General features: G+C 43.5%; 2 protein-coding genes across 2 annotated transcripts; both read right to left on the bottom strand.

Moving 5' to 3' along the window:
* Nucleotides 1-18440: 18440 nt before the first annotated feature.
* POLE4 (DNA polymerase epsilon 4, accessory subunit) lies at nt 18441-31715 on the bottom strand. The gene is made up of 4 exons (XM_039852487.1): nt 31458-31715; nt 30718-30802; nt 29995-30036; nt 18441-18755 (listed from the first exon to the last, which is right to left on the bottom strand). The coding sequence occupies exons 1-4, from the start codon at nt 31665-31667 to the stop codon at nt 18742-18744; spliced, it is 351 nt and encodes a 116-aa protein (XP_039708421.1). The 5' UTR covers nt 31668-31715; the 3' UTR covers nt 18441-18741.
* A 42419-nt stretch (nt 31716-74134) lies between these two features.
* HK2 (hexokinase 2) lies at nt 74135-134304 on the bottom strand. Its single transcript, XM_039852819.1, has 18 exons — nt 133774-134304; nt 115848-116010; nt 100700-100848; nt 95733-95852; nt 95026-95121; nt 94078-94177; nt 93567-93750; nt 90848-91003; nt 89258-89491; nt 87659-87963; nt 85787-85938; nt 85411-85530; nt 82039-82134; nt 81507-81606; nt 81226-81409; nt 79719-79874; nt 78276-78509; nt 74135-76489 (listed from the first exon to the last, which is right to left on the bottom strand). Exons 1-18 carry the CDS (start codon nt 133834-133836, stop codon nt 76345-76347), a joined length of 2757 nt encoding a protein of 918 aa, XP_039708753.1. The 5' UTR covers nt 133837-134304; the 3' UTR covers nt 74135-76344.
* Between the last annotated feature and the right edge of the window lie 9875 nt (nt 134305-144179).

Here is a 144179-nt window from a genome sequence, read left to right as displayed (position 1 = left end):
CTCTGTTTATACACCCATTGGTAGTCCCATGTGATTTTATCCCAGCCTAGGACATTCATGGACTCACCAGATCCAAGTAAGTGCCAAGACATCAGACACGAAGAAGTGATTGGTTGGTGGCATTACTGTGAAGGCGAGAGTCAGAATGAACCAGGAAGGTATTGTAATATATACATATTTTATAAATAGAAGATTCAGATAAGAAAACAAGGTCCAGGCAAAAGGATTGAGCATGGAAAAAAGAACAGAGATGGGTGGTCTGGGTACCGAGGAGGGTGCCAAACGAGGAGCCCAGGATTCCAGACCACTGCAATAAAGCAAAAATCACAGTAAAGTGAATCATCATCTTTTTGCTGGCAGAGGGTCTTGCCTTCGATTTGTAAAACATACATCATCCGTGAAGCTCAATAAAGCAAAGCACAATAAAACAAGGTATGTCATACACAGTCAACGAAGCCAGAAGCTGCATTCAGGCTTTTCTTTGCTCTCCCACCAGCCCACCACAGCCATGTCCCCTTCACGAGTGCGCAGCACAAATTCCCAATCGATAATATCTGATAACTGCATCTATTTGGAATCTAGCCAAAAATCAAGTCTGAGAAAATGCAAGCATCAAGACTTCCAAACAACCAAAAGAAGGGTGTTAAACTTAACACACTCCTGTGGGATTAGTCTTCAATCTCTCATTCAGGAATTATTGATCTTATTTTACACCCCACCGCAACAAGCTTAACTATCCGGTTTACCAAACCAAAACAAATGAAAAGCAAAAATATAGGCGAGGAGACCTAAAATTGTAAAAAGCAGATATAAGATCAACTCATAAAGCACAAGTTGAGGTCATTTATTTGATAGAGCTTATTAAACTGCTCCATTTTATAACAGTGGCTCCTGGTAATTAATGCATAAATTATTTAAGTTATGTCCAGTGTTCTCTGCTTAAGTCACAGATTTGCCATACGTAGTGGTTCAGAGATTACAGATACTAGTTTATGTGCTAAGCTGTATCTTTTTTTTTATGTTGAACTTGAAGAAAAAAGAATAAACTGCTTTCCTCTCTCAAGACCCGAGGAGACAGAGGCCCTGACACTGCATCTGAAGAACTCTTAAGCCAGATCCTGCAAAATGATGACCCCATCACAGAATAGAGAGGAGAAGGGGGAAGTAGTGTTTAATGGGCATAGAACTCTGTTTAAGATGATAAGAAAAAGTTCTGGGAGTGGATAGTGGTGATAATTGCACAACATTATGAATTAATGCCACTAAATTATACACTTAAAATGGTCAAAATGATAAGTTTGATATTATATATATTTTGCCACAACAAAAATAATTATTATTTAATTAATTAAAGATAAAAAGGGGGCCCAGCCAAGGGCTAAAGAGAGAGCTAAAGAGAGAGCTAAGGGGAGAAGGCCACCTCTAGGAAGGACGTCTGGGAGGCTTGGTCTCCACCATGCAGTCTGAATTGTCCTTTTCTGCATTATAATTACTGCTTGTTCTCACCAAATCCTCAATGAAGGCTACTCTAGGCTGTTCTTTGGGTAAAAAAAGAAAAAAAGGTAGGTCACTCTTGAACTGTGACATAACAGAGCACAGTGGTCACCTAGAGAAACAGTAATGAGAAGCACTGACCAGCAGAGCAGCTTTGTGCAGGGGCCAGAAGGCTTGAGGCTGCAGGTGGGAATGAATAATATGGAGGACACATGACCATGCCCGGAGCCTGTCAGAAACAGTAAGGGAGGGAATTCTCTTGGACCCCCACAGGCCCACAGGCTATGAGTGTGGTACTGAGGCTGGACCACTGGCTACCACCTTAACCTCTTCCCTGATTCCAGAATCTTCTCAGATTCCTAACAAGCCTGGGCCCCACTGCCTGCACTGTGGCACTGGCAGCCTCTTTGAACTTGATTCCAATGTTGCCCAATCCTCCTACAGCTGAAATATCCTGGTCAGTTTCCTCCCTAGTCTATCCCATTCCCCTCATTTCCACTAGAGTTCTCATTTCCCTTACTCCTGGGATACCCACTGCAGCCAGCTTTGCCAAAGCCCCAGGAAGGACCACAGTGTTCCCCTGTAGCTGTCACCTCTTCTCAAGCATGAAGGTCCAGAGCTTCTGCTGACCCAGAGCTCCATCCATTGTCACATACTCAGCTCTGTTTGTCAGCAGGAACTAAAGCTCACTCAGGAGCATCTCACTACTTGGGTGCCTATCAAAATACAGTCCTCAGAGTCCCTGCTCTATGGCACAGCATGGGGCTGACTGGTCCTGGCACTACCCTGTGTAAGCCCTCTCGGGTGCAGCTGAAGGCTCTAACACCAGGTGTGGATGCTGTTTAACCATTTCCTACTTAGGACCCACTGACTGCACCTCCGTACAAGGTGGCTCTATCAGTCAGGGCCCTAGCTTACTAAGCTGAGATGGCACATGCAACTTTAGATAATCGGCTGGCAATTTACTAAAGGAACTATTACAAAGGTGCAGGCAAGGAGCAGGAAACTCACAAGGAATATTGCAGTATCCCAAAGTCAGAAACAGCGTCCATCTCACCCCTAGGTGTGTAGTAGTAAGGGAATGTGTGGCTAAGACACCTGAAGATGGAGAGGCTATGTTGAGAGGGGCTTGCCAAGAGCTGAGACTTTTGGTCAAAAGAAAAGCAGCTTGTGTCCATCCCGCAGAGAGAGAGGAATAATCACATTGTCTTCACTCTCCCTCCCATCTCCTGTGGGGCTCCTCATGGGCTGAACTCAATCAGCAACTGAAGAGTGGGAAGCCCACTGAGGTAGAGCAGATCAGCTTCCTAGGGCAACATGGAAGAATGGAGCATGGATGATAACCAGCACAATGTCCCTGCCCTTGTAGCGAAGCATCACGCACCTGCATGGTGCTGGCTAATATGTACCCAGGGTATGATGGGGACAGAAGATGAAGGTAACATATGTCCTACATAGTTTCAAACTCATACATCGAGATACAAACCCAAAGAAGAGAAAGAAGGAAGGAAAGCAGATTAAAGATCTGAGCAAGCCAGATTTTCCTGCCCACATTCTCATGCCCCCAGCACTGGGTACAGCTCACTCTTTCATTTCTTAATCACTCAATACTAGCTAACTTCCCACTCAGAAACATAACTAACAACCGAATTTTTTAAATCAGCATGTAGAGACTTAAATAGGAAATTTATAGAAAAATAAATACAACTGGCTTACAAATACGAAAAGATGCTCCATTTCATTTATTATTTATGAATTGCCAAGTTACTATTTTTCTAACCTCTCTTACTGGCAAAGATTAAAAAATCTGATAATCCAAAACATCTGCGTGGTTATAAGGAAAATGTTGGTAGAAATATAAATTGGTGCAATTTTTTTAGAGGCACAATTTAAGATACATGGTTAATTTAGCAATTTTACTTCCAGAAATGTATTCTTCTAGATACCCTCCCACATGCAACCAAAAAACTGAACAAGAATATTCATTGCAACATTGTATATAAAAGCAAGTACTGGAAAAATCTTAATTGTTTACCAATAGAGGAATGGCTATAACATGGTTTGTGCATGCAATGGAATATTACATAACAAACTTGAAAATAAGTGCATCTGTGTTCTGGTAAGGAAATATCTCTAAGATATATTATTAGGTAAAAAGCAAAGTACAGACCAGTAGGTATAATATGGCCTTATTTGTACAGGCTTTTTGGTTTTTGCTCTTTTTTTGAGGAGAGGGTTGTTTTTTGGATGGAGACATAATCAGTTGGAATAAGGCATAAGAAAAAAGGTAAGTTCATTTATTTCCACCATTTCTTTTTTAACTCATCCTGTAGATTTGTTCTTTCTCTACTCCAGGATGACATTGCTGGCAGTTTCTATAGTGTTTCAGCTGCTCCTAGATTATTTAAAAGCCTCCCATCGCAGAAGGAGATAAGATGAAGAGGGGGTTGCCCTGACAGACTCAAGGAAAGCCTCAATGTGTACAGGAACAACGTACCCTCCACCCGGGAGCTGAAAGCATGAAGCTTGGTTGAAAGTCTATTTACAGGGAGGTCAGAATCCCTTGAGTTCCCTCTCCAGTCTGCCAAGATAAATAAGGTCCTCTACTCTCTCACCGGATACTATTGATTTAATCTCTGGGAATACGGAAATTAAAATTCAAATGACTTTCAAGCTAGCATCTAGCCTACACCCAGCCAAACTATCAAGTCAGCATGAGGCTACAATAAAGACATTTCCTGACATGCAAGGACTCAGAAAACATACTGTCCTGAAGAAGTGCCTCTCAAACTGTCCTCAGCATAGGAGCCGCCTGCATTAAACTGCATATTCTGATTGAGAGTCTACATTCCTAACAAATTCTAGTGATATTGGTGCTGCTAGTCCCTGGACCACACTTTGAGCAGCAAGATGCTACCACAGTAGCAGTTTTCAAATTGTGGCCGAGGGACCTCTGGGGACCCCTGACATTTTGTCAGGGATCAGTAAAGTCTTAGCTTTTCCAACTACATATCTTTGTCAAGACTAGATTTTCTTCATACATTTCAACTATGACGATACATCACAATAGGTGTGAGCATTGAGCTGCCTTCCATTAAAACAGACATTAAAGAGATTTGCAAAAATGTAAAACAACACCTCTCTTCTCAGTAATTTATTGTTTAAAAATATATTGTTCGTAAAGAATGCTACTTGCGTTAATATGTAATGTGTTTTATTGTTATTTTGAAATGATTTAATGAATATTTGAAAAATTTCTCATCTTTAATTTCTAACAGGATAAATATCAATACATATAACTGCATCTACAAACATTTTGGGGGGTCCTCACTCATTTTTAAGAGTGTAAAAAACTCCCGAGACCAAAATGTTTGAGAACAGCTGTAGGAGAGAGTATACTGTAAGAGGAAGACAAAGGACTTAGAAAATCGGGCTCCAAGGCAGGAAAAATGAGAGCGAAGCCCCCGATAACAGCTGTACTAGTTTTCTCTTGCTGATGTAGCAAATCAGTACACAATTAGTGGCTTAAAACAACACAAATTTATTATCTCACAGTTTCCGCAGAAGTCCAGGCATAGCATGGCTTAGCTGGTTCCCTGTTTAAAGTCTCACAAAGCTAAAATCAAAATGTTGCAGGATGCAGCCCTTCCTGGAAGCTCTAAGGATGACTCTTCTTCCAAGGTCATTGAGGTTGTTGGCAGAACACTGTTCTATGTGGTTGTCTGACTGACGTTCCTGATTCCTTGGGGTCCGTCTCAGCTTCAAGTGGCCACCCCTATGCCTTGGCTTGTGGCTCCCTTTCTTCCTTTTCGAAGCTCAAAACAGCAGGTCAAATCTTTCTCATGCTTCAAATCTCTCTGACCCGCCCCTCATCTTTCCTGCCACATCTCTGTGCCCAACTTTTCTGCCTTCTCCTTCTGCTTTAAAGGGCTCATGTGGCTATACTGGGCCCACCAAGATAATCTCCCTATTTTAAGATCAGCTGATTAGTGCCCTTAGCAATATCTGCAAAGTCCCCCATGGTAGCACCTGGTGTTTGACTGACTAACCAACGAATAGGAATCTTGAGGAAGGTCATTATAATTTTGCCTACCACGACAGCAACAGGAAATTTCCAGACGACAGCAGATAGGTAGTCTAAATCCTAACCCATCTAGGTTAGAACAGGCAGACTGAGGAATACAAACTAAATAGAAGGAACAGATACATTTGAGCATATCGAAAATCGTATTGAAAGGCATGATACATAGACGTTAGAGTGCTTGGATAAGTTTAGCAAGAAGCTTGTGGAAAGCTAGGCAAAGGAAAAAGCAATGTGCTTATTACTCCAGAACAAAATAAGAAATTTAAAAAGAAGGGAGGCATGATCATCATAAACCTCTCAGTTTGACAGTGAACAATTTTTGCACACTCATAATCATGCAAACACTGACTACTGATTTAACAACAACAAATACATATTACTATGATGGGAGAGAAAGAAGGGGAAGCAGTGGTTAAGGTAGTCAGGCCTTTGCATAGAGAGTTAATGATGCAAACAAAAATAAATCAAAAATTGGCAGTATAAGTCTATTATTTAGAAATACGAAAGACAGTAAATACTAAAGACAAAGACAAAAACTAGACTGGCTGGTGGTGGCTCTCTGAGGAGCAGGATGGGGAAGGGAGTAGGTGGGGCACGGTTCTTTCTCATTGTAAGCCAGTTAGTCCTGTGCCAGGCCTGGTTCTCTCCGCCCGGCCCGACCACGGCCCCTGTCCACCCACTCTTCATCCTTCTCTGTCCTGCACGGAGGCCGGGAGGCTGACCTTGATGCTCCCTTGCCCCTGGGTTCTGGCTGAACTCAGCCAACGGGAGGCACTGCAGAGATAAAAGAGTGGAAGGAAGGAGGAGGCTCCCATAAGTGGGAACTTCCCCGCTCTGGGCGTGTTTCCGGTCTGCATTTCTCCTCCAAGCTCCAGCTCCCTCCAGCTCTCCTACGATGTCCTCTCCCCTTGCCCTTCCCGCCCAGGAGTGGGACTGGCTTCTCGATATCCTTTGTTGTGTCCCTTAATCCTGCCCACATCTCTGAAAATTGTCCCTTTGCTAAAGTTTCCTAAACTGTCTAAGTGTCTCTGTTTTCTGCCAGGACCCTGAATGATGCAAATACTACAGTGTGTGACTTCTTAAAATTTTGTACATGCCCAAATTAGAGTCTAAAAAAAATATTTAATTTTCTTTAAAAGGTCAAAATCATGAATAACAAAGTCTAAAGATCTGATACAGAGTAAAGATGACAAAAAAGACATGAAAACCAAATAGAAAGAATGGTCCTGGATTGCATTTGGATCAGAAAAAAATTACTATGAAAATTACTGTAAAGGACATTACTGAGAAAATTGACAGAATTGGAATAGATGCCATAGATTAAGTAATAGCTTTGTAACAATGTTAAAATTCCTGATTTTTATCATTATACTGTGGTTATGTAACTAAACATCCTTGTTCTTTGAAAATAGTTATTAAAATAATTAGGAGTAAAGGAACATCATATCTGCAATTTACTTTTAGATGTTTCAGAATAAAAATTATACAATAATATATATGTAATAAAGAGAGTGATAAGAAAAGCAGACATGAATCTGGGTGAAGGATATATAGAAATTCTTTGTATAGTCTTGTAACTCCAGTTTGAAATTATTTCAAATTGTGAAGTTTTTAAAAAAAAAAAACATATATAGTTTATTCTGACCAAAGATTTAAATTAAATAAAGTTTGGTACTAGTACACAGATAGACAGATCAATGTATCTGAAAACATCACATGTAGGGGTAGGGATGGATTATGTTTAAAATATAGGAAACTGAGTAGCCATCCAGAAAAGAAGTCGAGTAGTTTCTCTATGTCACTCTGTAGGCCAAACTAAATTCCAGATGTATCAAAATCTTAAGAATTAAAAGAAAACAAAAAATACTAGAAGAAGAAAAATCACAAGGGAGGAGAGGTAGTGAAAAGTAGAGGCCACCTGTCTAGGCATCAAAGTTGCCCAACACCTGCACGTCCAGTCCGTCTGCAGCTGGCTGTCTGTCTTCTCCTGACTAACCCAGTCCAGACTGGGCTTTTGTACGGAGAGTTAATGATGCAAACACCGGGGAGGGTCCAGGGTGGACCCCATCGGGACACTGGTGGCCCTGACAGTAGCGTTTGTTGTTCAGAGGCAGCACTAGCAGCAGCAAGCAGCACTAACGGAGGCAGTCGGGGACCCAGCTGAGGAGTCTCTGCTCAGGGGACAGAGGAAGTGTCCTCACCAAATCTGCTCTGTGGGGGAGTCCAACCGTGAGCTAGTTGTCCAGCTCCCATTCTGCCCACTTTCCACACCTGCTTCTTTAGCCTACTGCTGAGTCTGTGAGCTACTTAAATTCCTTTTCTGTCTAAAATCAACCATGATTCATTTCTGTCGCTTTCAACTTGTTAACCACACACACACACACACACACACACACACACACACGTTTTTATACAAATGGTATGTGGGTGCATAAATCTGTACCTATATATATCTATCTATATCTCATATATATCATTATACAGCTTTTTTTAATATATTATGATTATGAAAACACATACAAAAAGGTAGAAGGCTAACAGCAAACTGGTAACAGTAGTCACCTACAAGGATGGGGACTTTAACGCGGAGCTGTCCTAAAGGGAACTTCCACTTTTAATCTTCTGTGTTATTTAAATTTTTCAAAATAATCAAATATTACTTTTTTAAAGCTATAAATATTTTAATGCTTTTTTTTTCTTCAAACAAATCTTTTCCTTGTCTTACACCAGAGCTTGAGCAGGCAAACCCTTCCCCACCCTCGTGGAGCTGGCAGTCTGATGGGAGACATAGACAGGGAACCACGCACTGATTCAACAGTGTAGTCCTGTGATGGGGAGAGGTAGAGCACGTGGGAGCACAGAACAAGGGCACCTACACTCACCAAGGACAGTGGCCAGGAAAAGATTCTCGGCCTTAGATTTGAAAAGAGAGTAGAAGTCAGGAGGCAAAAGCAGAAGAGGAGGATGAGGAGCAGAAAAGTACAGCAGGCAGTAGGAACAGCATCTGCCAGGCCCCAGAAAGCAGGGCCCCCTCGGCAGACCCCCAGAATGGCTGAAGCACAAGGAGAGGAGAGAAGGGAAACAAAAATAGAGAGGTGGCAAGGTCCCACTACAAAGACCTTGTAAAGTCTTATTAAGCAGATCGGACTTTACCTTGAAGGCCAATAGGTAGTCACAGAGGACTTTAAATAAAAAGAGCTGATCGGACTTGACCTTTAGTATGATCAATTATCAGCACTTTTCCTCCAATTATATCAGCTGGGAAGCAAGGCATTCTTACTCTCAGAGTCTCACAACTGCAACATTTTGTTTTATCCTTTAGAACACTGGGAGATGTTTTCCCAGCATCACCTGAAAGAGGATCACCTATCCATCTGTCCCAGCTATGACTCCTGGCTCTCACTGCCAACTTTAGTGGACACTTTCCCCCAGGGCATACTATACCATCATTCCTAAACCACTAGCTGTAAAAAAACCACAAGAATCAAATCCCAGGAAAAACTCAGCCCTTTCTATTTTAGCACAGAGGAATCCCCTTGCGAATTCCCTTGCGAATTCTCCATAGATAGGACTGTGTGGCCACGCTAGACTTTGCGGGGCCCTGGGCTACGTTCATGAACGTTGCGGCATGCCACCCTTGAAGTGTCGACTCGTCCTTGTTAGCACAGATACTGATTTGCTGGCACCTGCTGGCATATTCACTCTCCTCTTCCCCTCTCCCAGTGCCACCCCAGCTTAGGTTTCCCTCTTGTCTTGAGCCCAAGCGTCTGCTTCTAGGCCACAGGCTCTCTCTAAAGCTCTGAGCTTGAGGGTTTCCCGTGGCAGTGAGCTCTCTTGGGAAATTTCTCTCTCCATTCTGTTATGTCTGACATTTTCTCTATTAGGACACACATTCTGACTAACAGATCTTTTCGCTTTTACAAACTGCTTCGTGAAATCACTGTGATTCATGTCACTTGCAATTAGGGATGACAATCAGGAGGCAAACCAATTTAGCTTCTTGCTTTTAATATATACCATATAGTAAAAGTGACAAGAGGAGGAATCCTGAAATTATCCCCAAGATTTTCATTCAGCATTCACCTGAAGGAGTATTTTACGATGCTGAAGCATCGAAGGTACAAAATTTCTTTTAGCAGGTAAGGCAAATAAGAAAGATCATCACCATTGTTTCGAAATACTGTTTTACAGTTGTTTACTGTGAAATGACGTATTTCTTTAAAAGGCACTGAGAGTCTTTAGTGAATTCATTATCTTTACTCATGTAATTTAAAAAGCCAAACATTGATCTCCGCTTCGTGTTACATCCCTGAGATGAGGACAGATTACTTCACGGGTGCCCTGCGGTGCCCTGGTCAGGCTCTGTCTTTTCTAATATGGTAGATATGTGCTCATTATCAGCACATCAAGAAGATACTGTGCACCAATGGGCAGAGATATCGTTTTCGAATCATGTCTTTCTCCGTTTGCTCTACTAGACTCTGTTAGGGAGTGAAGAGCAAAAGGGACATGTTGTCTGCCTTGGGTAAAAGCTCTCGAGCGTCTCCAAAAAGGTCTTTCACGGTGACATTAATAATTTCACTGAGTATGTCTCAGGCTAAGAAACCTGGGATTACAAACACATCAAGATGAACCTTTTACTCAGAAGCAAACTCATTAAACAAACTCAGTGCCAGTGTGCAGTGTCAGTGTTTCCCTTACGGGTGTTCGAAAGAGCCCTGATTTCTTAGAGTTTTTGCTCCCAAAGGCTAGCCATGTTCAAAATAGGAAGGGCTGCAGTGCTCAGCAAGCATTACTGAAGGCTGACCCTGGAGTTAACAAAAGCTACGATAACCATGCCCAGTGTTAATTCAATACTATGTGCCTGGCCTGATGTCGAGGACTTTATTAGCACTATCTCATTGTGACCCACACAGTGACCTTATGGACTAGTGATTGTTATCCCTGAGGCTTATAATTGTTAATGTGAGCACAGCCCCAGAGTAAAGCATTGTAAAGATGAGATGTTGTGGCTAAGACTTCTAGACGTCCACCAAAATCTGTCTGTCACTTGACCATAATAATAGAGTTGTAGCTGGGCACATGGTCCCCTAGCCAGAAACAGTATTTCCTCGCTGACCTTGCAATTAGATCTGGCAAAATGACGAAATATGGATCAATGGGATTTGAACTGAAATAATGTGTGCAATATCTGGGTCCTCTCCAACATAAAAGACAAGCCCTTCATCCTACTAACACTCTCTTCCTGCTTCCTGTGAACTGGAACTGAACCTGGAGACCATCTAGCTTTGGCCTAGAGTTACTCTGTCAAATACGGTAACCACTAGACACTTGTGACTATTTAAATTTAAATTAAGTAAAATTAAAAATTTAATTCCGCAGTTACAGTAGCCACATTTCAGGTGCTCAAAGCCACATGTGACTGGTGGCTACCATATTGTAGACCATGGAAGTAGAACATCTCCATCGTCACAAAAAGTTCTATTGGACAGTACAATAGTAGGGAATGACGAAGCAGTAAGATGGAAGGAGCCTGGATCCCAGAATGACCCCATGGAGCAGAGCTGCCCTGCTAGCCTAGACCAATTGAATTGTTACATGGAGGAGAAATAAATTTTTACTTTAGTTAAGCCAGTGTGTTTGGGGGCATATTTTTTGCAGCAAATTAGCCTTTACCCTAATACAGAAAACCAGAAATGCCATTGCCAGGCACTTCGGCACAATAGCCAGTGAACAGCAATGCTATCTTTCTCATCTGCCCCTTGGTTTCCACTGCCTTGAGACTGGACATTTGTGTGTTGATTATTTTAGGCCTGGTTCATGGTGTCCCACACCCTTGACCTGTGCAGATCACCTTCTCCTGACCCTGCAGCATCCCCTTTCTCTCTTTTCCTGCACCAACATATCTGACACATTAAAATATATATATATATAATTTTATAAATAGGGGCATAACACAGCCTTCAGATTCTCCCAAATGTGACAAATGCCTCAGTTCCCTCCTAGATCATTTCCTATGGAAAATTTTCTTGTAACGTGTTTTCTGGCTGTACACAATTTTCCAAGAACACATCCCTTGCCCATGGCCCTTGCTTGGCAAGTCAGTAACCTACAATGTGAGACAACTCTCAGAAGGACTGTATACTCCCAGTGTATATGGCCACCACACCCTCTCATCTCTCTTTAATGATGTAACATGGACAGACAACTCATAGATGGAAATGGTCCTATTCATTCACAAAGAGAAATCACTGTCACGGTGAATGGAAATAGTCCAAATTCCCATGATTGGTGCCTTTTCTTTCTGAGGCAGAGCTACATGGGAAGTCAGATTAGCATCAAACCATTGCTAGGAGTGGGCTCAGAACAAAGGGAGATAAATATATGATTCCAGTGTTTGAAGGCATCTGAATGGGACAGGCTGACACGTCTGGCCAGTAGGACTGCAGTGTTTAGAGGCACTGGCTAAGGCTTAAGCTACCTACTAGTGGGTGATGGGCTCTACCAACGTGTCTCTGGGATTCCTTCCTCACTTTCAGTGCCTACTACTGACTGACACATTCTTCTGGACAGATTTGATCAGATCTAGTTGAGTCTGGAAGCAATTCAGCCTCTGAAGTGCTTGACTTTGAGGTTCCACTTTCAAAGAGCAATCTTCCTACCTCTTATTTCCAAATTCTTGGAGAAAGCCCACCACAGCTCACATACTGGAGCATATTATTATAAGCAAAGGGCTCTGATCATGGTATTCTGGGCAGGGCCGCATGCTTGTTTCCTTTGCACTGCACTGCACCGCATCTCCAAGCTGGAACAGCACACTTCCGCGGTTCAGATAGCCGGTAGCGAAAGAAAAGTTAAGCGAGGGCTGCGACCTCCTCTTCATCTCTTTATTACTTAGCTTTTGAACTCTTATTTTATTGAATTTATATTATTATGTTAGTCTGTAATCCAAAACACTCACGAGGAATTTTCTTCTGTTCCTTGAGCAATGTTTTCTTCTAGATCAAGTTTCTTATGTTTTGGACACTATGTTTCTGTGTTTGTTTGTTTTGCTGTTGCTTATTTATATCGTTGTGCTATTTATTTTCATTCTGTTCATGCTTGGATCTTTTATTTCCTCTAATATAATAACAGCAATATTATCTAACACTTAGCCTTATGGTACTTACTATGTGCCAGTCACTGTTCTAAGTGCTTTCTATATATTAACTTATTTAATCCTCATAAGAATCCTATTATTACTATCCATCTCCATTTTACAGATGAGGAATTTTAGGCATTAAGAGGTTAAGTAACTTGTAAGTAGCAGAGGCAGATTAGAAATTAGGCATTCTGGCTCCAGCATCCATTTTCGTAACCACTTGTTTTCTAGGGAGCTATAGTTTGAGGGCTGGATCTTTCCTGTTCTATATACTTTGCCTGTAGACTACAGTGTGGTCAGTGGAGGGGGAGAGCTCAGCTTAGAAGGTGGGTCAACTTGAAGGTTAATTTACAGTCCTTGGGCTCACTCCACCTTGCTGGAGGCTGTATTCCAATCTCCTTAGACAAGTCCCTTTGCCTTTAGGTTCACCCTCTAGTTTAGCCTAGAGCCCTCAGTCACCAAAAATGGTTCACTTGCACCTGCCTCACCCATTTCTCCCAGTGAACATTTCACTTCTCTCCAATCAGAAAAAGGAAAGGGTGATACCTCCTCAGTTTTCATTTCTCCTGACTGAGAGTATAAGTAAGCATTCTCAGGATTTTGGTGACACATAGTTACGACTTCTAGAAAATGGGGCTAGGAACCTTTTTATGTGACTCATTTCCTCTCAATTCCAGGGTCTTCTATGTCATTCCTTAGTGGGTCCTTTTTTGAAGTTTCTGGTACTGCAATGTATTCCCTGTTTGACTGTCGAGGTAAAATACTTTGCTAATTTGTATGAACTTGGCGGGTAGTGATTGTTCATTTATTTAATTAGGTAGGTATTAGAGAAGGGAGACTGTGAAGAATACTCACTCTGCCATCCTGAATCAAATATACATACCCACTATTTAGAATTCATTGTTTCTTGAAGAACCCAAGTTACCTAAATTTTATAGATCTGGCAAGGGAAATAAGATCCCCATGGGAAAGCAGGAATAAAAAACCCTAAAAAGTAAAACTATATCCAAGATGAGGTAGAATATATCTGTACCAATTAATTGGGAAAATAAAGAAAAATGCTTTAAGCATGGGGCTATTCGGAGCTATTTAGCCTTGAGTAAGCAATGTCAGATCCCTGGTTCAAACACACACAAAAAAAGAAGAAACAGGGACAAACTTTAATTTTTTTGAATTTTTAGCATAATTTAATCTTATTCTTTTAGAATGTTAGGCTTTTGCATTGTTAACACCAGGTTTCAGAAGCTTGAGGCCTTCACCCTACTTAATACCTAGTAATGGTCTCATTTGCCTTCCCCCAAACCCACGTGTGACCTAAGTAAGACACCAGGAAATTCCACTCTAGCATTTCCAGCCAGCTACACTGGGAACTCAGCCTCCCTTCCTGACCCACTAGTCCGTGCCTGATAGATGAACAACAAGGCAGGAGAAAGGCACAGTAGTTGCTGACCACGAAGGAAGCCCTACTTTTCCACAGGCCTTATACAGAAATATCAAAACAGCAAGGAGTCCCCTGGAAGCCACAGGCGCCTCACGTTAGTCATTTCACCAACAAGACTGAATGCAGTTAAGAATTATTTATATGATTAAAAATAACTTAATGTCAGGTGGGACTGGGAGAAAATATTTGCATAACACATATCTGATAAAGGACTTGTATCCAGAATACAAAGAGAACTCTCAAAATTCAATTTAAAAATCAGGGAGGAGGGGGAAAAAAATCAACTTAATTTTAAAAATAGGAAAAAGATGAGAGCAGACGCTTTACCAAAGTCTTATAGTGACAAATACATACATGAAAAAAAATGCTCAACACACAACTCATTAGGGAAATGCAAATTAAAGCCACAATGAGAAGGCAGTACATACCTATTAGAATGGTTTTTTAAATTTTTTTTTAAGTTAATACCAAATGCTAGCAAGGATGCAGAATACCTGAAATTCTCAAACACTGTTGATACAAATGCAAAATAGTACAGCCACTTTGGAAAACAGTTGGGCAGATTCTTTAAAAATTAAACATATATTTACAATAAAATCCAGCATTTCCACATGTATTTCCCAAGAGAAATGAAAATTTATGTTCACACAAAAACCTGTACACAAATGTTTATAGCAGCTTTATTTATAATCACTGACACTAGAAACCCAAACATCCCTCAGTTGGGGAATGGAGAAACAAAATAATGACACACACATTCCATACAATGGAATACTACTCAGCAATAAAAAGGAGCAAACTACTGATATTCGCAACACAGGTGAATCTAAAATGCATTATGACAAATTTAAAAAGCCAGACTCAAAAGTCTACATGCTGTATAACTACTTTTATGAAGGCAAAACTATAGGGGCAATAAATAGGTCAGTAGTTGCCAGGGGCTGAGGCACCAGTGGAGTGGGAGAGGAATTTCTGTGGTATGTAACTGTTCTATACCTTGATCGAGATGGTAATTGTATGCCTTTATCAAAACTCATAGAATTGTGCACTAAAGAAGGTAAATTTTACTGAAAAAAATAAAGCAGTTCATAATAGAAAAATGTCATGTGGAAGAAACTTTAGAATAACCCACTCAACTGACAAGAGAAAACTCAAAGGGGGTTATTGACATGCTGTCATCTAAGGTCATAGGAGTGGCGAGATGAGTCTCTTGACCCCCATCCGTGATCCTTAACACTACGGCAGTATTTTCCAATTTTTTTTTACCTTGAGCCTCAGTAAAAAATACATCATTACCATAAATTCAGCAGCTTAAAACAACACTCATTTACCTCAGTTCTGCAGGTCAGAAGTCTGGCACAGTGTGGCTAGATTCTGTGCTCAGGGTCTCACAAGGCCAAAGGCCAAAGCAAAAAGAACAGTTGGCCTGGGCTCTGTCTGCAGGTTCTAAGGGAAAATCCATTTCCAAGACCATTCGAGTTACTGGCAGAATTCAGTTCAACACAGTTGTGGGACTGCTGTTTCCTTGCTGGCTGTCAGTGAGAGGTTGTTCTCAGCTTCCAAAGGCTGCCCACATTCTTTGGCTCATGGCCCTCCCCCATCTTCAAAGCCAGCAGGCATTGCTCAAGTCTTTTTAATGTTCTGAATCTTTCTGGCATTCTCTTCTACCCTCAGCCAGAAGCTCTGCTTTTAAGGGCTTATGTGATCACTTTGAGCCTGCCCAGATAATCTAGGATAAACTATTTTAAAAGTCAACTGATTACTAACGTTAATTACAGGCACACCATGTTTTATTGTGCTTTACTTTATTGCACTTCACAGATATTGCGGGTTTTCACAAATCAAAATTTTGTGGCAACCATGCATCAAGCAAGCCTACCAGCTCCATTTTTCCAACAACATTTGCTCGCTTCATGTCTGTGTCACATTTTAGTAATTCTCGCAACATCTCAAACTTCCTCATATTTGTCATGGTAACTTCAAGACTTCAGTAGAGTATGAAGGAATAGCAAGAGAACCAGAATTAGAAGTGATGTCTGAAGATGTAAATGAATTGCTACAATCTCAGGACAAAACTTTAATAGATGAAGAGTTGTTTTTTATGATGAACAAAAAGAAAGTGGTTTCCTGAGATGGAATCCAATCCCAGCTAAGATGCTGTGAAGACTACTGAAATTACAACAAAGGATTCATAATGTTGTGTAAACTTTGGTAAAACAGCAGCAGGATGTAAGAGAACTGACTCCAATTTTGAAAGAAGGTCTACTGTGGGTAAAATGCTATCAAACAGCATCCTATGCTATGGAAAAATCGTTCGTGAAAGGAAGAGTCAATCTATGCAGCGAACCTCATTGTTGTCTTAAGAAATTGCCACCGCCACCCCAACCTTCAGCAACCACCACCCTGATCAGTCAGCCACCATCAACACTGAGGCAAGAACTCCCATCAGCAAAATAATTACAACTCACTAAAGGCTCAGATGATTAGCATTTTTTAGCTATATTTTTTAATTAAGGTATGTACAGTACATTTTTTCAGACATAATGCTAATGCACACTTAATATAGTGTAAACATAATTTTATATGCACTGGGAAGCAAGAAAAATTGTGACTCGCTTTATTGCGATATTTGCTCTATAGCAGTGGTCTGTAACTGAACCCACATTTTCTCCAAGGTATGCCTATACATCTGCAACATCCCCTTTGCCATGTAACATATTCAACAGGCATGACAACCAGGGGTGAAGGTAATGGGGAAATTCTGCCCACCACATACATTTTATACAATGACCTAGAATACGCACATATAAACAAAACAAAAATTAAAATACTTGCCCTTACTCAACACTCTGATGCTTTTAATATATTATTTAAAAGGCCAGTGGCAACATACTACATCAATTTCCTATCCCACTAATGGGCTACCACCTCTAATTTATCTTAAAAACAGGCCAGCATGCCCTTTTAAATTCCTATTTGCAGTAATAATGAGGCCCATGGAAGGGCCTCGGGGGTCTGTGTAAACCTTAACTTATATGAAAAGTTATGAAACTAATCACAAGAAAAATAAATGCATGTTGGGGGACATTCTACAGGATACTTCACCAGTGCTACTGAAGGCTGTTATGGTCATGAAAAATGAGAAAAGATTGAGAAATTGTCACAGATCAAAGTAGACTGGGGAGACATAACAAGTCAATGTAATATAATATCTTGGACTGGATCTTGGAACAAAAAAAAGAAATAATAGGAAAACTGGAGAAATACAAAGTCTGGAGTTAATAGTAACAAATACATGTCAGTTTCTGAGTTTTAATAAGTGTATGTGGCAATCTAAAATGTTAACAGTGGAACTACGTGAGGAGTATGTAAGAATTCTGCACTATCTTTGCAACTTTTTTCTGAATCTAGTATTACTCTAATATAAAGTTTATTTACAAAATATAACAGGACTAAGCATCTGTACATTCTAGGGAGATCTGTGAACTCTGTTATATTCAATCCATGATCCAAAAATACTTAAGACCCACTCTCCAAGGCTTCTTGGCGCTTTCCTTAACTATTGCTTCCTACCAGTTCTGCCTCCTTCCTGCTATGTCACCCATATCTTCCCTGCAAAATCCAAAATTTAGCCAGAGGCAGGGGGATGGGAAAATGAGTTACTGTTTAGTGAGTACAGTTTCAGTTTGGGAAGATGAAAAATGTTCTGGAGATGGATGATGGTGATGGTAGTAAAATATGAATTTACTTAATGCCATAAAACTGTACACTTAAAAATGGTTAAAATGGTAATTTTTATGCTGGGTATTTTACCACAGTTAAAATATAAAAATAATCCTACTGACACATACTATAACACAGAAAAACCTTGAAAACGTTATCTATGTGAAATAAGCCAGACACAAAATACAAAATTCTATTCATATGAAAATGGTCTAAAATTGTGAGTTTACATACCTGTAAATATACTAAAAACTACTGAAATTTACATTTTAAATGACTGAATTATATAGTATATGAATTATATCTCAATAAAGCTGTTAAAATGTTATATTTACTTTTAAATTTAGAATCACATTTATTGGCATTATGAAGACCTTAAGTAGTATCTAGTAAATTCTAGAACCAGATTCTGGTGACATGCTGGAAAAATGAAGAATAAATGCAAAGGCTTAGGTTTCGAACGGCTGGCAGGGAAGATCAGGAAGGTCTGTGACTGGGCATGGTAGCTCTCCAGTCATGGCAGTGAGAACAAATGCAAGACTATGAAACACACTAGCTTAAAGTTGATCAGTAACTTTTATTCCAGTCCTTACCATTCATTCAGCAATCTACACAATTCTTTTATCTCTGCCCCAAGTAGCGGCAGGTGCATCCAGGCCGGAAATGGAAGACACAAACAGTGGAAGACCTTGCAGAGAAAAACTAACAGGTGAGATCTCTGTTTACTCCGGCTTAGGTGAAGGTAGAACAGGAAGTGTAAGTGCAACATTCTAAGGACTCTGTTCTTCAAAGCTGAGGCCAACAGAGAGCTAGCTGAAGGATGCAGGTAAAGGCTCCCAAAACTTCCCTGCTCAGCAATCAATCCAAAGTACCTAAAAAGACAAAGAACAATGTGTTAAGCAAGGTGCCTTAAGAGCTGGATGCGCGTAACAAACTGGAAAGGTTAAAGTGGAAGCTGCTTTGGTACTGGCAGTTCTCTAAGACCAAAATACTTGTTCTGAAGACTATCCATCCAACAGATCCTCGGGGAAAAACATGTCAGTACAGAGGGTGGGCAGCTGGGAATTAAGCATACTGGAGAGTGAGAACCAGAGGTAGGAAAAGGGATAAGAAATTGTTGTGTTAGTTAATGAGCATTTATGAAAACCATACAAGGGGTGAGTGATACAAAATACATGAGGTTAGTTCTCTAAGCCAAGAGTTTATAACCTTTTGAAAAAGTCCCAGTTCAAGATGAGATACTAAGCCCACAAGTTTTTATGCCTTCCCATCCAAGATTCCACTCAAAAGGAAAAAAATGTTTAAGGAAAAGATATAAATCTACAAAAAGAATAGAGGGTATATCAGCAGTTAAGAGATTTCAACAATAAGCTGAGTAACAGAAATCTGACTGAGTATGTTTATAAATAGTGCAGAGGAAAAATGAGCTTAAAAATAACACGGATGGAGCTGCAGTAGAAGTAGGAGCCCATCTGCCTAGGAAACCCATGGAGAGGCTGCAGACCCAGACACCAGGAATAAGGAAAGAGACGCAAAGCTAAATGGGTTAATGACTCAAGGGTCTAGATGAGAAACAGCTGACCCCATCTCCCCACAACCCTCCCTACATGCAGCACTCCCAGAAAACAAGTATTTAAAACTTGGCAGGGGAAAAAAAATCAGAGGGCTCCCTTCTAAAGAACTAAGTGAATTATCCGGAGAACTAGAGCAGCTTCTGAAAATGCCAGTTCCCCCAGTAAAGCTTTCTGCATTCTGGCCTTTGGGGGCCCCCAGCATAACATCTGGTCCTATCCCTGCTCACCCTATAGTAGAAGTGACACACACACACACACACACACACACACACACACACACACACCTTTCCACATTTTCTTATTCCCTCATTCTCAAACAGAATGAAAATTACCAGGCATTTAAAGAAAGCCTACAAAGCAAGAGACCAAAATTTATTTTTCTTAAAAACGCTATAACTCAAATTCCTGCTGAGCTCAACTGAAAAAGTTTATTAAAATACTTTTAAAATCCTAAAGGCATTGAAGAAGCATCAAGAAAAGGCAAACCCCAAATCTAAAAAAGGCAAGAACACAAAATCCAGCCTTCAAAGCTTCTTTTGCCCTGAGGGCATTTGCCAATCCAGAAGACAGAGCTGAGAAACTGCTTTGATTTTTGACAAGCTGAGCAAACCAAGTCAAATCCCACAGTCTGCCCAGTGAAAAGGCCTGATAACCTGCCCCCACACACACTTTTTTAAAACTGAGTCCCAAATGGCTACACTCTGAGAGTAAGACAAAACCAGAATTAAACAAGCTCCCTCACAGGCTTATTATAGTTAGGGTTCGTATCACCACAGTGGCCCATAGATCCTCAAATCTTGGCTTTGGATTAAAAGGATCTTACACTAATAAATATTCCTAGGTGCCTTGCAGAAGCACATGAAAAATCTTCTTTGGAGAAAGGTTTTATAATACAGGCCTCAAATTATCCAACCATGAGACAGTACCAACAGAAACAAAAGACAAAAAAAAAAAGCCTTCAAAACACTTTGAATTAACAAAATTAACATAAAATCAATTATATTTCTATTTCTAGCAACTCAGAAATTGAAATTTTTTTAGAAAGATACCACTAACAACAGCATCGAAAATATTAAGTACTGACAGGAAAACATCTAACAATATATGTGAAGACTTTTTCAGGTAAAATTAAAAACTTAATTTAAAAAAAGTAAAGCTCTAAATAAATGAAGATATATACTATGTTCATGGACTGAAAAAGTCACTATTGTAAAAACATCATTTCTCCCCCAAAGTAATCAACAGATTCAATGTCATCCAAACCTACCCCGCTTCTAGTGGAATTTGAAAAGCAGATTCTAAAACATACATGAAAATGCAAAGAATCAAAAATAGCCAAAACACTTAAAGGACAAGGTGAGAAGATTTGCTCTCTCACCTAAAGCTCCTGTAATTGAGACAGTGTGATACTGACAAGAGAATAGACAAAAAGATCATCAAGAGAGAACAAAAAGCCCCCAAACAGCCTTGGTTTATAACAAAGGTAGCACTAAAAAGAAAATGATATAGATAAGGGAATATCTAAATAAGAAGGAAAAAAAAGAAATTAGACCACTACCTCAATCTGAAAGACAAAAAGTCAACTCTAGTTTTAAGAAAGACAAGACTATAAAGATTTTAGCATGTAGGAATTCATGACCCTGGGTTAGGGAAAATTTCCTTACTAAACAGGAAACAAATAGCACTATACACAGGAAAAAACGCATTTGACTACCTTTAATTAAAAATCCATGTTTATCAAAAGATATCTTATAGAGTGAAAAACACAAATCATAAATCATAAACCAGGAAAAGATACATCCTTCTCATATACTGAATAAGACTCATATTCAGATTATATATGTAATATTATAAATCAGTTAGAAAAAAGACAAAATATCCAAGAGAAAAACAGAACCCCCACTCCAATAAAAAAAGGACATACATATGAAAAGATGCTCAATGTCACCAGTAATCTGGGCAATGCAAATTAAAACCACAATGCAATTATCACTTACATTCCTATCATACTGGCAAAAATCAAATTCTGAGAACACCAAGCGTTGGTAAGAATGAGGAGCAACGGGAATTATCATATACTGCTTGCTGGCAGAAATGTGAAACAGATATCCAAGAAGTTTGGCAGTACCTTCAAAAGGGAGATATATATCCTATGCCTAGCAATTTTATACACACACACACACACACACACACACACACACACACCCCTAGAGAAACATGTACAAGAATGTTCACAGCAAATTAAGTCATTAAAAAAAAAAAAAGGTTATCTAACTATCCACATTAAAATGGTTCCATTGTGGTATTGTCACACAATGGCATGCCATACAGCAAAGAAAATGAACAAACCAGAGATATGTGCAACCACAAAGATGAATCTCATAAATGTGTTAACCTAAAGAAAACAGCTCTGCAACAGATGCTAACCAATAAATATATACAGTTTAGTTCTATTTGTAGAAACTTCAAAGAAACATAAAACTAAACATTAGTATTTAGGGATAAATGCTTATGTGGTAAAACTAAAGAAAATCAAGGAAGTAATTACCCAAGTCAGGATACAGTCAGGCAGGGCATGAAAAGACATGAAGAATAATATACACGGAGCTTCTGGTGGCTGACAATATTTATCTCTTGGTCTCGCTGGTATTTACAATGGTGTTAATTTTATTATTTATTGACTTTAAATTTGTTCTTTGTGTTACCTTTCGTAAGGAAAGGCTTAGAAAAGAATGTACATATTCTAAACATATTTGCATAAAACATCCAGAAGAAAAGCTATTCACAGTACTATTTTTTAACCTCTACACTCAACAGATGAAGCATGGAAGATTTAATTGTGGTAACAGCTTTAACAATGTCAAAGAATACATGACGCGAAGTGAAAGCTAGAAGTGGGCTAAAAACAGGAAAGGAAGAGATAGATACACTAAAAGTCACCCCTTACAAAGTGAGAAGACAAGAAACATGTTGAGAGTTAGGTACAACAAAAAGTTATAGTATGTTATATTAACTATAAAGGTAACAAAGAAACTAAAAATGATACAACTACAATTAAAAGAAATGTTCAAGGAAATAATGTTTAAGAAGATAAAAACCATGAATAATAAAATAGCAATGACTATGTATCTATCAACAATTATTTTCAATGTAAGTGGGTTAAGTGCTCCAATCAAAAGACATAGGATGGAGATTAGATTAAACATGGCAGCAAGAGAGAGATTACCAGATCTCTCCCTTTGAAACAACAATAAGCTGAACTCCTCTAAAACTCAACAAAAACCACCCAAACTGCACACCAGCACGTCTGAGCGTGAGATCTTCACATAAGAGCTACCAGAGGTCAGAAGCCCAGGAGTTGGGCAGTGGCCTGGGAGAAACAAAGAAGCTGCCTCTCGGAGCTCCCTGTAGGAGGGGCGGCGGAAAGAAAGTGTGGAGAGTGACCTGAACAGCCCTGCCTGGGAGTGCTGTGAGCTCCACACGGCTGGTGGCAGTGCACAATCATCAGGGCAGAGAACCAGGGATGGCAGAAAAGCAGGGACGATAGAGAAGCAACAGTTGATTTTTAACACCCGCGGATGCAAAACTGAGGCTGAGTCGCAGCCTCCAACTCCCAACCCAGAGGGCCCCTTCTCCCATACCCTCCCAGACGTAACGCAACGGAGCGCCAGGAGAATCTGAGTGAACGCTACCTAAACTGTCACTAACACTGACAAGAACTGAGATTGAGGGTAGCAAGCATGATTAAACATCTATAAAGAAAAAAAAGGTATTATTAACACTTTATATAAAGCAGATATTCAAGAGGCTTAGACGCCACCTACTGGAGACCAAATGAAAAACACTTTATTTACAACAGGCTAGAGACTAGTACATAATAAATCTTCTTTGTGGAAAAAAGAAAAAAAGCAGAACACACTTCCATAAACGTCCAGGCAGAGAAATAGTCCATTAAACACCATGAACAACCAAGGTGACAAGGCGGCTCAGAAAACTCTCCAGAAAATAAGCTTACGGACATGGAAATAGGCAACTTAAATTCTGGATGGTACTTCTGAAGAAATTCAGTGAGATCCGAAACTAATCATATCACAATTTCAGGAATTAAAAAAACAACTAGATGAGCAGAATGGATTCTTTAGCAAGCAGACTGAAACCTTCAAAAAGAACTGAATAGACCTTCTGGAGATAAAGAACACACTGCGAGAGGTGAAAAATGAAATAACAAGCTTGGGAAATAGAGTCGACCAAATGGAGGAAAGGATCAGTGATATCGAAGACAGAAATCTAGAAATAAATCAGAAAGAAAAGAGAAATCGAAGAATGAAAAATAATGAAAGAGAAATACAAGAACTAGCTGATACCATCAGGAGAGGAAACATAAGAATAATGGGAATTCTCGAAGGGGAGGAAAAGGAGCAGGGATTAGAAAGCATTTTCAGACAAATAGTTGACAAGAATTTGTCACTCTAAGGAGTGAGCTGCAGCTTAGAATTCAAGAAGTCAATAGAACACCCAATTATCTCAACCCAAAAAGGCCTTCACCAAGACACATCGTATTAAAATTATCAAAAATCAACAACAAAGACAGAATTCTCAGGGCAGCCAGGGAAAAGACAGTAACCTATAAAGGAAAACCCATTAGATTATTGTCGTACTTCTCAGCACAACCCGACATTTACAGAGCCTTCCATCCCAAAACAGCTGCTTATATATTCTTCTCTAGTGCACATGGAACATTCTCAAGAATCGACCACATACTGGGACACAGAGATAGCCTCAACCATTATAAGAGGGCTGAAATCACACCAACCATATTCTCTGATGATAATGCTTTGAAACTAGAGATCAACTGAAAAAAGATGTCAGGAAGAACCACAAATACATGGAGATTAAACAACATGCTACAGAAGAATAACTGGGTCAGAGAAGAAATACAAAGATATCAAGAGATACATAGAAATGAATGATGATAGTACAACACATCAAAACTTTTGGGACACGGCAAAAGCAGTCATAAGAGGAAAGTTCATAACATTCCAGGCCTACCTCCAAAAACAAGAACGAGCCCAAATAAATAACCTAATGCTTCCTCTTAAAAAACTGAAAAAGGAAGAACAAATGAAGCCTAAACTCAGCAGAAAGAAAGAAATAATCAAATTAGAGCAGAAAAAATAAAATTGAAAACAAAAAAACAATAGAAAAAATAAATACAAAAAAGAGCTAGCTCTTTGAGAAGATTAATAAAATTGACAAACCCCTGGCTAGACTCACTAAAGAAAAAGGAGAAAGGACACAAATAAACAAAATCAGGGATGAAAGGGGAAATTACAACTGATATTGCAGAAATACAAAGGATCATACAAGAACACTTTGAAAAGTATATAACACCAAGTTAAATAATCTATAGGAAATGGACCCGTACTTAGAAAAATACAACCTTCCTAGACTGAATCAAGAAGAACTGGAAAATCTAAATAGATCGATCAGCAGTATGGAAATTGAAACAATCATCAAAAAACTACCAAAAAAGTAAAAGTCCAGGACCAGATGGCTTCACCCGTGAATTCTACCTAACATTCAAAGAAGATTTAATACCTATTATCCTCAAACTCTTCCAAAAGATCGAAGAAAGGCAATACTTCACAACTCATTTTATGAGGCCGATATTACTGATTCCAAAACCTGGTAAAGATAACACAAAAAAAGAAAACTACAGACCAATATCTCTCATGAACACAGATGCAAAAATCCTAAATAAGATACTAGCAAATCAAATACGGAAACATATTTAAAAAGATTATACACCACGATCAAGATGGCTTCATCTCAGGGGCACAAAGATCGATTAATGTGATACACAACATAAATAAATTAAAAAATAAGAATCATATGATTATATCAATAGATGCAGAAAAAGACTTTGACAAGATACAGCATCCATTTATGATCAAAACACTTCACAAAATTAGTATAGAAGGAAAGTATCTTAACATAATAAAGGCCATCTATGACAAACCCTTAGCTAACGTTACACTTAATGGTGAAAAATTAAAAGCCTTCCCTCTAAGATCAGGAATAAGACAAGGCTGTCCACTATCACTACTCTTCAATATAACATTGGAAGTCCTAACAAGTGCAATCAGACAAGAGAAAGATATAAAAGACATCCAAATAGGAAACGAAGAAGTCAAACTCTCACTACAGATGACTTGATTCTCTATATAGAAAACCCTAAAGACTCCACAACAACACTACTAGAAACAATGAACAAATACAGTAAAGTATCTGGATACAAAAACGTTCAAAAATCCATAGCGTTCCTATACTCTAACAACGAAGCGTCAGAAAAAGAAGTGGAAAAAATAATTCCTTTCACAATTGCAACAAAAAGAATAAAATATCTAGGAATAAATCTAACAAAATATGTGAAGGACCTATATAATGAAAACTATAAGACCCTGTTAAAAGAAATCGAAGAAGATACAAAGAAATGGAAAGATATTCCGTGTTCTTGGATTGGAAGAATCAACATAGTTAAAATGACCTTATTATCTAAAGCATTATACAGATTTAATACAATCCCCATCAAAATCCCATTGGCATTTTTTAAAGAAATAGAAAAAACAATCAGATTTGTATGGAAGCACAAAAGATCCCGAATTGCCAAAGCCATCCTGAGAAAAAAGAACAAGACTGGAGGCATCACTCTGCCCGACTTCAAATTATACTACAAAGTGACAATAATCAAAAGAGCATGGTATTGGCAGTAAAACAGACATACGGACCAGTGAAACAGAATCGAGAGTACAGAAGTAAACCCATATTTATGTGGCAAATAATTTTCAAGAAAAACGCCAAAAATACAGTGGAGAAAGGAAAGCCTCTTCAAAAAATGGTGCTGGGAAAACTAGAATGCCACCTACAAAAGAATGAAAATAGACTGTTGTCTATCGCCACACACCAAAATTAACTCAAAATGGATTAAAGATCTGAATATAAGACCTGAAACAATAAAATGCATAGAAGAAAACATAGGAACTCAACTCAAGGACCTTGGACTTAAAGAAGATTTTATGAATTTGACCTCAAAGGCAAGGGAAGTAAAAGCAAAAATAAATGAATGGGATTGCATCAAACTAAAAGGCTTCTTCTCAGCAAAAGAAACCATCAACAAGGTAAAGAGACAACCATCCGAATGGGAAAATATATTTGCAAGCAACATCTCTGATAAGGGCCTAATATCCAAAATATACAAAGAACTCATACGACTCAATAACAACAAAAAAACAAATAATCCAATCAAAAAATGGGCAGAGGACCTGAACAGACACTTCTCCCTAGAGGACATACAAATGGCCAACAAATATTTGAAAAGATGCTAGCTATTACAGAAATGCAAATCAAAACCACAATGAGATACCATCTCACACCTGTTAGAATGGCTATAATCAACAGGACAAGTAATAACAAATGTTGGAGAGGATGCGGAGAAATAGGAACCCTCATACACTGCTGGTGGGACTGCAAATTGGTACAGCCACTATGAAAAGCGGTACAGAGGTTCCTCAAAAACCTAAGAATTGACCTACCATGTGATCCAGCAATCCCTCTACTGGGTATTTACCGCAAAGACTTGAAAACTCATATTTGAAAAGATATTTGCACACCGATATTCATAGCAGCATTATTCACAGTGGCCAGAACATGGAAGCAACTGAAGTGTCCTATGATAGATGATTGGCTAAAGAAGCTGTGGTACATATATACAATGGAATATTACTCGGCAATAAGAAGAGACGAATTACTGCCATTTGCAACAACATGGATGGACTTTAAAATAATCATACTAAGCGAAATAAACCAAACAGAAAAGATTGAAAATCACATATGTGGGATATAAATCTAAAAGCAACAAATGAACAGGACTAACAAACAGAGACTCATGGACATGGACAATGGACTAGTGGTTACCAGAAGGGAGGAGGGGGGGAATTAAAAAGTAAAGTGTTAAAAAGATTATGTATATATAGTATGAAAAAAATAATAAACTGGCATTTAAAAAATGTAAAAAAAGAAAAAATAGGTTGGCCGAATGGATAAGAAAACTAGACCCTTATATATACTGCCTAGGAGAAACTCACTTCAGATCCAAAGACACACACAGACTGAAAGTAAAGGGATAGAAAAAAATATTTCAAGAAAATGGAAACAAAAAACAAAAAAGCTATGGTAGCAATACTGATACCATACAAAATAGACTTTAAAACAAAGACTATAACAAAAGACAAAGAAGGACCCACCAATCACACTTCAGGGTATTTATCTGAAGAAATCCAAAACACTTACTTCAAAGGGACATGTGCATCCATATGTTCACTGCAGCATTATTTACAATAGCTAACATACAGAAGCAACCTGGATGTCCATCAATGGATGAAAGAAGCGGTGGTACATATATACAATGAAATATTACTCAGCCATAAAAAAGAATGAAATCTTGCCATCTGCAACAACATGGACTAACTTAGAGGATATTATGCCGAGTGGAGTAAGTCAGACAAGAATAAGTGCCATTTGATTTCACTCACATGTGGAATCTAAAGAACAAAATAAACAAATAAAACAGAAACAAATTCATAGATACAGGGAACATTTTGATGGTTGCCAGATAAGAGGCGGGTTAGGAGGATGGGTGCAAAAAGATAAGGGATTAAGAAGTAAAATTTGGTAGTTACAAAACAGTCATGGGGATGTAAAGTATAGCATAAGAAATATAATCAATAATATTGAAATAACTATATATGGTGCCAGTTGGGTACTAGATTTAGCAGAGTGATCACTTCATAAGTTAAATAAATGTCTAATCGCTATGTTGTAAACCTGAAACTAATAAAATATTCTATATCAACTGTAATTGAAAAATTAAAAATTATTAAAAATAATGATACAACTACCAAAACATGGAAAGAAGGAAGGGATTTATGGGGTAGTATAGGTTAGACAAATCTTCATTTGTCATAGAAATCAATAGATAACATCTATAGTTGGTAAATCAAGAAAGAAGCATATTATTTAGAAATATAGGTAACCACCTAAACTAAAAATATAAGGGTGAGGGGCAGCAGCTGTATTTCATTATAAAACATTAAGTAATTATTTGATTTTTAAGCATGTATACATATTGCCTTTATTAAAAAAGAAAAAATGGTTTCCTACTTAGAACATACACTAAGGACATAACATTTACTTTACCAGGTACAAAATAATATAAATGGACTGTATGCACAGGGCCAAAATTTTAGTCTACTAGTGTAGGATAAGCAGAGGGTTCAATTACTGAGATAATTGGATTGGAAGATGAAAATGAATACATCCACCACTCAATAAATGGTCATTATTAAAAATTCGAGCTACGCATTATGCCATGGAAGAAGCTAGAGTGGAAAACTACATAGGATCTCTCCACTTCTATTCCTGGCACCCTCCAATTTATGACCCACAGGGCACTAGTGTTACGTATGTCTTTAAAATACAAATCTGATATCGCTCATCTCTTTGAAGAGCTGGTAATTAAAAATGAGCGGATAAAGTAGTCTCCAAACATTTTTGAATGGAGAATTTACAGAAAGTCGATCACAAGGTGTTTGCCTTATGTAGATAGCTAACAAGTTAATTTTAGGAAAAAATGAGATGGAAAGAGAAGCTTGAGAAAGATCTAAAAATTAATAAATGAAGCTGATCATTAAGATACATGGAAATGTATCTTAAAAAGATACATTTTTGATATATTTAGAAAAATATATCAAAAGGGCCAGGAGCCTAGATTATACAGAGATGCAAAACAAGACCATTAAAATAATGAAATAAATCAAGAAAAGATTTCTGAAGGTAATGAGGTTTGAAGAGGCAATGAGAACACCCTAGTATGGTGAAGGTACATGGCTTTCAAAAAACTAGTCAGAGTACGTGTAAGTAAGAGTAAACTGATCAGATTTAGGAATTAAGCAGCAGAAACTGCTCTAAGAGAAGGTAGCTAAAATGAGGTATTTCAAATATTTGCTATTTCAAGGACAAGATTTAGTTAGTGCATGAGTTAATCTAAAATTCCCAAGAACAAACAGACAGAGGCAAGTACAGAATCTCACTGCAGCAAAATAATCACTTACCACTAACTACTGAAGAAGAAAAAGGAACAAGAAGTAACCCTTTAAATGTTGGCAACTGTCTCTGATCTTTAGCATTATGATGAGAGGGAAGATTTATATCTAGGAATGGAAATCAAAGTAGGAATCAACCTTCAGAATCCAGCGAATTCTACTGGGGTCTTCATTTCTCTTCCATTTCAGATAGAAGCAATTGTCAGCTAAATCTCACCAGATGTAGCAAGTTAGTTTTTCCTATCTTAATAGGAAATAGGAAGAACGAAACATCACAAACCAGGAAGAACCAAGCATCCATTTTATTAGGTTTTGAACTCAGATCATTAGCATAGAAAAGACAAGTGGAAGTAATTACCCACTGATAGAGAACTCACCTTCCAGAAAAGCAAACTCATCCACAGCTTCTATTGCATTATCTGAAACACAAAGCAAAGGGACACCTGACTATCTCTGGTCATCTGGACATCATCCCCCAAAAACACAACTCATACAGTGCAGGGCATGAGGCCGTATGCAAATCAGGGCATGCATAAAATTTGTCCCTTTGCTATTCTGAGATCCATGTCTACTCTACTACCAAATCTTACATATCAGCTATCTCTCTACAAGAGTAAGAAAACCCTGAGCAAATACTGGTCAGTGGAGGGAACCTCTTTGCTCTGAAAATCATCAGAGAAGAGTTTGGCAATATAGCAGGGAACGTGAGAATACGTTATATGAAAGCTTACATATGTGTTAAAGTTACTAGGCTAGAAAGGAGAGTCAGAAATCAAACGTCCAGTTTCTAGGGGAAATAAAAATGTTAACCCTTGCACAATGTGGCAGAAAGCATAAAGGGGTCTAGTCAGCTTTGGCAACAGCTAGACTCCTTTCCTTGTCTGTCCCACCACCCTTCCAACAACCCAAAGCATAAAGACTCTAAAGGTAGGGCTTTCTGGCACTATGGCAGTCCAACAAAAAACATCCCAGGGACAGACCCTGAAACATCTCCCATCTTACAGTGACGCCTTCTTAACCAAAGGGAAGCCTCATCCAGCCCTCCCTTGTACACCCCCAATGCCAGATACCACTTTACCCAAATGCCAGTGACACTTTACCCAAATCCCTCCTCTGGAGGGTTTTCCTCTTCCCTTGTTGAGCACAGCAGTAGGCATCTTTTGCAATAGTCTCCACAAACAGTTCCTGTGAAGCAAACAAGGAGAGGTGTACAGTAAGTCATCACGTAACGTATACAATAGGTTATGGGACTTTAAGTGAAAGGACACGGTAACGAAACCAATTTTACCATAGACTAAGTGATATAAACAGTTAAGTTCCTAGGGTACCTCATCAACAGTATATGGAAACAACGTTCAACAAAAAAAAAAAAAATGAAGTTTTCGGAGATCTACTGTATCAGTCGGTTCTAGCATCATCTGAGAGAGGAGTGAAAGTGGGCTCAGGTGCACGGGGAAGTTCTCAGGGACTTCAAGTTCTACTCCCCTTTCCCCTCCCTCACTTGTAAATCCACTCCACTCATTCATCTGCAACTACAAGTTCTAAGTTAGACACGGGAGATGCAAATTAACGTCTTTGGCCAGGCTCTCATGATGACACAGGTGTGTTAGCAATACAACTCCTGCATTATGACCCTTTTCCTGTCTTCCCTTCCTACACTCACACCTCAGAATCCAGCCCGGGCCCTGCACCTCCCAGTCCTCCGCTCACCCGGCCCAGGCCCTCCTCTTCCTCTGCCCCCCAACTCCGGCCCACGCCGCCGCTAAGCCCCGCCCCTTGCCACGCGCCCCGCCCCTCTCCTTGCGCCCCACTCCTTGCGCCCCTCGCGCTCCTGCCTCACCGCGGCTCGTGCCAGAATGAAGATGGCTTCCTGTCCCGCGAGCGTCACGTCGGGGTCCGCCTTAACCAAGGCCTTCACTCGTGCCAGAGGCAGCCTCGAGAGACGAGGCCCGGGCGCACTGGTCGAGGCTTGGGGCTGCGGGGCCGCTGCCTCCCCACTGGGCCCCTCCTCCTCCCGGGGCGTCCCGCTTCCAGCAGCCACAGCCGCCATCCAGGAAGCGAGCAAGCTGCGCGCGGCCGCCGACTGTGCGCGCGCATACGGCGCCGGCGCCTTTCCCCGCGCGCGGGGAGGCCACGCCCCCTCTGGCGTGAGTGCCCGCCCTTCTAGCGGCTGCTGATTCCTGGAAATCCCAGCGAGTCGGGACCAGATGCGGGGCCGGCGTGCGTGCTTGCTCGGTTCCACTGCACCGCCCCACCACTGGCTGTAGTGGCCCCGCTGGCCGTTTCCGTGACCCTCCAGCGCCGCCTGGCCTAGTTGAGCCCAGGCAGCGCCTCTCAGTTGAATAGGGTGGCTGGGAGACGCTCTGGTTCTGAGAAGAGCGAGCGCGCAGGTATGGAAAAACCCAGACTTGGCCCGCCAAGAGTCTTAGTCAATGCAAAATTGATACCCAAGGCTGAGAAGGGCATGTGCCCAAGGGAGGCCCCGAAGTTTCCCAGCGTGCGGGAAAGAGGGTGCCAAGGAGGACGCGAAATCTGGACCAGCTTCAAGGAGAACAAGATGCTCTTGAAAGAAGGGTAAGACTTCGGCAGCAGAAATGGAAGAAGTTCAGTCCAGACGGGAAATCACAAGAAAAAGACATAGAAGCTGGAAAACAAAGTTGTGGCAATCACAAGACAGCCACATTCATTCGATCATGAATTACATCAAAGTCTTGCTTCTCAGACTTTATTCACAGATACCTTTACTCTTAGAAATTATTGAAGACCCCCAAAGAGCTTTTGTTTCTGTAGGTTATATTGACACTTGTATTAGAAATTAAAACGAAGTTTAAAATATTCATTTAAAATAACTGATACATTACATGTTAGCATAAGTAAATTTTTTTAATGAAAAAAAGCCTCTTTAATGTTTGTCTTAATAGAAGACAAATGGATTCTCTAGCTGCTTCTGTATGTTAACATCACTTTTCACATAGATCTGAAAACCACTCTTCTTGAGAGAAAGAATGAAAAGAGAAAATAACCTCTTCATGTTATTAATGAAACCAGACCTTAACTGTTTCTTTGAGTGTCTTTCTAGAAATACCAATATCTCCTTCCCAAACCCTGAGCAACAGCCAGGCCAAACCTGGCTCCATTGGACTAGTGTCCATGGCTGGAGTCTGCTAGAAGGACTATCCTTGTCCAGCTGATAAACTTTTGACTTACAAAAGCCTAAAAGTTCTCCCTCAGATCATGCTAACTAGTCATTTTCTACACATGCGATGTATGAAGAGACATGGAGCCTGGCTGCCCACAAAGGAGAACCAAAGACTTCCATAAAGACTACCCGATCATCACTTCTCTAAGCCTACCCTACCCCTTCCTCTCCACCACAAAAATCACTACTAGTTCACTAATGGGGGAGACTAATTTGAGCCTTGCCTCTGGTGTCCATGTGGCTGCCTCACAATTAGTCTTCTCTGCAAAAGACCATGACCTCTGGATTTGGCTTTTCAGTTGTACATTCAGCAAAGAACCCACTTACTCGGATTGATTACATTAAGGAAATAGTTTTGATTTCACAGACCCCTGAAAAGGGTCTCTCAGAACACACACACACATGTCTCCACACCACACCTTGAGATCTGCTGGCACAGAGGAAGAGCTGATATTTGCAAAAATAAGTTTAATATAAATCAATTCTGTTTTAATAGCTTGCATTTTTTCAGCACTTGCTATGTGCATGATTTAAAGTGCTTTACATTTATGTATGTCATGTTGACTTAACATCATTTTCATAATACCCTATTTGAAATAGTTAATATCTTAACCTTATTTTACAGTTGAGGAAACTGAAACAGTTAATTCACTGAGGAACAAAGTAAAGAAAATGGAGTCGCTGTAGTTAAGCTACTAAATTACTAAAATCAAGTAGTAGGTTGAGGTATGAGAAAATGATTATACTTTTGTTTTAACTAGCTTGGGAGCTTAAATTTTTAAACTTTGCAGTTCTACATCAATGCCCAGATACACATCAAATCTCCAAATAACCCTCTGATTACCCCACAAGGACTAAGGAAAGAATATTCATGTGTCTAGACTACTTGACATCCAGATCACCAGACATTTAGAAATTACGCTCTTGGACTAACCCAGAGGCTAAGAATGCAGAACTGATTCTTCTCAAGAACGTGCATTTTACTATAAGAAATCCTACCTTTTCTTTCTTCTTCAGAATATTCTGGGTATTGCCTAATTGTGTTTTCAGTTTTCAAACCCTAAAACTTTTGAATAAATCTTTATCATTTATTTCGAGCCAAAGCCTCCTGATTTCATTTACGTTTAGTCGACATCACCCACAGTGGGATGTGGTGAAAGTCAAGATAAAGTTGAATTAGATAACATCTGAATCACTCTCCCTTCCAAAACGATGTGGTAAACTCTACTGACTGGATTAGCAGAATAAGAGGCTTGACCAAGATTACAATCATCAGAAGGGGGTCTGAATCTCTGAAAATCTCACTGCAGCCTCCTTTAGGACCTCAGTCCTGAGTCCATCTTCAGATTACATTTGTGGACACTCCTGTACCTAGAAAGCTCCACACAAAATATATAAAAGCATGGCCAGATTCTTGTGTCACTTTGCAGCAGAACACTTCATGGAGCAATATTTCAACAATGTCAATGTAGTTAAGTACTAATGACAGCCTAAATTCTAAGTTAATACAATGAAAGAGTTGACCACTGTAAGGACAGGATTCAGTGAGACTTCCCAAATGTTCTAACTCAGATGGGTTTTGGAAAATTGTCTCTTTAAGCTCCCTTTCTTGCCAGCTTTTTCTGTTATTTATATTTTCCCTACCTTCCTTTAATTTCCTCCTCTTCCCCTCCCTTTTCTCCCCATAATGCCCATTTTTTCCCACATCACTTGAGTATTTTATCACTTGGCCAAGCCCCTTACTTCCTTTCCCAAGTTTTACTGTGACTAACAGAAAGAAGTTTATTTAGACCACACAGGACTTTCTGACTATGAGCGCTAAAAGGCATTAAATTATGTTAAAAGGGGAAATCATGCTTTACTATCTTTGAATGTCAGTGGCAAAGGGGCAGAGGAAACGAAGGTCAAAAAAGCCACAAACTTAAAAGAAAAGGCTTGCATATCAATCCATATAGAATGAAATGCTAAAATCTTTAAAAAGCTACAAGAGGAAAATGCAAAAAAAAATGTCATGTGAACATTTTACATAATAAACTAATGATTAAAGACAACTTACCATCTACCTCCTAAGGTAAGAGTTCTATCCAGGGGATATGTATTCAAAGGAAACCAATAACACTTTATTTATTAATTTTTTTTTTTAAAATAATTGCATGTGTTAAAATATAAAAGTCAACTAAGTAAATTTTAAAGATCCGATTGGCTTTATTTATTCAACAGCTCATGGACTGGGCAGCATCTAACCTATCAGGTAGAAAGCAGCTCTGAATAGCTGTACAAGGCAAGAGATTTTTATAGACCAAAGAAAGCAGGAACAGGAAAGTTATACTGGGCATTTGATGATTGGTTAAAGCGGGGTTACTTTCCTTATACAGAGCAAAAGGAAATTATGGAAACAGGTTAGATAACTTATGCTAAGCAGACAAACATGGATTGGTTGACCTAGGCTTTCCTTTTCTAGAAGAGCCACGCATAGAAACTTAGTTAAGTTTTGGTTTGCTAACATGGAGTTTAGCATGACCATCTTTGGCCTATTCTTGGGCCTACTATTTTATGTGTTGTATGTGTGTGTGTGTGTGTGTGTGTGTGTGTGTGTGTGTGTGTGTGTGTGTACACATACACATACTCTGAAAAAATGAAAAAAAAGAAAAAAGTATCATGAGCTTGTCCATAGAAACCTTGGGAAGCAGGAATTACTTAAGCATTTAAAAGTCAAACTATTAGAAATAGAAAGTATATTGATAAAAAGAAAAAAGAGAAGCAACAGGAAATTTTTTTAAATCTTGAAAAGATGGGTCTTAAAAACAAGAGAAAAGTTTGCTTTTCATCAATGCAACCTTTGAAGAAATTGCTTAGGCAGTGGTTCCCAATTTTGCCCTCCTAACTTTGATTGAAGTAGTTTTTCTCTACAAATCTTAGCATTATATTTCTGGTTACAATGAATATATGTTACCCTTGTTATTTAAAAAATTGCAAAAAAAAAATAATTTTAAAAAGAAAGGAAATTTAGGAAACATCATAGTAGGACTGTAAAGAAACAAGAAATGGTTTACAAAGAGTGGCTGAATATGCACTGTGTACTGGAAGACATACTTGGTGAATAAATATACCCACCTAGATCAAAGACCATTAAGATAAAACACATCTCTTCTTCTTCCAGGCCAAACCAGGTCCTGCAGGATGTCAATAGTTCCAATCATTACCCCAAAAACAAACATGGCAGGGAGGGGTAAAAGCAAACTCCTTCGACTTGAAGGCACTCAGACTAGAATATCTTGGAGGCAAATTAACTCTGCCACCCTTGAAGATGTTGCCTCACACTTCTCTAACACCAGAGCCAGCAGAAGTGAATGGATTCATCACTATGCAAGTGTGTGAGTGTGTGTGCACATGCGTGCGTGCATACATACATATAAGAGAAATGCAATAAATATATTGAAATAGAGATTCCATGGCCACTAATTTATTTATTTTTTGATGAATAAAAATTGTACAATTTAAGGTATACAGCATAGTATTTCGATATGTGTATACATTGTGAAATGATTACCACACTCAAACTAGTTAACATATTCATCACCTCCCATAGTTACCCTTGTGTGAATGTCTTAAAACACTTGAGATCTATTCTCTTAGCAAATTTCAAATACACAATACATAACTACTAACTATAGTCACCATATTGTACATTAAGTCTCCAGAACATATCCATCTCATAACTGAAAGTGTGTACCCTGTAATCAATATCTTCCCTTTTCCTCCAACCCCAGCCTCTGGTAACCACCATTCTAGCTCTGTTATTATGAGTTCAACTTTTTTTTTAATCCCACATATAAGAGAGATCATGTGATATTTGTCTTTCTGTATCTGGTTCATTTCACGTAGCATAATATCCTCCAAGTTTATTCATGTTGTCACAAATGCAGGATTTCCTTTTTTTTTTAGGGCCAAATAATATTCCATTGTATATTTTTGCCACATTTTCTATCTATTCATCTGCTGATGGACACTTAGGTTGTTTCTACAGCTGGGTTACTGTGAACCATGCTGCAATAAACAAGAGAGTTCAGATATCTCTTCAAGATACTGATTTTATTTCTCTTGAATATATACACAGAAGTATAATTGCTAGGTCATATGGTAGCTCTAGTTTTAATTTTTTGAGGAATCACCATACTGTTTTCCATAATAGCTCTATCAATTTACATTCCCACCAACAGTACACAAGTGTTCCCCTTCCTTCACATCCTGGCCCACACTTTTGACTTTTTAATAATAGCCATCCTAGCAGTTGTGAGGTGATAGATAGCTCATTGAGGTTTCGATTTGCATTTTCTGGATGATTAGTGATAGTGAGCACCTTTTCATGTATTTGTTGGCTATTTGTACGTCTTCTTTGGAAAAATGCACATTCAGGTCCTTTACCCACTTTTTAATTGTATGTAGGTTTTTTGCTATTGAGTTGTATGAGATTTTTTATATATTTTGGATATTGGGTATTTGGAATATTTATATATTTTGGATATTTTCTCCAATTCTGTAGGTTGCCTTTTCATTGTATTGATTGTTTCCTTTGCTGTGCAGGAACTCTTTAGTCTGATGTAGTGCTACTTGTTTATTTTTGCTTTTGTTGCCCATGCTTTTGGTGTCAATTCCAAAAATATACATATCATTCCCAAGACCAGCATTAAGGAGCTTGACATCCCCTATGTTTTCTTCTAAGAATTTTATGTTTCAGGTCTTATGTTTAAGTCTTTAATCTGGTTTAAGTTGATTTTTGCAAGTAGTATAAGATAGGGGTTCAATTTCATTCTATTTCATGTGGATAACCCATTTTCTCTAATTCTACCTCCTTAAGGTATTTCATTAGTAAAGATCATACTTTTCTTTTTTAAATCCCTTTAAAGATATTCCCATGGAAGTAGGGAAATAGAATATTCAAGAGGGCCAACTTTCTAACAAAAAATATGGCCCCACTCTTATCATCATAATTGCCACCTCTATAAAAATAATCTGTGAAAGTGTCAAAGTTCAGTCCAGAGATGCAGCCCAAACTCCAAATTTTAGATGAGAGGGAAAATTCTGAGGGTCCTAATAACTCATGAAGGAAGTAGACAGGTGTCAGAAGCCCGTGGCATTGACCACAGATCTGATCAGTGAGTGGGGCTGGAATGATGAGGACATGGCTCCTGATATAGAGGGAGTAGATGTTGCCTAACAGTCCCTGATATTTAAGACTTCTAGAAATACTTGGCTTCCCTAGGAGTTTACCTTGATGCTTGTCTCGGATGCTGGCCTTTAGACCTCAATAGCTAAACTCATCTCTTACCTTGACCCTGTCCCAGCCTCTGGAACAACTTCCTAACAGCCACTTCTAAGGTTTCAGCCAGGGCTCCTGCCTGAGTCATCTATTGCTGATCATTCCACCTGACTTTCACCTACCCACTTTACCTACAGCTGCTGACTAAACCTTTGCCCTACCTGACTTTCTTCCCAACTTATATGCCCTGTTGACCTCCCCCACTGTCCTGCTTTTTTAAGTGATCCAGACTCTAGTAAGAGAAATCAAATCAACATCATTAGGGATAAGCCCACAAATAAAATACTAATAAATGGAATGAGTTGCTCTAAACTCTATCTCCTCCACAGGCTTCTTCTAGCCAAGTGACTCTCAGTTCTCTTCTCCTTTTTGGAAATCTTAAGGGACAACACAGTCCTCCGTCGTTCCTCGATTTCTTTGTGTATTGACCACTTAGTTCTTTCCCAAAACACTAATTTCCTTGAGACAGAGCTGATGTCGTACTATTTTTTGTATTCTCCACAGCACCTAACAGATGGTTTTATATAGTTGCTTAATAAATGCTTGCTGGTTAGTTGGTCTTTGATTAATTAATTTAGAACTCCATTATTTTTTAAGTCATTAAGCATTTCACAAAGAAGTTAAGCCCAGCCTTTAAAAATCTGTAGAGAAAATGTACAGAAAAAAATAGTAACATCTATGGATTATATATCAAATTGATGAGATTGGGGGGGGTCATAACTGTGGAATGTGTTTTTTGTTTATTTGTTTTGTTTTGTCTTACCTTGTAAGAGGGGAGAGCAAACACAGAATTAAGCATGTTTATACTTTATTCAAACCCTAGGGTATTTGAGCTCAATAAACTTTAAAGATTTTTTAATCCAACTCCCTCCAATCCTCCCATTTAAAGTAAAAAAGCAGAAACATAGGGAGGTTAAGGAACTATCCAACTTTCCTACAGAAAATTACCTCCTGGGTTCTGAATTTTTACTTTTTGGTAAAGTTTTATTCAATTTCTATTTTTTGTAATTTATATTTATAAACATTTATTACATTATTTTTTCTATTTCTAACCAATAAAATTTTCAAACATACAAGGAAGTTGAAAGTACAATCAGTACTCATTTATCTATCCTCCTAGATGCTCAGATGCCTCATAGGCACCTCAAACTCATCCTGATAATCTTCCCTCTTTTGAGACTGGGAGTATATGCATATGATCTCCTAACCAAACACTTAGAATCCCCTAACTGATCTTTTCTCTCCCTCTCTACAGCCAACCATAACCTTGGTCACCTCCACCATCTCATGTGTCTCTCCACCTGCCTCAGTTGAGGTCCTCATTACGCTCACCTGTACTCACCTCCCAACTGGATTCCTTGTTTTCAATTTTATTCCCTGCCCATATGCCAGAGAGAGCTTCATAAAATATAGTTCTCATTATGTCTTTCCCATGCTTAAAATCTTTTAGCCACTCCCCCTAGCCTTCTTGATAAAGTCCCTGCTCTTAGCATGATGTGGAGTTTAGAAGAGAGATGAGGGGGTGGATACAAGCTCTGAAATCACCAGACGTGGACAGAGGTGAAGCCAAGACTGTGGTTGAGATCTGAGGAGAGAAAGAGAAGAATGCCCTGCACAAAGCTCTTTTCTCTGCTCCCCACAGAGAGACAACTGCCCTGTTGGGACAGATTCCACACTGTGAGGGATGGGGGTCCGGTAGACCATCACTTAACTGGGAAAACAGCTTTCTATGTTCTTTGTAAATTTTCTAACAGAATGAGTTATTTCTGTACTGGCTGGAAAATTACTGCTTGACTATCGCCCATGGGAACATAATGCTCCAACAATAAGCTTTCTGCTTCTGTACCCCCGTTTGCACAACTGACCTGTGGGTTGACAGTAAAAAGAAGAAAAATAGACTTGTGTGTTCAAACAGGATGAAAAATGGGGATTTAGAGCTTAAAAACCCTGTAACTCTACATTTCGGGGCTGTTTGATTTGGGGTCTGCGTATCCCAGGCAGACCCAGCTGGCTGAATAAAGAGTGTGTTTCCTATAACTCACTGATTTCTGGTGGTCCATGTGTCTATTGGGGGCTGGCGGGTACAACATTTTTTCAACTCTTTAATAAATTAAATCACATCTTTTCAGTTACTGATTTGATTGTTACTTTTGGCAAAAATTGCTTACCAACCTTCCAGAAATAGCTATTCTAAACATTCAAGAGGTGGGGAGGTAGATGAGTGTATAGGGAGTCAAATATGTGGTGCCAGAAGGAGATTTGACTTCGGGTGATGAACACACAATGCAATTAATGCAATATACAGATGATATCTTATTGAATTGTACACTTGAAACCTAAATACTTTTATTAGCCATTGTCACCCCCAATAAATTTGACAATAAAAAAACAAAAACAAACAACAACAAAACCCAAATACATAAGATACTTATTTCTGCGAAAAAAAAATCAGCTGGGAGGTGAAAAAAATGGGTGGTAGTGTTGGAGTTAGGAAAGAATTATAAATTCAGAGGTGAGTCTGCTGGAGGTCCTTGAGGCCACACATAACAAAAGTTGGGATGGCAAGTAATGGTCAAAGCACTGCCCTAGAGAGCCACTGAGCTGGCCTTTAGTCAACTCGTTCTCCAGGAGCATTACAAAAGTCATGCCATGTCTCTGGGCCCCAGTGTCCTATTCTATAAAACATAAATAGCTGAAGTTTTACCTCCTTTCCTGAAGCCTTAGGTCTTCAAGTAGATTTAGAACCTCCCCCCGCCCACCCGCTGAGCTTCTGCAGAACCTGTCCACAACTGCACTAAACTTGCCACATGTATCTGCAAGATTTGCTTCCACTAGACTGGAGACTGTAAACTCATATGCCTTCCTGGGTGAGTTGATGATACAGACCAGGAGATGGAAAACTATGGTCTGTGGGCCAAATTGGCATGGCCATCTCTTTTGTTTTATAAATAGTTTTATTAAAACACAACCACACCATTTGTTTATGTATTTTTCATGACTGATTTCATGCTATAAAAGCAGGGTTGAGTACTTATGACAGAGACCACATGGGCCAAAAAGCTTAAAATAATTACTATTACTAGAAATGTTTGCCAACCTCTGATATAAATGATGAGACAACCGTAGGGAATGCAAATTCAGATTACTCTTCCAACTTTCCAAAACTTCTTATTTTTAAAAAGGTTTGTGGAGCCTGCCAGCCACCTCTTTGTTACCTCCGTAAGAAACTACACACTCCTAGAAAGCAAGGACCCCATCATTCCGCTTAGGATCGTCAAGCCCTAGCACAATGCCTTGCATATAATGAGAAATCATTATTTATGGAATAAATATAGGTGAGACTATATTGTCTCTAGTTTCTCTCAGTACTGACGTTCTATAGTTCCCATGTCATCTGAGAGCTTTTGAATAATAGTTTAGTGACCAGCTGTCATGCCATGTTTAGCAAAATGTGGTTGGTCCTAAATGCTTTAGAGAAAAAATATGAATTCCCTGAGAAGCACACTCCTTTCTCGAGCCTTTAAAAACTGGATAAAACTCTTCCTTCCAAAAAGTGTTCTCAGAGTAGCTCCACAGTCTTCAGCTACTCCTACATGGCACCTCCCATGACCTCTGTATGGTCAGGTTGATGCGTTTAGGGAATGCTGGCTGCGTGCTCCAGCCAAGCCATGGAAAAAGGATCGTGGCACTGCAGATTGTACAGTATGCCCAAGACAGGAGAAGCACACAGGGAGACACTGGAAAATAGATCAAGGCAGTGGATTCTATGGTATAAATTATGAGGACTATAAAGATCCAGAGAGGGGTAAGAAGATGGCTGAAGGAAGAAGCCACAGAGAGCTTCAGGATGGAGAACTACTCTGGACAATGGGTAAGATTTGGATAGAAGGACATTCAGAGGGAAAGAGTATCACCAAGGTAGGGTAGAGCTTTGACGTGAAGCCCTTTAAAAACATTAAGTGGCAAACTAGGTTTTTACTGGCTGAAAATGAGCTAGATGTTTAACCAAAACAACTTTGGGTGGTTCTATATACTTAAAAGTGACTTTAGCAAGGTTTTACCATTATGGAAAGAAACACACTCTGTCTCATGACTGTCCCTATTGCCTTTTGCATTATCTTCATGTAATTTTGTGTCTCAGGAAGAATTAATCGGTGAGCCAATTTAAAAATCAATAAGTGGAGGGAAAAAAATGGCGTAGATGATAGAGGCTCTGTTCAACCCTCTGGTGTCCAAACCAAAGTTGTGATGGAAACAAGGAGCAGTAGCCAGGAAAAATCACCTGGGATCTAGATGAACAAGCCATACAACCAGGGAGAAGTCCAAGAAATCACCCCGCAATGGCAGAAGGTAGGACACGGGGCTGCACGATCTCAAGCGGCTGAGTGAGGTGGAGGCTGCAGCAGTGGCAGCAGCAGATGCCTCTTAAAGGGGCCTTATCTGCGAGCAGATTTTTGAGGTGACAGACCTGCTTGCTCTGAGCGCTAGTGCCAATTTGGCTGCATGCAGGCGGCACCAGGGACTTACAGAGAGACGTTGTCAGAGTGAGAGCTAAGGCGAGACTCCCTCGGTACAGAAGTGCCGGTGGTATCCATTGTTCCCTGTTGAGCCCTCCCCCGTTCCAGTGCACAGACACAGCGCCACCATAGCCTTGACGTCATCAAACTGTATAACAGAGGTCGCTCCGCCCAGACAATTCCCTGAAACCCCACCTATCCCAACTTCCAGCCCCACCCAAGCCACGTCCAGGTATATCCTCAGCGAGTCAGGTGTTCCTTGCTGAGCAGCGCCTAGACACACACTGGAGGCAACTGGCCTTGGTTTCTGGTGTTGCCTTTTGAGGCAACTATAAGCACAGCATCTGTGGATCGTTTGCTGAATCTTAACAGATGGCTCCGCAGGGGTAGAGGCTTGGGCTAAATTTGGCCTGCAGCTGAACCCCTCTCAAGACTGTGCCACTGGACGCCTACTTCACAAATGCACATTAATTAGACCGGGAGACTTAGGAGCTTAGCTTAGTACATAGAAACAGACACGGAAAGGCAGCCAAAATGGGAAGACAAAGAAGCAGAAACCCTATGAAAGAACAGAACAGAGATAATGGAGTCAAGTAATCTAACAGATGCAGAGTTCAAAACACTGGTTATAAAGATGCTCAATGAACTTTTGGGAAGTGTAGAGAACTTCAACAAAGAGATAAAAAACATAAAAATGGAAATGGAAATTATAAAAGGGAACCAGTCTGAAATGGAGAACACATTATCTGAGATGAGAAGTATATTAAATGGAATAAACAAAAGAATAAACAAAGTGAATAAAGAAGAGGATCAAATGCCCTATCTAGAGGACAGAAAAGCCAATCAGGACACTCAATCAGAATGGCAAGAAAAAAGATGCCAAGACTATAAAAATAATTTAAGGTCTATATTGGACACTATTAAGGCTCCGAATATTCATCTGATGGGCATAACTGAAGAAAATCAAGATGTTGAACAGCTGTTTGAAGAAATAATGATGGAAAACTTCCCTAACCTGGTGAAGGAAATGGACACAAAACCCCAGGAAGCTCAGAGAATTCCAAAAATCAGGGATCCAAAGAGGCCTACACCAAGACACGTTATAATTAAAATGCCAAAGGTCAAATACAAAGAAAGAATATTAAAAGCTGCAAGAGAAAAACAAATAATTACATATAAGGGAACTCCCATAAGACTGGCAGCTGATTTCTCAAAAGAAACTATGCAGGACAGAAGGGTTTGGCAAGAAATATTCAACAGGATGAAGACCCAGGATCTACAACCAAGAATAATTTATCTAGCAAAGCTATCATTTAGAGTTGAAGAACAGATAAAGAGCTTCCCAGACAAAAATAAGCTGATGGAATTTATCACTACCAAGCCAGAATTACAGGAAATGTTGGAGGGACTTCTTTAAGAAGAAAAAACATGTATCAAAAATAGGAATAAAGAATAGTAACAACTACTTTCCTATCAATAAGTACCTTAAATGAAAAAGAATTAAGTGCGCCAACCAAAAGATAGAGTGACTGAAAGGATAAGAAAACAAGACCCCTACATAAGAAAAGGAAGGGGATGGAAAAAAATATTGCTTTGATGGACCCTCTAGAAGGTATTTAAGTCGGACAGAGAAAGATAAACACTATATGATTTCACTTATATGTGGAATTTAAGGAATAAAAAGAACGAACAATCATTTGTTTAATTAATCAAAGCAACCATTATGGCCGACGTCCAAACCGATGGAGTGGGTTGTACACTCCCGAGTCTCAGGCAGGATGGGTAAGTCACACAATGGGCAGAGTCGTGTCATTCCATTACCGAGAAGGAAATAATAGTCGCAAACAATAGTTCATTCTACCACAGTAAATTTAGAGGATATATAAATTTTTTTATTTTTATTTTTTAATTAGAATTGATATTCACTATTATTTTTTATTTGTTTCAGATGTACAGCATAGTGGTTAGACATTTATATAATTTATGAAGTTTCTTCCTGATTGGTCTAGAGTATATTCTTTTGAGAAACTTAATTGTAAAAGTAAACAGAGCAATAACTAAAGGAAGCGAAGAGCCAAGTGTGGGTTCCCTTTTGTTCCATTTTTTCAAAATAAAGAAATTTGAACAAGTTTAGGTACCACTGGAAGAGGAGACAGTAAAGTAGGAGCAATAAAAGTATGAGAAGGAAAAGAAACAAGTAATGGACATTACTTCAACAATTCTTTCCATTTCTCATGACACACCCTCACCTATATCAGTTAGGGTCCAATTAGGAGACAGAAACCACACAAGGTTTGAAGAGGGAAAGTAATTTGAATGGGAAAGTTTTAAATAAAAAATTACTGACTGTAACAGGGGATTGACTACTAAGGGGTAAAGAGAAGTCCAAAAAATAGAGGAATTTCATGTATGGGGAGCAGACACTACCCCAGAGCTGGGGTAAAAATCCCAGGCATGGAATGAACCAGAAGAGCACCCCTGCCACCAGACCTGAGACTGAAACCTTGGCGGAGAGGGCACAGCCATGACTCACTGAGCAGTGAAGTAAGTCACTAATGTGCCTACTGGCAAGACTCGCTGGCAATCCACCTTCTGGGCCGCTTTGGGAAGATGTCTGTGGAGAGGTGCTGCACACTGCTGGCCACAGTGCACCCCAAAAGCCTGCTCCAAAAAGAACACACTGGGAGGAACCAAGAAATGCCCCCTTGGTCCTCCAGTGCCCTCTAACGATGGAGCATGACAACGTGTCACCTGGCCAAAGAGAAACAATCCAATATCACAAGCAAGCAGTGAAGGTGGATTTGGAGCTAAGAGACAACAGGCAGATAACATCACATCAACACTGGTGAAATCAGTTCTGTGCCCATTCCACACTGGCACCATGCAGCTGTATGTGGATGAAAAAAAACAACATCAGTAACAACCACAAACCCGTTGGGTTTCACTGGTCTTATCATTAGTCTCAAGTGCACGTCAGGGCGGCCAGCAAGCCTGCTATATTTCCCTGGGTGGCTCATCACCTACTCACCCAGACACTTATTTGACACCTTGTCCTCACTCCTCAAACATGTAACACCTGCTCCCCAGTCCATGCGCTGTCTCTGTTGATGAACACAACTCCTATTTCACAGAGAAAATAGAAGCACTGAGAAGAGAGCGTCTGCCCGTCCTCATCACCACCTATGCACCTACCAGTACCTGCATTTCCAGCTGTGACAGACGGAGATGTGGGTGTGTGAATGCAGAACCAGTTCGAACTGGTCCTAGCCTGTTTCCAACAACACCTGGAAACAAAGTTTAAACCTTGGATACACCACTTAGGAGTAACACTTGTGAATCCTTAACTGCTCCCCCTCATGGAACAAAAGAACAAGGCCATGACGGGAACCCGAACACCGGAACTCTTTCAAAAGCAAAAGGTCCGCTATCCAGGAAGATCCAATGCTGGAACCCTTTAAATCTTGCCCCAAACTCTGGATCCAGGAAACAGATTTGAGCCTTGCCTTCTATCTCCTTGCCAGCCAGACTCGGAGATAAAAGCTCTTCCTTTTCTCAAAAGCTGGTGCCACAGTGCTGGCTTGGGTGCAGGGTGGGAGGTGGGCAGTGAGACCGCGCTCCGCAGCAGGTGCTCCTCTCGGAGGCCACCCTGCCTCTCTCCCTTAGAGTCCCAACCCCTCTTGCCCACTCAAGGAAATCACTCTGGCATTTCTTCTCTTTCTCCTACAATATTGGCTCTCCTCCCTCTGCTGGACCATTTTCACCAACATACATCTTTTTAAAAAAACGTACTTGAGCCCACACTCTTCTCCAACTTCTGGCTTATTTCTTTGCTCTTATTTACAGCAAAAGTCTTCTTAAAACTTGTCTATATTCATTGTCTCCAGTTTTTCTCTTCTCACTCCCTCTTATATTTAACTCCAACAAGGTATGTATCACCACCAGTCCACTGACACGACTGTTTCCATATCACCAAAGACCAGGGCCACCCCTGGTGTGCAGGGCCCTGGAAAGATATTTTTTGCAGGGCTCTTGTTTATCTAAACAATTTGATTTAAAACTGTATTTCAAAATTTTAGGGCCCATGTGAGATGTTGATATTCATCAAAGAAGATTTAGAACTATCAATAGCAAAGAAGCACTTACATATTTGTTCATCATTCTATCACTGCTCAAAAAGATTCTTCGTAGAGACCAGTGCCAGAATTATTTCTGTTCAGATCCAGGAAACATCTCTGTGTGCTCTTTTGGCTAATATTACATCTCTCACAGTGAGAAAAGGGCAGCAACACTTATTGCTCACAATGTCAGGGCTGCTTGAAACATGTTTGTATTGAAACGGCATGGTTTGGGGTTTGGGTTTTCTGCTGGTTTGGTTTTTGTGTCTGCCTCCATGCCCTCTGACACCATCCTCTTGTTACTGTTGGCATCATCACTCACGATGCTGCGCCATCCACCAGGGCATCTGTGAGTACTGGCTTCCAATCACTCTCTCAAAGGTTGTCTCTGGGCTTCACTGATGATGACCAGAAATGCCAGCCTCACCCAGAATATTCAGGAAAATGTGAATGATAATCCATTTTCTAATTATATGTAATTTTATGTTTGTAATTCTATCGGGTTAAACCTAGAACAACACATCTTCAAACCATGACTTCTATTGGCCGTAACCACTACATCTCTGCAATGCAATCACTTCTAATGCTGCCCACACTCCTGCTTCCACACACCATGACCAACAGGGAGGAAAGGCAAGGAGACACGGACAGAGCAAGAAGAACTTTCCTATGCACACAAGAAATGTTCATTCCAGGTTGGGCATTTGGAGGCAAGAGAGGACATTGGTAGGAAGAGCCTCTTGGTATTGCAAGGCCATGACCTTAAAGGCCCTCAGAGTAAATAGGCACAGCCACCCCTAGAGGACTTCCTGATGTGTGGTGAGGAGCCTGAGGAGGATGGGGGGGTGACAACCCTAGGTGCCAGTGACAAGGGGGTATACAGGGTAAAGGATGCCTGCCAGCATCCCACACCTTCGAGTGCTATAAATCAGAGATAACATCATGGAACACAGATGGGTAAGAGCTGAGCCTTAGGGTCCACACAACATGGCTCAAGCCCAAGTATTGGCAGTGATTCCCCAGTAGCCCGGTGCCTTGACTTCATCCTGTGTGTGATGTGAGCATCATCCCAGATCAGTGTGCCAGCACCATTCTGGTGACCCAGTCTTACATAATTCAACACCAGCCAGCAGGAGCAATCCTAGGATGGGGGTCCACACAAGTTCCTGTCTAAAGACAGTGGCCATGAATTGTCCCCAGCAACCAGGGGTCTGCTATGACTAAGTCAACCGTACTGGAAGAGGAGATCAAATAACCCCATTTACATTTTGCAACTTACATGGTTGCCTGAGCTTCCCTCCAGCAATCCTCATCCTTGTTCTGGGCTCGACCTTACCTACGATCACTTTAAGGCCCAGATACAAAAATTCCACATTGCCAAGAATTCATTTTTACAGTGTTTGGAGAGACCCAATTACTCACTGGGAAGCTCATTTTCCCAAAGATACAATAGAGGCATGGAATTTCTCAGCTTGAAGGGACATGAGACATCCATAAAAATCATAGAAATTCAGACCTGGAGGCTCTTTAGGGTCATTCAGATCAATTCTTTCTTTCTGAATTCCCTCTTTCCAAGCCTCCTCTCTTGGTTTCTAAAACATCTGATGCTCAGTTTCCTTCCTGTCTTTTTGGCCACTCCTTCTCAGTCTGCTTTGCAGGCTGTTCTTTCCAGTATTTAATCTTCATACTCCTCTGTTCACTCTAGATTCTCCCCAAGTCATCTCATCCAGGCCCATGTCTTTAAACACCATCCATATGCTGATGATTCCCAAATTTATATTTCCATTACCACACTCTCCCCTGAGTTTCAAGCTCCTATATCCAGATGTCTATTCCTCGCCTCTCATCTATCTCACAAACATCTAAAACTTTATGTGCCTAAAAAAGGACTCTGCAATGTACCTTTCACCGGTATCAATGAGTCCTCCCCTATTCTTCCAATCAAAGGAAATGGCTCCACTATCCACACAGATGTTCAAGCCTGCAACTTGAGAGTGCTTCCTCTTACCTACTTTCCTTTCCCTCACTCTCACATCAAACACCAGTTTAATAAATTTTTTCATTCTTCCCACCATTTCTCAAGTGCGTCTACTTCTCTTCATCTCCAATGCCAACATTCTTGTTCCAGTCATCATCACCTCTTCTCCAGACCACTCCAGAAGTGTCGTAACCTGTTTTCCCTATGCCTATATCCCCTCTATCCATTCTCTGCAGAGCAATGGGAGGATCCTTAAGAGATGTGAACATAAATCTTAAATCTTCCAATGGCTCCCACTGCACCAGGATAAAGTCCAACCTCCTGTGACTGCCTAATATGGCTCTGTCACATCTAACCTCATCTCACACACACCCCTTGGTCACCATGCTCCAGCTTTCATTGCCTTGAACACACCAGGCTTTTTCCACTCTAAGGGCCTTTATATACTAAGACCTCTTCCTATAATGCTCTTCCACAAATTTCTTCTTTAGATCACAGCTTGTTGTAGTTTTAAACACATCCACAGATTCTTTGACTACAACCTGTCAAAAGCTGAATTGTAATTCCCCTCCCCTTGATTATTGACTGGCTTCAGCGACTTGCTTCTAATGAATAAAATGCTGCAGAAGTGACTATGTAACTTCAAAGACTAAGTTAAAAAAGATGATACAGTTTTCAACTTGGTTCTCTCTCTTGGAAGGCTCACCCTCGGAACCTAACCACTATACTGTGACAAAGACAAGCAGCCACATGTAAAGGCCATGAGCAGGTTGACAGCCCTAGCTGAGGTCCCTGCCAAAAGCCAGCATCAACCACTAGACATGTAAATGAGAAGGTCTTCAGATGAGTCCAGTCTCCAGCCTCCAACCTGCCCCAGCTAATGTTAAGTAGAACAGAGACATACTGGCCCCACCGAGTGCTGCCTAAATTGTAAATTGGTGAGCAAAATAATTGTTGTCGTTGTTTTAAGCCACTAAGTTTTGGGGTGGTTTGTTACATAGCAATAGACACCTGGAACCCAGCCGATATGTCCCCTTTTCAGAACTGCCCTCCCTGATCATCCTATCTAAGTGTCCACTGGCTCCATCCACCACTAGTAAATGATTAATTATTATTAACCTCAATGCCCAGCCTAGCACACAGGAGATGCTCACGAATATTTGGGAAATGATTGAATAAGCGAATAAATGCTCATCACCTTTGAAGTTATTGGTCATTGATAAATTGGAGGTTCGTTTTATCATTCACAGGGTGATGACATCAAACACCAATTTAGATAGAGAGGAGGTCAGCTATGAAGCATGCTCTCCTGATATTGCTGCACAGGGAGGGTGGGTACACTTGATGACCACTAGTCAGGGTCCTAGATGACCAGAAGTCATTGAGACCTGTGAAGGTAGGTAGGGGGACCCCAAAGACACTAGTCTTGGTGTCAGTGGAGCAGACAGTCTGCCTTATCTGTTGTTGAGGAACCAAGTGACTCTTTGTTCTGTCTCGCCTGCCAGCACATGTCTTTCTCAGAGGTGGGCGTATTCCTGATTTGGGAAAGAAAAGACAGAGGATTGAAGCAGGAGAAGTTTCCGAGAATCATTCTTGCAAGAGATGCTGCACTTTGGCAGAGTTAATAATGACAAACATGTCAGACAACTGAGTTGCAGGCTGATTCCTGGGGGCCCTCTTCATGGCTTTCTGCTCTGACATGTGGTTTCCTTGGTGACAGGATGGCAGCCTGGTGGACAGCGGCTTCGGGGCCACCCGACTTGCTCTGACACTAACTGGCTCTGACAGCTTTGATTGGAATGAAAAGATCTGGAGTCCCTTCTGGCTTTCTCAAATTAAACCCTCCCTCCTGGAGTGAATCTGTTTTAAAAGGTTGTGTTAGGTTAGGGGACTTTTCCTGTAGCGAGGGAGTTCTTTTACCATAGAAGTTGACTTGTTGGGCTACTGGAAACATTTCTGAGGTCAAGCTCCTCAAAACAGCCCAGTAAGGCAAGGCTACACCCTTGTCTGCTTCCCAGGCAATATCTCTGAGGGGCATGCACCAGTCTGGGTTTCAATCAGAAAACAGAAACACCAGTCGTTTTAACAGAGAAAATTTAATCTACACAATAGATGAAAGCAGGCATTAGAGGCTGAAATGGTGAAAAAGAAATATCAAGATAAACACTAAGGCAATAAGTGCAAGAAGCAGCTCCACTTCCGGGGTGAGAGAACAAAGGGAAGAGACTGGGGTGCTAATCGCGTAGAAGCTTGGAAGAAGGGCTCTGCAGAACTGGACCCAGATCTCCGAGGTGGGTCTGCTGCCTAGTATTTCTGAGGCTGGTTCTGAGACTGTAGAAAAAAAAATGGAAACCGGAACACATCGCTATTGCAAGGAACTGTCACTGCAAGGTGAAGAGTCATTGCTGAGGTGACGCTCACAGGGACAAGAACCACTGAGGAAGGAGCAAGGCCCTGCTCCCTCCTCCAGCCTTGCAATCCACCTTACTGGCAGAGCTTAACCTGGAACCCGCTGGCCACAGAGAATTGTGTTTGAATAGTCCCCAGCGTGACAGGGTAGAATAAAGAAGTATGGTCCTGAGGGGAGAGAGGTAAAGGGAATAACCAGTAGGGAATCTGAACAAGAGGATCACAGTAGGTGACAAGATAGAATACCCAGACCAGGAACACCCAAACCTGCCATCTCACAGCCGCTTTGGCTATCGCTGAGGCCTGGGTGAGCCTCACAGACCAGACATGGGGAGGACCCTCATGCAGCCCCGGAAGAGGCTGTGGCATTTGGACAGGCAGGTTTAATTCCTGGGTACCAAGCACGGCCTAAAGGAAGGACTGACCTTGATTGGCACAGACTTGGCCTGAGGACTTCTCATCCTACAGGGAGGAGTCGGCTCCACCAGGGCCAGAGCAGGACTACTGAAATCATGGCTCAGGACTGCAGCCTGAGAGAACTAAAGATGCCGCCTGCAAAGAGCAGAACCAAGATGAAGGAGTGTTGCCATGCTGCCAGCCTCATTCCGAAGCCCCCAACCAGGCAAGCATCCCTCTGCCACGGCAAGAAGCAACAGAAGTCAAGGTAAAGGGCCAGCACTCAACGGCAGCATTTATAACACAGGGGGCAAGAGTGACTACAGCCGCGCAGACTGGCCAGGGTGCACTGGTTTGGATAGAAGCCTGGGGAGCTCCATTCAGGGCCATAGAGCCCCCAAGATCCCAGCAAGACACAGGAAGAAGGTGGGCTCCCCAGAGGTGGACACTGGGGCACCTCGTCTTGGCTAATGTAAGGGCAGCGGGGAGGGTGAAACAATGGCTGGTTACAAATTAATTGTAGAAAACCAGAAATGTGATGTTTCTTCACCTCGTTGCGCTCGCCGCATTAAGGTCTCTTCCCAGGTCTGCCCACCGCTGACCGCACTCTCCTATACTCACAGTTCGTTCTTGCATTTACTGCCCTTCCTTTTCATGCCTAATATATATTTTTAAACTTTTTCCTGTGAGAAATGCAGACAAAGGCATAAAGTGGATTGAAGAGTATGACTCACAGTCAGCAATCCTCAGCTCATATTCGGTCTTGTTCTTTCTAAATTCCTACCTATTTCTCCACCCCCAATTATTTTGTGGAAACAGCAAATATCATTTGGTTTCTTCAATTAATACTTCAGGTTATATCTCTAAAAAATGATCCTTTAAAAAATCTAACCTCGATACCTTTACCGCACCTAAGTAAAAATTTCTTAGAATCACCGAATATCCAGTCGGTGTTCTCATTTCGAAGTGTCTCCTGCATACCGCTCGTGAAGCTCTGAGTGGGGCACCGGCGTAAGCAGGATCGAAGACCCAACAACAGTGGGCCCCACTGTGGCCTGGACCTGGCGGTACTAAAGGCTCGAATGGGGGAAGAAATTGTAGACAATACTCAGAGAGCCCGGGAACTGAGGGAAAGCACTGAGCCAAAGTGGGCAGAATCCTCTCCCACTCCTTCCCAGCTAGAGGTTCAAGTAAGAAAGGATTGTCAGAGAACAGCCAAGTGGATTTTCCTTTTTGAATACTGGGTACTTTTGATTCCCAGTCAACATAAGTGTCACTTCGGCAGGTTCTGAGGATGCAATTGAATTTCCTCAGGAGATAACCAGTGTGATCGGGATGGGGGAGAAAATGGGAGGGCAGGAGGGTCGGCTTTGATTAGTGAATAGGTGTGAAGACCTAGCCCCGCCCCTTTGGAGAATGAGATAGAAAGAGAAAGGTGTGACTTTGCCCTCACACCAACCTGGGCTTAAAGCCTGCCATTGCCAGTTACTAGCTGTGTGACCTTGAGCAAGCTGCTTAACCTATTCCCTTATCTCTAAAATTATAAAATGGGGAAAGCAAAAGCTCCCAAAAGGTATAGGTCCAGGAACACATGTGAAATGCTTCATTAGCGCTTAGCCAGAGAGACAGCTCAGCAGCATTCCCTACCCTTCGTCTTTTCCTTTAATGTCTAGATTCAGTCGCCCGGGCAGCTGAGATCAGCCTTTGAGGGTGGTAACTATGATAGAGATTCTCTGTCTTCGTTCACCATGGCACATGGTCCAGATGGCTTTCACACTGGTGGGAACTCCAGTCTTTCTCCTCCACTGGAGAACCTCTTCCAGAATGTGAGTGAGGCTGGAGGTATGTTGTGTGGACTGAGATGTTATGGGATAGCTGAGGACAGCAGTGGTGGCTGGCTGATGGAGAGGGCAAAACAGCAGGTGTGAGACACCAGGGTGATCAGATAGCCCTGGAAGCTCTGTGTAGGTGTGAACCATGTTTATGAACTAGCACTAGGGTTTCACGGGTGTGTGACCTGAGCAGTTACACGGGGCCCCTTGCTTAGAAGGGCCTGGCACTTAGTTTAATGCTCTGTTGTCACCATTTTGAAATTCTTAAAATTTTTAACAAGGAATCCTGGTGTTAATTTTGCACTGGGCCCCACAAATAATGTAGCTAGTCTGATGGGCCTCACAAATAATATAGCTAGTCTGATGGGGTGAATTCCTGCAGCATCCCTAAGCATAGGAGTAAAGGAATAAAGGAAGCAGATCCCAGATGATCCAGCCTGGTGGAATTCTAGTGCAAGTGTTTACAAGGAGACAGAAAAGTCGAGGGGCCAGCAAGAACGTGGTTCAAGTGACCAACATGACATGCAGATAAGGAAGCAAAGCCAGCAGGAGATTGATGTATTGAAAGAAAAGGAAAGAGTCTAGAGTCTACAGGTCTTACAGACGCCAGTAGTTGGAGTGGAAGGAGAAGTGTGATTGAGCCAGGAGCTTAGAAAGCTGGGGTTGAAGATTTCAGAGGTGAAGCAGAAGGTAAGGCCCGCTGGGGCCTGGAAAGCAGAGCTTAGTGAAGGATCTGGCAAGCTAGAGCTATTGATAATGGGGCCAGGATAGCAATGAGAAAGGAAGCAAATCCCAGATGATCCAGCCTGGTGGAATTCTAGTGCAAGTGTTTACAAGGAGACAGAAAAGGGGGCAGGGGCAGGGGTGTGTCAATTTTTTTTCTAATCCGGTGGAGCACAGTCCTTGATATTCAGAAATCTAGGCAATGGGCAGCACTGGGGAGGTTTGTCAGTAAAGACAAGGGTCCCAGTCCTGTGTAGGGGTTCCAGCGCAAGACGGAAATAGGGGATGCCTGAACCAGGACAGGTTTCCAGCATCAAGATTGGAATACTGGTGGACAAAAAAAGAAAGCAAATAACAAGAATGGGACACAAAAAATGTCAGGTGGGCTCCCAGGGAGGGCAGTAAGAAGGCTGGCATCTCATTCCTGCTGCTCCTCTCCTGGACACCTACTTAGCACCTCCTTCTCCCAATGCTTTGGTCTCTCTTGACAGCCTGGAGGCTTCTGAAAGGGAGACACTTTGTCCCCTTCACCTGCTTATCCTCAACTCAAAGCAAGGTACTTGGTACATAGTAGCTGCTTAATAAATGTAATCTGGCTGGCTGGGCATTAGCTGGCTGACAGTTAGATGGCCACTCAGCTCAATGGAGGGAAGCAGGGTTGCAGAGTGGAGAGTCTGCACACACTGGCACCTGACTGGGGCGTTCTAACCCTACCTCTACTACTTGCTAAATCAGCAATCTTGGCCAAGTTATTTAACCTCTGCACCTGAGTTTCCTCACTATAAAATGGGGATTTTATTTTTTTTATTATCTCATATACCTTTGAGTTAATGTACATAGAGTATTTAGGACAGTGCTTGACAACTTGTAAGTGTGCTGGACAAGCCACTCGCCGTTACCATTATGACAGATAAATAACAGTGTGTGTGTGTGTGTGTGTGTGTGTGTGTGTGTGTGTGTGTGTGTCGCAACTGTCAGCCGCCAGCAGAGATGTGGCTCCTTCCCCTGCTGGCACAAGTGGCTCAGACATCACCAAGAGCGCCCGGAAGGCGGCAGCTCCCTCCTACTCTTCTCCACCCCAATTAACATTCCTAAAATATCTGTGAAAAGGCGCAAGAGCCCAGAGAGGCGACGCACCCCTGACGCAGGCTGTGCGTCCGCGGGAAGGAGGCGATGGCGTGTCCATTCCCACCCCCCCACCCCACCCCCGCCTCCTCTGGGGGGACTCCTGGCGCTACTCTGCGCGGGGCCGGTACGGCCTCAACTACCGCCCCTGCGACCGCACCTCCGAGCGGCGGGCGCCACCTGGAGGCCACCTCGAGATATGCGGGGTTGCCAAGTGCGCTTTGGAAGGTGGCAGAGTCCTTTCATTCCATTTTATCCTTGAAACATTTAGTAAACCACTGCTATGTGTTAGGCTCTGGTGACGCGGGTAGAAATAAAGATAAAGTCTCAACTCCCACGGCATTTGTGGCGCGGTGCAGAAGACAGACACTCAATCAATAATTCAACATGCAACGCTAAGGGCTGGGAAAGAGATCGATATCCAAGGAGGTAATAACCAAAGCAGTCATTCCCCAAGGTGTTTATTGGTGCCAGGCGCTGTCCAAGGCACTAAAAATAAAGAAAGAAAACGGCGCTCTTGCTTTCAAGGAGCTCCCAATAGGCATATACAAGCAAGCGCAGGGGTAAGGGACAAAACTGAGAAGGAGCCGGCCGGGATCAGAGGTGTCTGGAGGGAGGTCGGAAAATCTTCCAGGAAGACGTATCTTGAAGAACGCGTAGGATTTCGCCGGGTGGGAGGCAAGAGAGAGGTATCTTTTATATAATCTGGAAGCAAAAGGAAAGGATATTGGTTGGAGAGTGGCAAGTTTCTGAGTCTGAAATAAAGGAATGTGGAAGTGCTGGGACATCGGGCTGGGAAAGGAGATGGAGCCAGGTCGTGTGGCGGGTGCAGAAGTTCCATCCTCATTGGAGCGCGGCAGGGAGCGTTAGAGTTTCTAAAGTAGAAAACTGCGCTGTAGGAAGCTCCCCGGGAACTCAGAAGTGAGGGTAGGTGAGAACACTAACGACTCAAACTCATGTGTGCCAGGGACGTGCTGAGCGCTTGGCACCCACTATTCATCTCAATCCTCTGGATGGGTCTGTGGAGTAAGAACTATTATTATTTATATTTCGCCAATGGAAAAAAAACGGGCTGCCATCAAGTGCCCAATAGATTCCAGCTAGACTCAAACTCGAGCCGCCCTGCTGCGGGGCCTGAGCTCTGCTGCGGGGCCTGAGCTCTACTGCGGGTTGAGCAGAGCGAGCGGCGCCGGCAGGGGCAGCAGAGAGGTTCTGCCAGCGCGGGCCCTACAGCAGTGACCCGCTGAGCGGGTAAAAACAGTGCTGATTGAGCTTCTGGATCTGCAAGACGAGGGGTAGGAACGAGCTGACGACGAGATTACAATGAAAAGTTCGTTTTAGAGATCAATTTTTAAACCTGAAGAAAAAAAATAAACAACCTTATCCCACATCCAAAACGACCGCATCAGCGCACGTGCGTCTGCACCCCCAGTTCTGCCTCCCCGTCCCACCCTTGTCAGGGAAAGAAAAGCGCTGCACGTCCCCAAGTGCAGGACTCCCCTGGATCTCGTCCTTGTGCCCACTCACAGACTCTCCATCCATCTGCCCCTCTCGCAATATCTGAACAATTTTATCTTTCTACTGAATCATTCTCCAAAATTTACACGTGTACTCTAATTCTCTCATCTAAAAGAAAAAAAAAAAAAAACTCGATCCCCACCATCACCATTCTTTTACATCAATCCTCTTCAAAAGAGTTAATTATATTCAAACTGCACTTTTTCACCTCTCATTCTTTCTTGAGCCCACTTCAATCAGTTTCATCCCCACAATTTCATCCCGAAATCGCTCTGGGTGAGGTCATTAATCACTCCACATTGCAGTTTCAAGTCAGTTGAGAATTCTCATTTTAGGTGACCTGTCGCCTGCATTCAACACAGTTGAGCTTCAACTCAGTGTGTTAAATCTCTCTATATTTTTCTCTACCTACATCCACTTCCTAGTGATCTCACCTGGCCTCAGGTTTATAACTCCCAAATGTACATACTGATGGCCTGACCTCTCCCTTGAAATCCAGACCCGTGTATCCAACTCAGCAGTTGGATTCTACATCTGCGCTGTGTGCCTAAGATGTATCTCCAACTTAGTGTGTCCAAAACAAGCTCCTAATCCTCCCCTCAAAACCACTCCTCCCATACTCTTGTCTCAAGAAATGAAAATCCCAATGCTTCGGCTGCTTATAACAAACCCTTTCATCCTATTATCTATATTTGTCAAGATCAATTAGGTTATGCTGCAGTAGCACAAAACACTGAAATCTCAAAGTCATAACACAACAAATGTGTATTATGTTGCTCACATCCACACTGAGTTGGCAGGAGCTCTGCTCAACGTGTTCACTACAGGCCAGACTAAATATTCTTACCTCTGTGACACAGAAGGAGGGACGTGTTGCAGGGTCCTGCACTCGTACTTAAATGCCATACACATCTCTCCTGCTCATATTTTGTTGTCCAAAGCAAGTCATATGGCCACACCTAACTTAAAGGAGGGAGGGAAATGCAAACCTACTATGTGGCAAGAAAAGAAAACCAAAATACTGTGAACAGCTCTAGTGACTGCCACCCCATCATCCTCTGCTCTTCTTTCCCTCCCACTGCACATGCAATCGACAAGCACGCCTTGTCTTACTTTTCAAAACTACCCACAGTCTGACCTCTGCAAACACCTCCACAAATGCACCAACATCATTCACCTGGATAACTGCAATAGCTCCTTGACTGGACTTTCTGGCTTGTGCCCCTTCGACCCACTCTCTGCCCAGCACACAGGTGATTCTTTTAAATGTGTCACTCCTCTTCTCAGACCTCTCCGATGTTTCCCATCTGAGAGTAATAGCCAGAGTCCTTAGAGTGATCATGAGACTACATAATCTGCCAAGCCGTCTCCACTTCTCAAATCTAATCTCCTACCACCTCACCTTCTCTTTTGATCACTCTTGTCTAGCCCTGCTGCGCCCCAGGGGGCTGAACCACCCTGAGCTCCCTGTGTACACGGAGCTTTTGTTAGAGGAGCCATGCGCTGACACCCAGGAAGGCTGATTTAGCCAGTGTTGATACGTATGTGATTGGTTCCCAAGTGTCTACCAGACTTCTTATTACTCACACGGTAGAAATAAAATGAGACTTAATATAGGCAACTATTTATGGGGAAAAAGGGCATGCTAATCAACAAAATATAGGATCCAGAGCTCCTCCAGTTACTTCATCCCCAGCTCCTGCTCTGGTCCCAGCTCCAATCTCAGCCTTGCCTCTGGCCTCCTCCTCAGACCCAGAGACAACATTTAGACTTCCTGCCCCAGCAATGCCTAGCCTCAGCGTGTACCCCAATGCTGACTGGCTAGCTCTCCCTAGGTCCTTCCCTGGCGTGTGATCTTTGTGGTCCGGCCATACCTCATCATTGTGTCCTCAATCATGGGCAACTAAAAGGGCATAGTATGAGTTATCGGCTGCTGCTGGAAACTATGGTCACATAGCGTTGGAACTGGAAGCCACCAATGCATCGCAGTGCCACTCAGCGAGTGCAAGGAGAAGGTATTTGCTAAGAACAGGTACATCCCCAGCTTCATGCCCTCAGTGTGGACATAGCTCCAGAATGGCCATATGAGCATCAAAGCCACATCAGCAATTCGTAGCATCCCTGAAAAGACCATAGGGGTGATATCCAGGTCTCTGACAGTGAAGTATGTTTCATGACACCAAATGCATCGTAGTTAACTTGATCATGAACCTGTTTCAGGTCCATGAGTGATCCAGGACACCCAGATAGCAATTGCTCCTCTCTCCCCCATCATTATATATTCTCTCCTTTTACTAGATTATTCTCATCGGAATAAAAAGATGCTGCGATTCCTCCCTTCTTGAAAAATAACCTGTCAGCCCCACACTCCACTCATACCTGTCTCATTTCTCTGCTGTTCTCTTGCAAAATGCCTCTGAAAATTCAACCGTGCTCACTGTCTCTGGTCTCCTCTGCCTTCCAGAATCCATTCTACCCTGCCCCAAACTGCTCTGGTCCACGTCAGTAATGACCTCCCTCTACCAAATGCAATGGCTAGCAGTGTAGCTCGTTTTCTGTCTCACTTTCCAGACCTCTCAATTTTGGAAACCCTTGATATTTTACTCTATAACATTTCTTTTCTCTTATTGATACTCATTTTTAAGGCGATCGCATCCAGTTCCTTGATTTTAATACATTTATAAATTTAAGACTCCTTAATTTTTCTCTCTATTCTTAACCTTGTTCTGAACTTCGGTCCTACATACTCAACTACTGACTCGACATCTTTGTGTGGATATCAGATTAGCAGCTCAAACATGACATGCCCCCACACGAAACTTGTCTCCTTTCTTTCCTTACTCCCCATCTCTTTCCCTTCTTCACTATTTCCTCTTTCTTTTATTCTTTTTCTTTCTGTCTTTTCTCTCTCTCTCCCTCTCCCTCCCTCCTTCTCTGTCTCTCTCTGTCTCTCTCTGTCTCTCTCTCTGTCTTTGTCTCTCTCTCTCTCCCTCTCTCGTTCACTTATAACGAGGAATTTCAAACATCTGCAAAAGTGGAGAGACTGGTATCGTGAATTCTACACAGTTTCAACAATCACTAAGTCATGGCCAATCTTGTTTCTCATCCTTCCAACTCTGTGTTATTTTGAAGCTATTTCCAGACATACATGTTGCATCATTTCATTTGTGCATATTTCAGTACGTATCTCTAAAACACAAGGCCTCACTTTTAAACATGATCATCATACCATTATAGCACTCAGAAAATAATGATTCCTTAATATCACCTAATAACCAGTGAGTGTTCAAATTTCCAATTGTCTCATAATTTTTCGTAAGCATGTTTGTTTGAATCAGGATCCAAATAAGATTTATAGAGTGTGATTGTTCAATATATCTTTTAAATTTCTTTTAATCTATAGGTTCTCTTTCCCTCTGTCTTTTTCTTTTCATTTTATTTATTGAAACAAGACCATTAGTTCTAGGGAGTTTTCCTGATTTGGGATTTTGCTGAATGGTAGTCCAACATGCCCCACCCTCCTCTGTATTACCTACAAATTGGAATTTGGATTCTAGAGGTGATGATGTGCCTCCATCAGAAAGCACAGAAGGTAAGGCAGGAGTTGTGTATTATTTTGTGTATTTTGTGTCTGTTTCTCTCTTTGTCATATTTGGAGCAGTTTATGCTCAATGCCTGGGCCCATTATCTCATTAAGACTGTCAAATGATAACATTCAGATTCTACCAATCTTCTTCATCCATTAGCTGAAATACTTCTATAAAGAGAAACGTCCCCTCATCTATTATTTGGTTACCCTGAGGTATATGTGTATAAGAAAGGCAAGATAAATGCTTGATTCTTTCCCTCTATTAACCGGTTTTCAAAATAATAAGTCAGTTCCCTATCATTCTACAAAAGAGACCAATTAAAAGACCAATTTTAATATCATCATAAACTCGTAGATCTTTGATGATGTTCTGATACATTGCAATTTTATCCTTAGTTATAGTCATGTTTCCCATCTTTTGGAAGTGGCTTAGTCCTTTTGACAGGACCCCAACTGTCTTTAATAACTTCCTTGCCATCTGCTGCTTCAAGATGCTCCAGAATAATCTAGTGAGATTAGCAAGCCCAGGAAACAGTATTTCAAGCCCACAGTCTGGGTGCTAGGGTGATCATTGCTCCCGAATTAGTTCAAAATAGATCTCTTGATTTTTCTCCTCAAAACCTGCCTCTCTCCCAGCTTTCCCCATCTCAGAGGATGACAATTCTATCCTTCCAGTTACTCAGGCCAAAAACCTAGGGTCAGCTTTGATCTTCTTCCTTCACATCCCTTATCCATTCTGTCAGTAAGTCTTCTGATTTTATCTTCAAAACATATCTGGACTTTGACAGCTTCACACCTCTGGCACTGCCACCTGCCTGGACTATCATCTCTCACCTGGTCTATTGCAATAGTTTCATAACTGGTTTTTCTTTGTCTACCTGTTTTTCTATTCTCTACATGGCAACAAAAGTGCTCTTTTTAAAAACATAACTAGAATCTTGGCATAACTTTGCTCAAAACCATTTCCAGTGACTTCTCATTTCACTTGGAGCAAATTCCGAAAACTCACAAAGGTTTGTAAAGCCTTAAACATCTGGCCTCCAACTATCTTCTTATCTCACCGCTCCCCGCTCTCCCCTTTGTGCACTCTGCCCAGCGGCTCTGGCCTCCTCGATGCTCAACAGCTCTTGCTGTTCCCTCAGCCTGGAAAGTTCTTCCCCCACATACGCACATGGCTCTCACTTTATCTAAAAGGCCTTTCTTCTCTCCTCTGTATAAAAAAACCCACACTGCCTTCACATCATCATTCTGCAGTCTCTTACCCTGCTATAATTTTCTGGATAGCACTAACCACATGTGACATAATATATGTTAGATGTTCACTCCCTCACTGTAATAAGGATGTAAAGATGTAAGGCAGGAGTTGTGTATTTTGTGTATTACTGCTGTATCCTCACATTGAAAAAAACCGTCCTGGGAAGTGCTTAACCAATATCTGTTGAATACGTGAATTAAGGCAAGAGAGAGGAGGGAACATCTGGAGGTGAGGCTGGGCCTCTGGGGTAATATGTTGGTTGTGGAGTTCTAGTTGGCAAAGTGGAAGGGTTGAGAGGAGGAAGGAGAGAAGGATTAGATGAGGAAAAGAAAAGTGCAGAGCAATCTGAGGATGTCGGGGCCAAAGAAGGGGGAAGGCTTCCGTGAGGGAATGTTTGCATCACTGCCTGATGAAATCAGGGGTGTCGTGTGTGGTGAGCTTACCCACCGACCCTAAGCGGTCAGATGCTGAACCTAATGAACAGAAAATCTGGCTGTGTTTAGGGTGGTCTCTGCTCAGTGACAGTAGACTTTGGGCACCTGGCTTGTGCAGTAAGGGGCCTAGAGACCTCTCCTTTAGCCTTTGGTGGGGATGGTATTGATCCCTGACCCTGCTCTATAGGGTGAGGTATCACGAGTGGAAAATATCAGAGCTCTCCCTCGTCCCACACGCCAATTAAAATGTCCCTTCCTAGTCTTCTATAAAAATATTCCTCATCCAATATACACACAAGTCAGGATACAGCATTGAGCCATAGCAAGAAAATTTATTGCAGAGAGCTAGAAGGAGCAGTAATACAAAGATGAAAGAATTAGTGTGAGCTGGAGGAAAATAAGCGCTCCTGCGTTTCCATAGACTCAAGAAAGCCAGAGCACCCAGAAATCTGTATGCTGCTAGATGCCAAACAAAACTCGGTGAGGCCCTTGGAAGCGTCCCAGCAAAAGGCCCAGGGCCGTCCAGGTGCGTATTTCACAAGAGCGCACTTCTTCACAGTCAGCCAGCTCTCTGCTCTCACCACAATTTTAATTATTTAAATTTAATTATTGATTTACTAAAAAAACCTGATTATTGATTTATTAAATTATCGATATATGGTAGACAACTGTGGTTTTTCTTTTAGACTATCCAGGGTAGAACACTTGCCTTGGGAAATCTAACTGTCTCTTTAAGACAAGCAGCTCTCTCCAGTGGTAGATTTGTGCTTTTGAGGGCACCTATGCAGGACGGGGACCTGCAAGATGGGGACTCAGAGGTACTAGGGATGACAATGGGGTCCGGGCAGACAGTGCTACAAACGCACACGCAGCCAAAGTCCTCTGCGGTCTCCCTGCAGCTCATAACCCTCACCGCTGTTTCCGCACGCATCCTCTGGAGTGTTCAAACCTTTTTAGCAGCTTCTCCCTTCTCTCCCTTTCTTGTCCCCTCCTCTTTTGAAGTAGTGTTTATAAAGCAGGAAATGAAGGAAACACACGATTTTAAAGTGTTCCGCTTCGTTGAGAGAACCTATATTAAAAATATCCATCCAGTGTCTAAGACTGGAGAAGCCTCCAGTCTTTAAGGTGAATCAGAGACCTGCAAGAGGAGTTTGAGGGAGTAGGGGGTGAGGTGGGAATCAGGACGCAACGGTGGGATGGTTCTTGCGAGGAGCTAGGGCAGTTCCCACACGTAGCCACATGAGGCCGCCCCTGAGGCAGAGCTGCTGACAGCACTGGGATGGGCATTTTCTAAATGGTGCTGCCTTCAGTGGCGCCATCTCAGCAGGGTCTGGGCCAGCATCTTGTGCCAGGTGAGGCAGATACCTACGCAGGGGCCGCAGCAGGCAGGCAGGCACCCGGGGCTCTCCAAAAGAAACTCAAAGGAACCACAATGCACCGAAGACTGGAGTCCCTTTCTCAGGTGCCTCAGGACTGTGCCAGGGAAAGAGGGTAAGAGCATCCCAATAATACCCAGTATTGCCCATCTCATCCTCTTGGTGAAGGAGGGCTTAGAGCTAATTTCAATACTGTGACATTTCCTGCATCCAAGTGTTGTGAAGCAAATCCATACTTGCTTCATGCATAATGTATACAAACTGAATAATACACGTGCCCAAACACCGTTTTCCCGATATTTTCACTCTATGAAGCATGGGGAAATGGCCTTAAGGACACATCTGAGGCTTAGAAATGTGTAGAAATCTGCCAAAGAAAAGGTCACTTGGTCCTGCCTGGATAGAACATGGAGCTGGTCCCCTGGAGCTAGTCCACTAGAGCAGTTCTGGCGCCCCAAGGTGAAGACATTGCTGGCACGACTGTGCAAATGGGAAATGGAAGCTCCAGAGCCCACTAGTATGGCCTCCCCAGTCCCCAGGGTCAGTGGGTAGCCACAGATGGTTCTGGCATTTCCCACTGCTTTATTAAGAAGGAAAACATTTAATAAAGCAGAGAGCACAAGTTTGTCCCTCAGCGGGCCCAAAGTCCCAGCACTGCCAAGGGCACTGATTCCTGTTCGTTTCAACATTCCAACTGGTGCCATTCCTGTGTGCTTTCCCTGGAAATGAGCTCACAGCCTGGAGAACAAATAGCATGATGGGAAAGAAACGTTTATTGCTAAATGAAAGAAGGGAAAAGGCCACCCCATCTCCTGATAATGCAGTGAGGAAGGCCTAATCTCCCTTCCCCTCTCCCTCCCAACCACCACCACCCCGTGAGTGGGATCGAGCATTCCCTCCAGGGCCAGCTGTGCAAGGTTTCCTGCCATGCTGGCACCTGACCCTAGACCATGGTCCACGTTCCCAGAATTTTCAGGTAACTACGCCAGCAGCAGATGGAGTTTACAAATAAACAACAGAACTTAAATGTTCAAGTTGGACAGAAGCTTAAATCTCCTCATTCTACAAGTAGGACGGCAGGCCAAGAAGGGTGAGTGTGTCACCAGCATGATCTACAGTGGTAAATGTCACCCTTTGTCCATACCAGTGCTTTTACCCACCAGAGCAGTGGGTGCTACATGATGTCAATATCAAGAACATTTGGAAACATAGAAAAGCAAAAACAATTGCTGTCCAAGAAGAAAATAAAGGCCACCTGTGATTCCACCATCAAGAAACTCAGAAATAACTCTTTTAATGCTGTGGAATATACCCACAGTCACTGTGCCTGTGTGCTTGTCTTTCCCTCTCTTTTTAATTCTATGCCCAGCACCAGGTAATACAGAGTTTTAAGACACATCTAGAAAGGTTATAGCATTGCCACAAAGGATGACCTGATAAATTCCAAAAATTCGATATCAAATAGACTGTGTTCTCAGATCTTAATACCAAAAAAAATTAGAAATGAATAACAAAAGAATCATTTACAAAGACATATTACTGGAAGCTAAATAAGAAAATATTAAATTTTAAAAGGTTAAAAAAAGAAAACATACCAAATTACTAATTACTTAGAAGTCCAATACAATGGCAATGTATTAAAACTTGTGGGACTTAAACAGGAGATATAGGGAAATTTATAACTTCCCATACAAACTAAACAGTTCACTTAAGAAGTTGGAATAGGAGACACAAGAATTATACAGTTTTCTCTTAACTGATCTATATATTCAATATAATCCCAACCATTATTGAAGTCTTTTCTTTTTCTTGGAAGTGTTGGCAAGGTGATTCTAAAATTCATATGCTAAGGCTAAGTTCTTAAAACAGCCAAAGCAATATATTTTTTTTAACTTTGATTTTATTTTCATGAGTAGTCAATTTAGAACAATATTACTCTATGTGTACAGTTTTCCTGTTTGTCATGCTTATGTAGGTTTTTTTTTCATTTATTTTTTTGGTTAGACATCTTTATTTTTCATAAAACAATTCCCCATTTGCTCTCTTCCTCCCCTGGCCCTCCACTTAGCCATCATATTAATGCTAACTGCATTCCCTGTGCTGTGCTCCCCATCTTTGTGCCCAACTATCAACTACTAATTTGCACTTCTTTGATCCTTCACCCCATTCTCCCAGTCCCCCAACCCCCTTCCCCTCTGTCTGTCACCAAATTGTCCACTATATTTGTGAGTCTATTTTTGATTAGTTTGTTCTTTTTTGTTCCTTAGATTCCACATATAAGTGAAATCATATGGTATTTATCTTTTCCTGACTTATTTCACTCAGTATAATAACCTCTAGGTCCATCCATGTCATTGCAAATGGTAGGATTTCATTTTTTTTTTAATGGCTGAGTAATATTCCATTGTATATATGAACCATTGTATATTCTTTATCTAATCGTCTGTTGATGGGCATTTAGGTTGCTTCCATATCTTGGCTATTATAAATTGTGTTGCCATGAATATTGGAGTGCATAGATCTTTATGAATTATTGTTTTGGTTTTCTTTGGATAAATACCTAGAAGTGCAATTGCTGGGTCAAAAGGTATATCCATTTTTAATTTTTTGAGAAACCTCCATACTGTTTTCCATAGCGGCTGTACCAATTTGCAATCCCACCAACACTGTATGAGGGTTCCCTTTTCTCCGCATCCTCGCCAACACTTGTTTTTCGATTTGTTGATGATAGCCATTCTGACAGGTGTGAGGTGATATCTCATTGTGGTTTTAATTTGCATTTCTCTGATAATTAGCGACCTTGAGCATCTTTTCATGTCTGTTAGCTATCTGTATTTCCTCTTTGGAGAAGTATCTGTTCAGATCTTCTGCCCATTTTTTAATTGGATTGTTTGTTTTTTTGCTGTTGAGTTGTTCTTTATAAATTTTGGATATTAACCCCTTATCAGATGTGTCATTCGCGAATATCTTCTCCCAAACAATCAGTTGTCTTTTTGTTTTGTTGATGGTTTCCTTTGCTGTACAAAAACTTTTTAGTTTGATGTAGTCCCATTTGTTTATTTTTTTCTTTTGTTTCCCTTGCCTGAGGAGACATATCTGAAAAGAAATTCCTGTTAGTAATATCAAAGAGTTTACTGCCTATGTTTTCTAAAAGTTTTATGGTTTCGGGTCTTACATTTAAGTCTTTAATCCATTTTGAGTCTATTCTTGTATATGGTATAAGAAGATGGTCCGACTTTTTTTTTTACATGTATCTGTCCAATTTTCCCAACACCATTTATTGAAGAGACTGTCTTTACTCCATTGTATATTCTTACCTCCTTTGTCATATATTAAGTGAGCGTATGCAAAGCAATATTTTAAAAGAAGTACAAAGTTAGAGGAAGTACTACCTTATTTCAAGGTTTATTTCAAGATCCAGTATAGTAATCCAGGGAGTGTTATTGGCATAAAAATAGACAAATATATTAATAGAACGGAATAGAGATTCCAGTATTTAACGTATACAAAACTGTTTTTTGACAAAGTTGCATTTCAATGGAAAAAGGATAGCCTTTCAATAAATGATTTTAAACAAGTAACTCTATGTAAGAGAAAATGGACTTTGACCTTTATCTCACATCATATACAAAAATTTATTAGTTCCATTAACAAAACCATTCTTGCCTTGTTCCAATGTGTCCAGCATAGTGCCTTGCCCAGGATAGATATGTAATAATATTTCCTCAATCCTGAATAAATAAATATTCTAATTTGAGAAAATGTGCCTGGTATCTTGAGAATTTCTTTTGTCTTGTTTGTATGTTTTGCTTGTGTTTACCTAAGATCCATAGGCGCACCTTTCTCTAGACTTGAAAAGCCCAAGGGGAACCAGAAGTTCAGTCATTCTTTTGAACCTATAGCCACGCATTCAAAAAAATTGGTTTAAAATGTGATAATGTGATGTATGATGAGAAACTTAAAAAAAAACAACCATTATTTTTAAAAAAAGTTGGACTAAGAGGGGGAAAAGCGAATTCAAGAAACAAGAAGGCAAAAATAAAAGGCAAAAACCAGTGAAATAGAAGGGGAAAAAAAGAAACAAAAAAATTATCAAAACTCATAAACTAATCATCTTTGAAAAGACTAATGACATTTTGGCAAGAATAATCAAGATAAGTGGTGAGAAAGAAATTACAAATTGAAATATGCAAATACGCAATGAAAAGGGAGTTGGGGAGACAAGCATGGACACAACAAAAATGAAAGAACAATGCAGTAACCTCTTTGAAGTAGTCTTGCCAAAACTATCAAATCTACAGCTGCTCATCTGCTTTGGAGTTGAGTCGAGAACAATGTACTAAGAGATATAGTTTGTCCCAGCAATATAGAAAGATTTACAAGAGAATGCATCAATGTTATTCATCACGGTAAAGACTAAAGGAGAAAAACCACGTACCTCTTTCAATAGATGCAGAAAAGCATTTAATGTACTGCAACATCTATTTATTTAAGATTTTATAATTTAAAATCTTACCGTACTAGGAGTAGAAAAAAGAAGTGCTTTAAATTGGTACCCAAAAACCTACCTCAAGCATTTTTTTAACAGAAAAAAATGTAGACACATTCCTTTTAAGTTCAGGAACAAGACAATAATGTACTGTCACTGCTATTACAGTACTGGAGATCCTAATCAATATGGTAAGAAAAGAAAAAAAAAGGTTTTAGAAATTTGAAGGGAAAGATAAAACTGCCATTATTTATAAAAGTATGATCATCTACATAGAAAAATCGACAGAATAAAGGACCTACCACAAATAATAATAAAACTGAGCAAGGTTATCAGACATAAGATCAACTTACACAAATTTCTACTATTTCTCTACAGCAGTGGTTCACTACTAGGAGCGATTTTGCCTCTCAGGTAGGATCAATAAATTGAACAAATAAAATTTAAAAGGACACTCGGTTAAATTTAAATTTCAGATAAACGATAAATAATTATTTAGTAAAACATATCCCACGCAATATTTGGGACAAAATACTGGGTGTTGGTATTTCATGTGGCAACCCCAACCCCAGAGGACATTTGGCAATGTCTGTAAGGGGTGCCACTGGAATCTGCTGGGTGGGAGCCAGGGATACAGCTAACATCCTACAACGTACGGTACAGCCCTCACAGCAAAGGATTATCCCACTCCAAATGTTAATAGCACCATGGCTGAGAAATCCTCCAATAATCAACCAAAAAAATATAATAAAAATCAAGGACCATGCACAGCAAGTATAAACTGTCTGAGGAGTTTAGCAACGTTTAGCAAAGAATTCATAAAACCTCCATAGAGAAAACTTTGAAACTCTAAGAAAAGGCAGAAAAAAAAAAATGTATGAATACACAGAGAGTCATTCTCTACTCTTGTAAACACACTAATGGTCAATTCTACCCTCCAAATCAGTAAAATCATTGCAACTCTAATTAAAATTTAAGCTGATATTTTTTTTCAGAGATTTGATAAATTTACTCTAAAATTTACAAGGGAAAAATAAAAGACCATGAATAGCACAGACGAATTTGAAAAAGAAAAGAGGGGAGATGCCCTGCTAAATATTAAGGCACGCTAGAAAGTTCCAGTAATAGAAACAATCTGTTTCAAAAATAAGCGAAAGAAATGAATGGGGCAGAAAAGAGAACTCAGAAGCAGACCAGGCCCTTGTGAACTTTTGTTTTTGTTTCCCCCGACCCCAGCTTTATTGAAATATAATAAACAATTAATTGCTAATATTTACATTGCACAATTCAATGAGTTTTTAAAATTATAGTTAGCATACAATAATATATTAGTTTCAATTGTACAGCATAGTGATTGGATATCTATATAACTTACAAGTGGTCACCCCACTAAATCTAGTACCCCTCTTTCCCCTTACATTTTTACAACATTATTGACTATTCTATGCTACATTTTATATTTCCATGACTATTTTGTAACTATCCATTTGTACTTCTTAATCTCTTTGCCCTTTTTCATCGTCCTCCCATCTAGTAACCCTGAAAATATTCTCTGTATCTATGAGTTTCCGTTTTTGTTGTTATTTATTTTGTTCTTTAGATTCCACGTGTACATGAAATCATGTGATATGTCTTTATCTGACTTATTTCATTCAGCACAATACCCTCTAGTTCATCAAGGCGATATCTTTTTCCATCCCCCTCCTTTTAGTCTATGTGTGTCTTTTAATCTGAAGTGAGTCTCTTGTAGGCAGCATATGTAGGGGTCTTGTTTTCTTATGCATTCAGCTTCCCTATCTTTTGGTTGGAGCACTTAATTCTTTCACATTTGATGTACTTGTTAATAGATATGTAGTTATTACCATTTTTACTCATGTTTTTGATACATGATTTTTCTTCTTAAAGAAGTCCCTCCAACATTTCCTGTACTAGTAGCTTGGTATTAATGAATTCCTTTAGCTTATTTTTTTCTGGGAAGCTCTTTATCTGTCCTTCGAGTCTAAATGATAGCTTACTGGATAAAGCATTCTTGGTTGTAGACCCTGAGTTTTCATCACTTTGAATATTTTGTGCCAAGCTCTTCTGTCCTGCAAAGTTCCTTTTGAGAAATCAGCTGCCAGTCTTATGGGACCCCTCTTTAGATAACTAACTGCTTTTCTCTTGCTGCTTTCAAGACTCTCTCTTTGTATTTAACCTTTGGCATTTTAATTATGCTATGTCTTGGTATGGACCTCTTTGGGCTCATCTTTTTTGGGACTTTCTGAGCTTCCTAGGGTTGTATGTCTATTTTCTTCACCAAGTTAGGAAAGTTTTCCATCATCATTTCTCCAAATAGATTTCAACTTCTTGTTCTCCCTCTTCAGGTACCCCTATGACATGGATGTTGTTACCTTTAATTTTGTTCCATAGGCTCCTTAAATTATTATTATATCCTTAGTCTTTTTTCTTGCCATTTTGAGTGGGTATTCTTGGCTTCATCTTCTATATTGGTTGATTCCCTCTAATATACTCTTCATCTCAGATAATGTATTCTTTATTTCTTACTGGTTCCCTTTTCCAATTTCCATTTCCATTTTTTGTTTTTTTATTTCTTTGTTAAAGTTCTCACTGAATTCATCTACACTTCCCTTAAGTTCATTGAGCATCTTTATAACCAGTGTTTTGAACTCTGCATCTGTTAGATTGCTTGACTCCATTATATCTGGATCTCTGTTCTGTTCTCTCATATGGTTTCTGCTTCTTCGTCTTCCCATTTTGGCTGCCTTTCCGTGTCTGTTTCTATGTTCTCAGCAAAGCTCCTAAGTCTCCCAGTCTTATTAGTGCAGTTTTATGAAGTGGGTGTCCAGTGGCACAGTCCTGAGAGGGGTTCAGCTGCAGGCCAAGTTTAGCCTCAGCCTGTGCCCCTCCAGGGTCACCTGTTAAGATTCAGCAAGCAATCCACAGGTGCTGTGCTTATAGTTGCCTTAAGAAGCCACACCAGAAACTAAGGTCAGCTGCCACCAGTGTGAGTCTTGGCGCTGCTCATCAAGTGGCACAGGTATCGCTGCGGATACAACTGGATATGGCTTGGGTAGAGCCATGAGTTGGGGGAGGCGGAGCTTCAGGGAATCCTCTGGGCGGAGAGACCTCTGCTATCCAGTTTGATGACATCTCAGCTATGGTGGCACTGGGTCTGTTCATTGGGAGGGGGAGGGCTCAACAGAGAGACAATGGATGCCTCTAGCACTTCTACCCAGGAGAAAGTCGGGGCCAGGCTCCAATGACTCAGAGTAACCCTATAAGTCCCTGGTGCCCTGGTCCCAGCAGCCCACCCAGAGCTGGTGCTCAGATCAAGCGAGCCCTTTACTGGGAAAGCCCGATCGAAGATAGAGCCCCTTTAAAAGAAACATCTGTCCAGCCAGCTACAGCTGCTGCAGCCTCCGTCCCACTCGGCCGCTCTGGACGGGTAGCCTTGTATCTTCGCCCCCTCCTACCTCCTACCATTGCATGGTGATAATCTCTCCCTAGTTGTAGGGCTTCTGTTCATCTAGACCCCAGGTGACTCTGCTTGCTGTTTGTTCCATGTTTCCGACACAACTTTGATGTGGTCACAAGAGGAGATGAACAAAGCTTCTATAATCTACAGCATTTTTCCAGGCCCTTGTGAACTTAATGCTATAGTTCAGAAAAGCTGTCACAAATCAGTAGGCAAAGGCAGACCAACTCACTAATGACATGGAAAAAAAAAATTGGACTCTACCTGATATTACACAGAAAGATGAACTCCCTAAGGGTTTACATTAACCCTTTAAAGTACAAAGAAAAAATGTAAACAAAATTAATAGAAGACAGTGTTGGTGGGCTAAGGGTGAGAAAGTTCAAAAGTACAAACCACAAAGCAAAAGGGATTGGTGAATTTGATTACAAAAGAAAGGATTCCTAGTTAACAAAGGATGATGTGGACAAAATTAACAGATAGGGAGAAGATACATGCCATATGTAAAGCCATCAAGGGACAGATGTCTACATTAGACAAGGGACTCTAATAATGGAAATCAACAAGGAAAGAGAAAGAACCTTGGTTGAAAAATCAGCAAAGAATATAAACAGGTAATTAACTGAAAAAAAAAATCCTATAATTAAAAGGCCTTTAAGAAATATATAAAGAGATGCTCAAACTTGTAGTCATTAGAGAAATTAAAGCAGCCACGCAATGCAATCTCACTTTATACTCAGCACATTAGTGGAAATAAAAAAGCTGGATAATGCCAAGCATTGCTCAAGATTCACTGCTGGGGGAAATGGGGGATTGGGGCAGCCTTTTAGAAAAGTAATCTGGCAGGAGGGGGAGAGTTCGGATTAAGTAAATGCCCAACCTATGATCCAGCTCTCCTGTCCCCGGGTACTTGCTCAGAGAGATTATCTCAAAGATGATTAAGGGGACATGTGCAAAGATGCTTGTTGCCAGGATGTTTGTGTAGCCAAAGCTAAGTCAATCCACCTGTCCATCACTGGGAGCATGGATGGAAAACAGAGTGCATGCATGCAAGGAGATATTATGCAGTAACGGCAAGTAATGAGTTGGATGTGCATAGAGCAGCATCTATGAGTCTTTAAAAGCATGATGCTTTAAATAAAAAAAAAAGACTTTTAGCCACTAGTATTTTGCAAACTAAAAAACTTTCACACAAAACAATATATGCCTCACAAAGACAAATAAATTGCATATCACACAGTAAGTACATGATTGCAGGCCATGAGTGGAGAAATGGGAAAGAATGAGGATAAATGACAATAAGAAAATTTAAAAGCAATAAAGTTTCTTTCAGACTAGAAAATGCCCCAAACTGGGGAAGAGCATGAGCAGTTTAGCCTTTTGCACCTCCAGCCCAGACTTAAAAAAAGAAAAAAAAAAAAAAAAAGCTGAATGGGCTTGGCAGAAGCTGGAAAAGCTATTTCCAAGCTGCAAGCAACTTGGGTGCAGACTGTCCAGTTTGTTTGAAGGAAATGGATTTCTCCAGTGCTGAGGGACCCCATGGAGGAGGTGGGAGTTGGGCAGGGAGGCAGCCCCAGGAAACCCATGAGCACAGGTAGCTCAACAGCCTTGAGGGTCTCCAAGCAGGAGCCCAGTTTAAGTTCTACACCATGAAAGTCCCCTTCGGAGCATCTGTCCAGTATTATAACCTGTGAAGCATTAAGGGTCTACATCCACCCTGGAGCCCCAGGAGAAATAGGAAAGCAGCTCTACCCTAAAGCTCTGCAGTGGGGCAGCAGTGACCTAGGGAGGGGAGGTGCTACCAAAATTGCCCTGAGCAGCCTCTGGCTGAAGCTGGCAGGCCAAACAGAACCAGGTGCTCCAGAGCCCCTCCGGGGTTCCCAACTCCTGGGGGGTGGGTGGGAATCTGAGGGGCAGCTGCTGAGGAGTGAGGCTGAGGCCATGGCCATATAGGTGGAGGTCTCATTCATGCCCACAGTTCAGCGAGGCAGCGGGGGCATGCACGGAAATACGTTATACCTCATCCTGTGTAATAATTTAAACAAAAAAGGGACCATAATATACTGTTCTGCAACATATTTTTGGCATGAAGCAGCATGCTGTCAACATTTTCTGTGATACCAAATATTCTTCTATTACAATATCATGGTTTTATACAGTACATGCCAATTACTTATCGGTCAGCCGCAGGCCCCATTCTTTCCTGCTCCGAGTCACAAGCACTACATTTTCCAGGCTCCCTTTGCCACCTGGCTTCCTGCTAGTTTCAGCCAATGGGATACACTGCAGAAAACTAGAAGGCAGGAGAAGCCAGGGTATTTCTAACCACTCCCCTCCCTGCTCTGTGGTTCCAGCTAGGGCACCCCCTACCCAGCTTTAAGACTCTGAAGAATTTAGGAAAGACTATTCCATGGTCCCGAACACCGATATCTGGAAGATTACCATCTCGGACCAATCCTGAAGCTAAGAATGCAGAACTGATTCTTCTCAAGAACGTGCTTTTCTTACTACAAAAACTCTCAACTTTTCTTTTTCTTGAGCACACTCTGGGTATTACCTGGTAGTGTTTTCTGAATTGCAATTCACTTAAGGTCCTTGAATAAAACTGTCACTTGATGAAACCTCCCGGTTCATTTATGCTCAGTTTACCCCTGTTGAGCACATACAGTCAAAATCACAACGCCCATAAATTATTCATACTGGCCAAGTACCAATATGCCCAAAAGATGACTGCACTCTTGTAAATGCTCATGAATCACACATGGAATATTTTGGAAAATGTTAAAATTTATTAATAATAGTTAACATCACATAGTTAATTCAACTAGTTCTCTATTGTACATAACGACATCTTCACAGACTGAGTATTTGAGGATTTAAGATGATCCGCCATTCAGCACACCCCAGTCCTAGATGGAGATTCACTGTATTTACATCAGGCAAAGCAGCATCAGCAAGGAACTGTCACCTAATTGCAGGAACATGAATGTTCAAAATGCACTTACCAGTGTTCCTTTTTGGAAACCAACACATCTCTTTCATAGCCACACACACAGTAGTACCCTTTAAAAAAATGTGCAATTTCATAGATGGAACCTAACTGTCAAGTTTAAAAGTTAAAATTCATCACTATTTCTTGGACATCCTTTAGTTATACACAAATCTAGACACTGTTCTCAGTACAAGTTTGATTGGGTGCTATTGATTCATTTCTTTCCATCTTTCTGTTTTGATCCTTGTATCCTACTCAATAGTGTTACAAGGCCATTCCTTCTTTAAAACTTAGTATTCAGGTTTAATGTGTGTGGGTGTCATACTTTAAGGCAGAAGTGGGCTTAATAGTTCGGAATTAACTGCACTCCTGAAAAGTAGGATATGGAAGGTTTTACGCCACTCCTTCCCCAACTTCTCCCATTGGCCCCTGCCCCCAGCAGTTTGAAATAAACACTGTGTCTAAAAACAGCTCAGCCTCGAGAAGCCTTCCACAAGCTTCTTGCAAAACATTTACAAAACCAAGTTTGCTAGGAGGACACTTATCCCCAAAATCGCTGTCCCTGAGGTTTCGTTCCTTTGATTGTTTCATTGTTTTGGTTTGCTATCAACAGTCAGACATGATTTTTTAAAACGGTTTTTTTGGTGTCTTCCTCTATCTTGTTAAAGAGCTTTAAAATTCTACAGACTGTATTAAGAATGAAGATTTCTAAGCAATGAGTCTGAAATGATTCCCGTTTCCTTTGGTTAACATCCCACGCTATATTTTCTCAGGAAAGTCTCTACAGAGAGCAGCCAGTGGCTGTGGCTCCTCCAATCCATAGGCCCAGGCTCCTTCACTCTGTCCCCTGCTTTCCAAGTTTCTGAGTCTGCAGAGAAAGGAGGAGCCGTTGGGAAAGTGCTTAGCCATTCACTCACCCCAAAGAGGCTTTCCCTTCTCTTCCCGCAGGCGAATGAGGTATTTCTAGGAACTGATTAGTATCTTCGCCTTTCATCCTTTAACTACGCGGATCTACTAATGAGGCCAGGTCTGAGGAGACCCTGTGTATCTATATACATGACAAATTAACACATAAATACATTACATACAACCGATCATTACATACGGAGTCCAGAGGAAGGAGCGGATGTATTTCGTGAACTAAATAAACTTCAAGCATAAATTAAAATGAAAATACAGTGTTTACACTTCTGCAGGAAAATTTTTTTAAATGGTGCGAAAAGCTCCCCTATCCTCCCTTAAAAGTCCATTGCTCATGGATGACTCATGAACTCCCGAGGAGATGTGACAACAAGCTCACTTGTCAGACACGTCAACCCGTGGCTTTGGTTCTGCTTGCTCAGACTCAGGATGCTTTGATTCCAGGAACAGCAACTGCTGTAATCCTCCAGGGCACTGTCTACAGATGAGGTTGAAGAGGAGGGCCTGCCACATGGCTATACATGGATTTTCCCCGCTTCCCGCCCCTCCTCCTCCCCCACGTGCTGCCTGTGTGAGAATCAGGCTGAGGTTCATGGAGACCTCCCAGGTCTCTGAGAAGAGAAACAGTATCAACCTCCGTGCTGCAGATGCTCTCCACCTAGAAATGTCATGTTCAGGGTCCACTGTGAAGCAGCCAGGGTTCAAGGTGAAGCAACCCTATCTTTTTGTTAGTGTCTCCATCCTGTAGGATTACGCAGCAACATGGAATTTGGCCAGGGGGGTTATTAAAGGTTAAAATTCGCTTAAAGTTTTAAGATAATCAAGGGGAATGGCTGTGATGAGCATGAACAAATCCTTACTTCAAATTGTATTTATCTCTGGAGGATCAAGGGTTGGGCACCAAACTCTACGGTGAAGATACACAGAGACAAAACACAGTCCAATAGGGTCCTCTCTGCCAAAGTAGAGCCGAGGGATCCGTCTCTGACACAGGGGATGGTATCTTATAATTTAAAGCAAGGAAGAAGGGGAACCAAAGGAAGTCTCTTTCGATTTCAGGAACTCTATCGCTGTCCAGCCTCACGGATGCGACAGGCCACAGCAGTGATGAGAGCCGCCCCCTTCCCACTGCCGTCCTCTGAAGCCAGGAAGGACACATCGCATTTCGGAGCCAGGTCCTTCACTGTCTCATGCATGACTTTGGCAAAGCTGGAAAAGTTGGGAGGCAGACACAGAAAAAAACACCTTAGTCACAATTGATTTGTGTCCTCAGAGATGAGACCCTATGAAGTGAAGCTGGAAACCCAAGAATAATTAAGATGAAGAAAACAATGACAGCTACCATGTATTAGAAACACTTATTATGTGTACTGAGTATCAGAAAACTGAGGGTGGAGAGGCTAGCGACACTCCCAAATTCTACGTCACAGTGGGCAAGCGGGAGGCTAAGATTCAAATGTCTGAGACACTGGCAAGTTGTGCTCTTAAAATAGATCAATGAAAGAGGTTCAACAGTCAGTGTCTTCCAGAAGCGCATAACCTGTAAACTCTGGAGGGAAGGACCAAGTCCCACTCATGTGACATTCTATTTTCCAGGAGTATTGACTCACATCAGACCCAATCTAATCCAAAATGTCACTAAAGACAAAAGGAGCAGGCTCAGGAGTTGCTGTTGGGACCTTGAAAGGATCTGCTTTTCCCATCTGTTTAGCCAGACAGAAGTTCGTAACACCAAGCCCCAGTGCTGGTGGCTCAGCTCTATTCCCCTCCCAACCCTCATCCGTGACGGAAGCGCCGATTTTCACAGTGACGTCCACAAAAGAGACTTGGAACTTCTCAAGGGCCACTCTTTTCACTAACTGTGTAGACTCTGGGAATGCCTCTCAATCCCTTGAAGCAATCACGGTGAGAGCAGATAACAATTCAAGCGATGAGTCTCTCCATCCTCACTCTATTCCACCAACTGCCCAGGCCAGGGGCTCAGCTCTATTCTTCTAACTTCTAGCCAAAAAGCTTCCAAGGGAGAGGGGCTGACATTGAAATAATTTATTCGGAACACAGGCAAATGTGTAAAGAAGGAAAAAGAGAAATGGTGATGAGAGGAGAGAAAGAAGAGTGATGGAGAAAGACAGAGAAAAGAGTAAAAATAAAAGGGAATTCAGTACTTCCATACTGGGAGCGGGATGTGGTAGGAAACTTTTTCTTTAAAAGGCCAGACAGTAGATATACTTTCAGCTTTGTGGGCCACAGGGTCTATTGTGACTGCTCTGCTATTGTAGCTGAAAGCAGCCATGGACAATACATAAACAAGTGGGCATGGCTGCATCCTAATAAAACTTTATTTACAAAAACAGCCATGACTGCAGTCTGCCAGTTCCAGGTCTAGGCTGTAGATAAAAATCTTGCTCCAGAGTTTCAGCATCCCTTTATCAGAATGTTCACAGAAGCACTACTTGTGTAATAGTCAAAATCTAGAAGTAACCCAGTATCCATTAGCAGTAGAATAAACTATAATATATGCATTGAAAGATACATTATACAGCCCTGAAAATTAATGAACTACAAATGCATACTTCGATATGGATGCATCTCAAAACCAAAAATGCCATGTAGGAAAAGGCAGTCATGAAAGCAGAAGTGCCATCTGATTCCTGTGGCAGGTTTAAAACTAAGTGAAACTAATCAATGTAGAGGCCGACACAGATACATGTGGAAAAATGAAAGCAAGGGACTGAGTCACCACAGCACTTACCCCAGGCAGGGGGAGTGAAGGGTGCAACTGCGGCGAGGCTCAGAGGGGACTTCCAGGCCAGGCGGGGTAACACAGGCCGCCTTCTGGTTCTTAATTTTTAATCTATAATATATGCATTATGTATACTCTTTGGAATGCCTGATTATTTGCATTAAAGTGAAAACAGAGAGAAGAGAAAGTAAGTAAAGAACTGGGAGATGGAAGAAGAAAGAGGGACAGAGAGGGTGGAGGTCAGGTACTCACTGAGGATGCAGCTTATAGAGGGTCCCATCCACGCCCACTGTCACTTTGAGAGTGTCCAGTCCACGGTTCTCTCGTATTTTGTCCACCACAGCAGCCAGGCCTGCACCACAGAGCTGGGCTGCCCGCCGCGCCACCACCGTGCACACCTCCTTGACAATGATGCTGTCGTCACAGGTGCTCTCGAGCCCTAAGTGGCGCAGGATGGCACGAACTTGTAGCAGGGCCAGGCAGTCACTGGAGGAGGAGACAGCAAGTGGTCAGTCACGTGCCAAGTGGGGGTCCATCACTCCAGAGGCCCGGCCATCCAGAAGCTGAGCATAAAGGCCACTGCCCTGCACGGTGGCTCCTGTTCTTGAACTCAGTTTGGGAACCAGTGCCATCCCAGTGGACCACAGACTCAGCATCTGAGTGTGACAGGAACCTGAAGAAATAGCTCCCTATTCCAGTTTGCCCAGATGAGGTAGGGCATTGCTACTATAACACTGATACTCAAAACAAAAGGAAGTTCACTGTCTAAGTATTCCACTCATTTGGAAATAATAAAGACAAGATCATGCTCGTATGTGGCCATTTTCAGTTGCAAAGCTCCTTCATGTCCCCTCTGTCATTGCTGTGCACGGGTCAGCAGGACAAGCATTGCCAGCCACCAGCAGATAAATCCCTGTTCTATTTCTACTCCCCCACCCTGGGTGGGCCAAAATCTACTTGTGCACTATTTATGAAACAAACGTAAATAACATTGTAGGAAGAAAATAAACCCTATTACATAAAGGGAACTACTTGAGAACCCTGGAATCATCATCTTGCACACGTAAACAGACATGTAGAATGTGTCTTTTTTGTACATTAGTGCAGAGAGCTTAGGGCCCCACCCTTGTCAGTTCCTATTCTTCTATACGCCTGAGAGTAAAGACACAGCATTAATTTTTAAAGGGCTCTGAAATTCACTATTCTAATTTGGAGCAGACTTTTCTGCCATTAGATGGGAGTGGGGAGGCTTTGCTTTAACGAGCCGCCACACGGCATGTTTCTGCACTGCCTGAAAAGCCACCTTCGCTCAGTCTCGGTTGCCTTACTGCAACCAGCACTTAACCCCCCAGCCAAGCATAAGTGCTTTAGTAAGTTATCTCCCTTTGTGAATTCCGATTTGCATCTTATGAGCAGGGATCTTTCTAACTTCAATATTTGTTCTAAAACCCAATAACATTACTTTGCATGGACTCATGCCAGATTAGCATGTTTCATGAGAATGTTATATTTTCCCTTAAAATGCCAATTGTCCGTAAAGTACTTGAAATACACACTGTAGATACAAATGTGTCAGCTACTAAACTGACCTTACATAAGCCATGCCCTGACTTTACTTGCACTGTGGAAATCCTTCAGCTTGTCTGTCCATTAGGAGGACATGGTCCCACCCTACTCCAAGCCCTAAATTCTCACCTCTCAATCTGAGACAGGAACTTGGTTTCAAAGATTCCTCTGGTCTTGAGCCGCTCTGAGATGCGGCCACGGAAGAGCAGCCCACGCTTGGTGAAATCGATAAGGATATTACGGACAATCTCGCCCAAGTACATGCCACTGATCATTTTCTCAAACCTGTAATGTGAGTAACGTTCATGGAGGTTAAGCAGGAAGGCTGAGCAGGATGTGCTAAGATACAGTGGACCACCTCAGTCACCCCCAACACATTCGAAAGTAGAGGGCATGCAGAGTCCTCTTGGTGGGAAAGAAAATGATTCACTAAGATTCCTGCTATTGAGCACACTGACCCACAGCCTTTGGTGAAGCTGGATATAGTGCCCGAGGCCCACAGGGTTCCTTGGAATTGCCACATCCTCTGGGCTCATTTCCCTTCCAAGGCTTATTCCCGACTCCTCAAGAAGGAATACACACGCCCAAACACCACCACACTTCCAGGAGAAAGGTAGGACATGGAGCCTTAATCCTTAATCCCACTAGGCATTTAGCATGCTTTCTCTTCAAACCAATCATCATCACTTAAGTAACTAGTGCCAGCTGGAGACCCTCCGTCCTGGTCTCTAAAACTGAACTTGACTACTCAGTGACTCGAAGGTCTTTTGGTCGTGCATAGCGCCTTACAAAAGTCGAGGTCCCCGGTTTCAACCAAGACCCCATCATCACTCCATCTTGTCTTACTCCAACCTGTGTAACCTCATTAATGTTGCCTGTGACCTCTACACTAGACAAATGTTTTGCAAAGTATAATCTGCAGAACTATGGCCCCTGCGTAATCTAGTTAGGAAACACGGCAATGTCTTCATAGTAGGAAGTATGTTGGATCCTATACTGTTATCTCTTGGCCCAGATTCCCCCACACCACACTAGGGGCTTTGTGATGCTGGGGCTGGCCCCTCGTCCAGTCCTGACAACAGAGGGCTCTACGTATTGGATGGAAGGAGGAAGAGGAAGAGATATGCCCCTGTTTGCTTCCTGTCACTGTCTGCCTCACCCAGCAATGCTTCAGCTCCTTCACCCTGGTGTCAGCAGGTGGTTCAACTGTCATTTGCTTTTCTCATCGTCCCACACCTAAGTCTCAATGCTCTCTCTCCTGCCTGTTCTCAGTCTTCGGGGTGGGAGGTGTTTCTTACATGAACTAACTCTGTGTTCCTCAGTGTCCCCTTTGTGTCTTTTCACCCTTCTAACACTCGTGTGACCAGTTTCCTTTATGAAATTCTCTTTGCAACACAACTGTTGTGATTTTATTCCCAACTGGACTTTGAAAGTGTCGCAGTCCAGAAGGGGGAAAGGGATCTCGCTCAGAACTTTCCAGACATATTGGACAAGAAACTCTTTCCAAAGAAATCCTTTCTATTAACATCTCAAGAGGAAGAATGTCCTGGGTTTTGCTGTTCTAGAGGAGTTGATCATTCATCACCGTCAGTTCTGGGATACACATCCCAGGGACCACACACAGTTGGGTACCTACCTCTGTTTGCCAAAGTTGAGGGACAGCTCATCCACAGCCACATCAAATTCCGTGCGGAGGTCCTCTAGGCATCCATTGTCCCCAAAGGCCCCCCACTCCATGTTGACACACATCCGCCCCTCGTCCCCTTCCACCAGCTCCACATTCCTCATCTCCTCCATGTAGCAGGCGTTGCAGCCCGTGCCTGGCAATCACAGAGATGTCAGAGCCTCCCTCAGCATCGTCTTCCACCCGCCCAGAGCCATGCATCCACTCGTGGAAAGGCCAGCCTAGGTCCTTACCGATGATGAGGCCGACTTCACAGTGAGGGTCTTCATAGCCACAGGTCATCATAGTCCCAACTGTGTCATTCACCACGGCTACCACATCCAGGTCGAACTCCTGAGAGGGCAAACACAGATCTCCAGTCCACAAAGAACCACAATGTTCTCCCTTCAGACACTTGCAAGGGAGATTTATATGTAACTAAAACATACACGACATGGCTCGCTCTCTTTTTATTCAGGTCTCTGCTCAAATGTCATTTAAATGCTATTTAAAAGAGTGCTCCTTCCCCAGCCCACTCACTTTGTCCTCACTCAACTTCATTTTCTTCATAGCTCTACAGAACCGATAGTAGCTTATGCGTTTGCTTACAATACAAGAGTCTGTTGTGGTCATTTCTGAATCCCCAGTGCCAAGAGCAGGGCTTGACATTCAAGAATTGCTGAAGGACTAAGTTAATTCTCTGCCTAACCATTTCAACTGCTCTCAGCATTCCCCCACTTTCTGAACACACAGATCATTTCAGGCCTCATGCTGTGTCTCTCCCACCTCTCGCCGGTGGATGGCTTCCTTCAGCAGGGTGACCACATCCTCACCCTCACAGCCAGATGCCTTGAAGCCTTTAGTCCACTTGAGGAGGATGCTCTGAAAATTACACAGGAGCAGGGTTGAGGGTATCAGAAATGGGCTGCTGAATCACTCCTGGGCCCCGGCTACGCTTCCAGTTCTCAGCCTCAGAGGTTATATAGATTCCCTTTAATAACCAATCAGCTCACTCACGAGTGATTCTAAACTGATTTCACTTGCTGGGACTTATTGAGTGTGTACAACGTACCAGGTACTAGGCTCAGCACATCTCACGTGTCACATCATTTAATCCTCACAGCAACTTTGTGAAATATCTTTCTAATAAAGAAATATCTTTCATTAGCATGACCATTTTACAGGTAACTTGGGCTCTGGAGTAACTTGCTCAAGGCCTGCAGCTTGGAGGAGAGGAGCAGGACTCACCTTCCGACTCCCAATGAATAGACCACAAGCAACACACAGCTGTCCCTTGCCAGGGAACTGATTTCTACACGCTAGTTCCCTTCACGAGGAAACGCAGTTTGCCCTGTCCCCATCCTATATTTACATCAGAGAGGTCAGTATGTGTCTCTTCATTTTCAAGCTCCAGTACACAGTGAACAAGTGCCTTGCCCATAGTTAGGGTGGTGTCTAGGCATCACCACCATACCCGTGAGGGAAGCACTCCCAGGGGCCCCCTTATCTTTAATGAGGCCCTCCACAGCACGTCATGGCATCCTCTAGGAGCAGAAACATGGTGGCGGCATACGTGGGAGAAATGATCAAAAAGGGAAAAGCGTTTGGTTCCTTGGCTCCTTCTTTGCTGTGACAGCCCATCAAAAAACAAGTGTGAAGGACACCCCGGCCCCCTTCCCAAGAGGTCAAAATCCACAAACGGGCTGTGGGCTCATTATGCGCCCACTCGCATGGTTCCTCCAGGTCCTGTTGGGTTATTCAACCCCATCAGCTTGGCATTTCATGGCCCAGAACTTTGGCATCACGTGACAACCTGAATGTGTCACACTGTGTTCAGATCCTGGGAGAGTCAGAAAAACAAAGTACAATCTGACAGTGTCCTGGTTTACACACCTACATCCAAACACCTGCATGCTTATCTCCACCCAACTTTCTTGTCTGCAAATTAGCTTCACCTCTCTGACAAAATTTTGTATTTTGGCACTTCTAAGTTTACAAAATGTTCAAATAACCAAATAACATTATTTCAGCTAGTCCTTAATAAGACAAGCAAAGGCCCCAATAGCTGGGGAGACTTGCTCAAGGCCACCAGCTAGTCAAGGCAGCTTGAGGCCTCTGGATCTCAGCACCTGCTGATTTTGCCATCAACAGGATCATCTCACCAAAGAAGAACCCGGCTCACAGCAAATAGAACAGATAGAACTTGGCTTTTGCTTTATTTGCTCTTAAGTTTTATAGTTCTAGACCAAACGCATGCTCCTTACAGAAACTTAGAGGATATAGAATAAAATCTAATACGATGACCTGGAATCTTAAATGATTCAGGAAGAAACCGTTAACATGTTTTCAGGCCGCCAAATAAATATATAGATATATACATGTTGGCATGAAAAGTAAGATATTTCCTGTTTAAAAATATTTCAGTAGGAAAAGTCTGAAAGTATATACACTGGAGTGTTACGTTTTCATCTTCCTATTAATCATATATTTTGTACATTTGTATAGCATAGAGATTACATTTTTCTTTAAAAAAATTTTTTTTGGTTGGTATTACCACCAGTATTTTCCCATATCATTGAAATTTCTTCCAAGAAACTAGTCACTGATACAAGGCAGTGAATCACTCATAATTTATTAATGATTTCCCAACCACTGAACAATTACGTTTGTTTCTAATGCCTTTGTTATAATTAATGTTTCATTAACTATCACATAAATATTTATCCACAAGTTTGATAATTTCCTTTGCCAAACTGATGCAAACGTGAAGGCTTTGAAAACCTGAAGCTAAAAAAAAATGACACTGGAAAAAACATGAAACATGAAACAAAGAAATTGGAAAGCTAAAAGCAACATTGGACAAACGTTAACAGGTATCAGGAAACACTGCCTTAAGCAGGATTTTTAAAGCAGAACATCTGAAAATCTTAACTGCCTCAGTGAATTTAACATTTGGAGGGGAGGAGTAGGAGGCATTTACAAAACTCAGCCGAACAATGAGAGGGTTGCTGTTCCAGGAACCCTGTGGGAAATGCAGCCTTTCTTGCGACTGGGCCAAGCTCCCTATCCCTGTGACTGTTCTCACCTACGTGCCCTGCTCCACACTGCAGGCCTGCTTGCCTTTCTTCCCCATCAACTCATTCTTCTGACTTAGATGAGCCAAGGGTCCCTCACACCCTCCACGTATGTGCTCAGAATACCACCACACCGCGTGTCCCCAGGGCTTCCACGTCCTATTGCTGCCATTTCAGACAGCAGCTCTGGCTCTTCTGAGCTTGCTTCATTAGCCCAGTTTGTTTGTAAGCACCTAAAGCAGGAACTCTGCCTTTGGTACCCTGGCAACTCCATCCACAGCATACTGTCCACTTGTACCATGCACATAAGCTTTGAGACAACAGAGATATAGAGCAACAACTGCTGACATAACAGTATTCCACCATCTAATACACCTAGTATTGACCCGGGCCAAACCCGAACATCACCTACTCAGGTCTCCTACACTTCAACATACCTGTATGCCCAGAATATCTGAGAGCACCAGTCTTCCCTGACCTGCTTCATTCACCCAAGAGAATGAAAAGCAAAGGTGAGACTAGAGAAGAGCGAGAGCATCCGAAAGATAGGAGATAAATGCAAATGTCCCGAGCCCAAAACAAGGGCCTTAGGAGCAGGTGAGCATAACCGAGAGCACGGACTCGGGTGTCAGGAAACTGGAATTCAAATCGTGGCTCTAGGACCTGGTCTACGTCTTGCAACCTAAGAAATGGTGGTTTCTGATATGTGGCATCTCTGTAGACCTCATTTTCCTTCCTTCAAAATGGGCGTACAAACACCTACCTTACATGTTGCTGTGAGGGTTAAATGAGATAATGTGCATAGGAAGCCTGGCACAGCACCCGGCATAAAGTTCTTAAAAAACGTTAGTTGTTGGTATTTTGATCAGTGTCATCATTGTCATCAAAAAGATTGTTACAGCCCAGCCAATCCACTTAACCTCCATCAGCTCTGACTCACTCATTCCCATCAACGGGCCCCTCCCAACTGGCCCCTCATGCCCTTCTTTTCATCCTCTGGGCTCAACTTTCTCACCTGCTCTACACTCTGGCTGGTTTAAAGTCAACAAAGCCCATCGGCGAGCCCCCCGGGATGACATGTTACCTCGTCCAGGCTGTTCTGTTTGCACGGGAAGGAGAAGGTGAAGCCCAGTGGCAGAGACACGCCCTTCATGCCCATGTACTCAAGGAAGTCGGCGATGCACTGGACAATGTGGTCGAAGAGCTGCAGAGAGGGGCTGGGTTCTAGGGAGGGGCCTGGCCAGGGCAGGCCGCCCCCGCAGGGCCTGAGCGCAAGCGAGGCTTCCACCCAGGAGCTCCGCAAGGTCAGGTGCAACCCTGAATAAGGCCAGACCGGGGTCCTGCCCACCTAGCCCTCCCCGGGACCACGGGTGAGCAAAGAAAGCACTGTCCTCCCAGGAGAGAAGCGGAGGTCTACTGGGTCCCTTCCCCTCATCCCTAGAGGGGCCGCCCCGCCTCACCTCGTCCCCTGTGCCATGCATGACCTCCTGCGGGATGGTGTAGATCTTGTTATGCATCTCCACTGGCTCGCCGCTTTCCTGCCGCAAGACACGCACCAGCAGGACCCGGAAATTGGTGCCCCCAAGGTCCAAGGCCAGGAAGTCACCTTTCTCTGGAAAATAAACCCGGGAAGATGATGAGTAGGGCATCACCACTTCACCATAGCAGTGAATGACAGGGTCTAAAGCACCTTCCCCTAAAGTGGAGCTCTCTTGGATGCCCCTGGACAACCTCAGGGGTGATGGACTCTGAGCTCCACCTAACAGTAAAAATAATAAGATCCCAGGCCCAGAGACCTGCTGGCTCCTTAGTGGTTCTCAATGAGTTCAAGTGGTGGGGCCACAGATGTCACAACAAGCTCTGCAGAACAAGGGACAGGGTGACACAGTATACTCAAAAATATCTAACCATGTCATTCATGCTAAATCAAAGGCCACCTAGAATAGAGAAGGAGCGGTAGAGTCAAACACTCTCCTGTGTTAGGCAATCACCATGTGCCTCATGCCTCACAGGGTGCTCAGGCAACCCTCAGGCAGCCCAGGGAGGGAGGCACAGCATTCCTCTCTGGTGACCTGGCTGAGCTGGGCTAAGTCATTTGCCCAGGGCCATACAGGAAGAAGGGGGCAGAGCAGGGACCAAGTCCCAGTCTCTATCCATGGAACCAGTACCGATTATACTACACTGGCCGGCTCAATGATCGTTTTCTATGAACTGAAAAAAAAAACTGCACTTTCTTGGGTTGCGAGACCTAGACCAGGGGTCAACAATATTTTTCTATAAAGGACTAGGCAGTAAACATTTTAGGCTTATGAGCCATAGCTTCTGCTACAACCACACAGCTTTGCCATGGTAGTGCAAGGCAGCCATAAACAATACATAGACAAATGGGAATGGCCGTGTACTAATAAAACTTTATTTACAAAAATAGACAGCGGGCCAGATTCAGTATATGGGCCTTAGTGTGTCAACCTCTGACCTAGGGCTTACAAGAACTGGCCCTGTAACCAAAATCCATGGATTCAAATCCCAACTCTGCCATTTTCTAGCTGTGTGAACTTGGGAGGTTTCTTCATGTCTATGCCTCAGTTTTGTGCCAATCATAATGGTTTGTTAATAAAAAAAGTTAACGACAAACTTCCGTTAATAAGTAGACATGAAATGAGCTGATATGTGTTAAATGCTTAGAGAAGTGCTTGACACATAGTAAGCATTCACTAAGTATTTATTTACTATTATCATTGTTTGAATTTTAGCAAAGGAAGAAGCCTTGGTTGAGCCTTGGACCGCCTAGTATAGACGGTCACCGACGTACAATGGTTTGACTTAACGATTTTTTGACTTTGCAGTGGTGTGAAAGCAGTATGCAATCGATAGACTCTGTACTTTGAATTTTGAATTTTGATCTTTCCCTGGGCTAGCGATGTGCAGTACAATACTCTCATGATGCTGGGCAGCGGCAGTGAGCCATAGCTCCCGGTCAGCTACTCAATCGTGAGGGTAAAAGTTGGCACTACAGTGTATTATTCATTGTTAGATGATTTTGCCCAACTGCAGGCTAATGTAAGAGTTCTAAGCATGTTAAAGGTAGACTAGGCTAAGCTGTGATGTTCAGTAGGTTGGGTGTATTAAATGCACTTTCGACCTATTGTATTTTCAACTTACGGTGGGTTTACTGGGATGTAACCCTATTGTAAATTGAGGAGCATCTGTAGTATAATTGGAGAAATATATTCTGGTCCAATCACTCAATGCTAAGGCTAAGGAGTCCTCCCAGTGTCAAGAGCAGGAAAAAGGCCCACCATGGTAAGCTGGGTGGCAGCTGTGCCACGTACCTGTGCCATCAGGGGTGGCACACACGTAGGTGGGCAGCATCTTGACGGAGGCAATGGCGTGAGTCTCCTTGCTCAGACCTCGCTCCATTTCTACCTTCATCCTCCTCTTGACCTCCAGCAACTGCTCACGGCTCAGCTTCAGAGGCTCCAGGGTCTTCTGGCGGGCTCGGTGTTGGTCGGCCAGCCGGTGGGCCACTGCCGTCACCATGGCTGCCCCCTTGCCACTGCCATCCTCAGAGCGGAGGAAGCGGACATCGCAGTCGGGCACCAGGCGCCGCACAGTCTTGTGAAGACGCTTGGCGAAACTGCAGTCACCGAGGTGGGGTAAGAGATGGGTGTCCACAGATAGGGTCAATGGTGGAGTGGTGGCTCACCCCTTCTCAGCCCAAAGACCAGGAGGCACCTGCAGAAGCAGATGCTCCCCCGGACATCTTCTCCCCACTCTTTCCCAAGTTAGGGGCCACTGTACAAATAACTCAGATATTTAACTATGTCCACCCTGGCTGGGTCCAATGCCTGCTGAAAGGAAAGGACACTTCTAAGAAGCCACTATCCCCTGCAGGCAAGTCACACGGACCTCCTCCTCCCACAGGCCATAGCAACTCTACCCAATATATCAGCCTCTTTGCTGGAGCAACCCATTAGGATCCGGCGATTTGTCACCAACTGCTATTCATGTTTCACCACTCATTTCATTAGATGCTGCCAGGGAAAGACCCAAAACAGAAAAAGTAGAAACACTCTTTTGGACTTTGGCCTCTCTTTGGCCACTTTATGCCAAAAATCCCAAAGATGTCTGAACAGCTAAAGACAACAGGCATGTCCAGCAAGAAATTCTCAGCTGGTGTCTGCTTTGAGCCATAGGGCACCACTGCTCCAAGTGTAGTTTGTGAGCCCGCAGCATCACTGGGGGCTGTGAGAGACAAAGGCTCTCAGTCTGAACCCGGACCTTCCAAATCAGAATCAGTCTCTTAGCAAGGTCCTCCAGGTGACTCGTGCACACTTGAAGCACTGGACTAGGAAACCAGGAAACAGTAAGGCTGAGACCTTCAGCATCACCAGTTCAGTCAATGAAGGCCCACTGACCCGGCATGCAGATTAGGTAAACGCAATGGGATAGGGGCCTGCAACAGAGATAGACATCTTCCAGATCCCAATTGGAATTTGCATAATTTGGCACTTATGACCTGAGGAATCAAAACACTGGAGGGCACGGCAGGATCAATTCCAATACCCAGGTCAGCCAAAGAGGCTGGTAACCTGCTGAGCCAAGGTGGCCCCTGGCAGAGGACACAACCCCTGAAGGAACCACAAGAATCACAAGCCTGTCAAAGAAGTTAAAGAAAAACACTAGTTCCTAAACCAGAGGGTGGCAGAAAGAGCCCCCAGTGGCCGGGAGAGCTCTGAGTAGAGCCCACGCCACCCACGGCTGCTGTCTACAGCCTTCAGAAGGCGCCTCCACCACGCCAAGGACAACACCCTCTCAGCTCTACGCTCCCAGCTGGGGACTTTTACACTGCAAAGACTCTCAACTCCACTGGCCCAGAATGCAAAACGGAACTGGAGCCCTATCACTGTGGGCTCAGCACGCTAACTCACTGGGGGTGTTTCTTGTAGACAGAGCCGTCCACCCCGATGGTGGAGCGCAGCCGCTCCTCGCCCTTGTTCTCCTTGATGCGCCGCAGAACGGCTGCCAGGGTGGCTGCGCACAGGTTGGCTGAGCGCGTGGACACAATCTGGCAGATCCGGTGGGTGGCCACGCAGTCCTCCTGTGTCGGGTCCAAGCCCAGCCGCACCAGGATCTCGCGAGCCTTCTGGATGCCATCCTTCTCCCTGGGAAACAGAAAGGCAGCGCGTGGGCGCGTGTCCAATCCCCTGTGACCAGTAGGGAGGGGTTGTGTGGGGCTGAGCAGGAAACCCTTCAGCTCCAGCAGATGCCATCTGCCCTCTTCACTGCTCCGCCCACCAACAGGGGGCGTTGAACAAAGAGGGGAAACACAACCCAAGGCTCCTCTCCCAGACAGATGGATGGGCAGACCGACACACACACACACACACACACACACACACACACACACACACACACACACGTGCCTCTCTTTCCTGACCCGATGAGAAAATCTGATATTTCTTATCACATAATGTATTAAGGACAAGGCCCTGTTCTTGGAGCTTTACACACTGAGCTGTCCATGTGTGAGTCTGTGCTGTTTGCTTGTATCTAGGGGTAGATAGAGGGAACAATGTCCCTGCCACCCGCTACCCGCCACCTCTGACCGTGTAAGCCCAGCTGTGCAGCCCACCCTATTTTCTCTCTATAAAGCTGTCAGTCTACTGCATTTCACACCGGGGTAGGCACTGCTTTAACTTGTGCTAAGGACAGCGATAAAGATAAAGGGCTGGTGCTAGAGACTAGCACCCTTCGCACCCTTCGCAGGGGAATGAAGCGCCTCACAAATTTGAGTACTTTCATGCCCTCGGGGCTTAACAAGTAGGCACAGTTCCTTCAAGAGTTTCCACTTCGTTTAGACTGTTTCGTGGCTCCCTCTAGCACCAAAATCACCTCCTCTCCACCATCTGAAACAACAGAGCCCCCTCAAGCCACAAGTGGAAGTCTCAAAAACAGGAATCAAGGCTCAATTATGGATATTGTTAACTCGAAAACAAAAATTAAGCCATCTTCATGCCCATCCCTGCTGCTCTGAGAAAATGCAGGCCTCAGCTCTACCTATTAGAACTAAATGAGTAAATCTCAAAGCTGTTCAAGGATCTATTTTTCTATTATATGAAGCAGTGGTCAGAATGGAGCCTTTTTGGAGAATCGACAATAGAGAATGGAATGTCAGAGTTTCGGGAGAGGGGGAAGGAAATAGATGCAAATGAGTCAATCAAGGGGCTCTACTAGGAGCCTCCAGCCATTAAGCCAAGCCTCCGCTCCCCCTGCCAGGCAGGGATGCAAGTGTGACATCCCTGTCTATGGGACCTAGTCATTCCCAGCATGAGTCACTTCGATAGTCAAAATAGACAGGAGTGGAGGCTATGTGGTAAGTGAAGTCAAGCCATAGCCCTCCCCCACACATGGCCCATGTTGGGTGAGACCACATTTGAAAGGTCAAGGGCAGTGTCCCTCCCTCACTCCCCACCTGCCTGTCCACTCTTCAGTGAATAGAGAGGGACCCCAAAGCTTACCCTTCTATGTCGGAAACATCTTTGGTCTCAAAGCGGCCTGTGGCAAGGAGTTCGGGGCTGAGCTTCCCTCTGAAAAGCAGCTCCTCCTTGGCCATCTTCACCAGGATTAGCCTCACCAGTTCCCCCATGTACATCCCACTGATCATCTTCTCAAATCTGCAGGGAGATACAGACCGGAAAACAAATGAAGTACCTGCTATCCATGAACTCTCAACTTCCCTGTGGAGGAAACACGCACACATGTGAAACTTCAATAAATGTTACAGGTTTATGCACAATGAAGCATTAACTTGTGTGGCACTGACTAGAAATGAGAAGTGCAGAGAAGTGACAACTCAGGGCAGGGTAGAGGGACTGCAGGAGCTGGGAAGCTTGGGCTGTCTCTGCAGGCAGGTGGGCCTTGACCTATGAGGAAGGATGGGCCTTTAGCAGGCAATCTAAACATCCAGGGGGCGTGGGACGTTCTGGAACAGTCTGAATTTTAGGTAAAATAAGTTACATGTAGGGTAGTGAGTTTTAATTTTTTTTCTCTACTAGTGATTTTTTTAAAAATAAACCTTATGTACAGCCTCAATATTTATTTACAAGAGAAAAAGGTCAATCTGATTAAATTTGGGGGCTTGCAGGACCAGCAACTCATCACCTCACACTGCCTCTCCTCTCTAGTAGGCCGTTTGTGGATTCCTAAGATAAGTGTGAAAACAACGGGGTGGGAAGGTGAGGGAGGAAGGAGATGGAACAAGATTAGAAGGGCAGGTCGAGACAGTTGAGAAGCTCTAAATGTCACATGGTCTTGGAAATCTGGGAGTGAGACATGCTGGAAGTTCCTGAGCAGGCAGGTGATAAGATATAAAGGCAAGTTTCAGTACTAGAGGCCGGCACCAAGCTGAGGGCAGTCGGGTAATTAATTTTTCCAACACTGGGTGGCACTGTTTTCTTTAGAAGACAGTTTCTGGCTCAGATTGTGTAATAGAAGAAAACAAGCCTTTACCATTCTTTTTGGCAAAAAAAAAAAAGGCCCTTTCTTGGTATCTCAGAAGGGATCTGGGTCCTTAGGGAGAGGAGGCTCCCAGGGCCTGTGGGCACTAACTAGGCCGGGCTTCAGTGAGGAGGCCCAGGACAGGGGTGGGGTAAGGATGTCACCTGGTGAGATCTACCAGAAAGGAAGCTGGGCCCTCACAAAGTGACTTGCTCGAGACCCAAGGTCAAGTATGGTAGAACTGGAGCTCAGCGGAGAGCTGGCACAACTGCTTGAGTAGAGGGCGTATTTAAAATGTTTAAGCACCAGCACAGACCACTGCCTGAGAGGCCAACCAGCCTCAACAGCAAGGCTCTCATGTGCCTGCTTCTGCAGCTTCTCAGAAATAGGTGGCCCTGTGGGAGGTAACGGAGGAGGAGTCCAGTGGGACTCTGAAGCGTGAGCGGTTTTTAGAAGTTTTTATTCCAGTTTTTAAGAACACTTTGTTTCTATCAACAAAATACTTGGAAAATACTTATTTAGAAACATAAAGAGTGAAAAAAAAGTTCCTACTCAGGCCCAGTAATGACTCAGGGTCATTAGACCATGGCTGACACTGGTCTATGTCCTCCCAGCCTCTGATTTGTCTAAGGCTAAGCCAGTGATGGGTTGCCAAGGCTGGGCTGGCACTTCTGTCTTCTGACACTTCTAAGGAACGTAGGGCTCCTTTGAATGGCACATGTGTGCCTCACCGACAGGGGCAGATACCGAGTGAGTGACTTTTCAGTTCATAAATTCCTCACCAGCCATGACAGACATAGCCAGTATGTTCCTATGAAAAAGTTGCAAGTAAATGGCCTTTCATTTCAACATGTGAGAAGCTGGAGACTTAAATCAACCATGCTTCCTTGAGGAAGCGAGGATTCTCCTTGTGAAGAAAAAGGCCCCCACCGCTGAGCTGGTTTGCAGGGTTGGATTTTCCTCTCCAAGCAGAGATCTGCACTACCAGCTCCCCTGCAGTAGTCCCAGTAGCGAGAAGACCAGAGAGGGCCTGAATTGCTCAAAATGTTTTGCAATTGCCTTCCAATCTTACAGCAATCCCTGTTTCAAGATCTTTAAGCGACAGTTGGCCAACGTTTGTGATAGTGAAATAATGTTTTGTAAGAGTCAAAAGTAACTAAATGCCAAGTCTGACCAGGCTGGATAGTATAATATTCAGGATCCAAATGTTGGAGCCCTTCCTCCAGTCCACCCCAGGACCCTGGCTGGGCCAAAATTGCCATAGCTTACAGGCAATTTTACCAAAGGTCTGAGCCATCTGTCACAGCTTCATCATCCTCTGGGCAGTGACAGGGGTGGGAGCTACGAAAGGAGCTTTCAGAGACCTGAATCTTGGCCATCTCGACACTCTGCTATGTGGCTCACAAACTGTTTCCGAGGACAAATTAAAGATGGAAAAGAAGAGCAGGGCCACACACATAGACTCAGAATATGACCTTCTAAGACTACTGACGGACATAGATTATTACCTATTATCTGATGTGTCTGCTCACTCTGTCCTTTTTAGAGGCCTCTCAAAAACTCAGTCGCAATTACATTGGCCAGCATGTAATGAGCACAAAATCCCATAACTAGTGGGCACCTTAGCAACTTTGGGGGATGTAAGACTGTAAAGCAAAAATGAGAACCAGGCTCCACCCGCCCCCCCCCCCCCAGCCCCCACTGCAGCTCCTGAGCCTGCTTCCCGAGCCCACTGCTCACAGTTGCTTCCCGGGGTTCAAGGAGCCCATGTCGATCTCGTGGTCAAACTCGGTACGGAAGTCATCAAGCACGCCGTCGTCCCCGAAGGCGCCCCACTCCATGTTGATGCACATCCGGCCCTCGTCACCTTCCACCGTGTCAATGTGGCGCATCTCCTCCATGTAGCAGGCGTTGCTGCCCGTGCCTGGCCAGAACAAGGGGCTGCTCAGCACCCACCCGCACCGTCCCCTCCCAGCCCCCACCTCCCTCTTGCCTCATCACCCTGAGACCTCACAGAGCAGACTCCCTCAGCTGCCCCAACAGGGTCCACTCCACCAGCCCCCACTCTATCAACGCCGCCTTCACTCTATCAACGCCCCACTCCACAAGTCCTGGCTCGGCCCTCCAAAGTGACCACGCCGTTATCTTCCAGTATGAGGTACGAAGGAGCATCCAGGTCATGGACGCCCCTCCCCTTCCGGCCCACACCCCCAGCCATTGGCCAGCATCAGCCCTCACAGTGTTCACGCACCCACAATGAGACCAATCTCGCAGTTCTGGTCATCATAACCACAGGTCATCATGGTCCCAACTGTGTCATTCACCACAGCCACGATATCAATATCAAAGTCCTGCAGGGATAAAAGGAGGGCTCTGACCTTCACCGTCACAGAACGGTCATAGATGTGAAGATGGAGAGACAGCAGCAAGATGCACAGCTCGAGAGTAACAGGGTCGCACCCTGACTAACCCTACTCAAAACCGAAGAATGTCAGAGCTGGAAACTGGGTCCTGATCCAGTCCAATAGCTGCTTCTCACTCCCCTCTTCCCCTCATTTGTCCTCAGCACGGACTTCCCTTACCCCAGCCCCGCCGTCTGGTTCACAGCTATCACTGCACAAAGAAGAGTGAGACTGTCTTGTCATCAGTGTCATCTTCTTCTCTTTCTTTGTTTTTTTTCTTTCTCTCTCTCTCTCCCCCACTCCTCCCAGAAGGTCTTTTCCTTCTGTGACCTTTATCTTGTCCTCTCTGTGCCCCATTCTACCCTCATGCCAACATCATCCCAACTTTCTTTCTTGAAAATGATATTCAAGTCTTCTTCATATTAAGAACTAAAGGGTTTTTCTTGAACCAAGGCTAAAATTATTTATCCATTATGATAATCTGAGACCCCAAAGGCAGCCGATCACTTTTAAGATTGATGTGGTAATCATTTCGCAGTATATGTGTCAAATCATTAGGTAGTGTATCTCATACTGATACAGAGCTGTATGTCAATTATATCTCAATAAAACCAGAAAAAATAAAAATATATATTATTGGGTAAACATAGCAAGGAAGAAGAAAAGAAAACCTTGCCTTAAGAACCACAAAAGGTCCTCATTTGACTTGAGAACAGACTGGGGAAGACTTCAGAGTGGACCCCAAAGAGCCTCTAGAACCCCAGCTCCTGCCTCCCCATCCTGCCACCCCTACGCACCCCTCTCCTCTGGATGGCCTTCCGTATTAGAGTAACCACATCTTTGCCTTCCACACCGCTGGACTTGAACCCCTTAGTCCACGAGACCAGGAAGCTCTAGAAAAGAACCAAGGATGGAACAATTAATTCCTCACGCTCCTCAAACAACCATTAATGGAGCCCTCTGCCTTGGGGCTAAACTAACGCCATGCTCGAATGTGTATATTGCTTCCTAACTAGCTTAGGAAGGAGAAGTCCGGACCCCATCAAAGACCCGGAAAGGAGATTAAATAAATGATTCTGTCATGATCTGTAGCCCCCAAGAAGTGGAAAGGGCAGGCTACAGAAGTGCCAAAATAAGATTCTTGTATCCTCATCACAGCTCCCCAAGCATATTTCTTCCAAAGATCTTTATCATGACACTTTAGATCAAAGGAGTTCCTGACTAATTTCTCCCTTCTGTTTCCCTAATAGGGATGAAGATAATGTGCAATGTACTTAGGGTTACACATTGCCCTTTAAGGGGCAGGGAAACCTCTTCACCATCTCCCCACATCTACATACACATGCTCACCCAGGACAGAACTCTCAATATTCGAGCCTCGTCCACACAACCATCAGAGCCTCCGCCCTCTGCCAACACCAAAGCAGCAGGTGGCTCAGGGTTCTTCCTCACCCTCCCAGCCCGGAAAATGAAGCAACAGAAGTATCTGAAGAATTCATCTTACCTCATCTAGTTTTGTCTGGATGCAGGGGAACGAAAAGGTAAAGCCCAAGGGGAGCTTCTTATCTTTGATTTGTAACGTATCCATGAAGTTAGCCAGGCATTCAGCAATGTGGTCGAACAGCTAAGGGCACACAACACAGGAAGATGAGCAGGGAGGCAGAATAGCATAGCGATTAAGAGCGTGAACTTTGGGCTCAGAAAAGAACTAGCTGAATGCATACAAGATATGTAGCCCCTGTGAAGTCTTAATTTGCTCGGTCTATAAAATGGAGATGATAACTGTACCTGACCTCAGAGTTACTAAAAGTATTAAATGGGTCAATAAACATAGGGGCACAACACTAGTTAGTGCTTATTAAATACTGTCCTCTACGTAAACCATTTATCCATTTCACTGCCAAATTAACCCCATGAGGCAGGGGAAGTCGTAGCCAGAGCTAATCAGAATGTCAGCACGCTCTGGGAACAGAACATTCTTTCATGGCCTTGTCAGAACCCTCCCTGACATTGATGCGCAGCTGACTGTCTTACCAGAAAGGGCAACCCATCTCGCTGCCAAGAGGTATTTTAGCATCCCTGTCTCGTGCTTGGGGGAGTGGGTGAACATTCACCGGTGGCATTCTATGAAGGGACTTAAAATAAGTAACTTTTATATTTTGTTTTCCATCCTAGAAAACTAATTTCCTGGGGGTGATTCAAAGAAGGTATCTTTGTTTTCTAACCTTAAAAATGGAACACACAGTGAGTCCATGAAGAGCACTGAAGGATAAACAGAATTTTGTAGATGGGCAGCCTCACAACCATGGCCATGCTAAGAAAAAGTCCTAAGCACCCAGAAAAAGTCCTAAGCCTATGAAAAAGCTATATTCACAATCTCCCAGGCTTCCAATCAGTCCCAAAGCCCACAGTCCTATGGCTTCCTTCTTGCCCACTCAGCATCCTCAAAAAGAAGTTGCTGATCCCTCCGGATGTTTAGAGACTGAGGCCAGAGGCATTCGGGTACAAAAAGTAAGCAGAGGCCAAAGAGACTGAGCAGATTTCAAGGGCCAGGTTGATCGGATGGCAAAATCTAAAAGCCAGGGGAATGGAGGAAGACAACATTCCAGGCAGAAGCCAGGAAGATTCCACTAAACCAGGGGTTCCAGAAGTGCGGTCCTGAACCAGCAGTATCACCACCATCGAATTAAAATGCAAATTCTATTCTAGGGCCCAACCCTAAACCTGCTGAATCAGGAACTGTGGGGGTGGGGCCCTCCAGGTAAGTCTGAAGCAGTGGTTAGAGAAGGACACACTAAACCATAAAAAAAGTATTTGCATTTACAAAGGGACTGAGAGGTTGGGGGTGGCTGGCCAGGTTGAGAGGTCCACTGGTTCCCCAGATGTCTGAGATCCCTTCAGTGGGAGGGATCCAGGAAGATAAGGCCACCCCCACTTACAAGGTAGCCAGCTCCAGCTGAACTTTCTGCATAGGTCCTGTCCCTCTGTCTGTGCAAAAGTCGCCTCAGCTGATGCTGAAACTCACTCTCTAAACCAAAAACATCTTAAGAGCAAAGGCTGGGCAAAGACAAGGCCTTCTCACTCAGAGAGAGGGTCCCCTGGGCACAAGTGCCAACTCCCCTGAGCAGCAATCAAGTATTTTAATATGTATATAGGGTTTCTAGACGGATGTTGAGAAAATTCTGTTCTTCTGTTGAGAATTGGATCAGAGACAAAATTTATGATATGGTTAAACATATTCCCAGTCCCTTCTTCCTGGTACTCTAGTCAAAATGATCTTTAATACAAATAGTCTTTATCCAAAAAAGGAATAACAGAAGCTATGCAAAGAGATAAGGCCAACCATCAGAGATAGGGGGAAGGGGAGCTTTAGAAAAGATAAAAGCCAAATGGTTTCCCCTACCCACCCCTGATCACTGCTCCCTTTCCAACTGGGCTACCAACAAGGGGAGACAGAGAAAAAATGAAAGGCAGTCAAGAGGCTTTAAATAATGTGCTGCCCAATATAGTAGCCACTAAGCATCTGTGGCTATTTCAATTAATTAGAATTTCAAAAAATTAAAAGTTCACTTTCTCAGTCACACTAGCCACATTTCAAATGCTCGATGCTACAGGTGGCTTATGGCTACCATATTGCGCGAGGCAGATAAAGAACAATGTGACCATTGCAAAAAGTTCTGTTGGACAGTGCTGAGTTAGAAGAACCTACGCCTCTTTAAAAGTGGGGAAGAGGACACCATATGCTTCCTTAATTAGAATGCTATCTTTCTGTTAGCTGATGATCTAAAGATAAGATGCTGGGAGAAAGAGCTAACACCTTCCTGCTATAATAAAAGGGTTCAAAGGGCACATTTTATGAAGTTAGAAAGGTTTTTTTTTTTTTCCTTATTGGCCTGAAAATCTGATCACTTCCCTTCCCATTAATACACTTTAAAAATCTAAAGTGACTGCTATTACAATTTGTAATTCACTGTTCTCAAGTGGAAGTTCATGCACTAGAAGGCAGGTTTCCCCCAGGGACCCGCACTGCCCAGGTTCACAGATCTTCAAAAACCTTTGATGGCTTGTGGCTTGGTGATTTTGTTTTGGTTTTAACTAAGCTTTGTCTTTAAAATCTATTTGTTTTCCTCCAGTTAAAAGACTGATCCCTAAAATACAGGGAAAAGAGTACCAGTAATTCTACCACTGTGAATTTCCTTCCAGTCTTTTTACCATGTTGTTTTCCGCTGCTTTTAGATATAATATTATTTCCCTTCCTGAGGGTGAAATAAACATCTGTTTCCTTCTAGTTTTCTTTATGTTTAATTTTTATGTTTAATTTTTATGTAGAATTTTTCAAAACATTTTTAATATCACAAGTTTTTCTCAGGTGGATCTTTTTTTTATATGCTTTCTTTAAAAAAAAAAAATGGATGAAAACATTTTATTTATATATACTGGAAATAGTGACAACCTCGGTAGAGCTCAAATGCCCACAGTCCCAGGAATTCAGCCTCCCTTCTCCGACCCTAGCATTAAAACAAGGAAAATGGGTTTACCCTCGGGCCACCCCCAAAGACATATAAAGGGTCTAAAAATATCTGCCCCACGTGTTCTACTCATCGTCCACAATTCCTTTCCCAGGAGGGCCCGATGTGGTGGGAAGAATGGCGCACGAGGAGTAAGAAGGCTCCACCTTTTCTCAGCCCTGAGGCCTGAGAGGTGACCACATCTTTCTCGGATTTCATCTCCTCCATTCACTCTTTTACTGAGTACATGCTGAGCACAACATACAGTGGGAATAGCCAGTACTCAAGCCGAGCGTGATCCCTACAGCTGTACCAGTATCCAGGAATGGCTTCAATGACTCCTATCCATGGACTGAGAGCAGCTGAGAAGGAGCAGAAAGAAAGTCCCAAGGGAAGTTCTTGGACAGCAGGTGAAAGGGGATAGATACAGTTTCCCTGGACATCCAAAGGCAGAGAATAATGGTTGGACCTGTGGCTGTCAACCACCAACGGGCCAGATACTTCTGGGGCAGTGGTAGTGAGTCCCTCTCTGCGGGAGGGATCTCCAGGGGAAAATCTTGAGAGGGAGAGCCCCCAAAGGGCCTACCTCACAGGATCTCACATCTGCAGGGGTGCCAACCCCTTCGGGAAGCTCCTCTTACTCTGTAAGCAAGGGCAGGTAGCAGAGACCCAGAACCACCACAGTGCCTAATTCCAGGGGGCACCACTCATGTGGACCCCATCACACCGCCTACAAAGTGGGTGGAACTGCCCAGAGTTGTACAGACACAGGCTCTGGTCACATGGATCTGGCTTTGTGTCTTGCCTCTGGCCCTTCCCTGTGATCTAAGGCCAAGTTGCTCAATCTTTCAATGCCCAATCCCATATCTATAAAATGGAGATAATAGGAGTACCCAGCCTCATAGGGCTCCTATGAGGATAAAATGAGGAAATTCATAAAAGTGCTTTTGCTCAGCCTGACACACAATAGGTCACTGAGTAACAGCTCCTTCTCCAGATGGTTACTCATCCCCTTCAATAGAACATTACTACTTTCAGGGGCCTGGGCGGGGTGGGGCTTTAAGCCCTGGAGGGGAAGGGGCAGAACTTTGCTTCCCAGCAAGGATCACTGCCCAGGCACAACAGGTGCTCAGTACATGTCTGGAGACTATCTCGATGGCAAGTCCACCCTCACTCATACTGTTCTATTACTGAGAGGATTCTTACTTGGATTTCCCATTTCTTCTCTATCCACTCCTTTGATTGTGTAGATTCTGAGTGCAAAGCGTGGCCCTAGAAGCCACCAAGATATGGAAATGACTAAGCACGATTTGGGGCCAAAATGGAAGCGCACAGTGCTTGCTGCAGTGCCAGGTGGGACAGACCCCCGCAAAGCTGGATTTTGGTATTTTCTCGACAGGCTCCCGTCCCTGTGTGCAAAAGCCTCTTCTGTTTTAGACAGTCAAGAAGAGAGCAAATAACTACAAAGGCAAAAGGGCAGGTTCCATTTTCATGCGATGTTATAATAACAACTGTGAGTCAAAAGGGGTTGTAGAGTGACCACAGTGGCAGGTGGCAGTGTCAAATCACAATCGTGTATTCTGCTGACTCGCCACTCAACGGCACCACTAACGAGCGGGTGTCCAGGAGTGCGGCCCAGCCTCCTGACTACAAGCCTTCCTCAGTTACCAGCACATGCAAGCAGCCCTCAAAAGAAGCTAAACCGAAATACCTCCTGCTGTAGCACAGCCAGACCTCGGGGCCTCGCAACATCCTTCCTGCTCTCTGGCCCTTCCTGCTCACCTTTCCTGATAAGAGGCCTCCCCACCCAGCCTCCTGGCATGGAGGGGGTCACCACGCAGAGAAAGGCCAGGAACTCCAAGCCTCAGCCAGGGTCTCCCTCCCTCCAGACCACAAGGGAGAAGCAGCATCTGCTCCCATGGGGCCCAGAGCCCCTGTGGACACCCTGAGAGCAGGGTCGGACCTGGGTGCCGCTGCCTCGCATGAGGTCCTCGGGGATGGCGTAGATCTGGTTCTCCATCTCGACCTTCTGGAGCCCATTGTCCGTAACTCTCACCCGAAGGACGCGGAAATTAGTCCCTCCAAGGTCTAGAGCCAGGAACTCTCCGTGTTCTGCAGATAGGAATGGCCACTATTAGTTTGGAAAAGACAAAATCAAACGGCTTCACAGAGAGCAACACTTAAAACTCCTGCCATAAACACTAAATTCTTAAAACCCGCTGAGTCTTTAAAACACATGAGACCATAATTACTGGTGATGGGTGACCAGTGGATCTTAATTTCTCCATACACATTTAAGTATTGTCTGAATATTTTTCTTAACGCTAAGCACTTTTATATTACTTTTAGAATTCACATCAACAATGAGATAGTTTCACATGTGATGGTGGGGCGCCCACCCCCTCACAGAGCTGACTGTTTCCCAGGGGCTTTCAGCCAAGTCCCCATCAAGCTCATGGGGCCCATCAAGCTCTGAGCCAGGAGTCTATGCCTCTGTTTTGTTCTTCATGCCCCCAGGACACCCAGCACGCTGCTACAGGCCTGTGGGCCCCTGGGCCTTCTGCCAAATTGTGATCTCTGTACAAAATTTACTCTTAATGTTCACATACAGTGATAGCAATGGCCTATGGCAAGATGAGAGCATCACGTGATGGAGCAAACTGGGGTCCAAATGGCTATAAATTAAGAGACCTGGCTAATAAGCTAAGCAGGTGCCCCTCAAAACGATCCCAGGCTTATTGAAATGTGAAAGAATGTTGACTCAAGAGTACGTAAGACGAGTGTCAGGCCAGTCGGCCGTTGCACCCAGACAAGCCACAAAGCTGGAGCAGAGAGGGGAGAGTGAAATTCCACAGACACAAGTGGGTCAAGATCTTCAGGTGTCACCAGGAAGATAAAGTTCCCTCACCTCTAGGAAACAAGCAGGGCAGATAGAAAACATCCAGGTTCTAGACAGTAATATATAGCTGGCTGCAGGGACATGCTCCATTGTGTGGCAAGGAATGAAAGTGCTGAAGAAGTGCAGAGGCCACAGCCAGGGCTGGGGGAGGAGGTGGGCTCGCCCCCTCCACAGTCTCCTCGATCAGTAATGGCTCCATCAGTCTTCTACTGCCCGGCTGCACACCTTCTCAAAGGACACAGGGTTATTTCCTGGAGGATTCACTTACTAGCATGTTTGTCCCCATCAGCCCTTTTCCCAATGGGAGACTGCCGCTGAAGTAAGGCGGAATGGATCAGAGGATCGGGGAAATGCTGACCAAATGAACCATCCAGGGTTTATTCTGTGCCCAGGTCCCCTCGGCAGCTCTAACTCTCAAAGCCCTGAGAAAAGCCACGACTGCCTGGTCTCTGAGAGAACTCCCCACAGCCTATACAATCTAGAGAGGCAAATTGGGGCACACATCCCCCACCCGAGATTCCATGGGGACTTGCCTCCACGCAGCCGTGGTCTGGTGGTCCGATATACAGAGACTGGCTCTGAGCTCACATCGCCTGTGTCAGAACTCTGGCCACTGCTTGGTTTGGCAAGTTCCTGAGCCAGTGAGGCTCAGATGCCACATCTCTAAAATGGGAACATCATACCTTGTGCGGTTGTTGTGAGGGAAAAGCTAGAAAATATGCCCCAGGGACCCAGCTCAGTACCAAGAACTTAGGCCCCACTCAATAGATAAAAGAAACTTTCCATCCAGGCCCTCAGCAAACACTGCCCAATGCCCACACTTGAGCCTTCCAGGCCCAGTGTTAGGGCCGCCTATCGGACTGAAAAGCAAAATCAACATTGCCAGGGGAGATTAAGGGACCTGTCCAAGAAAAGCCATTGGAATCTGCTCCAGTGGCTTCAGCATTCCTCCGCAGGGGTACGGATTTTCCCTTCCCTCCTCGGCATCTGAAGGTTCCCCCTCCCCGCCCCACTAGCTACAGTTGTTAGACAGCTGGGGCAACCTCAACCCCACAGAGGGTGGCTCTGCCCATCTCGTGGCCATGAGCGACTTTTCCAGGCATTCCGGTGCTGAGCCCCCCGGGGTAGTGGGACCTCAGCCAGATAGAAGGAAAAGCTGTGTGGCGGTTGTCATGAGGGATAAAAAGGAAAATCAAAGATGAACTGCCTGCATCAGCGCTCTGCAGCGCAGGGCACATGCAATCCGCTGAATCGGCGACCACGGGGGGTCGAGGCGGCTGAGGCTGCCCCTGGTTGGTCACGATTCAAGCCCAGTCCAGCTCAATTCACTGGAGGGACACTGCTCCATCAAGAATGGTGGTTCTGCAGTAGTATTTTCTGATGGAATGAAGAGAATCCACAAATTAAGTACTACTGATAATTCTGTTCCCAGGGGAGAATGTCATCTCTCCTTTCAGCCTCTGCCGGAACCGATATCACGCTGCATCCCACCCACCGGCACCCCCTCCACAAACACGTGGACTACCATAGCCAGACCGCGACTACCATAGCCAGAAACGATATTCTTTCCACAGCCCACAACCTCTGAGGCAGGCTCAGCACCATGATTCCTGGAGCTAAAGCTTAAGGTGACTCCTTAGGATGGTAAACAGATCCCTCTCCTAGGGCCAACCTCCATGCCATGTGTGAGGGGCCCCCAAAAAGCAGCCGCTAAGAGCTGGACCTTAGAGACGGGGTGGGCAGGCTTTAAATTCCAGCACAGCTGCTTCACTACCTGTGTGGCCTCGCTGAGCATGTCACCTCACCTGTAGAACAGGAGCTCAATGCTGACTTCTCCTGGGGATCATGAGGCTTTCATGAAATACGGAAAATGTTATATGTGAATACGTGGGTACACAGTAAGTCGTCAATTACTGGCATCGCTGTCATTATTCCTTTGTTTGATTGTGCAGTTCCCCTCCAGTTCTTCTCAGCCCCTCTAATCTCTACCCACTCCTACTCTTACTCCAGGCCCAAGTCTTGTCTCCACTGTGAACCTTCCGGGACATTCCAGAAGCCTGGAGCAGACAGTGCATGTGTGCGTGATGGTGCATGAAGGAGGATGGCATATATGGACCTGGGACACTCGCACTGGTCAGGGAGGAGTGAGGCTCTGGGATAGGAAACCATGCCAATGCAGGTTTGTTTCTCAAGTACACAACCAGTGTCAGAGGTCCAGAGACCATTCTGCTGAGTGACTACAGCTGGTATTTGAGAGAATGTATTAAGAAAACATCTCCGATTGCATTTCCTCATTGTTAAACAAAATGTTTGCGTGCCAACTGTGGAATGAGATCGTAAGGTCAGAGGTAAGGTTTCTCTTATTGTTAAGCATGCTATTATATCTGGAAAACAATTTTAACTTTTTAAAAATAACAAAACACAAACACCTGGTAAGAAGAAGTTCAAACAGTACTGAAGTGGACAAAATTAAAAGCAAACATCTTCATGCCCTGAAAGTAACCACAATTGATGTTTATTGGGTGCCCTTAGATGTATTTATTAAGACAAGGAAGGTTGTTACACTGAAGCATTCCAAGAAAGGGGTTTAAATCTCTGGTTGTAAGGATGTGTTTTTTAATTTGGAAGATTTCGCCACCAAATTATCTTCCTAAAAGTTCTCACTAATTTCCATACAGACCAGCAGGTGGAATTCACTCTCACCAGTGTCTCTTGTTAGGTAGTGATCAATCTTTGTCAACCTCCTAGGTCGAAGTGGTATCTCATTTTAAAGTTTGGGTTTTTTCCTTTGTATAAGGCTAGACGTTTTGAATTATTAACTAACCTTTTTAATTCCTTGTTCTGTGAATTTTCTACTCACATCTTTGCCTTTTAAGAAAATACTGTTTTCTTAATAACCTAAAAGGGCTCTTTGTATATTAAATAAAATAGTTTCGTTGGTCGTATATTTGCAATTATTTTTTTTCCAGTTGGACATTTGTCTTTTAATTTTGTTTGTGGTATTTTTGCCATACAGAAATATGTAATTTTTATATTGTCAAAATATTGATGGTCTCTGGGTTTTATGTTGTGTCCCAAGAAATTCTGAAGATGACATTAGTTTATCACCCTTCCTAAATATCTCCAATTCCTCCTAATGTGGTCACCACCACTGCTTAAATAAAGGAAGCAAGGTTTCACCATAGGTATATATAAAAGATCAAATTCATCTTCTACTTTATGTAATTTTTTTTGAAAAATGAAGCCCAGAATACAGTCTTCGTCTCTCTGTCCCTGTCGGACAGAGTTCGGACTTTTCCTCACCGATGTCTGGATTACCGTGATCATAAAACAACGGAAGACAGAGGTAAGTGAGAGAGATTTAGTTGATTAAGGCTCAGCGTGCAGATGTTTTTAACAGAAGAGAAACGAACATTTGTTTAGCGGTGGTCACTTTGTTTACAAACACGATTTCATTAATCCTCAACAATCATGCGGGGCATTACAATCCCAGATTTGCAGATAACAAAACCAATATCCAGAGCCAGGTTTGGCTCTCCAGCAAAGCTATCTACTGCCATGACCAAGGAGGCTGCTCATGGAAATGTTATAAATCCTTAAATAAGGAATTCTTCGCCAGCAACGTCAAGTACATAAAATAAAACCCAGAAGTCATCAGCAGCCTCCGAGCTGGCAGAGGAAGTGACATCATGGTTCACAAGTTGAGTCACTTGGTTAAGGTCATACAGGAGTCAATGACTACTGGGTTTGAACCCAAGTTCATGTGGCCCCAAAGCCCATGCCTGTCCCACTGCACCACACCCACATCTCTTATGGTCCTGGTTCCTGGAAGCTGAGGATGACCTGGTATCGAATCCAGGATAGAAGCAAATAAGCCATTAAGTGGTGAAAAAGAAAGCAAAGTTGCCCTAATCTTTATCAGTAACGGCAGCCCATTCCCTTGGGCCGACTGAATGGCTCTTAGACTTGAGTGGGAGGTAGCAGACACACATCCACTGGCAAGAGGTGACATACGTCTTCTTCTCCTGAAAGGTTCTTCCCAGAGGAACCCAGACCTACTAAAGCTTATTGATGCAGGCTTTTCCGGTAGCCACAAATAGTTGCCATCTCATGCAATTATACCAAACCTCTGTTCCCACCCTACTGGAAACTCTCCAGTAAGCCCTCTACTGAAGGTCCTCCTAATTAAAAGCAATCCCTTTCAAAAATAGATAAGAAAAGAGATACTAATCCTCTACTAAAAGAAAACAGGAGGAAAAGAAGTGATGCTGGCCCACAGTTAAGACCAGCCTCCATCAAATTGCCCAACAGTTAAGATTAAGATTATTAGTTGGTTTGCTGACTCATTTTCCATCCTGAACTACCAATCTTCCCACTTTCAGTGACACTCTTATCAAATACATAAGGTTGGCAAGATAAAGGGGTTTCAGTTTCTCCTGGGAACTCACCTGTCTCTGAAGAGGACTCAAATGACATTTCACTAACCGCCTACACATGATAGTCACCATCATCTCAGTTGATGTGGCAGTGATGTATTTGAGCAGGGCATAGCAGATGGCTTGGTACCTGACAATGTCCAGGCAATTTTTGAGGTGAGGGGCGAGGGCCAGTTGAATTTTCCAACAGGGTCTATTTTCAATCATTAAGTACTTGCCACTAATTAAAATAGATCTCCACCTGTTCCTCTCATCAGGCACTCACAGCAGCATGCCAACCAGGGCTCTAAGAGTGACTTGCAAACAGGTTTGTTTCGATTTTGTATTTGTAAGCAGCAGTGCCCTTTCGTCGAAGGCAACTGCGTTCAGAAGCGGCAGTGTCCTGCCTGGTTAAGGCTGGAAGATTAAATGGACGTCTTCAGAACCACAAGCTCCAGAAAGCCTCCTTTTAAACAAATGGCTTTTACGCAGCATTTCCAGAATTCTGGAGATCCTTGAAGGTGGCAATTTCTGCCCTCGGTGAGGGTTAAGGGAGACCATTCAAGGAATGGCCTCACCTCCCACATCCTAATGTCCAATTTTATTTCTTTCTCCTACTCTTAACTGTCTTACAGATGGCATTCGTCATAAAAGATTGCATTCTGTTTAAAAGTTGAGAGTGGGGTCTACTACTTTAAAAATGTTTTTAAAATCACTATTTTGAGAGTCAAACACTGAATCTGTTATCTGTTCTAGGACAGGCCAACCAAATACTTCCCATTCTGTGATTAGTTATTTTAACACTGAGCATCGAAGACAGTTGCTAAAATCTTCTTAGCTGCCTGGTGCTGTAGACAACCTAGTCCCTGACTGGACAGCGAGAAAGGGAGCAGTGAGAAGCACTGTGGCAAGTTCCAGGATAGGAGTGTTATAAAAGGAATGATTGTTTCTGCTTGGATAAGGAAGGCTTCCCCAGAGGCATCAGGAGGTGGCCAGGTCTTAGTGGATGGGTATAAAGTTGTCTGCCAGAGAAAAGGAAACATATAGAAGTTTGTGGTATGCTCAAGAAATGACACGTCAGGAGTCCTAAGACATGGCTGTGAGAACGCAGTAAACGCCAATGCCAAGAACTTAGGTGCCCTCAAAGGGACCTGCCCTTATCTACCCTGCAAGAGCAAGATTGTTTCCAGGGGCCCCGGAAGACTGCACTGAACATTCTGGTCTTCTTCCATGGAGTGGCTCGGAGTTGAGCGAGACTCTGTTTATCCTTTAGTTTTCAAGTACCTGCTAGAACACCATGATGGACTGCTCTAAGAATGTACGGCATGGATTCCAATTGAGAGAACTAAAAAGATAAATCTCTAGGTCCCGGGTAGGTAATACAGCAAAACTAACTTTGCCAGACACAGCTTTCAAGTCGTGTGTTTCCCATATACCTGGAACCACCACAGTCACCACCACATCTGGCAGCCTTTTTAATCTCTAAGTTCCCAGCTACTCCTTTGAAACACAATGCCAGTCTCCACTCAATAGCTCAGAAATAAAGTAACTCCATATTATTTAAAGTAGCAAGTCACAGTTAATGCTGGTGTCTGGTACAGTCAAGGAATGGGGAAATCTGATCTTCTATGCCATTGGTTTTCAAACTATTTTAAGCAACAGGACGCCAAATGCCAAAATGTAGAAGTAGAGAAACGCAGAGCTGCTCTGATTGAAGGAAGGGGACTGGAGGGCACAAACACATTGTAAGTACCCCACAAAAGCATCCAGAAGAACACCACTGGAAAGCACTGTCCTGGTACTTTAGTTTCTTAAGTTCAAAGTATGTGCCAATCACAGAGAGGTGCTACATTAGCTCTATAGATGCGAAATCTCTCTTTCAAGGATTAAACACATTATTATGTTTAATACTATGTAGGTGGCTGAGTGTGTTAAGATTTTCAGGCAGGAAGGCCTGGTTTCAAATCCCATTTTAACGTATATTAGCCATATGATTTTGAAAAAATTATTAGAAATCTGATACTCAGATTTCATCATCTGCTAAAAAGGGATAGTAATAACCTCCTGTCCAGCTAGCACCTCCCACTCCAATCCCCAGGACACAGATACACACACACACAGTTTTTGGTAAAAATTCAATGCAATGAATGCATAAGGTGTTTGGCACAATGCCTGGTGCATGTAAATGTTTAATAAACTCTAGCTACTGCTATATGGAGACCATTTGTCAACATGATCTTCAGTTTATATTGTAGGCACCATATAAACTCACTTAGGAACTTGCCTGTGTGCTATTGATCTGTCTCCATTGCCTGGGTGTTGATATAATGCTGAGCAACCAAGATAAGGGCTCCTTTCAGGGTTTTATCAGCTTCCAAGCAATCTAACACCAGCCTAGTTTCTCTATCATATCATGTGCTTACATTATATGACCCATGTCATTCTGTAATCATTTTATCTGTGTAAGCCTTATCTCTCAGGACAATTTTCACTCTTCAACAGCAGGGCACAAGGTAGCTCAGCACACTGCTGCCCCACAGAGGACCAGCCTCAGAGGGGTCTCTATTGAACAAGCTGAACAGCTAGGCCTGAGTTACTAACAGAAGGATCAATTCATTGCACTAGCAGTGTGTGCATATGTGGGAGGAGGGGTAGATAGATAAGCAATAAAATGCCCCATAGTGGTGTGCCTAAGTGCCTTGGCGCACAGCTGGCTGGGTTTAAATATCAACACTTCCATTTGCTTATTACTAAATGACTTTGGGCAAGTTGCCTAATCTCTCTAACTTTAGTTTCTTTTTCTATAGAATGGCGTTCAAAGTGCCTAGCACTGGGTCACTGTGAGAATTAATGAGATGACTCAAATACATTGCTTACCACAGTACATGGTATTTTAAAAGCCTACAATTTTTAATTATTATTGTTGTCATCACCATCACATTTATCGTTTCCTGCTCTCTAGGGTCTTAAGTCTGGGTAGAGGGTGGAGCTATACTCACCCATAAAAATAATTCACAATTCAGGGAAGTGGGGAAACGTCAAATGATCAATACTGCAAAAACTTCATCTCACTCTGCTTATAAGACATCGTTATACCTAAATGTCAAGGCAACGAAGGTGATAAAGACACTACAAAGATAATTTATTTCTAAATTGGAACATGCAGTTAAACTATTCGAAGATTTCCAGTTGGGTTGCACTTGAGCTTCTTATTATAATGGTACAAAGCCAACCCATATTTATGATCTTTTAAAAAAGACAATAATGATTTGCTATAGAAATTTTCATTCAGCAACACGAGTTCATGTAAACTATGAATCTTATGGCCATGGAGTCAAGACTACCTAAGCTTAAATCCCAGCTCTGCCACTAACTGGCCACAGGTGACCTTGGCAATAATCACCAACCCCTCCTTTAGCCTCAGTTGCCTTATTTTTAAATCGGGAATGTCTCTCTTGTATATATAGTTTGCATGGAGAGTAAAACAGATTATTTAGGTAAACAGCCTAGTACAGACATCGTGGGTGCCCATTAAATGGTGTCAATTATTCCCGCATTTCCTCTTAAGATGATACTGTCCTCTGAAAGCCAGATCCCTGTGATATGGTCAGCCCGACAGGACTGTGGTTAGGGCTGGTGCCGCAATCACTTGCATAGTCAGCTTAGGTTAGGGCTGCCTACAGAGAGATCAAGATACTGAGATTTCTGGCTGATAAAAATCAACACTTTCCTTACTCAACTCTGCACTGCCAAAAACAAAAGGTGGGGGGCAGGGGGAGTTTACAGACAACAAATACTGGTGATATGGGACAAGTGGAACTCTCATTCATCATTGGTGGGATTCTAAAACAGCTCAGCCACTTTGGGAAAAGGTCTGGAAGTTTCTTATCAATTAAACACATCCCAAATTCTATGACCCAGAAATTCCACTCCTAGTTATTTAACCAAGAAAATGAAAACAAATGAAAGCAAGTACCCACAAAGAGGACATTCTCATGCAAGAATGCTTATAGCAGCTTTAGTCATAATAGGCAAAAACTAGATACAGACCAGGTGTCTGTCAATGTTCATGTCATATAGCAGGGGTCCCCAATTCCCCTACCCCTCCACGCTGGGGCCACACAGGAGGTGAACAGCAGGCTGAAGACAGTGAAGCTTCATCTGTATTTGCAGCCGCTCCCCAGCACTAGCATCACTGCCTCAGCTCCACCTCATATCATCAGGCATTGGATTCTCACAGGAGCACCAGTCCCTGGTGCCAAAAAGGTTGGGGACCACTGTCATATAGGATTCCAACCATACCATGGAATCAGCACCCAAAAAGGAACAAATTATTTATATAGCATGGATAAAGCCCATATTATGATGGATAAACAAAGCCTTACTTAAAGAGAAAATACTGTATAATTGGATTTATGGAATAACCTAGAACAAGCAAAACTAAGACACGTGGACAATTTTAAATGGTGATTGCTTCTCAGGGTTAGAGACAGAGACTGCCTAGGAAGGAGCACGAGGGAAACTCCTGGGCTAACGGTTAATGTTCTCCATTTGATGGGGGCTCTGTATTAAACAGGCATATGTACTTGTCAATTCATCGGGTGATTTGTCATCTCATTGTATGAAATTTTACATCAGAAGAAAAAAGACCAAATATTGAACTCTAGTTAATAAACTGCACGTTAAAGTTTTAAGGTTGAACCGATTTCTGCACTTTACTTTGTAATGAAAAGCCTCAAAAAAAAAATAAGACAGACTGGTTGGTAGAAGGATGGAGGAGTGTGATAAAGCAAACCTAGTAAATACCAATGTAGAATCTGGGGAGTCCATATTTGGATGTTCATTACACAGTTCTTTCAACTTTTTAAAACTGTTTGGGGGAAAACAAAAACCAAATAGGGAGCATTTTATATACATACCTTGGCTGACACCAAAGTCAGTCAACTCAGTAAGATATTCTTAGACCATTTATATACACGTCATTTTGATCTGTGCCAGCTATGTTTATTTGCACTGAGTGGTCCACACGTCTATGCAGCATAGGTATTTGGAATCAGCCCACAGGTGGCTCAGAGGCTGCTGATATGCCCTTCCTTCTCACAGTGAACTCAAATCATCACTTGGAGGTTCGTTTTTCTTCAGTGTAATGGAGGCCTCCATCATAAATGGATGGCCTGAAACTTCCTGACATCTCTCCCACATTTTCTACTGGGATTTGGATGACCATTAGATAGCTAGCACCTGTATAAAAAGAGCTGGGACCTGGTCCTCGCTCCAAAAATGCAGGGTTTGGTGATGGGGATAAACCCTCAGACCTGTTCCTCCCTCCAAAAGGACCTTAGGAGGCTCACTGACCCTCTCTTGAGAAAATGATGCTGGACGTGCCTCTTGCTGTGTGGTGGGCTGGGCTACATAGGACTGTATTTATAACATACACAAAAATGTAATATATTTGACTCTCTTTTAATTCTCAGTTAGCACACCCTGTTTCCTCTTTTTATAAATGAGGAAATGGAGGACTGGGGCCAAAATGAACTCCTCTAAAGCACGCAGCTTGAATTAAACCCCATTTAAACCTAGAATTCTGATCTTCACCCCTCACCACAACTGCCCTGAAAACACCTCTCATCCCTGGCAAGAAGCAGCCAATTTTATAGATCCATGTCTAAGACAAGACAAGATGAGGAGTATTGAAGCAGTGGCTTTCCAATTACAAGCTGAAAAAAATTTAGGGGGTGCTAACTAGCAATTTTTAAAAACCAGAATTAGAAAGTAATTAGAAATTAGAATTAGAAATTAGAAAGTAATAGATCTGAATGCATCACATTTAAGAATAAACGTTGGTCCCTGAGATTTTTGTCAATTGTATATCAATACTTATACATATGTGCTTCTTGCTGTGAGTATGTATGTAGTCCAGGAAAGTTATAGAGCCACCGATTTAAAGATTAGATCCCTCAAGATCAGAGGTTTAGATCCAAGGTTTAATTTCCCAGCTTTGAAAAGTAATCCTAAAGAGAAATGGGCTGAGAAAGGTTCTGAGTAAGGCCAGCGTGGAGTAGGCATCACTTAATCAAAAGCCTCCAGCCTGTGAGAGAGAATCACCAGAAATGGCAACAGAGCCCCGACTGTGGCCTGGGCCAAGAAGCGGATGCATCAGCAAGGCCCCATGGGCTGTGTGACCACCTCCAGGAGAAAGGCAACAGTCCCTGAACACTCTGCTCTCTCGGTCTCTCCTCGCAGCACTTTACTGGGGAACCAGTAACAAAGGAGAATTTTCATTTTTGATAGACTTTATCTATCGAAGCTTCCCTGGTCCTTGCTGCCATTCCATAACTCATAGCCCCAACAACAAAACATAAGCTGGAAAGCCATGATGTTGACTTTTCAATTACATTACCTCATGTTCCCCTCTGCAGTTCCATTCTCTCCAGAAGCAGCCCCTATCATTTATCTGGTGTAGTTTTCCCAGTTTATATCCCAATAATCTTATGATGTTTGTGTCCCTAAGCATTGGAGAGCATTGCTCCAAGGGAGATTTTTAAATTTACATTCAACGACTATGAGGTTCATGTCCTTCTACAATTCTTCACTCATTGACTTTTAGAGGTACCCATATTTATAGACGCTCATTTATATAATGTGCTGTATATAGTATTCCATCACATGGCTCTTCCATAAACTGTTCCCAATATGCTGTCATTATAAGCAACACTGCTATGAGCATTCTTGGACATGTCTCTTTGAGTTCATATGGAAGTTTGTTCAAGGTGTAGTTGGAAGTGGATCTGCTGAGTTATCAAATACACATATTTTCAACTTAACTAGTTATTGCCAACCTCACATCCCAGGATAACTAGTATCAACAGTTCAATATATGTGCTTGAGACTTTATACAAATGTGCATACGTATGTGCACACGCACATGTACAAATGACTTTGCAGTATATAAATACAGATAAGTCCATCTCATGCTTTAGGATGGGTTGCCGAGGACTGTTTGCTGCATTAATCTGACCAGTGCTCAATTGATGGACATTAGTGTTTTTCTCTCTTTACAGCATTCCAAGGAACTTAATGTGTAAATACACTAACACACTAGTTCTAGTAAACATGCAGAACAGACTGGGACTGCAGGATCCACCTCTCATTTTACAAAGGAGAAAAGACTGAGTCCCAGAGAGCTGGCGTGAGGAGCTGGGCCACAGATCTCAAGCAAGTGAGGAACCAAGGGCAGGGGGCTGGGTTTCCTACAGTCTGATCTCCAGTTCTCTAGGGGACACTTGCTTTGCTTAAATGAATAAAACATTCAATACTCAGTCTTCCTTTTACACACCATCTCCATTTACACTGCAGAATTCACAATTATATAGAGGCACTCTGGGTATCACTAAAGTCATGTAAAGTCTCACCACTTCTTCATGGAAAGGAGATCAGACAGACAAGTCCTGCCCCAGACCCTTCAGCCTCTGGCTCCTGTCCTCAGTCCAGGCAACTCATATTCAGAGGCCAAAAGCACACTTCCTGCTCCACCCTGGGGCAGAGGTGGGACTCAGACAGGCTCCCAGGACTCCCGCCTGAGATCAGGAAGGGAGACTCAATGACTACACAGTGTAGCAACGGGTACAAACTTCAAGAGGCAGAGGGAGCTCTCTGAGTCTCCAATGTCAGCAAAGCAACGAGAAGAAAAAAAGCCAGTCCCATAACTAGTTCTCTCCAGCAAACTTACTCACCTGCCTGTAGTACAGGCCAGACATCTAAACCCAACCACCTTATTTCAAAAAAATCTTAGCTGAGCATGTGCTGTGTGCTCTGGTCATATGCTCACACACACATAATGGATTGGGGCAGTCTTGATGCCTGATCTTTGGCATAGATGAGTTTAACTCCTGACTCAGCCTCTCATTAGCTGTGTGACCTTAGGCAAGCTATTGACCACCTAAGCTTCAAACTCATCTAAAAAAAATTCTAGATAAAATCGGTACCTACTTATTATCAGGTCTTGTGAAAAGTAAATGAGTTACCGCATCTAGGAGCTCAGAAAAGCCCTTACCCGTAATATACACTTAGTAAATATTTAAGGTATTGGCTTTGTGCCTGAAATAAAGACAAGGTCCCAGTCTTAAGGGGCCGGTAAATTTATCAGAATGTCAAATAGAAACAACAGAAGCAGGTGTGGCTACGAGTCAGAGGAAGTGGCAGGTACAGTGTCAAGCTAGAGGGCATACAAGATGCCCAAGAAGTGAGGGAGGCCCCTCACCTCAGGAGCTCTTTGAAGGGCTGAGATACAATCAGAGAACAATCCTGAACAAGGTCACACCCTTGGTTCCAGGCTTGGTCCCAAGGCTTCGGCAAACACACATTTATTTTAAGAATCATAGGAAGGTACAAAGTCTTAGACAAACCAGGTCCCGCTGGCTCTCAGGCAGGTAAGCCTCAAGGACGTAGATGTGATGGAAATACTGAAGGCACACGGCGCATGAACAAGCCCAGTCCCATGATCGTCCCCAACCCCCATCCCCAGGACTTCTCTGCAGATGCCTCACTAGTAACTGGCTTCTTGGCTCTCTCTCCTCTCTCAGGTTCTCGAGCTCTGTGCTTCTGGACGCTCCACTGCCCTGGCAGCTGCCCCTTGGGCTCTTTCTTCAACCCTTTAGACGTGAGTAGCCATCTCACACCCCTCACCCCTCACAGCCCCACAAATGCCTCATCTCTAAAATGGACAGTTATTGTGAGAGTTCAATGAAACCAGCTGTGTGAAAGCACTGATACAACTTAGCTCTGTTCTCTTCTCTGAGTATGTTGCCATCCCCAGGCAGCTGGCTCACTCAACATTCCGGCATCATCTTGGTTAGAATCCTGTCTCATCCCTGCCCACCACATCCCACCCAGGCCAAGGTCCCGTGCGATACCAGCCACCTATCGCTGCTCCTCCACTGTGCATATACTGCTGATACCCATTACACCAAGACAGTTCTGCTTGCACCCCTCAAAACCTTACAGTTACTCCCCAATGCTTACTGAAGGAAGACTAAACGTTTTAGGCAGGCATGCGATGCCTTCTGTGATCTAGTCCCAACCCACATAACTCCAGTCTCTACCATGGCTCTTTTATCCAGTTCAAGTCAATCCCTTGCTGGGTGGTTCACCATGAAATACGAATTCTAAATCCAGGTAAAGGGATTAGACACAGCTTGACAGGTTCTTATTGCACAAGAGAGCCTTTAATACCTTAATATGCACGTGGCTCTTCACACTCTCCCAAGCTTATCTGAACTTCTAACGCTTTTTTCATGGAGTTCAAAAACAATCTAGGACAACTGGTACGGCACTGATTCTCCATGAGGATTATAGAATGTGACAGTTAGGTGGGCCAGAGGCTGCCATGGCCCACCAGCTGTGACCGTCAGGCACGTCTATCGTTCATCACCATCACTGAGTGCAACCTCATCGGGACAGTAAAATCCTAAACTGAGAAAGGCAGCCTTTCTCAGCAGAGGGATGGGAAACAAACGGCTGACAGCAATACCCCAGTCAGGCTGACAAGGATATATACTTCTACCTTGACTGCCAAGGCTGTCCGCTTTCCCAGTCTTCCTGTCTATCCCATCTCATAGACTTCCATTAAATTCCTTATGTGCCTAACTTAGCCAGGGGTGGTGTCTGAGGCTTCAAACCGAAGAACCTTCACTGATACACAGTTCTTTGGGTCCCTGAGCAAAGCCACCCAATCTCCCACCAGCAGTGGAGCAGCCAGACCCATCCCCCACCACCACCCTGCCACACAGTGCAAATACCTGTCCCGTCTGGAGTAGACCTCACGAAGGTGGGCAGCATTTTCACGGAAGCAGTGGGGTGGGTGGTGGCTCCAAGCCCTTTTTCCATCTCCTTGCGGAACCGCTTAGAGATCTCTAGAAGGGTCTCATCAGAAAGACGCATGTGGTAGAGATACTGGTCAACCTGCAAGACGGGGAAAAGAGGAGAGACCTGGAAGTTAAATAAAGTATGGTACGCGTCTATGTCAGTCCTTCGAAAGAATAAAATCCGCTATGTACAAAAAGGTTATTATTTGAGATCATTTAACCAGAATCGATTTGACAGACCTTGTCTTTTAAAAGAAACTAAAAATTTTAATTAGAAAAATAGGTTGAATTTTTTTCCTGGAGAAGAGTAGACTAAAGGAAAGTGCTATCAGGGAAGAGGGGCGTTCTTTTCAGAAAGGTTGGATTTTCATGTCTAAAGCAACATCCCTTGAACCGGAGTTCCTTACTGACCCTCAGTTCTTGTTCCTCCCCACGCCTCACCAGGCCAGTCAAGCCAACTCTGTCACCCCTCAGCCTAGGTCAAGCAGCCACCACCTCTTGCCTGGACTTACACAATTCCCAATTCCACTCCTACCTCTTCCCATCTATTCTCCACCCAAGCCAGACTCTGCTATTCCCCTGCTTAAAACTTTTCAGTGGCTTTCCATCACGACCGAACCCTTTAAAAATCCCTACAAGGCCGTGTATGGTCTGGCTTCTCCCCATCTCATTGCATGCCTCTGCAGCCTATGCATACTCCATCTTTGGTTCAGTCCCCAACTCACCCAACTCGCCCTTCCCTGCCTCGGAGCCCATTCCCACGGGCCGCACAGCTCCTTAACCCACTCTTCATCTCCCACTGACCATCTGCCATCCGACTTCTTAGCAATCCTTCAGGCCTCTCTCCACAGAGGCTTTCTCTGATGCTCCCAATAAGACAATCAGGCCGCCCATTATTCTAAGAACTTGGACTTTCCCTTCACAACACCATCCACAATTTGTAAACATATATTTCTTAGTGTCCAAACAGAAGTACCAAGGGCAAGAAAAGCCATGTCTATTTGTTCACCCCTGAATCCCTGGAGCTTAGCACAGTGCCTGACACATAATAGAGGCTCGACATAAATAGTAATGCAGCCTCTCCTGTCCTCAGGGGTGGAGGCAGCTTTCTAGATAATTTCATCGATCTCGTTTCCAATATAAATTTACATGAGCTTTTTCCAGATTTAACACCAGGAGAAGGAGAAGCATCAGAAGTCCTCAGACAGTTTTCTTTCTTGGAAGCACCCATCTGTCCTAGCCATGGATATTCTCAGTTTTCTCTAGGAAGGAAAAAATCAGATAGAAATCCATCCAAGAAGGCACACATGTTTCCACAGTATCCCAGTTCTCAGCAGCAGTGTCCAGGACAGGGGAGGATGCTAGCCATGGAGGGTAGAGCTGGAGAGAATCAGGAACCTTGGGCCAGGCCCCAGCTGTGACCCCAAAGCATGAGGGCAGTGGTCCTCCCAGCCTCATCAGGAAACTGAAGGTCAAGAAGCGACCCTAGTCTTCCCAGCCAAAACTCCAGGATTCCCAAGGGCAAAGCCTGGCTGATGACCACCACCACCAACCTCCTGGGGAAACAAAAGTCAGTACCCGCCCCTCTCTAGCCCTCACTCTTGTCCAGCTCTGACAAAGGAGCATAAATTATTATTAGCTTTCCCAAACAAATGTCCTCTTTAATGTTATAGCCTAATATACTTTCCTGCATTTTGTGGGTCAGGTCTTTTTGCATTTTCTTTTAACTAAACTTGCAGGGTTGGGATTTCCAGAGGAATAGCAAAAGGTGTTTAATCCTTTAAGAAAAAGACAATCCCAGTGTCCTCCTTTGTGTCCCCTTACTCAATCTGCTCTCTTCCAGGCTTATCCTAAGGGCACACCCTTCCCTTTGGGACTATTTTGGCTCCAGTAGAATAATGAGATTGGCTCTCCTTGGATTGTTTCAAATATCCTGATCAGTACTAATCTTTCATCACTCCTCTACAATCCCAAAAGGTGAAAGATCAGAGTCTGGAGTAAAATGCTGAAAGCAGCTGTAAGCAAGGTGAAGGAGAGTCTGAGGAATAGGCCAGCTCCTCTCCACAACTGCCATGTGGTTACAATACAACAAAATCTGCAGACGCAATCCTCACATGGGGTGGGAAAGGGTCAAGTAGAAGCAGAAATGGTAAAAGCCCTCTCCCTCCCCAAAGGGCAGAGGAATCAGGCATGAAATTCTGGGTTTCCAATTTGCAGGAAAGAGGGTTTCCCAGTACTCCCTGTTGTCAGCGTTTACTAAAGAGCTGCCGCAGACTAAGTCCACCTGTCTAAATCAGGAAGAATCCAACCATCCAATATGTTTTCTAATTTTAGGCTCCTGGCACCTCACTCGCCTTGAGCCCACGGTCTACCTCAGCCTCCCAGGCTGTGGGGCACCATCCCCACCCCGAGCTGGATCGCCGATGTGGGTTTCCTTCAACACGAGGGAGCCGGAGTACTCCTGAGGAGGCCTGTCCTTCCTACACTGTTGTTTGAGGGTCCCCAGGAGGTTAAAGGGTACAGCTTTGGACAAGTCTCCTCTCCACTGCAGTGAGAGACAAATGGCTAGTGACCCTGGGGCCCAGGGCAACTTTAATCACTCCAGAGGCTGCTGTTTCAGATCCAGTGACAGCTGGGCTGGTCCAAGAATGCTGCCTCATGGCTGACACATCTTGGTGTGGATGTACAAAGTCCAGGACCACCAGATCGGAGGCCAGCACCAGGCCACATCCGGGAATAGCCCAAGACGTCCTCATGGGCAATAGTAACAGCAGCAAACCCTTACGTGGCACTGACCCTGTTCTCAAGGTTTTACACCCCACCCCTTAGCTCATTTAATTTTCACAGCAGCCCTGTGAAGGAGGTAGTGTTATAATCGCCTTTTACAAGGAGCACGGTAATGTGCCCAAAGTCACACAAAGGCAAAGGGTCAAGTTAGGATTAGAATAGGCAGCTGGCTCACTTGTGTTTGTTCACTCTGCTAGACGAATGCCCTTCTGTTGGACAACGGTGGCATCTAGGCAGGCCTGATGGCACTGAAGGACATCTGAGGTGGCCATGCCCATTAAAGGGCCATCTTCTCTTGCAGTCATCCCGGGATGCACACACGAAGGGTAAAAAGCGGCAGGATGACCAGTCTAGCCCAGCAAATCAAAAGGAAGCAGGGGCAGCAGATGTGTCTCTCGACATTATTGTGGGTTTGACACATGACGAAGTTATAGTGCCCACCTTACTACTTTCCCAAAGAGAAGAGAGGGCTGGAGCCTCACTGCCACCCACCCCCCACTCCACAGCTGGCTCTGAGTCTTGCAAAGGAGGCAGAAGGGTTCCTGCATGGGAGAGCAGAGCCTGCACCACCTTCTTAAGAGGTTTTACCTCTTGGAGTGTGTGGTCACAGTCACGTACACACAAGAGTGAAGGAGGAGTGGCCACAATCTTACAGTGGCCATTCATGGTTTGACTTTGATGTTTAAAAGCTGTGACAAGGCTTGCTGGAAATCCAGTTGATACTTTTCATCCTAAACCCTCAAAGACTCTAACAAGTAAAGAATTGGCATTTACTCAAGTCATGTTGTCCCTCACCCAAAAGATTATCATTGTCTTTCAGTGTTCAACGACAGATGAAAATGATGATGATTGTTACGGTAGCTAAACGTTCACCAGACACCATCCTATGGCTTTACTGACTTGACCTCCATTGTTCTTTTGTAACAGGTCACATGGCGGTGAGGGGCAGAGCTAGAATTCACACTGAGGTGTATCTGGCTCTAAGACCAGGCCCTTGGGACCAGCACCCTCACCTGGCCTATGGGCCCTCTTAGTTTGGGCAGGTGCTCTCTGCCCTGTGGCATCTTGGGTGACCCCAGGGCCTTGATTTCCTCTCCATCACATGAGACCAAGAGAAAGGATATGGAAAAGCTGTGAAAAATGCAACAGTAGCACCTTGGCCCAAACTTTCCCTCTTGCACAGTATGATGGTATATCCACCCCAAGTTTAACAGGGATAGTCAGGAAAGGATGGTTAATCCCCTAATGTCACATTTTCCTAAAAATACCGTTGGGCCTACCTAGCCTTGGCCGGCACTGCTATGGTGGGGGAAGGGTGGCCAAGGGAGGCAGAAGTCAGAAGCAAGAAGCAGCCTCCATACAAAAACGGCTTTCCTGGAATGGGAAGGAAGTGAATGCACTTTGCAGAATCCTGCCAGCTGTCACCCACAAAGCAGCCAGAGAGGAGGAACGCCAGGCCCAAAGTCAGAGAAGAAAGTCATTTAAGAGATACCAAATGTACACAGAGCAGTAGGACAACGGCTGAAAAATACTTATTCTTAGAAAGGAAAGGCCCTAAGGAGAACGAGTCCAATCCCACTGAACACGAACAGAATTTGGGTTTCCCGAGTTTGTCTTTCTCACCCCAATAAGTCATTAGGCCTAGGTTTGAATGCTTCTACACATAACAGGCTCACTACTTCTCTAAATTGGTTAGCTTCTATTGTTGATCAGCTCTAGCTGCTACAAAGCTTTTCCTCAGTCTAAGATAAATCTACTTTCCTTTAACTTCTGTCTAGTCTCCATTCTGCCACTTGAATAAGAGTTCTCAAACCTGGCTGCACATCAGAATGACAATAGCTTTTAAAAAACATTAAGAATTCCAAGAATCCATTCCAGACTAGTCAAGCTGACACCTTTAGGGCTGTGTGTTCAAACATCTCCTCTCCTTGGGCTGGTATCTATCATGCCAATAATGTGATAATGGTGGGCTGTGTTCTGGTCAACACCTTTTAAGGTCATTTTTACCATGTTTCTGCTGGGGTCTTTGAAAGTTAGAAGTTAAGATATTAGGCAACATGTGAAATAATCCTGTGTTGATCTTGGGTGCTGGGAGTTGGAAAGACTAACCCTGTACTTCTTGGAAACTATCTATCAAAGCAGAATCATTCAGGCCAACCCACATTTCGTAGGTAGTGATAGTAATGTGTGGGCTGTGGCATCTGAAAAGTCGGTGTTCAAATAGTGGCTCTAGCATTCGTATAGGTGTGCAACACTAGGTGAGTAACTCTCCATCTGAGCTCCAGTTTCCTCCTGATAAAATGGAGGAAATAATAATATTCAAATTCTACCTTGACTATCTTAGCCCTGCACAATGGTGTCACTGGCATAATAAATGGGGTGACAAACTAAAGCTCTACATCGTCCCCCCCTTTCCTTTCCATCCCTTGTCCTCTTTTTCTCCTAGACTTCCCTTTAAATGCCACCCTTGGAGGGTCAAGAACGTTTCCTAACACAGCCCCATTCGGGGTTAACCGAACAGAGAATATTTCCCCAAAGTGTTCCTTCCTTTTCTATGGTGGGTGTGTGTCTTACCGCACTGGGCTGCTTCTCTTTAAATCTCTATCAGGAAGAAAGAGGGAAAGGAGGAGGCATTCCAGGCTGGGGAAACAGAGGCAGATCAGAAGCAAAGCCTGCCTGAGGTATGGAAAGGCCACCTGTTGCATAGACAAGGCTGTGTATCACAGAGAAAGAGAGTAGTTTCAGAGGACAGCTATTTAGCAATTGAGGAGATGAGAAGTTCCTCACTGGGCAATTTTGGTCTGTTTCCTTCTTACCATAATACACCACTCCGACATGCCCACTTCCTCTACAGAATTATAGGTAGAAGCAGGAGAGCTCTAAAGGGAAATTAACCCTATGTTCTTTATAAAATAGGATAACACCCCAAATGGGAACACCCCATCTCCACAAGGGCCTACATTTTCCTCCAGACTAGCACTAAAAGGAGGGGAAATCGTGCCATAGCAACGATGCAAGGAACTGAGAGAGCAGAAGGTCGCCCTAGGAGAGGCTCTATTTCAAAGTGTACAGTGGCTCAGTGGGACAGACACAGCCCCAGCCAGGTCTGGGGAAGCACCAAAAGGAAAGGCCTAGAGGTACCTAGAAGGGACCTTGGAGAAACAGGCCAGGGAGCAGCATGGACCAAGGCCGCACCGTTTAGACTAAACTCTGGATCACCCCGACACCTTACTCTACGATCAAAAACAAGAAATGACAGTCCTACTACAGGTTCAGAAGGGCCCATCTCATCTTGGAGGCCAATTCCAATTGAATGGCTCATGGCCGCTGCCTAGTTCTTGAGTCCACCCTATCTGGTCCCAGTGGAAAATGGTCCTGATCAAGCAAGCACTATTCCAACGTTGATGGTTTTTATATAAAGTATTGCAAATCTTACCTTGAATACCTTAGGCAGTTTCAAAGGGAAGTGTTAAATTTCAACACTTTAAGATGTTGAAATCTAAAATTTCTACATCTAAGTCTTTAAGATTCATATCATTCAACTCCTGAGTCTCTGACCACCACTGAAACCTTTTATAGCGTATATTGAAAACCAGTTATATGCAAAGCACTATGGTGTACAGGAACATAATTCTTAAAGAAATCAATTCTGGAGACGAATATGTACACAATCAAAAAAAATTTTGAGAAATCAAGATTCCTGCTCTCTAGGACTTTACATATAAGATAGCACAGAACTCAGCTCATATTATAGACCCAATAAATGTCTCTGAAATGAATGGAGGGATGGGTCTCAGTAGATAAGAAAGGCAAGCACAATGCCAGGCAGCCCACGGGAAGTGTCACAGGTGTGACTAAGTGGCCTGTTGAGACTGGCATTCAGGGGAATTTGCTTGTGGGCTAAGAACATACATATAAGACATTTAAGTCAGTAGATGTACGTTGACCTGGAAACAGTGTGAAAAGGCTCAGAAGGTGTGGGCAAGCCCAAGATCCTGGAAGGTTATGAATTCTAGGACCAGAAAGCTACTTACTACATTACATTAGCTCCTTCCTGCAATGCCTTCGTAACTAGTATGATTTAATCCTATCACTTTTAATCAAGGAATCGTGGGAAGGATCATAAAGATCTCCTTTTAATCAAGGAATCGTGGGAAGGAAAGATCATAAAGATCACCCCTCTGTGTAAAGCTGCTGCGTTGTTCACTGACCAGTCAATTCTCTGTGGGGTTAATGTCAGAAGAAAGTCTGGCTGCCCAGACTCACTGTGCTTCCTGCTACAGCCAATGAAATTAAAATGACTGACTCAAGGAGAGCTGTCCTTTTTGCCTTGACTGTCAGGAAGCTCAGAGCTCTGTACTTGGCTCCAATGAACTGGCCTTAGTCTTAAGCTTTTGGTAATCGTCTTTGCCTGTTTCATGACTCTTGCCATAGAAATTTTACCAAAAGCTGAATCATATCACCTAATCCTTTTACTAAGCAGACAGAAGAAAATAAATAATACATGACTGACCAAATGCTCATTCCCACAGGACACACCCTCTTGGTAGAAGTATGAACTCGAGTGACCAAATTGTTTAAGAAACCAACTCCGCAAGTATATAAGCATCAGGGCCAAGGCCACGAGGACACCCTGGGGTACCGCCGGAATGCCTTTCTGCAGTCCTGGGGTATTTCTGATTTAATATGTAGAACCTTCTCTCCAAGAGGTACTGAATGAACCCTAGCTAATTCCTGCCTTACACCTTCTAGACCCCAAGCGGAGCAACTGACTGAATTTCAGCTTTCCTAACACTCGTGTTCCTGTCCTAAAGATATGTATAGCCAAGGCTCCAACCTAGCATCCTCGAAAGACCATACCCTCTTAAAGTGACGGGCTTTGACTAGTCTCATCTCCTTTAATTCAACCAGTCAAAACAGGGTTGGCAGTGCAGGGACAGGGGTACTACACAGGCAACAAACATAGATGAATCTCACAATTTAAAGGTGGGTGAAAGAAGCCAGACACGATAGGGGGCATACTGTAGGTAGGAGTCCATTTGTATTAAGTATAGAAACAGATCTGTGCTAGTACAAGTCAGTGATCACGCTAAGTGGGAGTTCGTGCTGGTGCTGGTAATGATTTGTTACTGGACCTGGGTGATAGTTACCTGGTGTGTTCAGTTTCCTGTCTATATTATATACTTCAATTTAAAAATATAGGAAGAAAAAAGGGCAAGGCACTGACTAGGCCCTAGTCGACCCACTGTGCATGGTCAGAGGGCCCAAGGAGATCTGAGAATTCAAAAGAAGTCAAACCAGAAGAGTCATAATGTAAATGCAGCCACACACAGCCTCCCAGTGAACTATGAGCTCACACATGCTTGCAACTTAATTTCAAAAGAATTTCATATTTTTGTATTAGTCCTTTGCCAGTGTCTTACCACAAATATTTGATGAGAAAACCAAAATTTAAAGAAGCTTCCCCGACCCACAAGGCCAAGTCACTGCCAGGACCTACAACATCCGGTAGCCAGTCGAGTTCCCTAACCTGGGGCACAGGTGTGCCCATCCCAGGAAAGCTAGGTAACTTCTATCAGTGAGATCATTAATAATAATGCCTTCACAGACTCCTGAGAAGACCAAGGCTGTGCAAAGGGCAGAAAGTTTATCCTGTAAAGTTGCCAAACCGAGGCCAGATGTTTCTGATTTAAAAAAAAAAAAAAAAAAGGAAAAGACAGCAGATCTTGGATTCTTTAAGACCTGTCCTCTGAAATGCAGCTAACCAAAAGTAAAAAATCTGCCACAACACTTTCTTCAGATGGGATGAGGCAGACACTCCTCACTGAGGACTGGGGCCCACTGTGCCACCTCAGGGCGATTCCAGCTCTGGAGCACTGTATACTGACAAGCCTGGGGCAGAAGAGTAAGTGTGGAGCTGACAGAAGAGGCTATAGGCCACTCCTCCAGGATCCTGTTGCACCGTTGTGAGTCACAGGGTTTCCTGTTCTTCCAGTTCCTGCTCTCAGCTGCATCAGATTACAGCCAGACAGACCTCAGGCAGCAGCACCTGTCAGGGGTCCAGGAGATGGGCATTTGGGACACACATCCCAGGACCCTCCTGTCCTCAAACATTTTGTTACAACTGCAGGGCAACAGTGCAAAGGAAAAGTATGTCCAAGATGTGTATGACCCTGGCACAGTTCATTTACCCACATACATTGATTGAAAACTAAATGTGCCAGGGCCAGGCACTGTGGATAGAGATAGAGGAGACCCCAGTTTTTGCCTGCAAGGGGCTCAGTCTGGTGGTGGGAGGTAAATAAGACAACAAGTAATTACAAACTGAAGGTAAAAGCAGAAAGTAGGCAGTTTCTTTCACTATAATAAAATATAGATTTATAATCATTTAAATCATGCACGTCAATACAATTCTGAGGAGTGTTTGTACTACAAAGATCAGAAACATGTACATGCTGATCCCATGCCTAGAATGTTCTCCTCCTCTGGCCTAACAAACTCCCACTTGCCCTTCAGTGCCCAGTACAAACGGCATCTCCTCCAAATGCCTTCTCAAATTCCCCAGCCAGGGCACCAACTCACTTTTGACACCTTGTGTCTCTCTCCCTCACTGGCCCTGGAGGACTGAAGGCATTGACTACATGTTCCCAACTTCACATTTGTGATGCCAGCAGCTAAGTACTGAGATATAGCAAGTGCTCAGGACATATCTGTTATGGTTCCATACAGGAGGCCACGGGAATGCTGAAGAGAGGAGTGGGAGAGTAACTTGGGTGAATGGGAGGAGCTGGCTCCTCAGGACTGCCCCGGGACTCCGAGCCTGACCTCGTTCTTCAGGCCTGGCCCTTGCTGTACATGATCCTGGCAGCAGCACAACTTCCTCTCCACCTAGCTGGCTGCCCTGGCCAGTACCCCAGGTCCCCTAGGGTCGGATTCTGCCTCCCCTGGACAGCCAGGGGCCAGTCTGCCCCTGAGTCTCTTGCCCCATAAGAGCGTCTGAAGTCCTCACTCCTGTCTACTGCCCGCTGTCCACATGCTGGACCAAATCCCCTTGGGTCTGTGCCTCTGCACCATGTCCAGCCCCAAACCCTCCCTGCCCGCCACACCTACCCCACAATCACAGTCATCATAGACAGGGCAACATTGTCCCAGTTTGCCCAGGACCATCTCAGCTTACACTGTGGCAGCAGCATTGTGTCCTTTCACTCTCAAAAGTGGCCGAGTTTGGACAGTAAATTATAGGGTCACCCTAGGTACAGGCCACAGAGGAGACCTCACCTCTGTCCCTGGGGAGCACACACCTGAATGATGAGAAGAGCACATGCTGCATTAGTGGTGCTGAAAGGAGATGGGATGGGGACCGAGAAACTGGGCTCCTACTCTGGGGCTCGTCCTGTGTGAGCTTGGGCTGGTCCCCAAGTACACACAGCACTAGAGACACTTTTCCTCATTTGTAAAATGAAAGGTTTGAACTAGATGATCCCAAATGTCTCCATTCTCAACGGACACCTGACTCATAACCCCATGAAACTGATACACAATTGGCCGTCTCAAGTTGTCCCAGGGAGCCCCACGCTGAGGTTCAGGGCCTGGGCTCTGGAGTCACACTGCCTGGGTTTGAATTCTGAATGACTGTTGAGCCAACTACTGTCTCACACTCGGTAAGTGGTGCGCAGTTTGTTATTTTAAAACCTTTGGAAACAGAGAGGGAAAAAGAACGAATGGGATATGGCTGGAAGGCTTCATTGGAAGGGGCTGAGACAGGAAAATTCAGGAGGAAGCAGGAAACAAGAGGGGAAAGTCCCTCAGATGGGAAAAAGGAAAAGTGGTAGCTTCCAATGCCCTTATTTAACCCTAATTAAAGTTGCCTGTGGCTTATCTGGCTTCGTTCCTTTATCAGACAATATGGAGAGGCCGGAAGGAAGAGGTTGGGAATCAGGCCTTTCAAGAGCAATGACTGCCTCCAGGCCTCCTGGGAGGAGGGGCAGGAAGGCTGGGTGGGTAGGTGGGTGCCAAGGGCTCCCAGAGCCAGGTTCTCAGTCCTGACTCACTCTCTAGGTTAACTCGCTTGGTCCCTCCAAGGAAGGAATGTCAAGAAAATGCTTAGAGATCCTCAGATGAAAGTACAGAATGCACGGCCACCCCTAAAAGAGGGTAGCACTTTGGGAGAGATGAGATTCTCTGGCTCCTGTTCCCACGGGAATAAAGCCAAGACTCCCCACTGGGTTTAGACAATACAAAGGCTGTACAAGGATAAGGGGAGTAAAGTATGGGTTCTACACAGAAGGTCCCCTTGAGTTTATCATGAACCCCAGGCATCCCAATGTAAGGAGGGGCCACACTGGACAGCCCAGTGTGGCCCCTCCTTACATAAAGGCAAAAAGCTCTCTGCTTCGACCCAAAATAGCCAGGGACCCTCACCCAATGTGCCAAAAAAATATGAGAACAACTGTTTCCTTCAGTGTAACCCCAGGGGTCAGTGGGACCAAAACCTACTAGGACCTGGACCTACGACAACACAGAGCACCTCAAGCAGTTTCCCCCATGGGAAGCCAGAGTTTGGGACAGAAGTGAGGAAGGCTGAGCAAGCATTTCACTTGGCCAACTTCAGCGCAAGTGGCCTCAGCAACTGCCCTTGGAGCCTCTGCTTTTCTGCCCTTCCGCCCTCCTGCCCTCTGGGAGAGGTGCTGAGGGGGAAGGGACTCTGCAGCGAAAAGGGGCTGAACTAATGCTGTGATTCCTCAGTGCAGCTGTGTTCCCAAGGTGGACACTTCAGCCTGAGGTGCACCAATGGCCAAGGTGTCCCAGAGACTCCCCAGTGGAGGTGCTAGCTCCCAAGAGGACCAGGAAAAAAAGCAAGTTGGAGGAAGAGCTCACAGATGGGTCTCCTCCGCCCAGGAAAGAGAAGGTTTGAGAAGTTGGAGAGCGAGTGAGGACACTTCCTCATTCCTTAACTTTAGGAACTTTCCATCCTTCTACCTTCCCTGTCCTCTGCTCTAATCTGACATCAGAGAGCATAAATGGGCCAGAACCTGTATCCCCTAAAATCCCTTGGGGAAAAAAAGCAGGGCCTCTTTTGCTCCTGCCCAGATGGATGGTGCAGCAGGATTTAACACAAAGTGTTGACCATGTGTCAGGCACAGCTCTAAGGGCTTCACATATACCAACTTTCTCTTTAACCCTTACAACAACCCTATTAAGGTGTTATCCAAACTCTCCATTTTACAAGAGGAAGAAACTGAGGCCTAGAAAGGTTAAATTAACCTGCCCAAGTGCACACAGCTGGTTGCGTGGTGAGCCAGGATCCAACCCTAGGGAGCCTGGTTCTACATCTCACCATGAAGCCACTCCCAGTGACTGCTGGACTGTCCTTCAGTGGGTATCACTGGCTCTTTCCTCTGCTCCCAGCTATGGCAGCTCCTGAGCTCATGTTCCTACAGGTCACATGCCCACCTTGTTCAGAAGCCTAACTGATGCTTGGCCTCCACGGAAACCCCAGCAACAGCTGGGCGAGACTCTCCTAGGGACGACCAAGCAGACTTCTCTCCCATTGGCTTCCTGCGGTACTCACATTGCTCACATTTTTCTGGTTGACAGAAAAACAGTAACCCAGGTAACATATCCTCAGCCAGGTAACCTACCCATGAACATCCACTGATTGCTGTGGTCTGCAGACCTCACCTTAAGTTCATCTTCTGTAAAAAAAAAAAACCACTCTCACCATGACTGTCCCATGGCATAGCACACAGAGAGCTGAGAGCTACAGTCCTAGTTGCTGCTACTAACTAGTTATATGACCATGAGTGATACACTATAAAATTGAAGGAGAGATGGACCATTTTCTTCTAATGCAGTTTCTCAACCTACACATATTTGGGGCCAGAAAAGATTTTTTTAGCCGGGGCGGCAGGGGTAGCGGTGCTGTCCTGTGTCTTGTAGGTTGTTTAGCTGCATCCCTTGCCTCTGCTTACTAGATGCAATAACATCCCCACCCACCTGCTTTCTGACAACCAAAAATGTCTCCAGACATTAACAAAGTCCACTGCGGAACAAAATCATTAATAGTTGAAAAACTATTGCTCTAAATGAATAGTAGAAATAAACAAGTAAACAGGCTTTGTCCCTGTAAATTAGATAGAGTGGAATTTAGATAGAGTGGAATTCTTGCTCTTCAAGATAGGCTGGGATAGCCCCTCACGTAAGATCATCCATCCCAAAGCATCGATAGCACTGAGGTAGAGAGACCTTTCAAAGTTAGCAGAAACAGCCACTCGAGTGCAGGGAAGTATGGCCAGCGATCCATGGCTTGTAATATTAAGACACAGCCAATGAACTCTGGGATTTGATTTGTCACCCCACACCACACACCCCCACTGCTTTGGAGAGGCAAAGACAGAAAACACACAGTGTTCAAAAACAAACCAAACTTGCTGACTTCAAACCTCAGCGATGATAATGAGGAACCCGTTATCAAGTTGTCTTTTAAACCAGAAGCAACTGAACAAAGAAAGCTAGCTGGTTTTCTGGGGTCGAGTTCTTTTGGTACATCAGATCTCCTTACTCTGACTGCCAGATTTTTCGAAAAAAACCGTTGTGGTTTGGGTTGTTTTGATTTCCCCTGGAAAACGGCCCCTAACTGCCCTCAGACTCTTCAGGGTGCTGAAAAAGTTTAACTTTGAAAAGTGAAGCTGAAAAAAAAAAAAGTTGGCTTTGTCTGAGGAGCTTCATAGGGAATTTTAATTGATTCAGAAGTAAAGAAAAAAAGTACTTCCTAGACCTCTCAGAAATAGAAATTTGACAATACAAAACAAATGGATGGTTAGCAAAGGCTAAAAAATACTCCTACTACCATCAGCTATCTTCTGAGCAGAGAAGGGACAGTATTAGGATACTAAGGATTAGGTTACAAGTTGAACAAATGAGACAAATTCTACCAGTCAATGTCGGTTAACTCAGTCAACAATAACCTTATCAAGGTTTTAATAATCAGAGTTTATTCCCAGTACTTTAATCCCTTATCTGAAGATTAATGGTACGTAGTAGGTGCTCAAAACATATCAATCAAGGTTCCCTTAAAGTCCCTAACTCCCTCTCTTAACTGCTACAGCCCAGAGAGACTCCACCCTTAGTGGCTGTTAAGTATCTTTCCCTGGAGCTTTATCTCACCAGACAACTGAAAGGTGCCTTTCAATTTCCCACATAGTACCCTTGTACCCATAGTAAGTTCTTAAAAAACATTAAAACTCTCTTGCCTATTTTGACTCTTGGGGGCTCTACTGAACCTTTCTAATTCCAAGATAACCTGCTCCCAGTAAGTCCAGAGTTGAAAGCCACCCCTGGCTCATACAAGGAGCCCAAGGGAGCCATCTATATTCCGGGACTGAAGTGAAAATATGTCATCAGTCTATGCATGTTAAAACAATCTGGTCAATGGCTAAAAAGAAGACAGGTCTACTTCATTTCACTTGTTAGTTAACCCAGATTCTCATTCCTAAGAGACAGAAATCCTGTATCTTGCATATTAATTATACCTTAATTAGTAAAAAGAATCTTCTCTGCAGACAGGACATAAAGGCTTAATTGCTGGAGGATAGATAGGAAAAGCCCTATTCCTTTCCCTTCTGCCTCCCCCTATTTGCCCTCAGGATCACCCTCAGGCCAAGCCTCAAAACTTGATGGAGGAATAGCCCACTGCCTTTCCCTCTAAGGGTCCACCTATCCGCCCATCCCTTCAGCCCAGTACTAGCAGTTCCCCCAGCTGCCTGCCTCTCACCCTCCTCCACTTCCTACAGCCCCCGCTCAGTTTCTTTCTCCAGGAAGGTACTCTCCTTCGTTCTTGCATTCACTGAGCACCTCACTAATGGCCAGAAACTGTAGCTACGAAGATGAACAGCCAGATTATCCTTGCCCTGAAGAAGAAACCAGAACTGAAAACTGCCAACTCCAGTGTACTGTGGAATGATACAAAATACCCATGAACAACCACTGACAAAATTACCCATGATCATCACCTCGCATGAACAGGCATGACATTTAGAGGGATGGTGATTCAAGTTTTGGGGGAACGAAGACAGAAAAGATGAGGCTGAGATGGGGGGTAGGTCAGGGTGCTTTCAGTTGTGCAGTATCTTAAAAGGCCTCTGAAATGACCCAGTCTGGCTCCAAAAGGAGACTGGAAACAGGGAAACCATGGGGAAGCCTCTAAAGTAGCAATCAGAAAGGAATGTCAGTGAGCCCAGGGCTCCCAACCAGAATAGCCAGAGGTTACTAGTGCCATTACTCTAACCGAGAGGAGAGATAGTTGCATTTCTGGACATGTTGAGTAAAGGTGTCAGCAACCAAGAGTGAATGCAGACAGGGGCCAGGACAGAGTCCACTAATGTTTATAAGGGCATGCAGGGTGGTCAAGAGCATGGCTTCAATTCCCAGTTCTTACCAAAAAATCCAGTGGCCTTGGACAAATTAACTCTGTGCCTCAGTTCCTTACAAGTGAAAAAGAGATGCTGAAAATACAGCAGGTCCACAAAAAACATTGTTTTGTTCAATGCTGTTTCATTTTAACACTGATGAGATGCCAGAGGAACTTGACTCTTGTTTATATAAATTAGACTATAGTAAAACTGGTTTCATTATACGTTATTTCACTTAAAGTCACAGAGCCTATCATTAAGGACTTACTGTAATTGTGTCTACTTCATGGGATTGTTGTTAATAAGCTCGCATATGTAAAGAACTTAAAACAGTGCCTGGTACACAGTAGACAGCATATGTTTGCTCCTGAGTTTCAAAGTATCGACTGGCAAAAATGAACAAATAACCCTAACCCCTCTTCTTATGGCAGAAAACACTGGACTTGTCCATCAGGAGACAAGTGACTCTCTGGGGCTAATTCTGGGCAGGTGAACCAAAGTTTTCCATGCCTTAAACTACAATCCAGATGATGAGAGATTTCAGAAGAGTCCAAATCAAGGCCTGTTCAAAAGGCTCTAAAACCAAACTCAAGTGTTCTTCTCTCCTAATTCTTCCTTCTAGCAGCAACTTGAAAAGATGGTTCCAAAATATTCTCTGATTCTCTTCCTACTTCCTATGTAATTGCATCTGGAATCAAACAGTCCTGCTCGCCTAAACCAGGAGAGGCTAAATCCCAGGTTCTGACACCTGGTGAGTTAAAGGCCTGACTGACTCAACTCTGCCCCCATTGGTAATTTAGAGGAAAAACACACAAGTGTCCCCCGGACACCACATAAGGCCGAAAGGTAGCTACAACTGTAGAGAGAAGTCTTTAAGAAAGCCGCTTTCACATTGCTGTGCTTAATCATCACAACTCCATAAAGTGGACAAGGCTGCTATTGTCATCCTCATTTTACAAAAAGAAACTTCCTCCGCATTGAGGAAGTTTAAATCGGTAAAAGAATTTAAATGTCCTGGGATGATATTCACCCAAAAGAGAAGACCCTCGGTTGGATTAAAGATCCTACAGCTTTGTAGTTTAGGACTTGCCAAGGGATGACAGTCTTCTCCAAGTGTTAACTCACTTCTTGGGCAGAGAAGCCCAAGTAAGTTGCCAAGATCCTGCTGGCTCACAGATAGGTTCTTAAAAAAACTGAATTAAAGTGCAGAGCAGGGCCACATCCCAGGAATGAGAGAGTAACAACCGTTTATAAGCAGAGTAAAACTCAACTCAAACAGCCGCCCCTCTGCTCCCTACTCCAGTTTGAGTCTGGGTAATGTCAATGCTTTATTTGGGGGTTCATCTGCCACCGCTCTAAAAAAACCCAAGACCCACAATCCTCTCCACTGCTCTCGTATCCCCAAAATGGGAATACGAACAGGTTGCCCTCGGCAAAGGATAATGTCAAGACATTTCCCCAAAACTGTGTTCCCACTAAAACACAGAAACTTCAAGTATGTAATTGAGCAGTGTTCCTTCACTGCCTCAGAGAACTGGACACCGTCCACCACCACCCCAGTCCATCCCCTCTCCTCAAATCCTAGTTGAGGCCTCCCGCCAGGAGCCGATCCTGAAATCCAGAGAATTTCAGAAACAATTCTCCCCAGAGTGATAGCACCACGGGCCCAGCCAGGCCCCACCCCCACCCCATACCCGGAGGCGCTGTGAGCTAGGCTCCCGGCCCCGCCGGAGGCTCTTTCTTATGTAAATGACGCCGCCCAAGAGCAAGCTCCGGCGGGGGGCGGGGGCTGCAGAGAGCGAGGTGGATACAGACAGGTTAGGGCCAAGGGCAGGAAAAAGCTCGTTTGTGAAGGACTAAAATCTCAAGGAAGACGGGAAGAAGGGCGTAGGGTGGGGAGGAGTTGTTTCTGTCTGAGAAACTTTAGGAGCATCAGAAGTAACATCCCAAGCCCGCCCCCAACTTGGAGGTGGGTCCCGGGGACCCAAGGCTGAGCGGTTCCGAAGTAGATTTGGGAAGGCGGGGGGGGGGGGGGGTTGGGGACAGAAGTCACTTGCGGAGCCTCAGTTCCGGGAGCCTCAGTTCCGGGCAGGGGGCGCAGCGAGAGGAGTTCCTCTCTTTCCCAACTCCCTCCCGGGTCGGCGTCTCCCCAAGCCCACCTACCCAAGGCCGTGAGAAATGCCAAAGGCAACCACACTTCCCCCAAACGCGGTCCTTTCGCGCGGGAGGCCCCTTACAGCCCCACGAGGCAGCGGAGCCTCCTCCCCCAGCCACGATTCTCCCCACGTGCTCTCGCCGGAACTCAGGCAGAGACAGAGGGGCTCCTCCCACGTGGGCCCCACGGTCTAAGGCTACTTTCGGGTGATTCGCCCCTCCAGAAAAAAAAAGCGCGCGCAGAGTGGCAGGGAGGGAGAACTGTGCGGAATGCGAGCCCCAGCGCCTTGCACGCGCGCACACGCCTGCGGATGCCTAGCGGACGTGGTTCCTCGTGTCCAGGAGTTTCCTGGCCGCCCAGACATTTTCCACGTCCGCCGCCCGGAATGGGGAAGAAGCGTGTCCCCGCAGAGTCAAGGAGAATCCAGGCTGGGACCCCAAGGAAAGGGCCGGGGACCGTGCCAACTTTGTCAGAGGCGAGCCGGCCGCCCCCACCCGCGCTTACTTACCTTCTGCACTTGGTCATGGTTGAGCTCCGTGAAGAAGTAGGCGAGCAGATGCGAAGCGATCATCCTGCCAAAGCCCGACGGCGCCGAGTTGGGAAATCAAGGCTGGAGAGTGCGTGGGGAAGGAAGGCGACGCGGTCGCACAGCTTCGTACCCGAGCGAGGCGGCCCGAGCGGGAGCAGTGAATCCGGGCGGCCCACGAAGAGGGATAACTGCGACGGTGCGCCCAGCTGAAGGGTCTCGAGTATCTAGAAACAGGTTTTGGAAGTCACAACTGCTAGAAGGTGCCCAAGAAATCACTCCCGGTGACGTGTCGGGTTGCTCCGCTGTCAAGGCGCTAACTTCAGCCACAGGATCACTAAGGCTCAACTTGGGAGGAATCTGGCTCCCCTAAAGCGATCGCACCTCTCCTGCTCACACGCGTCCTGGTCTCTTCCGCGGATCCTTTCGGCTAGGTGACTTGGCGTTGCTAGCGGCAGCCGGGGACTCCTGCGTTAGAGTTTCGTGCAACAATGTGGCTTATTGAGGGGCTGCCGGCTCGCGGGCCGCCCAGTCAATGACGCGCACACTCCCATTGGCTGCGCGGGGAGGGTGTGTGCGCCCACGGGCTGCCCGCCGCCGCAGCGCAGCCAATCAGTGCGCATGGCCCGTGGGCGCGGCCGCTCAGACACCCGAGCCGGGAAGCCGGAGGGGCGCGCCCAGGGCGGGGGGCGGAGCCGGGCGGCAGGGATGCGACGTGTGGTCCGTGGCAAGAGGCTGGAGCGGAAAGGCGCATGAGTCACCGCCGCGTCAGGCTCAGCTATGGGTGGGGGGCGCGTGATCACGGACCCGGAGTGTGGGGAGACTGGAAAGACGGGTCACCCGACCAGCACACGCCCTGCGAAGGGGCAGAGACACCGTCTGGCATCTTGCGGTTATTTGAGAGGCCCCGCTGGCGGGTCACCTTTCTGAAACATCCTAGTTCTCACCTATTGTTGCCCAGCGCCTCCACTCAAATCTGATCCAGGATGACCGCCGCAATTCCAGCTTACTTTATGCCAAGCATCGCAAAACTGATAGGATGTGGCTTTTACTAACCCGGTTCTACAGATGAAGAAACTGAGGCACAGGACCATTAAGAGACAGACTTGCCCAAGGTCACACAGCTAATAAGTGACAGATGGAGGAAGGAACCCATGTGCGTTTAACTTTGAGGCCCTATTTTTTTCCCCTATTATCCTATCCTGCCACTCTAAGCCAGGTAAGTAGGAGACAGGAAACGAGATTTGTCCGCAGCAGTAGGATTGATGTATTGGTGAAATTGGGTGAGTGGTAAGTGGGTAGGTGACTAAATGATCCCGGACATGTGTGAGGCAGGGTGGCTTACAGATGCTGAGAAGAGTGGGAGCCACAGCCACAGCTAATGCCTGTCACAAGCCTCCAAATTTACATATATAGTAGAAGCCGGGAAGAAGGAAAAATACTCACTGCAACAGACACGAGATTGGTGCTTGTGGAGAATAGCAAGCCTGGGGCTGGAGAGATCACAGTGGAGGGAAGATGGTCTGCCATGTTCTGTTAGGAATTTCTCCTTTTCTCATAAACAATGGAGTGCTCTCTGCAATGTGTTTCTTCTTATTATTATTAATTGCTACACAATTAATAAATGGTCATTGTTGGAAAATAAGAATATACAAACAGAAAAGCAAAAGCATCCATGATCCAGCCAATCAGCAAAACTTCTTGAAGTACCCTTGCCAGCTACACATTCTAACCCCTCCTTCCCTGTACTCCAGTCAGTCTTGGGTACCAAACTGCTTTTATCAGTCACCATAATGACCTATATGTTGAAAACTCATGTGTTCTCATCTCTTTTCTGCCTTTGTCTTACTCAGCCTCTCAGGGATGTCAGGTTGACTGCATTCCCCTTCAAGGACACACCTTTCTCTTTTGGAGCCTAGGGAGATCCATCCCCCTGCTTTCCCTCTAACCTCACTCAGCCCCTGTTTTCTCTAGTAGTAAAGAAGGCTGTCCTCCACCCACTTCTCTGATCTAGCTGCACTCTCTCTGGGTGATCCCTCCCAGCCCCATGACTTAATTCATCTACATGCTGATGACTCACAAATGTAAATCTATAGCAAAGACCTCTCCCAGAGCTCCAGACTTATTTCTCCACCTACCATTTGTCATTTTCACTGAAGTAACTAGCATCTCACATTTAACACGTCCAAAGATGATCTCAACTTTTCTTCCCAAATCTATTCCTTTCCCTGTTGTCTTGGCAAATGGCATCACCATCCACCCTAAGTCATCCTTGATTTCTTCTTGCTACTCATCCTCATATCTAGTCATTCCATCAGCAAACAGACAATTTGATCTATAAAATAGATCTTAAAATTGACCACTTCTCTCCATGTCCTTGGACACCTCCTAGCCAAGCCATCAACAACTCAGCCAGAGATGATACCACACTGTTCTACCATGTGTCCCCTGCATCCATTCATGCTTACTTCTATCCTGAACCCTGTAGTCTCTTCTTCATTCAGGAGGCAAAGTGACCTCTTTAATATATAAACTATTTTATGTCTCTCGCTGGCTCAAAGCCAGTTTATGGCTTCCAATCTTAGAAGAAAATTCAAACCCCTGACAAAGACCACTAAGTCTTTATGTAGTTATGGCTGCTGCCTCCCTCTCCACCTCATCCCATACTACTTTCCTCAGTACGCAGCCTTCCCACTGGCATGTTTTCCTCAAAAAATGACAAACTCTTTCCCGCCCAAGGGTCTTTACTCTTCCTTTTCCTTCTGTCTATTATTCTCCAGCTCTGTGTCCAGCTGACTCTTCCTCCTTATTGAAGTTCTGCTTAAATGTTGCCTCCTCAGATGACTTTCACCTAACCAGTTTATCTCAAGTAGTTTCCCAAGTCACAATCCTGTGGCCCTAATGAATTTCCTACTGATTTTCTATATATTCTTTCTTTCCTAGACTGTGAGCTACGAGAAGACAGGACCTGTTTCTATATTGTCCCCTCATAACCACAGTGCCTGGAATTGTGCCTGTCACATGGTAGGCTTGCAATAAATATTTGTTGGATAAATGAATAGAAGAAATCTTAGACATAACCATGGTTTAGAGTTTGTATAACAATATAGAGAGAGTTTATAGTTTTATATATTCTTTCTCAAATCTTTTCCCACCTCTTCATCTATCCTAGTTCACACACCCAGCATCTCTCACTTGACTGCAATAGCCTCATAACTGGGCTTCCCTCTTTAGATATAGAAACACCATAGATATATAGATTTAGATATTTAACACCATAGATATGTAGATTTAGATATTTAACACAGCTTCTTAGAAGAGTGAGGTAATCAGCTTTGCTCTTTTAGAGCAATAACTGCCTTGTATAAAGTGGGGAGGAGGTCAGAGACCAGAGGCAGAAAGCAGCCAAAGCTGTAAGAGAGGACCGGGGCCTGAACCCAGGAGAAGGTGGGACAGGGCATCGGACTATAGGTTTAGATGTTTTGAAGCCTGAGGTAGAGTCGATGGCTTTGGCTAGGAGTGGGGAATAAAGAGGAGAATGCCTGCTACCTAGATATACTTGGAAACCCAATAGTCCAGTACTACAAAACCCATTGGCCCCAGGCAGATGGAACCAAACCCAGTGGGTCACGTCAGCAGTAATTCCTTCTCTACAGACTAATTTTAGAGTCTCTTCTCCACTTCTCTCTCTGGTCCCATTTCATGTGGACCAGATAATAATCACAAGGTGCTTTAAGTATATATTATCTCTTACAAGGCTCCCAATCTTAAGAGATGTTTGGAGTAGGTATTATTATAGCCCCAATTTATAGATGACGATCTAAGATAGGTTACTCACACAAGGCTGAGACTTGTATCTTCAACTTTTCTGGCTCCAAACTCCATACTGGAGTTTGTTATTTATTGACTCTCAGATGTCTTTCTCTCTCCCTCTCCCTCTCCCTCTCCCTCTCCCTCTCTCTCTCTCTCTCTCTCTCTCTCCCTCTCCTCTCCACTCTTTCCTCTCCTCTCTAAAACTCTCTCACAAAGCTCTCTATATACTCTCCTCTCTCTCTCTCTCTCACACACATACACCTTTTACACACACTGAAAAGTGAAGAGACATCCATGTAATTTAGATTCAACAGCCCCAACAGAGAAATCAAGAAATCGATCAGCAAATATTTATTAAACAAACCCTTACAATGTTTGGACAGTCTACTCAGTACTGTGAGAAATACAAAAGAAACACAAGATGTGGTTCTTGCCTCTGAGGAATTAACTGTTTAACCTGAGCTTTAAAATCTATGCATAAAATAATGATTACAAAATGGAAAAGTCTATCATTGAGAACCACGTGTGTGTGTGTGTGTGTGTGTGTGTCCTTATATGTGACGAAGTTTTAGAGGAGGAAAACACAGAGCCACAGGCCAGTGTTACTCAAAGGTGGTCTGATGGATACGTGTGCCAGCTTTTATAGCATACTGGCTCTGGCCTCACATAGGACTGACCTGAGCCTGGTGACTAGGCTTCAGGGAGCTGTCCTAGGAAGAGGCCACTTTACAAAAAGACCTCCATCTGCCAAATATTCCTTTTTCTAATTAGGATTCATCAAGTTTACAGCATATCATAAGTGTGGAATTATGTAGAGAATTTTAAGACTGAGAGTGGGCCTGCCCTGAATGTAAATACTTAGGATTCTTTATATCATATTGTCTTTAATATGGGGCCCTAATGATCCACATAATCTCTTGTTTTTCATAGTTCAATTATAATGCATGAGTTTGGAAGATTAGGAAAGAAAGCCATTGAAAAGCAATTAAAACAGAAAAATGGAAGCCACCGAATATACAACCACCTCATTTTATCAGTCAGATTTGCAGACAGAAGCCACTCGAGTAGTTTAAGCAAAAAGGGAATTTGTTGAAGAATATTTAGTCCCTTTCAGGATCTTCTGGAGGGCCAGAGAATCAGGCTCAGAAATTAGCCATCCAAGAGTGATGTCCAAGTTATACCATCAGACTCCTCCAGTGGCAATGCCACTGAGCTAAAGCATCTCTGCCCACACTCGTAATGCTGAGCACAGGATTTTATCGCCAGGATGTGCCACAGCTACCTTTGTCAGTTGGATGTCTGTCTTTCAGCAGCCTTCCTGGAAGGAATTCTGCACAGCACCTCCTTCTTTATGGTATTTGCTTCCAAACTGATATCTGGCAGCTGGTTGCCAGAGCCTGGGCCACATGCTCATGCCCTAACTGCAAGGGAAGCAGGGAAGGCAGACCCAGGAAGTCAGGTGTCATAACTTGGAGAAGTCCTAAAATGTAAGAAGAGGTTCAAAGGGGCTGGGCAGGCCCAAAGCTTGACAAACATTCACCACACCCAATAGTCACTGAATATACTGCATTGGAAAGTTTAAAGTGCCCTTAGACAAACTGGCTTCCTGAAAATCCACCTTCCTCTATTACAGCTGACAGCCCTCCCTGCATTCTCTCTTCCTGTCCTTATAAATCCACTATATTAAAAATAGCTCAAGAGCTTTTACAAATCCTGATGCCATACAAACAATCGAGATATTAATGGTATCCATTCTTTCATTGTAATAGTGAACAAACAGATAAAATGTCTGGGAACTTAAATGTACAAGGAACTCGGATAACTAGATCAAGTAAGGAGGCTTAACAATGCATCACAGAATTTCATTTCCTCTTAGGTGAACCTGTGAAATTTAAATGCAGTCCAGCTAAAAATAATGAATTTTTTTTAAAGCCTAATTCTAACGTTTATATGAAAAAATGAAGAAGACTTCTCCCAAAATTCTGCAAACCATGGAAAGATTCATTCATTTGCTTTTTTAATATCAGAGTAGCGAAGCTCTAAGAAAGACTAAAAAACTAAATGTCATTAAAAACCCATAAAAGAGTCTCTATTAAGCAAAGTCAAAAGACAACCTAGACAAAAACATATATCAGATGGTTTTGAAAAGCCTCATCTTCCTACTAGATAAAGTACTTCAAGTTAATAAGAAAAATTAAAAAGCCTTTGGTAAAGGATACAGACGGAGAGTTCACAGGAAAGGTATACATAGCTATTTGATGTATGAAAAGATGATTAACAGCACTCAGAATAGTGAAAATGCAAATTTAAAATATACTGATCTACCATTTTTCACCTATCAGCTTAGCAAAAATCAAATAATGATAACATACCTTATTATGGGGAAAAGCTACTCCTCCTCCCAGCACATTGTTGGTGGGAGAACACAGCCTCCATGAGGTCAATTTGACACTCTTCATCAATTACATATACACCCACCTGTGGACCCTGAGATCCCATTTTTCTTACAAGTATGCCTATGTAGGCTATGTAAGGTTATTCACTGGAATATCATCTGTCACAACAAATCTGGAACCAATCCTATCATTTGGGGTCTGATTAAGTAGAATAAAGCACACTTATACAATGGAATAAGTTGGCTGCATTAAAAAGAAAAAACTATTAATATGGAATGATCTGCAAGATACAATAAGTCAAAAATGCAAGCTATAACACAGTGCACATACGAAGTCATCATTAGTATATAAAAAGACACTAAAAATAAAACAAACATATACCTGTGTGTACAGTTATAAACTTTCCTCTAAGTAGAGGGACTGGCTGACTAGGAGACAGTCATGGGAGAGAGATCTTGTCATGCAGTCGTTTGTACCCAGTACAAGTATTATCTATTCACTCACAAAAAAATAGTGGAATTAAATTAAGAAAAGAATCTACTGGTATAAAGACACCACAATAGAGTGGAAAGAACAACATAGGGTTAGACACCTGAATACCCCAAAAATCAAAATTTTAAAGTTAAAAAAAAAAATGATGCCCAGGCCACACCCCAATCAGAATGTCTAGGGGGAGGGCTGGGGAATCCAAGCATCAATATTTTTTTTAAAGCTCCCCACAGTAATTCTAATGTGCAGCCAGCCAATGGTAAAAACCACAGCGTAGCGTGACTCTGGGTATTTTGGCTTCAGTGTCAGTCTTGGCATCTAAATCTGACTCTTCCACCAGCTAAGTACCAGCTTAATCTTTTTGGGATTCTCCAATCTTTGCATCTGTTCCTGGCCCAGCAACATCTGATCCTTATATTTGTAGATGCCTCATCCCTCCCCTCTAGACAGCAGGAGCACAGTTTTCTTTTTATGAACTTGCCAAAAACCCAAGTAAATTTCCTAACCTCCTGGCACTTCAATGATGGGAAATGTATTACATTACTTTTAATAAAGAGGGCACTCGTCAAAGCAGGAATGGGTGAAGGCCCTGCCTCCCTCTGTGCCACTCTCTCATGGTGACTTCAGTTCAGATGGTTTTGGGTGCCAGGAAGAGAACACTCTGGCTCCGACAATAAAGATATTTGTCGTTTTAAATAAAAAGCTACCTGGTGGTGGGTCAGGCTCCAGGCTAGGTGTTTCAGGGCTCCGGCCCTAATTCCCTGAGAATCTCCTGGCCCTGCCTTGCTCTTGAGCTGGTTTCATCTTTATGCTGATAGTGAGATGGCTGTAACATGTCTAGATTTCATCCACAAACTTCAAGGTCCAGAGGAAGGAGAAGGAACTGTCTCTCCCTGGATCTCTTCCTTATAAGGAAAAAAAGACATTTCCTAAAATTCTCCAGCAGCCATCTTTGCCCTTAATCTCATTAGCCAAATTGTCACAGACCCATTCTAATCTAGTTATCGAGAAAGAGAAATGAGATTGTCATGGTTGGCTTACACCTGTGGTTCTCAACTAGGAGTTATTTTGCCCTCCAGGAAACATTTGACAATATCTAGAGACATTTTTGATTGTTTCAACTGGAGTCAGGGGTACTACTGGCAAAGATGCGACTCAACATCCCATAACACACACGACACCCTCACGACAAAAAATTATCCATCCCAAAATGTCAAGAGTGCCAAGATGGAAACACCCTGGCTTAGACTAATCAGGGCCCATCCCTAAATCTGAGGACAGAATCACCTTCCCCTAGTTGTTTTGGGGATCCCAAACAGTATCAGGTTTTTTTAGGTAGTAAAAGGGATGTGGGAGGCAGCCAACAATGTCCCCTACGTTATTGCTTCGTAAGTACTGGAGTCTAGCATCTGCCTCCTGCAGAGTAATCCAGATAGGGAAGTTAGAAATTGGTCTAATCACAATAGATTACATGGATCTACAGCCCCAGAACCCAGTGAGGCTAACATTCTTGATTTAATATTCATATTTCTGCAGAGCTGGAAGACTGGCACTCAAAATGACCATAGGCACTTGCTCATGGATCAGTCCAAGAACATCACAAATTTGCTTCTCTAAATCTTCACAGAGAGGGAAGCATGACATTAGTATTGGTAGAATTTTAGCCATGTGGGAAAATGTGAGGTTGGCTGCTCCCACTTGCAGCATCGTGGGTTCCTCAAGGAGACGTGGGAGTTCGGAGAGTCAAGATTAAAGTATCAGCTAAAACATCCAGAAGAACAATATATCCCTGTTCTTTGGTTTTTGCTGAGACTGATATTTATCCAATATCTCTTTGGCCTAAAAATAAAACCATTAATTACAAAGACCAACTTTTTTAGGGCAAAGAGCAGGCTTGACATGCCATCCTGGGAATTATGTATCTGTGTAGATTTCTGGTAACTAAGCTTCTGGAAATATCTTGAGAACTAACTCAAACCTACAGAACAGGCACAAACTTTTGGTGTCCTCAGGACTCAGCCACCCCACAGTGGATGGCAGTTGGTTTCCATGCCAGCCTGACTGACTATCCAAGAGTTTGTTCTGAAACTTATATCAGGGTAATTCACCTATGGCTCACATCCTTATAAACTACAGTTACTACCTATGGTAATTGTTAGTTCTAGCCACCAAATATTTCTAGGTCTTTCTCTAAGTTTATGGTAGGATTGCCTAACCCTGTCCTTTTAGATCTAGATATGGTCATATGACTTGCTTTGGTCAGTGAAAACTCCAGCAAGAGCACACACAAAAATGAGATGTGGTTACATGGAAGCACAGAGACAGAGCCTCTGTCAACCTGGATCCCTAAGTGAAGATGACGTGGAGCAGTTTCCATCAACCTGTAATAGACAAGTAATATAAGCAAGTAATGATCTTTCTAGTTTTAAGCCACTAAGATTTGGGGTTATTTATTGCAGCAGTATTAACTATTTTATTCTGATTGATACAATTCCCAAAATGTTGGCTCCCCTCCAGTCATTTGTTTCTTCCTACATCTCCTGTGTTGCTCCAAGTTTGTTCTCCTCCATCTAATGTCTGACTTCCCTTTTCATATCCCACTATCTACAGTGTGTTTTCTGAAGCCCCAATTTTGTGCTCAAAAAATTCCCCTGCATCCTCGGCTTCTCCACAGAATGTGACCTTCACCTCTGGGCCTGTACCCTGGCTCTCCTCCTGAGACTGTTTCTCCTACACATCTTCCAATCTGAGGGTTGGGAGGTGGGATTGATATTCTCAGTGCCAAAGCTGCTTCTATCCTTGAGTAAAAGTCCTCTTAGACTCATGGCCTCCAGCTGGATTATCCCAGGCCTTTCCTCATTTTACTGACATCTGTTCACTCCTTCGTTTTCACTGCCCCTCAGGCACCTGGATCACAGTTTCCTCTTTTCTCCAAGTCCTGCAGAATCCTGGAAGACTTCGGTGACCCTATGGACAACTACCAAACACCCTGGCCTCACAGCTTCCTGACATTTCCAAATCCAGTGAGCTCCACTCTTTTTGTACTCTGGCCCCTTGCTCTGACGCAGAACTGCTTTCCTTCTCTCTTGAAAGCTGTGATGACCACTGCAGAGGGACAGCGGCACGGCTCAGTAGATTGAACGTCACTGGGTCCTAAGCAAACTTACGCTTCCTAAACTATGTCCCAGAGCAGAGGTTCTCAAATTTGAATGACTTATTTTAATCACCAGGGGATCTTGTTAAAAGACAGACTCTGATTAAGCAGGTCTGGAATGAGACCTGAGATTCTGCATTTATAATAAGCTCCCAGATGATGGCCATGCCTCTGATCCTTGAACTTTACTTTGAATCACAAGGAGCCAAGTGTCCATGAGACCCAGCTGCCCTATGCCTTCTATTCTTCCTATGAAAAGAGCCCACTGCTGCCCTTTGAGTTCTAATCAATCCCCAGGTAAACCCCAACAACCAGAGACCCGTCTCAAGGAGTCCTGTGAACTCTGGGTTCTGGTTGGACTCTTACATGTTGACTCTCAATTTTTTAAAGGATCCCAGATATAAATGATTCACTATTCTTCAATGCATAGCACAGTCTCTTCAGCCTGTGAAAGGTCCTTCTACTTGTAGTTTATTTCTTTTCATTTTTATTTTTTTAACCCATCAACCCTGATACTCGTACCTTTTTTCTCCCCA

This window comes from Pteropus medius, unplaced genomic scaffold (genome assembly GCF_902729225.1).
Source record: "Pteropus medius unplaced genomic scaffold, Ma_sr-lr_union100, whole genome shotgun sequence".
NCBI lineage: Eukaryota > Metazoa > Chordata > Mammalia > Chiroptera > Pteropodidae > Pteropus > Pteropus medius.
Note: the sequence above shows the minus strand (reverse complement) of the source record. Positions and strands in the feature narration are given on the sequence as shown.

Bases quoted from the DNA above. Each gene is read 5' to 3' on its own strand.
- HK2 (XM_039852819.1), bottom strand. From the start codon at position 133,836: ATGATCGCTTCGCATCTGCTCGCCTACTTCTTCACGGAGCTCAACCAT. The intron at 93,751-94,077 runs GTGCGTGAACAC...TGTTCTGGCCAG, and splicing joins CGAGATTGGTCTCATTGTGG to GCACGGGCAGCAACGCCTGC. The intron at 85,939-87,658 runs GTACGTGGCACA...TTTATTTTCCAG, and splicing joins TGCCACCCCTGATGGCACAG to AGAAAGGTGACTTCCTGGCC.
- POLE4 (XM_039852487.1), bottom strand. From the start codon at position 31,667: ATGGCGGCTGTGGCTGCTGGAAGCGGGACGCCCCGGGAGGAGGAGGGG. The intron at 30,803-31,457 runs GTGAGGCAGGAG...TTTGCTTCACAG, and splicing joins TCATTCTGGCACGAGCCGCG to GAACTGTTTGTGGAGACTAT. The intron at 30,037-30,717 runs GTAAAGTGTCAC...TTTGTGTTTCAG, and splicing joins CCTCCAGAGGAGGGATTTGG to ATAATGCAATAGAAGCTGTG.